Consider the following 143,254-nt stretch of genomic DNA (forward strand, 5'->3'; position numbering starts at 1 on the left):
TAAGTTAATAATAAATTTATTAAAATTATGATTATATATTATCATCGGTTAAGCTGTATCAACTTGGTGGATTCTATCCAATTAGGTAAAAAAGTGAACCCGATCAAACTCAAATAGTTTTCAATCCATATGTTGATGGGATTTTTTGGTTTTTTTAAACACCCATATCGTCTAATAGGTCATTGAAGTTTTAAAAGTTATATATTAGATTCAACTTTCAATGTTGTGTCTAATAAGTCTCTGAACGTTTTAGGTATTTTTAATGTTTAAAAATCTATTATTAGATACAATTATGAAAGTTCAAGGATTCATTAGACTTGTAATTTAACCAAAAATAAATAGGAATATGGTAGGGTGAGACTCAAAATCAACACAATAATATAGTGGGATGAGTAGTAAAAACTAGGGTTATTGTCCACATTAAAGTTATTATTCAGAAATGATCTATGATTTTAAGACCATACTAGAAGATGAGGAAGAATAAGAAAAAAGCAAAAAAATAAAAAAATAAAAAAAAATAAAGAAGCTATTATAAATGGTTTATCTATCCTTCATTTTGTGTAAGTTTATGAAAATTCTAACATTTACCATAGGTTATAATTAATTTTAAAATCTACCAGTAAATACATATAATATTTTGTTTCAAAAAAATAAAAATATATATAATATTTTTTTTAGGTCGAAAGTCCAATTCTCTATGTCGGGATGCTAAAAAAAATATTGTTAAAATACTATTTTTTATTCATGTCAAACTATCCGTCCTTAAAATTTATCAAGTAGGAGCTTATTCTCAACTCATAGACTAAAAATATATTTTACACAAAATAAAATTTAAAAACATAAATAGTCACTTCTTAAAAAATCAACAAAGCTGAGACTAAAATGACATTAGAAATATTAATAATAATAATAATAATTTTGGAGGTGTAAAATAAAATCCATACTCTCTATGAACAATATATTTAATATATATATATATATGTGGACCTGGACGAAGCACTTTCACTCTCTATAAGCAGAGCTTCGAGAGAACTGCAAGTCCTCCATTAATATCCCAAGATTTTGCAGAAGAGAGATCACTCATTTATTTAACGCAGGTTATTTTTTATTTTCATTTATATTTTGAAGGATGAACATTTTTCTTAGCATCATCGGCATTCATAATTCTTTTTTTCCTCATTTTCAGTTCAGAAAAACGTTACTTAAATTATTTCTTGCTCTAGATTAATAAAAGTAGAAATTTTATATAAATGCTCAATTTTTAATGTTAAATTTATCTTTTTTTTTTTATATATTTATTATGCATTTTAGAGAGAGAACTAATGAAGAGTATATATATGTTTTTTTTATCTATGTTGCCAACAATTAATTTAATTTGGTTGTTTCCAAAATTTATACATAATTTTAGAAACATTTTAAAAGCGGAGAAACAATAACAATTATCCAAGTACTTATTTTATTGTCCCGAATGATTGTAGAGAGAGAGGATTATGTTGGGTCTGTAAGCTGATTGCAAACAAAATCTCAGATTAATTAGGGAAATGAACGATAGATAGGACAATCATCTCCCTTGGTTTAAGATTTTTGGATGGAACCAAAAACAAAATCGCGAGAACTATGTCCTACCATTATCTTTAACAAGTTGTATCAAAGCCATAATCTAAACCTAGCTGTGTCGGTGAATCATGTCGAAAGAAGAAGTGATGAGTCTCAGAAAGTGTAGTTATGGTGTAATTCGTGGGATCTCCCTTGGTTCGAGGTCTTTTGAATGGAACAAAAATCAACTGTAGGTTGAAGCAGACAATATGATGCCATACCATGCCAAAATATGTCACGTACTATCCTTCAATGCTAAATATTTTAGCAAGAAAGGAATCTGGAAGAGCAGAGAATTGGGGGGCAGATGCAGAGTATGGAAAAGAAGGGGAAAAAAAACCGTATACAACAGAACAATGTTGGGGAAATGAAGAAAAAACTCATGAATCTTTACCAATCAGGGCAATGCCGGAAGCACGAATAGGAGACTCAGGCGACGGCAGAATGAAGAAATTTCTTCTTCTGATTCTCAATCTCCTTTTAACAACGATCCCAACTATGTTTCTCACACAAACCCATTTGTCGAAATCTTCTAGCCTTTTTCTTCCCAATCTTGTTTCCTGTTGGGCATTGTGTGTACTGTGTAGAACAAGGAAATGGGTCTTCGATAGCGAATTTGGTTGTGAGTTTTCTTTCTCCGTCTTGATTTCTTGCGGATCATTAGAACTAAGCAAACCTGGCGAAACAGACATTGGCATTTTACTGGAAGTATGAACGTTTACATTTAATACTTTCCGAAAAGTGAAGAGGGTATTTTCATGTTTCTTTTTGTCAATGTTTAATGGCGAGTTTATTTTTGCTGTCTGAAGGATGGTCGCATTTGGCAAGAAGTTGAGAGAATCGCAGATTCCAGAATGGCGAGAGTATGTCTATGCTCAACTAATATATTCATTACTTGTTTGTTAATAACACACATTTATCGTTTTTCCAGTGTATGATTTTATATTTATAGTGAGTTTGAGATGTTTTTAAGTGAAGCGTTTTTTTTGTAAGTACTTTTTGGGAGAAATGCTTATCAAGTGTCCTTCTAGAATTTTGAACTTAAGCAATATATAGGCTGCCCGTTTTGAGGGAAAAGCTTTAATTGCATTTGATTGAGCCAAATTGAGAATATTAATATTTCATTAACTTGGTCTAGCTTTTCCATTTGATACTCGCGTATTCTTGTCTTGCTTGTGTTGTGTATTACTACTTTTTATCAATATTACTTTAGATAGTTGTTAACTTCTAGATTTGGTAGCCAACCTGAGCCCAACTCAACTGGTAAAAACATGTATCTCCGATCAAAAGATCGTACGTTCGAATCCCATCCCCACATGTTGTACTAAAAAAGAAAAAAAAGAACTACTAGATTGGGTATTTAATCATCCTGTGCCTGGACATTTGTTCGTATGAAATATACTGATCATATTACATATTACTAGAGGTGCAAGTACCATCAAGATTTGTTGACATGTTTATTTTTCTTATTGCAGGTTCTATATCAATTATAAATTAATGAAGAAGAAAGTTAATAGATACACACTACAAATAGAGATTGGAGCAGAAAATCACCACTATGTGCTTGGGGACTTCTCAAGATTATTAGATATTCAGGTAAGTGCGTACATACATTAAGGATCACACTGACATTGTTTCTACCTTAAGCACCATGGCTGTATCGAGAAATACACGAAGGCTGTGCCATAGTAACATGTTGACATATATCTTCACATTTAATCATAATTGGTTTAGCCCGGTTATCATTTCCTAAGTGACCACAATATATGCTGCAATTTGATCTTATATGCTGCACAAGTAATAAGTTTCTGCTGTTGCAATTGGATTATCTACAAATTACTTTTCCAAGTTTTTGGAAGAAAAATAAAGGCACATCTGATGCTAAGTCAATTCCATTAGGCACAATTTTATGTTACAAAATTACACTTGATAAGGGGTGGAAATTAGCTAGAGCACAGTGCTATTGCAAAACTGGCACAGAAGAGGTATGCCAGCGCGCGAGGATCCGTTGAGACTTTCTCTTGTCTCGTAGGAAAATAGAAAAAAATCAGCCATATTAAATTTACCTTTATAAGTATCCTATATTGAGAAAAGTGGTTATGAACCTTGTAGCCCCAAGGTGTTCTGAAAGAAAGACCCCTGATATTAGAGGAAGACTTGCAGCCCCTTAACACAAATGTTTATGGCAACTTTTTTTAAAGTAACTTATTTTGAATCCTTTCAGATGGAGGCCAATGGCTAATTCTTTGACCTTAAAATTATACTAGATTTTAAATCGTCTCAGGCTTTTTTCATTTTAATAATGGCATACTAATTGCTTTACAGATTGAAAAGATCGTTTTATTTTTGTTGGAGCAACAAGGACTACTTGCAAGGAGGTTATCTAGTCTTGGTGAAGAGCAAGGTGTCCTCTCCCAACAGCTGGGAGAAACAAGAGTTGATGAACTACAAGAAAAATATAGAGCAGCTGGCCAAGATCTTTTGAGGCTTCTTGCTTTTGTGGAGATGAATGCAATTGGTCTACGCAAGATATTAAAAAAGTTCGATAAACGATTTGGCTACAAGTTTACAGATTATTATGTCAAAACTCGTGCTAACCATCCTCATTCCCTACTGAAACAAGTTTTTAAGCAAGTGGTAACATGCCCAAATTAACTTTTTTCCCCTTTTCCTTCTGTAACATTTGATTTGGTAGTTCCTTGAAATTATGGGTCTCTTCTATGTCCTTATTAGTTGCAGCTTGAGCTTTTTGATAGTAATTATATGGTGCATACAAGCATTAATAGCTAGAAGCTAATTGCTCAGGGTATAGGTGCTGTTGCTGGTGCCATATCTCGTAATCTTGCAGAGCTTCACGATCATAAGGGGAGTTACATCTCGATATATGATCAACTTAGCCTTCCACATCAGGTTTTTTCTTGCAGACCGTTAGAATGTATATGCATTGTGATAATTATCATTATCATTTTGGTTCACTTTCAAATTGTATTTCTGTAATCATATTTCAGTTGGAAGATTATTATGAAAAATTCAAGAACTTAATTATTTTAGGGAAATAGAATATTTACTTCTATTATATGCATCTTTCAATTGATGATGTTAAATGCATCTTTATTTGAAGGGGAGAGAGAGTATGTTATGAATATCAGCTTCTTTTTTGTTTGGGATTAACCAAAAGTAGTTTATTAATCACTTAATCTTTAGAGAAAAGAAGATCAAATTTGGGATAAGAATTTTGAAGCATGTTATGTTTGATGTAAATAATTCTTAAGACTTACTGGTGACATGTCCTGGAATCACGATTTATTTTATATATGAAATATGTTGTCTTAAAGAAGGTAAGAAAGGGATCTATAATTTGAGCATTTACGATTTTCACTTTATTATCAATCTAATGATAAATTATCAATCTTTATGAGATTTCATACTTATTTATTCACTTCATAGTAGTTTACTTTTTTTATTATTTATAAGTGGAATTTTCCTCAATAAAGATTTTTTTTTTGCAGGACCCTGTAATTGATTCCATAAAAGCAGCTCTAAACAGATTATCAAGCTCAACAAACTTTCTTCAATTTTTGGGAAAGCATGCCATGCTTTTGGAAGATGAATTATCAGATTCCGCTGGGAATGAAATTGATCAAAGATATCATTTTATGTCACTTCTTTTGAACTTAGCAAGCACATTTTTGTATATGGTAAATACATATATCATTGTACCAACGGCAGACAACTACTCCATGAGCCTGGGAGCTGCAGCAACTGTCTGTGGCATTGTAATTGGAGCTATGGCTGTGGCACAAGTGTTTTCTTCAGTTTATTTCAGTTCTTGGTCAAACAGATCATACATTCAGCCACTGGTGTTTAGTAGCTTTATTCTTGTGGTGGGTAACACATTGTATGCCCTGGCATATGATCTCAAGTCAATCGCTATTCTTCTCATTGGCCGTCTTCTTTGTGGGTATGTTACTCCGAAATTGAGCATTTAAATTTAGTCTCTTTAACTTTGATAATTGCGTCTTTTTAATCTGCACTCGAAAACATTTAGTTATGTCCCACATTTTTTTATTTTGATTCTAGCTAATTTATGTCACTAGCTAAATGATGATGATGCATGCCTATGGAACAAAATAGGTTAATTTGGCACAAAATGGCAAAAAAATGACTGAAGAAAGTGGACAATGGAACAAAATTGAATGGCATGATCTATAAAAGTTAATTGATATTATTGCTTTAAGAAAGGTAATTGCAGGTGTTGTACTCTCTCTGAAATGTTAAATCAACAAACACTTATCCAATAGGCATACCACGTCATTTAGTCAACAGTGGATGACTACATAGTACAATTTCAAAATTTTGGGGATGGAATTGAAACTTTTTAAAGTTAAAGGACTAGGTAGACAATCTGTCAAAATTCTAGCATTAAATTTGTATTCTAACCTGTATATGTGAGCTGTCTGTTATTTAATTCTTCTGAACTTGGAATCCAGTTATTTTTGACCATTTTAGGTTGGGTTCTGCAAGAGCAGTCAACCGGCGTTATATTACAGACTGTGTGCCATTAAAATTACGAATGCAAGCTTCTGCTGGATTTGTTAGTGCAAGTGCACTGGGAATGGCATGTGGCCCAGCTCTTGCTTGGTTCTTTCGAAGAAATTTCAAGATTTTAACCATTACATTTAATGAGGACACTTTGCCTGGTTGGGCCATGGCTCTTGCATGGCTCATTTATCTCGTATGGTTGTGCATTTGTTTCAAAGAGCCTCTATCACTCATGCCATCAGAAGCCAATGTTGGTTTGTCAAACTATAAACTTCCTGTTTGGTTTTTCGTCTATTTTTCATGATTGGTGCTTTTTCTTATGTTGCATTGCTTTTCATTCCAATTTGATAATCTCTCAACTCTAGCAGTAATTGCTATGACATTCGATCCTTTAAAGCCTTAGTTCTTAAACATTTATCAACTTCTATAAAGCTAGTTTTTAGATAGAATCATAGAATTTGATAATGGATTATTAATCTGATGTAGGGCAAACGGTAAATCTTATTGTGGAGAATGGTTGTATACAACCACTATTAGACAAAGATGGTAAACAAGAATGTGCAGACCAAGAATGTGATGATGATGATGATGAATCTCATAAGGGAAATCGCAAACCAGTCAATTCAATTATGTCAGCTTATAAGTTACTTACACCATCTGTCAAGGTCGAGTACATTATTACTTCTCTTACTTCGATGCAATTTTCATATATTTCGTTCCTTGGGGTTTTAATCCCTTGATAAAGGGCTCTTGTGTCAAGGGGTGGGCTCTGGTCATAGTAGTAGCAATTATCATTGTGTTTTATTTATGTATTGGGAGGTGGGAAAAGGAGAGAATACATGCTTTGCTTTACTAGAGGATAATTAGTTTGGGTACTTTGCCTAATTTAAATCATAATTTTTCTCGAAAAGACAGTAATTGACAACTCTTAGTTGATGACTTATCAATTTAGGCAAGGAAAGATGACACTAGAGCGGATTTGGGATGGCTTTTGAAAGTAGCACCTTCAGTCAAATGTCTTTTCTAGAAGCACTTTTGGGTAAAAAAAAATTTTTTATTTTCTTTTGAAAGTAGTTTTTAATACAATAAATGTTTCTCGTTATTTCAAAGTCATATAAAAGATATCCTAATTGTTGGAAAATCAAGATGGATTGAGATTGAGATCGCTTTCTAATCATTTGATCTGTTGTATCAACTGATAAGAGATCTAGATATTTGTTTTTCTAGGATTATGAACATCATGAAACGACTATATCGTATTTAACCTTTTCCATGGTCAATTTTATTTCATATGGATGTTCATTATCTTTTTGGTTTCTTTCATTTCCTGTGTTGAAGTCAATTCAAATGTTCTGATCCGAAATAATTATGATGCTAAAACTTCCATCTACACAATGTTATATACTTTCAGGTTCAACTATTTGTATATTTTATGCTAAAATATGCGATGGAGATTGTACTTGCTGAATCAACTGTAATCACTGGCTACTACTTCGTTTGGTCAACTTCCAATGTCGCAATCTTTCTCGCATGCCTTGGCTTGACAGTGCTCCCTGTAAACATCATCGTTGGCAACTACCTTAGTAACTTATTTGAAGAAAGGTACACAAAAACTTGATATAATCTATCTTCACTTGAACTTACTTTATTTCACCTTTAAATTATAATTTCGTCCATGAACTTGATTCTGTCTGAGCTTTAAGAAGTTTTAATAACATAAACTTTGAATTTATGGTTATTTTTAGATCGTTTGAGCACAGTCAACAGAATGTTGATGTGATATGCTTATTAGATAAATATTGAGCGATTTGGTATCACGTGACAAGACATAATAACAGCACAAGTGGATAGCTAAAGAGACTAAAGTGGCTCATAAACCTTGATTCTTGTGCGAGAAACTTAAGTCTATTTAACTACTTACTTGATCCTACTATTTGTATACCACATTATGTCAAATCGACCAACATTTATTTAACAAGTATGTTGCATCAACGTTCTAAATTTAATTATAATTCAAAGTACAAGAGCATAATTAAAATTAGTAAAGTTAGAGACTAAATTGATTAAATCATCAAAGTCCATGGACTAAATTATTTATTTGGTTGCAGAGGTTTTCTCATCTTTTCAATTACACTCAGAAAGTTTCAGAGTAACATATACAAGTTTGTGTGATTTGCATCACTTTTTTCGTTTCGCAAAGTATGTATAACTTATTGATTTTCTTGTAGGCAACTTCTTCTTGCATCTGAAATTTTGGTTTGCATAGGCATAATATTGAGCTTCCATACTTTGATTCCTTACTCAGTACCTCAATATGTCTGCTCAGCACTAATCACGTTTGTTGCTGCTGAAGTTCTTGAAGGTATTGTGGTCATCTTAAATCATCAACTAGAAAACACTCATTCTAAATGTTAAACCAATACTTAAACTGATGCAGGTGTAAATCTATCACTTCTCTCTCGAGTTATGTCGTCGAGGCTTTCCAGTGGCACTTTTAATGGGGGCCTACTTTCCACAGAAGCTGGAACTCTGGCTCGAGTGATCGCCGATGGCACGATAACGTTGTCGGGGTATTTCAGCGACAGCAAACTCTTGAATGCTACATTACTTCCTTCACTTTTTATTTGTATAAATGCCATTATAGCGACATGTTTTACCTACAACTCTCTTTACTGAATTTTCCTTTTTTCTTTTCCCACTTGTTATTATTCATATGTCTAATGGATTATCTTGGATTGGGAAGAAAGCTCCCCAAAGTATCTTGGTAAAATGAAACTTTTTTTCAAACATTTATATGGGTTGATATGAATTTCTATGTTATTAGAAGTTTGACTTGGTTATTTGACTTTTTAAGCTAGATTTTAGGATTTGTATAATAATTAGTGTATTTATTTTATTGTTAGTAAAAATGAGGAAAAATTGTACTTCAATTTTCAATTTGATCAAGGACACCATAAACTTTTTGAGAGTTATTTCCTACCATTTAAAATAATTACTCCCAAGTGAAATTACTTTTTCGAAAAAGTCAATTGCAGTTGCCCAAACATTGCTAGTATGCAAACATTCACCAATACCATGAGTTATTCAAATTAAATAGACACAAAAGTGAGAATATCCAGATTCTTGAAAGCAAATCTGTCCTCAAAGATTCCATTTTTTACTCTTTTCAGAACATGGAGTGTGAATCAAACTCATATTTGAATTGAAATTGAGATACCAATAGATTCATATCTGAGAGAGGTTAGACAATAAGTTCTTTCAAAATTGACTATTTGCCCCTCTGTTAGAGTGCTCTAGAAATGTCTGTGATCGAGTAAATAACTCGACGAATGAATGGATCGGATCGAATTGGAAAAGGGTGGTAATCATGAAATTAAAACTCAAAATGTTGTATTTTCGCCAAATAAAAATGAAAATTCTCACCCACGTGGGGAATAATAATAGGCCATAACGTGAGCATGCTGTCCAATAAAGCGAATCACTACAGTTTTCCAATCAGCTGACCCAAAGAACCACACAAATTTGGTCAAATGTGATGCACCCACGAAAAAACTCACAGGATTCATAGTGATTGAGAATTGGACCACGCCATTCAAACCTCCTGTCGAGCACTCTCGGTCCTGCGAGTTTCATCTCAAAATCAATTGACAATAAAAAAAGTAACTCATGTCTAATTCTTAATACAATCTACCTTTATGAAAAACCTTTTAGTTTCAAATGGATATTTAGGGATAGTTGAATCTCAATTTTTAACTGAATGTTCGTTTGGACCTTTTGGACAAAAGTAGCTCATGTTGATTAGAAGACGAGATTTGTCTTGGCTAGAAAAGAGAAGGGATATTAAGTTATATAATTACCTTTGCAGTAAGAAGGATGGGACTATTGTGGCATGTTGTTGTTGTAACAGCAAACTGCACTTGTGAGGATTATGCAGTAACAGTGACTGTGTAAATTAAGGTTTCATAAATTTAAACACAACTATATACATGTTTGTATTAAATTGTAATGCAGAAATTGAGTAATTACTTGGAAGCTCGTAGACAGACAATGTTTTGCAATATCTCTGAATCTTTCAGCATCAATTGCCACAAACCCTCCTTTGTACCCAAATTTGCCCACTTCTTCGATATCGGGAGGACTCAATTTCGACGAAAAGAAACATCGCTCCTCGCCACGTAATCCTGAAGTGAAACAAATCGATAATTAATTAGGACTCGTTTGGTAACGTTATTGTGTTTTTTTTATTGTTTCTTTTTTTTAAACGTTCTTGTCATTGTTTATTATTTTTGTTAATGAATTGCATGAGTCCTATTTATTTATGTTTTGAATCAAATGGTAAATGGGAACAAGAAAAAAGAAATTGTTTCCAAAATTTATATATAATTATTAGAATGTTTTTAAAAAAATAAGAAACAATAAGCATAGTTAATTGTAAAATGCTTAAATTTCTTAAGAAAATTGAGGGAAAAAAAAAAGAAACGGGAAGACCTTAAAGACCCTAAAGTTCTTAAGGTCCGGAACCACCCGATCTTTTTTCATATTAAACTTTTAACTTAAATGTCTGAGGCAGTATGACCGAGTAGAAATAAGAAATATGTTTGAATTGTGTATCCAATTTAGGCAAAAAAACATAGCAAATTAATGCGAAAATTGAGCCCTAAAGAAATAAAATAAAAATTTTCCCAGCAAAGCAAACTCAATTTGTTCATATATAATAAACAAGATAAAATTTTACTCGGAAAAAACAACGAATATACATACTACTGCAAAATAGGAAGTTGGCCTTCCCAGCGGATTCCGGAATGATGGCGGTCAAGCAAAAATCATCTTTCGTGCAATTCAGTGCATGAAAGAATTCTTCGAGGTGAAACTGGTAACGGTAATCGCCGTCGTCGGTGGCGGAGACGACGCTGAATAATGGCTCCAACAATTGCACCGCCGCCACGAAGCGGTGGCCTTTGTTCGACGGCCCACAGACTGTTAGCGTGAGCGACGGTGGCGATGAACGCGAGAATTTGAGATCGCCGTAGTAATTGGCGGCGGCCTCCCGGAGAAGGGCAACGTATTTCTTCAGTGCCGCCAATCCAACCACCTGAAACGTGAACATGACTGTACTAGACGATCATACGAGAGGCAAAATTTTGATAGGGAAGAGTATAGATCTATGTTTGATTATATAGTGTTTTTCTCATATTCGAAAGATCAAACCTAAAAAAGTTTCTAGTTTGCTCAATTGACCTCAATTATAGAAGTTGACTAAACTGGCCAAATTTTAACTTTTCTGACATTTTTCAGATAGTATGTAATTATGAATATACCTCTAAATTAATTAAACTAGGCACGTAAGTTGGTGTAATTAAAACTATGGCGAGTTCCACTTGATTCATGATCATGAATTTATTAAAGTACCACCAACTTATTAATTTCCCACCAAATTTTTTTACTATCATTACCCACACATTCGCACAGATTGCAGAGAATAAAAGTATGTTTCAGTCTTTATCGTCCTCATGCACATCTTTCACATTTTTTTTGGAGAACTTCCCTACATTTTCCAACATTTTTCACATCTTGAATACCTTAAAGGAAGTCAATTTTTCATCGAGGTTAGTTTTTTATTGGTTCATAATATTGTTTTCGATTCATCCAGAACATGATGTATGTAGTTGGAGTGAATGAAATTTATGAACTTTTATGAGTATTTTTGTGGGTCAAAAGTTACGTAAGTCAATGCCCGTGGTATGACCGTGAATTTGATTCTGTTGAATTTCAATCCCCGTGCAAATTGAACGATGATATTGATTCTGTCGAATTTCAAGACCACGACCATGGCCGTGGTACGACCATGAACTTGGACAGAACGTAAAGTACATCTAATTCACGGCCGTGGTCTTAACTTTCAAGGCCATGGTAAAGCAAACAATTTAACCACGGTCAAACCTTGTCCATTAGTTGTCTTTCATGAACACCACGGCCGTGGTGTTATTTTCATGGTCATGGTCAAGCTAACAATGGACTAGGTTATTTTCTGTAGCTGGGAACGTGTTATGTCGGTACCATAGGCACATTCCACAGCCACAGGCGACGTGCCCAGAGACGCGGGTGGCAGTGCCGCTCCACGACTGTCGAAAACACGTTACCTTCTAACTGAACTACAGCGCGCGACGTCTCTGCCACCTCTAACCGTCGTCTTTCCTGGTCGGCCCCCGAGGCTATAAAAGGAGAGACCTTCATCTTTACCAAGTAAGTGAAAAACCTGTCACTAATACCTTTGGTGTCTTATTCCTATTTCTATTTCGATTACTAACTTGATCGTCGGAGTATTTAAGGCGGGACATCGCACCGGCGTCCAGTTCTTTGGTTTCAGGTCACTTGGGTCTCAAGCAGGACTGATCGTCCGTGTACCACATGGCCTTCTACCAAAATTCACCGTCAACAGTTGGCGTCATCTGCGGGGAGCGACGTTTTAAAGCCAAAAAATAAAAATTAGTTCTTCGCACTAAGACATCGTCGGGATGATCTCCGACAAGGAGTTGTCCTACGAAAACACCTTCGACGAGGAGCGTCCGTGTGACAAGACCATTGACAAGCCTGCTTCGACTCCCCCTGCACCGCAAAAGGCAAAGGGGACCCGAGACATTGTCAACGTGCTCCGCCCAGTAGGACATCTCAGCAAAAGGAAGGTGGGACATCCCCACCAAGAGAGTTTTGGATTTCGTAGCGAGATGAGGGCGACCCACGCCCAGTGACTTTCCAGGTGGGAAGGCTGATTGAGATCTTGGATGACTGAACCCGTGAAACATTCCCTCTTCCAAATGAAGCGCGGTCGAATGAAGAATTACTGAGGGGGAACCTCGGGCCCCAACGCATGAAAGACTTGGAAACGAGGACCCCCAGGCGTCTTTAGGACTTCCCGAAGGCTCGAGAGACCTCAAGGATAAGCTCAACAGAAACCGCACCAGACACGGTCCGACTGTCTCTAGCCTGGATTCAGAAACCAGCACCGAGACGTCGAGCAGGCTGAGTAATTACCAAACTGGGATCACCCGGGAAGATCTAGATCGAGTCAAGGAGGAGACCCATAAAGCGCTGTTGCACGGGGCGGGCACGTTTGTTGGCCACCACATGCACGCGTTCGGAGTCTGGGAACTTACGATCGCGAAAACGAGACCAAATCAGGAGGGGGCGGCAGACACACTCCTAAAGGTCACGATGGCTTGGGAAAATCGCCATCAAGAACGGGAGAAACTGGGGGATGCAAGGAATAATGTAAAAAGGGTAGAAGCCTTCTCTTCCCTCTCCTCCTTTTTATAGCCAGAGGGGGAGGTCCCTCTTCTGGGCAAAACTGTCACTTCACACCAATACAGTCTTGAAGCGTGAGTAAAGTAAAGAAGACAAAATTGAAAAAGGAAAATTTCATTAATCTCAAGTGGGGATTGTGGGGCCCCCAAGACCCATTACAAAATATGAAGGAAAAGCGGCGCCTCCGCTACAAAATATGCAGGGATACTAAAAAAAAAGGAGAAAATACCAAAATGGAGCAGCATCCACGGGATCAGTGCGCAGGGGCGTTTCGCAACATCCTCTGCTCTAGGCCCCTCACCCTACAAAAAAGAGACTGGCAGGCCTGCTCCGTTTCCTCCATCCCTCAGAAGACCTCCCAGACCATTTCAACAGCAAAGTTACGACCATTCTTAGCATCGCACAATTCCTCCTACACCTGGTGAAGTTCCTTTTCCAGTCCAAAGATGCGTGAGATGAGTTCATCCCTGCTCAGACCTTCGAGTTCAGGAGGATCCCACGAAGGAACGATCCGGGGGTCTAGAAAGGTCGCCCGTGCATTAGAGGGCTCTCTCTCCTTTCTTCCTTCGAAACCTCCCTCGGCCTCTTCCCCGGCATCATCTTCCTTGTTCGAATGGTATCCACCATTGGAAACTTGGTAGTCTTCCTCCTCCTCTCCAGCGTCATTCTCCTCTTTCTCCTCATCCGACAGAAAGGAATCCTCATTCCCATCGAGGGGATCCCCTTAGGAAAGATGTGGCCATTTTCCGAGGGAGTGTCCACTCGAATGAGATTACTGTTGGAGGAGCCAGACATTTCCTTCTTAGTTAATGGATGAACCAGAGGGGAGCAAAAGAGAATAACGATGACGACTGAAGAAGGGACCAACTCTCAATTTAAAGGAAGAAGGGAGTAACCCCCAGCTATTAGATCAAACGACCACGTGTTGCTTTTTCAAGGGCGCATCGCTCCGTATTCGGAGATGAGTGAAATGACGTGTCAGATGGCCTATAAGGGACGCCTTGAAACGCACGCGACATGATGACAAAAAAGAGCCAATGGTTGGGGGAACACGGTCCAAGGACGATCCCGCGCGCCTCCAAATATGGTAATAAGTATGCTGACATGTACGAAATCAAAGTGAAGAATCCTGCCACCGCCAGCCTTGGGGAGCCTCTCAGCGAGGACTTTGGCAATAATCTTGTAGAGGGAGGTGACCAAGCTAATGGGGCAGAAGTCACTGACTTAGCTAGCTTTATTCTTTTTCGGTATAAGGAAAATGTAGGTCTCATTTGTCCTTCGGTTGATTATTCTTTTTTAAAAAAATCATGGAACACGCTGATGAGATCTAGCTTCAAGGTGTTCCAGGACTTTTTCTAAAAACTCGTTTGTCATACCGTTGGGTCCCGAAGACTTGAGAGTGTCAAGTTGCCTAATTGCATTATGAACTTCCTCATCAGTAAACGAGGCTTCCAAACCAAAACTATCCTGCTAATTCAAAGGGTGCCACTCAACTCTATCCCACCAAAGCAGTACCGAATGCCCTGTTTGGCCTTATACTGTGATTTGAAAAAGCTTATGATCTCTAGTTCTATCTCTGCTTCAGTAGTCAGAGGGTTTCCAAGTCTGTCTTCTAGAACTGAAATAACGTCTTCTGCACTTTCTTTGAGAGGCCCATTTGTGGAAAAAAAAATGGTGTTCTCATCCCCCTCCTTCAGCCACTATAACTTGCATTTTTGCGCCAATTTTCTTTGTTCGTTAATTGTTGCTTCTAGCAAAGATGCTTTGAGGCCTAATCTTTCTGTGAACAAGTCAGGGGACAGACACCCCTCTCCTCTTCTACGTCCATATAGCTAATTCTAGACTGGAGGTCCACTTTCTCCTGTTCAATGGAACCATAGATGTCCCTATTCCAAACCTTCAACTTCTGTTCACGGAGCTTCTCCATAAAGACATAGCCCGGCCAGCCCGAAATATTCATGTCTTTCCACCAATCCTCAACAATTTCGGATAACTAGGGGTGTGAGAGCCACAGAAGGGTGGGGAGCCCCATTTTTGGAAACCCGAACAGAGAAGAAAAGGGAAGTGATCAGAGGTAGTTCTAGTCAATCTTTGAAGGACAACTTCCTTAAACGCTTGAATCCAGCCCTGAGTGAACAGTAATCTATCAATACAGGAGAAGAAAGGTTGTTCTCTGAAATCAGACCAAGTATAGGTGGCATTATTCATCTAGATGTCTTCCAGCCTCATCTCTGCAAGAACAGAATTAAAATCTCGCATACTTTTAGTCACTCTATTCCCTCTGTTTTTTTCCGTCAGGGATCTCACCACGTTGAAATCCACCCCCACCCCACCCCAAGGCTATCATCACCCATTAGACATCTACCGATTTGTATAAAATCTAGATCTAGCTGCAACCGTACCCGGATGGCAATGAGGTTCCAATCTTTATTTTCCACAAGTCCATTTTCGGAGAATACATTATCATAGTCATGAATAACTGCATAAGAGACATGGATTATTATATTACAGTACTACAATCATAACATTCTCTATTTAATGCCCTGTACAAGCTTAATATAAAAAGGGATCATGACGAAAGAAAACTTAGACAAAAATAAGGTAGAAGATTACCGATTATCTAGATTATTTTAGATGAAGGAAAGATTATCATATATGGCACATAATAATCAAGGAACATGAGGGAAATTGATACTGATGCATATAAAAAATTACGATCTGTTTGAAAGTCAGCCACAGTTACATCTTGTTCGTGAAATTAAAGAATCAAGATTTACCTGGGTTGCCAAGCTGTTATGAAATCTTTGAAAGGTCAGATCCTCCCACAGCACCAACTGTAACAACCTGTAGAATTTAAAAAGAAGGAAAATGTTCTACATAGATATTTGCTTTTCAATCAAGTGATTTAGGTACCCTTCGGAGATTCCCCATAAATTACAAAATCCCTGAAATTGTACCGAACTTTTTCCTTTAAAACGATGCTCCATAGAACAGTACATACACCTACACAATGTATTACGAAGGGTGTACTGAATACTGATACGATAACATTGATAATTCAATGGATCAACTAGCATCAGGGAACGTCTTTTGTTTACATTTGTAGGAGCTGTTAGAGTCCCATCGACATCAAATAAAGCAATGACTCCAGGTCTCCTCACAGCTATTAGACTCGATATACTTTCTTCTGCCAACAGAAACATCATTCCCGATTACAATTTGATTGAGTAGCCATTTTTAAAACAGATCGTTAAACTGGAAGAGTTCCTAAAACTTCAACGGCTAAAACTTATTTGTTTACACAATATCAGCATTACGATTCTCTAGTAATCCAAGACAGGGGGAATCATAATTTCCAGCGAAAATGTGGGTACGTTGCAGACTACTGTATAACAAAAGGTACAGTAGATATTGGGAAATGGAGTTGAATTAGTTAATCAATACAACGTGATAGAGAAAAGCAACGAGAGAGATACTTCAAAGTTCAACTTAAAGATTCTGCCACTGAAGTCGAAGCAGATCTCAAATGGCGGAACCTGATGCTTGCCGTGGGAGAATATGCGGAGAAATCTTGTAAAGAGATGATTGAAAATTCAATGGCGTGCGCTTCAGATCTGCTATTTAATTTGCCCCAACGAGATTAGAGTACAGCGGACAGTGATTCTGGGACAGGACTGGCTTGGAACTTTTCTTCCCCTTACAGTTGACGACTTTTCGATTCAGGGGATGAAGATGAAGATCGAACTATTTTTATTGAATTGATGGTCTCGGTTCGTGAAAATGGACAAGCGAAGCGAACAAATATTCATGGTCGGACAAACCGATTTTCAATCGAACCGGTCTGTTCGGTTTTGTTTCACTTTTTCTTTTTCTTTTTTCTTTTTGTTTCTTTTGTTAAAAAAAAAAAACACAAATTGTCTTCTTTTCTTAATTTAAATTTTTGTTATTATTTTTATTAACATTTGTGAAGAAAAAAATTATATCTGGACTAAAATACATAGTCTACAGCAACAAATTTTTTGTATTTCTATGAGTTCCAAATCTCTTGTAGCACTCGATTGTCTTATTCGATGGAATTCTACATACTTCATCTTAGCTACAACTTTGGATTATAAGTTTGTTTTTCCTCGATTGAAACAATGGGAGTCGAAATACAAATGTTTGACTTTAGAGCAAGATTGGATATTGGCAAAAGAGGTATATATGCTGCAAATATATTTTTCCCAAAAATTTGTCAAATCAAGTTATCTATTTCTGAGCCAACTAAATTTTATTTGAAGAGATTAGGAGCATAACTTAAAAAACTGATGACAAATTTTGACAAGTATTGGACGATAATTCATGGAGTAATGGCAGTAGCATCAGTCTTAGATCCACATTTAAAGATGAAATCGATTGAGTTTTACTTTCCTCGGTTTTATGGAGATGGTTCTTTTCTTGAGGTCGAGAAAGTTAAAATTCTTTGTTCAAATTTGGTGAAGGAATATTAAATGAAACATAATCTTAGAGTCAATGCTTATTCTTAGAGTCATGATTCTTCCACAAATTTTAATTAGGTAAAATATAAGGAAGAGTTGGGAGATGATTGTGAAGAGTATATTCAGTTTGTTTCAAGTTCGGATAGAATTGGTAGAAAGACTGAATTGGATCTATATTTAGAGGAATCTGTTTTACCCCGATCATCTAATTTTGAGATTTTGGGTTGGTGGAAATTGAATGGAGTAAAATATCCAATTTTACAACAAATTGCTAGAGATATATAGGTTATTCCATTGTCCATTGTTGCATTAGAGTCTGCATTCGGTACAAGCGGTCGACTTGGAGCACACATCGTAATAGACTCCATCCAAAAACATTAGAAGCTTTGATGTATGCCAAAAATTAGATAATCAATCAAATTATGGTAGGTATGTTTCGTATTTAACATATATTTTTTGTGTATATTAATTCATAATTTCTTTTATGTCATACGGTACCACTAATGGAAAAGAAATGATTAAACATCTAAGTACTATTTTGGAAGATTACGATAACGAGGTATGCATCATTTTAATAGTGAAAAAATCATGTTTATTTTTCATAATATCATTCACTAATTATTTTTTACTTTAGGATATGTAACCATGCTTACAAAAAGATATCTTTTTCTTTGACATTCAATCATGCTAAGAAAAATGAGGTATGAAATTCTTCTCCAATAATAAGATTTCAGTTTATTATTGAACTTTTATATTGTATTATACTTAATCAATAATCTTTATTATTACAGAAAATGTTGTTACAAAGATTTTAGTGTCATTTCGAGGGATACCTATGGTCGTGCCAAGATAATTGTCATTGTTTTATTTTTATTCTAGACTTTTATAATGTATTTTTATCATGACTTTGATAATGAAACTATTATAATATTATGTTAGGTTAATTTTATGTTCATAATATTATGTTAATTTTCTTTATTTTTCTTTGGTTTAGATGGATTTTTCTTTTAAATAATTATTTTTTAAAAACAAATAACACAATTAGGGTATGTTTCAAAGTAATTACAAAAATAGGGTAGATAAATTGTAAGGATAGGCTGCGATTTTACCAAAGTCACGGACATGGGCTGCGATTTCATCATAAATCGCAACCATTGTCCGCGACTAATGTCGAAATCTCAGTCAATGACCGTGTGGCTGCGACTTATCCTTGACGTGGCTCCAATCGAACCACGTCTCTACTGACGGTTGTGTGTTCTTTTTCTTTTCTTTTATTTTTATTTTGAATTTGGAAGTTGCTTTGTTTTTTTTTCGCCCTCCACTTACTTTGTTTTTTCTTTTTTCTTTTTTATATTTTTGAATTTAGGAGTTGCATGGGACTTCCCACCAATATCCCTTTGTTCTTTTTTTTTTTAATTTTATTTTAAAAAATTAGGATTAAAAAAAAGAATAAATTGTATAATATTAATTTTCCGTATATTTGAAAAATAGATGACGAATTACCTATGGACATCTTCCTATAATGCAATAATTTAAAACACAAAAATTATAAAAAAAATCCTAATTATCCATACCCAAGATTTAGAAGCGACCTCTAAATCCCAAACCAAAATTTGGATTTTGTTTCAAAGTCATGTATTTGGCGACGGAAATGACAAAATGGCAAAATAAATGACAAAACTTGTGAATTTCATGTAATTTATACCTTGACTTTATGTTTTTATTAATTTAATAATTTTTTATCGATTTAGTTTATATTAAATTTAAATGTTATTTTATAGAACATATGATGATGAAGCACAATGAGTTAAATGACATTTTAATCATCGAATTGGTTTTAATCTAATTTCAAACTTTCATGCTTTAAATGACATTTTAATCAAAATTTAAAATATAATAACAAAAAAATAAAAAAAATAATCACATCTTAATTAAATTTCGTAATATTAATAAAATAACAATATATAAATTAAAAGATGACGCGACTTCCGCCTAGTCACCTGCCACGTCAAATATACACGTTTGCACAGAAATCGCAGACATTGTACGCGAGTTTTGACTTAGTTAAAATAAAATAAAATAAAATCCTATCGGCAGAAATCCAAAAGTGTAAAATTAAGAAAATTTAGACATTTATATAAATAAGTTTCTAAAAGAACCCTCCAAAGATATTATCTCTAAATTTTGTGATACGTGTTCACGTCCAAAGTGTAACTTGATAAAATAAAGTTTGGATAAAAATTAATATACCTGATAAACAATTAAATATTAGGGGAAAATTTAATTTCTTTTCCCATTCAAAAATAAATGACCAAATGAAGGAGGCTAGTTTATACATTTATGGTAAAACAAAAAATCACGATATAGTGTTTTATGACTCCATGGCCCAGTGGATAAGGTGTTGGTCTACGAACCAGGTTCGCTCCCCAGTGGAGTTGATTTATTTTTTCAATTCTTTTTATTATTTTTTTAAGGTTAAATTAAAAAAATCCTTAACCTTTACCATTTATTTAAAAAATTAAAAATTAAAAAATAACACTTAAACCATTTCACAAGTTTATTCATTAGTGTTTTGTATTCCTTTTATTATTTTTTTAAGGTTAAATTATAAAAATCCTTAACCTTTACCATTTATTTAAAAAATTTAAAATTAAAAAATAACACTTAAATCATTTCACAAGTTTATTCATTAATGTTTTGAACATAAATTAACATTTCGCCTAAATTTCTCCATTATCGAGATAGTTTATTAATTTTTAGGTTAAAAATTAAATAATGGTTAAATAGATAACAAATTCATGACCTGGCATTTTTTTCATAGATTTTTCTTTTTTAAAAACACATTATTTCTTGGGAAAATAGACAAAATAAGCGGCTCTTTTAAATTTTTTAATCATCCTTTTCAAAACACAAATTTTATAGACATTTGCTGATATCACATTCACACCAAATGATCTCACTACCCCTCTACTAATATTTTAGACTTCCCTCCTGATTTCCTCTCTCTACCTCCATCTCCCTCTGAGTTTTAAATTGCAAAGTTTGTCATTCATTTGAAAATAATTTCTATCTTTTCAAAAGTTTATTTGTTAATATTTTGAACAGAAAATTAACACTTCAAGATTGTTTTTAAAGTCTTCTTCCTTCGTTATCAAAAGAATTTGCTTCTTCAATTTTGTTTTAATATCCCTTAAAAAAAATAGCTTATTCCACATTTTCACATTTCTCCTTTTCCCTAAATTAGAAAAGGTTTCAACGTCTGATTGTCAGGTTATTTTAAATTTTACCACATTAACTTTTGGTTTAAAATATTAACATAAATTTATTCGTATTTTTTAAACTTTTACGAAAGGTTTAAGAATAGGATCGAAAACTTTTGAAAAGATTAGAAAAGTTAAAGATTTTATATATATATATAATATATAATTTTGCCTTTTTTAAATGGCAGAAAAAGAAAACGACGTCGTTCATATCGCTACATAGTACAGTCCGTTAACGTGGCCATGGCCACCCATTAGCAGGGGACCTTGCTCTATACTTCCGAAAGAAGCCGCGAATTCCATTACCAGGGGATTCAGATATGCCAATTTCATTGTCTCGACTGGGAAATTCCATCCCCTTCTCCGGCCTTTTCAGGTAATACCTCAAATCTAGTTTCTGCAGATCCTATTGGCGTCGTTATTTGCTGAAAACTTTCTGTAAATTCAACATTTTAGGATCGATAAATGATTAGTTCAACTTTCGTCATGATTTCACTGTATTGTTACATCAACCTTTACTGGTTCCAGTGGATATTTCAGAAGCTTTGGTTTGTTTAATCTATACAAAATGGTGAGGAATGCAGGAATTGCTGCATTTTCGACATTTTTTGTGTACATGTCTTTGTAATTTTTTTTATGCTAGTAGCTTTTGAGAGTATTGGTGGCTCTGCTCTTCCTTTGAACCGAGAGGTTCTGTAATTCTTGATTGGAAAATTGTTGATGTTTCGCTTATGCTGCCTAAGTAAGATTTTTATATTTAAGGGTTTGGGAAAGTAAAACTCTGATTTAGTGTGTATTTAGTTTTTATGACGTATCGGATGTGGTGAGTTTCTTCTCTCAAGTGAGCTGAGGGATTTGAATTCCCAACACTTCCTAGCTTCATGCTCTAATTACAGTTCCCATCCAGTGTTTAGTGGATCTATTTTTGGTTATCCTAAAAAAACAATCTTTAAGAAGATGTGATGGGGTGTCTATATTTTGTGAGAATGGTGTGAAGTGAGAGAAAATAGTGGAGCAAGAGATGCGCCAGGCACCTAAAATTTATTTCTAAAAGCAGTTTGAAAAACAAAAGCATAAAGTTGTTTTTTCAGGGCAACTCCTAATGTTTTTCCTTTCCCATACAGGCAACTGGAGCAAGAGATGGAAACTGTCATAAGGGTTTTGCAGCCTGGACCTTTGGGAATTATTGAACACAAGTTTTCTGCTGAGGAGATGCGCCAGGCACAATCCACTGTTCGTGAAGCAGTAAATAATTGGCAAAGGAATACAAGTATTGAAAAACAAAGTAGCATTTCAAGTAATCATATCTAGGGAATAAGACTGTTTTCATAACGATTTTGAAAGATATGTTGTGTAATTTCTTTGTGAGATTCTCAATAAAGATTAGATTAAATGATGATATTCGCTAAACTTAAATTAAAAGTTGAACTCAAAGGTATGAAATTGATAAAAATAGTAAGTCTCCAGGGCGTTTTTCTTGAACTTGAAGAAATTTGTGTCGGTCCAGACAATGTGGGAATGGAGTATAGTAGCAGCTAAGAACGGCATGTGGATCTTTTCCTTTGTATTATTATTATTATTATTTATTTTTAGATCAGTAACTTAAAAGTATATTTATAAGTGAAACAAGGAAAGTAAGAAGAACAACCTGGGGCGAGGGTAGTTAGTAGGGACTTCAAGCTTCATTATGAAAAGCACCAGACCTCTTGAATGTATGGTAGTTTTGTAGCTCTTCCTTGTAAATTCAATACTATTATCAAATTCACTTCCCTAGCTCTATTAGAAATCTATTTTGGGTTAGCATGAAGAACATCGTGAGGGCTCTCCTCTCTCCCGCCCCACTGTTCATCCATAGCTCCTTTTTATCTGTGGCTTTTCTTTTTTTTTTTTTTATAGCTTTTATGTCTTATGAAAATACCTCCCACGAGTTGTTTCACATGGAATTCAGTGTTATCCAAAGCAATCTTGAGTGGTTGAAAAGAAAAACGTTCTTGTTAGAGTTTGGTAGTGCTTTTAGGGTAAATAGACAATTTCTTACTGAAGTTGGAAAATCATACTTCTTTTCCTTCTCTATTCAGTTTGTTCCCCTTTAGTGGTTGCGTGAAAATTTTAAAAACCTCGTACGAGCTCCTTGTTGTAATAATTTCTTTAGAGAATTTAGATGTAATGCATTGGACAAGAGGATTTGTGTAGCTGAAGCTTTTAAGTTGGATAAAAATGGTTGAAGAGTTCTTTTATAATGCTTGAAGGATAGGAGATGGAAGTCTAGAATTAAATTTTAGAGATTATAGACTATCAAGGGAAGAAATTTGTTAGTGTCTCTCCCCTCGACAGCTTCTACTATCTCCTTTGACGTTTGCAGATGTTTTTCTTTATATACCCTTTGTTGCTAAAATCCCTTTAGTCTTCTAAGGAGACACCTTCTACGAAGGAGGTTGGGAGGATTCATATAGGGAGTTAATGGTAGATATAAGGATTTTCCACCTTGACTAGTATGTGTATGGAAAATTTTGTGAGAGAATTAATTTGGGAAAAACCAACTGATCTCTACCAACTAACATCTTTCATCCCTCACCAACTAACCGATAGTTGGTTTTGGATCATTAAAAACCAACCACCAGCTGCTGGTGAATGGGTACCAATCGTAACATCCATTTTTCTGTTTCTCCCCTACCATTGTTCATGAGATAACCCCAAGTTGGGCCCTTCGCTATTTTGTTTAGAAAATTTGTTAATCCAACATTCTTCTTTCTTTACTTCGGTGGGATAATGGTGGAACTCATTTATGTTGAAGGATGGCCTGGCCATTCGTTAATGTTGAAGCTGAAAGTGAAAAGGGTGGAACAAAGAGGTCTGTCTTTAGCAATATTATCACCATTAAAGCCCATCTTCGACAAAGAGTTTATGATCTAATCTGCCTTGATAAGTGGCTTGGATGTTGAACACGTGCAAACCAAGATTTCTATGAAATTCAAGATCTTAATGTCACGTCAAAGGAGGGATCCTTTGGGAGACAAAGATGTAAATGGGGATGACTATTCTGGGCTCTTAAAATTCTTAAATGGGAGAAGGAAGGGTGTTTTAGTTTAATTTATGACTTGGAGATTGAAGCTGGTTTCTCAATTTCTTTATTAAGAGCTTTATACCAAATATAAATTTAACCAAATTATTTTGAAGACTTGAACTTTCCCATATTTCAACCATAGGAAGTCAAGTTCTAGAGCATAATTTCAATAAACAAGAGATTTTCTGGTTGTTTCTTTTTTAGAGTGGTACAGCTTCTAGCCTGAATGACTTGATGTTTGTTTTATTTAAACTGGATCATCAAATTCTATAAATTGGCAATATTCTGGGACTTTTTTCCTTCTTATTTTGGAAGTGTACTGTGGATGCTAGCATCAGCGAAAAGTTTAGAGCTCTAATTCCAAAGAAAGTAGCTATGTGAAAGACGTAGAGCTATTAGAGCCAAGGTGCTTTCATATGTTCTGCAGAAAGTATAATGGAATCAAATCTCATTATCTTCCAGCAATTCCTTAATATGTTGATTCCATTTTGAAGGGATAGGTAAGGTGCTTTGGTTCAATGCTATTAGAGCCATCATTTTGAACGTTTTTCCTCAAAAAAATAAGATAAATTTTCAAGAAAAGTTGTACATGTGAGAAAGATGTTTATACGGAGAATTATGAAAAAGGGATTATAGAACAAAAATGGGGTAGGCTGTAGAGTTTTAGTTTTGAACTTATCAAACAATATCAGTGAAAATATTTTTCTAATTGTCATTCTCATCGAGTAAATGGATCTAGAGAGAATCCAAAAGGGAGAGAGAAGAAGGTAATCAAGAGGATATGGTGGGACATCATTTTCTTAAAATGACTTCTGTTGGAGTAGAAGATGGGAAATGAATGCAATAGTTAAGATGGAGCAAAGAATTGTCCTATTTCTTACGAATGGAGGTAAATCAGAACTAAATTCTTATTTATCGACATTGGGACCCAAAGTCACTAGTGTCAAAAATGTGAAACTGAGCTTATTTCCATCATCATTTTTCTTTCACTTCCTATCATATGTTTGTTACATGTTATGTCTCAAGTGCAGAAGTTCACATATTGAAGAAAGAAAATATGAGCCATTTTGATTCATTATGTGCCCTTGTAAATGCTATAGGGAAACCCCTCTTTATTTAACATGATCATTACGTGTTACATGAAGAACAAGAGGGTAAAAAGTGCTCTCAATTCTTAACTTTGCAAGTCAAAATAGAGTCAAGAGTCCCCCACACCAACCAAAAAAGAAAGTAGAACAGAGAAGAGGATATGTAGTAATGAGCAAATTTCTCTGGGTGTTTTGTAGTAATGAGCAAATTTCTCAGGGTGTTTTGTGTTGAAATTTTGCAGCTTTTGTTTCAAACCCATATAGCTCTGGCACTCATGAGCAATGGCATGAGCTCATTCCTGACCTGAAGGCTCATCACCTCTCTGGCTCCACCAATTAACTTCTGCCCTATGAACACTGCAGGCACACATGGCTGGCATCCTAGTTGAAGCAGCAGTGACTCAATATGGTTCCCATTGGGTATCTCATCAAGTTCATACACAGTAGGGTTAGCCCCAAAGCTTGATATGAGTGACTTTATTGTGTAGCTCATTGAGCATTGGCTTCTGCTGAAGATCACTACTGGCCTCTCAGCTACCATTCCTTGCACCGCATTCATGTCCATGGCTCTTGGAAATGTAGTCTCTCTGTTAAGAAGGAAGTTTTTGTTTTTGGTTGTTAATGAGTTTGAAGCTCCCATTGTGCTCTATTTATACTGAGGTGAGATTTCATGTCATGGGGTTGTCTGTTCATTTTTCTGCAAGTTGGAATATCAGAATCTTTCCCTGGTTTCTCTTTTGGTATTGAGATTGAATACCACAGCAGAGAGGAATATAACTTTCAGGAAGCTGTGTAAGCAGATTTCCAAAATACCCTTCCTGATACTTGATATTTGATAATGACAAGGTGGAGTCTCATGGACAATGTAGAGACAGTTTAATGCACAAACCCAAGTTACAAGTAAATCTTTGAAAGTATGTATGAGAAGAGATAGGTAGGTGAACTTTTGGAGTCATTTCTTCTGCTTTTATCCATTCAGAATATTGGAATTAGCATTTGTCAAAGGCTCAGGCTTCTTATTTGGCATTTATGGTTCATTTTCATGATATTTGAACCACAACAGTGGTACCAGCCATGCCATCTTTGTACTTTTATTCTGTTTCTCTCTCCCTTTCCTTGAACTTGTCTTGGCATAACTCATTTTGGAGCATCTGCTTAGTTGGAGATAGAGAACTTGGGCTTATCCAATTTTAAAGAAGTTATGGATTTTCCTTTTTACTGATCAAGATTTGGTAGCCATTTATGAACAAAATAATGCAGGGTAAAGGCTAAAAAAGCCAGATCTTGGAAAGTAAAGATTCTTTGTTAAAGGTAATCTTCCAGCAACTGCACGAAGATCTTCCCAGCAGCCGTACATGAAGGAGATGACAAATTTGAGGTCGCGCCAAATGATCTTCTTCTTACCTATTGTTGTACCTGTAGAGAAATGATTCTAAATTTTGTTCCCAAGCAGATAAAAACACATGCTGGAATATTGTTAAGTGTAGTGATGATTTACCATGGTAAAGATGAGTTTAAAGCATGCCATTTATTGATTTGTAATATCACTGTCACCATTTCATTGATTCTTGTGGATAAAAAAAAAATGTATTAGAAGCTAGCCCAATGGTTGAGGCTACTGAAATAGTACTACAAAATGTTGCTCGATTTTTAGAAGGTTAAAAACCACTTTTGGTTCTTGTACATTGAAGTAGCAATTTATTTTTTGAACTTTTAGTTAGTAATGATTTAGTCCCTGTTCAAATTGGTAACAATTTAGTCCCTCAACTTTAGTATGTGATAAGTTAGTCTTTGTATTTTAAAAATTGTAACAACTAGTCTCGTATCAATTTTTATTACACAATGATTTAGTTGTAATTTATAAATACATTGGTTTCATCAATTGATTGATATGTACATGTAAGAGATCTTATTGAATCTTAACAATATTTTTTTAGATTAAATCGTTACAAACTTTAAACAAGGACTGGAGTATTACATATTAAAATTTTGGAACTAATTGTTATTAATTCGAAAGGATAAGGATTAAATCATCACTTCAATAAAAGTAGAACTAAAAGTATTTTTTAACCACTTAAAACTTAGAATTGAGAAGTTGAAAAGAGTTCTTCGATTTGTTGTATAGTTTGGATGAACTTCGAAAGCAAAACTAACATGAAATTTAAAGGTTAAAACGCTATTTTGATTTGTGTACTTTCAACTTTGGTTCATTTTGAGTTTTTATATTTTTAAAATATTTATTTTGGTCCCTACATTTTCATTTTTTGTTCATTTTAATCTTTGCACTTTCAAAATGCTCATTTTAGTCCTTATATGTTTAAAAGTGATCATTTTGGTCAATTAATTTATTTTTAATTTTATTTTTTTCTATCACAATTTTAACATGACATTACATTCAATAGATTTCTTGAAATGTAACAATGATTTATATTGAAAAGTCTTCATTATGTGTAGGGTTTGTGTTACCATTTTGCAAATGGGAACTAAATGATCCATTTTTAAGAGTACAGAGACCAAAATGATTGAAAGTACAGAAAATAAAAAATGACTAAAATAAACCAAAATTGAAATTACTTGTACCAAAATAGTATCTTAACCAAATTTAAATAACCATTCAGCCCAAGGGAGAAACATAATATTGGCTTATAACATATTATAACATGACTTCATCTTTTAATTGTCTCTTGTTTCATTGAAAGGGCAAATGAAACTGATCTGCAAATCTTGTAGCCAAGTTTATCAAGATCAATTATGAGATGAGGAATAACAAAAATTCCCAATTTATGAAGACATGGAATCTTCTCTCTATCTTGGCCAAGTGGTACTCTACTTGTTGTTTCCTTATCCCAACAGCTTGATGTGAACAGTTGAACATATCTTCTTGCCCACAGTTTTCAGATGACAAAATTATAACAAGATATCAAAAATGTTCTACACTGGATTTCAATTACTTTTATTGATGCTTTAAATATCCAAACAAAAAGTGAAAGTTCGAGGACTAACTTGTAATTTAAAAAAAATTGACTTTAATCAACAATCTTGAGACAATAAGAGGGTGAGGAGATCATAATTCAATCCCGTAGAACCTTGTGTGGCACAGGATAAAAACAACAAATAACACCAAATGAAAGTTAGAAGTTGTTATAACTAGAAGAACTCGATTCGGATAATCGTCGGATAAATTCGAGGAAGGCTAAACAAAATATCATCTATGGAAGGAAACAAAAAGAACAATCTATATGTTAGCACAAGTCTTGTCCTTTAGGTACAAACTCAAGGCTCAAAAGATATTGCAGAATAGATGCCAAAGCAAAGTAGCCCAATTGGGTCTCATACAGGAACCACAGAATTGTAGTGCTCCCCAAGTCCAAAGGCATGCTTATGGTACGACAGCCTAATACTTGAGTTCACTAAGCCCTCTGATTTGTATTCCTTCCCCATTTCCACATCAGGGAAGGATCCTGAAAATATCATGATATGTTTTTGAAGGCAATGGGTCAAAGCGCCGAGCTCCAGCTGCCCTCCCCACGCTGCTGTTGACTCGACTTCCTTGCAGTAATTTTCGAATCTTTCAGCCAGCGAATCATCGGTGTTGTCTGAGAGGAAAAATGGCATGTAATCAGGTGAATGGTCTCTCATATAAGTTGCTACCATCTTGCGAAGTTCTTGGAATGTGTATGGAGGCGAACCACCTGAAAGGAAGGCGAGCTGGTTTTCGACTGCTCGGTAGAGGCAATGCCCATCTGGCTTGATTTCGTGAACAGTCAAACCAAGAGGTCCAAGCTTCTTTTCCAACTGCTCATTCTCAACCATTCTATCACTCACAATGTTGCTCTGCTCCTCTTCAATTCTTCTGTCTCTTTCCGCCTCTTGTTGAGCCCTCTTCTCCCTCCGCTTCGTGCTTTTGCTGGGCTTTGAATGGTCAGATTGAGCTGTCATCGACACTCCAGCTATGGCCTTCACTAGATTGTCGAGGTTGTTTTTTTCATTTCCATTACTGTTGCTGTTCTTGTTACTATAGCCTAATGACGCAAGTTCTTCAGTGTGTTTCTTTTTTAGCTTAGCAGAAAGTTGAGATATCTCTTCCTCCACCTGTTTCTTCTTCACTTTTTGTTCAGCTTTGCTACCTCTAGCAGCGGCCTTTTTAAGTTCAATTTCTTTGTTCTGCAACTGTGATATCTCTTTCCTGCATGCAGATAATGTCATTGCAAAATAATAAGAATAACAACAAACGTAAACAAATAAAAATTCTGAGGACTACAGAAATGCAAAATGCAAAGGTTAACAATACCCTCCATGCAGTTGAAGTCGAAGCGGGAAAAATGGAACGATATGCAGAAGTAAACAACATCACCAACTGGAAAAAAGGCCTCAATGATGATAGAGCCCTTTGTATCACATCAATAATTCCTTTGAACACATGCTCATATTAAAGTACTTATAATCATGGAACATACTATAAGCTCTGTTTCTATGGATTGAGCATGGTTGAGCAACCATAGTGAAATGTTTTGAGTCTATCTATTGCCCCTGATAACTTAAAGATAGTAAAGATCTCGTGAACATTTTAAGACTATAAAAATCGAGCTGGACCTTTATATCAAATAACCAACTGTTTCAAGTGGTGAGAGCAAGTTAAAAGATTTACTCAATTACTACATCAGCGGCACCAGATATTTAGTAGACAACAAGCAATACTCAAAACTTATATTATCATAAAAGAGAAGCCAAATATGCAAGAAGTGTCATATTTCCATTTACCTATGCCTAGAAAGCATTTCATCACGAGTTTCATGATTCTCTTCCGATGCTTTATCTGGGACGGTTTCAGATGATGCATCCTCTATTTGCTGAGTTTCCTCCATATTCCTGGTATATAGGCAAGAAACAGAGCATGTAAGACCCATCAAAAGCTTCGATTCAACTTCTCAATGTATTAAATAGCTTATTAGCCTAAGTGTGGTTGCAAAAATACTCCAATGAATGAATTCTCACCACAATTAATCAGTAGGAATTTCACGTCTTAAGCTAATCGTAAATGTGGAAATTGAGGCCTTATAAAAAGGGGAAAAAAATATTTTTTATTTGTTAATGGTTTCTTTTCCATGCAACATAAATTAAAGATTGATGAACAGCTCCTTCAATGGCATGAATATTTCCCTTAACAGCTCCAATCAAGCAAATTGGAGAAATACCAATGAGGAACTGTTTGAATTTAAAATTATTGTACAACTCTTAAGTCCACTGTTAGGTTAGAACCTAACAAGATAACTATATTGCAATTCAAAAGATAAACTACAACATCGATAACCTTTCGAGAGGGCTATCTCTCCCAAGTCCCTTACAAAAAAACTATTCTTCACTACTCTTATTTATAGCAAACTCATCCCTAACTAATTACTAATACTAACCCTAAAAGGATCCTTCACATACCCCGCCCTTCCAAGACACCTCGTCCTCAAGGTGTGCATACACAAGAAGACTTTTAACACCAACAAAACTAGAAACTTAGCTAAATAGAGACTAATAAAACCTTAGCTGGATCGGTGGCCGTGAGGGAATATGCAATAGGCTGGCAGACGGTGTCGACGGCGGTGCCTGACAAACGGTGGCTGACGGATGTTGGAGGCGGCATACGAAAGATGGGGATGAAAGTCGAAGGTGGTCGGCAACGGTAGGACGATGGAGAAGCGTGTTTGCGGTGGCACCGACGGTTGAGTGGAGACGCCGGTGGTGATAGCAGTGGAGAAGATGAAGATGAAGGTAGTGGCGGCTAGGTTGGACAACGCTTCACATGGGTGGGTAAGATGGTGTCAATCCAATTTGATTTTTAGGTTTAAAACCTAAAGCAACGAGGCCCAAAACTCCTTCCCTCATGCTCTCTGTCTTAAAGAGAAAATGGGTTTCAACAATTGCATTAACAATCAGCCCACAGAGTCCAAGGCCCCACATGCTTCTAGAGTCTTCCCTCTCGGTCACGTGATTAGGGTTTTCTTTTTCTTTCTTTCTCACATGATCTGCTATCTCTGTCACGAAATTTACAACGACACCCCATCCCTTCTTCCTCTCCGACCATAGCAGCACCTGCCGGCGATGATGGCCGTCATCGATTTCTTGTCTCTCCCTTTGTCTATTTTCGACATGGACATCGACCATTTCCCCATTTTTCGATTACTCGAACGCCTTCCCTTCTGTCTCACCGACAGTGGCCAGGCCTCTCTTCTGACATCCAACCTTCGTCGCAAGTTCTATCTTCCCTGATCCCTCGCGCCCAGTCTCCGCATTTCGTTGCCGATTTTCCGATATACGTTCTCTCTTCCTTCTCCGCCGTTTCTTCTTCGGTAAACCACCGTGCAGAACCGGTCCAGCGATTCCTTATTGGATATTCAATTTCTTCTTCATTCTTCCCTTTGGAGTTCCGCTGTGATTGATGCCTTCTTCCTCTCCTCCTTAACTTCTTCATACTCGATTTATGATAATTTTTCTTCTCTGCTCTCGATGAATCCCTGCACGATGAAATTTCTTCATTTTGGTTGATTTTCCATAGAACTCTAATCCACATTCTTGGGTACGATCGTCGCCTTCCAGCCACTCTTCATCCCTGCTTTCAATATCCCAGTCTTCGTATACTTCACACTTCTTCTTCTATTCTTCATAGCCTGACTTCTATTTTCTGAAGCATTGGTTTCATAAGATCACTTTCTTCGACCAGACATCTCTGAACATTCAGCAAGACCTCTAACACAATTCATTCTTGCTCTGATACCAATTTGTTAGGTACCGAATACAAGAACAGATAACCATATTGTAATTAAAAAGATAAACAACAATATGGATAGCCGGACTATCAAACCAAAACACAGAATAAGCAAAAAGACACCCTCCCTAACGACATTCCCTACCTTTTACCCTACCCCTACCTCCTACCTCCAGCTAAGTACTTCCTCTCTCATGGTCGTTATGGCCTACATTCCTAGTATCTCCGTTTTGCCCCTCCTACTATACTTCTTCCTGATAGGAGGTCCAACATAAAATCCTCCGAGTCAGCTAGTTGTCTCCAGATATGCATGTGAAAATATTTACTCATTCAAATGCATAAGAACTCTACAATATACCCTTAAATTAACAATTCATAGATTAAACCAACAACCAATTTAATGTCTCATACCAGTAGCACCATGATCTAAATAATGACTTCTCATACCTTTCTTTCCAGGCTGTAAAACTACAATTACAACCACAATCACAACTGACTTCAAATACTAGAGGCGAAACTGAGTCCGGAACAAAAGAAATGCAATTATCACCACAAAAACAAATTTCATTACGTTTTGAGATAGAGACGTCGGAGATGAACACAACTAAAATTTTGGGTTTAGAAGCCAAACTTTACCTCAGCAACTACCTTCTGCAAGATTAACTTATCAAACGACCCACACGAAGCTTCCTTCTTTCTATACCGACAATCTTCCGTCGAAATCGAATACGAAGAGCAATGCATCAACAGCTAGGGCTAGCAAGAACAGCAGCCGGCGAACCGATCAGAAAAATGAAGGAAATCGAAGAGGAAGCGGAACTGATAGAGCTAGGGCATGGCGGGGAGACGCACCAGGATTGTCTAAGTGGAACTGGACGAAATTGTTGAACAGAGGGGCCTACAATTCCAGGATATTACGAAAATGTCACTGATTGCTGATGGTTCGGTTCGGTTTGTTTTGGGTTCGGCCGGACGACTAGTTTATCGATTCTGTTTGGTCCGACCAGGTTATTCATTAATATCCATACCCGACCTGTTTCGATCGGGTCGGTACAGAGTTTCTCAGGATTTTTGTTCTAGAAATTCGCAAAATTTTATATTAAAGAGGAAGATTAGTTCTGACTTTGGTTTATTTGGATGCTTTTAAAATGTTTTATACAATTTCTACCCTTTTAATTTTTATTTATTTTAGTCCATATATTTTTAAGTAATTAGTTTAAGTTTATCATTGGTATGAGAAAAAAAAATACAGAACGGATGAAGCGACAGAAATCGACCTGTGTCTGGCGCCGAGCAGTGCTTGGCGCCAAGGCCTCCTCTACGCGTGTTCTCGGCCAAAAGGCTGAGGACCCTAATTCGACTCCCTTCGATTCTTGTGCCCAATTGTTCTCGACCTTTGATCCGATATTAGATCCACGATGAAACACATGGGTCCAGAAGTCCAGATCTCCTAGAGATACTAGGGTTCAACTTTTGTAAAAGAAGATTAGGATTCAACTTCTATAAATAGGGAAGTAAGTCAAATCCTAGAGGTATGCTCATAACACCCTACACTTTATACTAAATTACTCTAATTCTTTTGCAGGTCTCGTCATCCCTTTATTTCTAGAAGATTTGTGTGGATTTGGCGGAATAAGAGGCCAAATTTCTGCATCAACAATCATTTTTTGTCTTTTCATTTTTATTTTTATCTCATTTTTTACTAAAATTTTAACATGACGATTTGCTCAATAAATTTCGTAAATTTATAGTAAAGGACTCCCCTGGCATATAAATTTACAATTATATACTAAAATAGTCACTTTCAAGAAATACAAAAACCAACATAAATATTTTAAAATACTGAATGACAAAAAATAAAAAAAAATACTAAAATTCACATTTTTAAACTACAAAACTAAAATCAATAAAAACTGCCATTCCAATAAACATATAATACTTAAACAAAGAGACCATTTAGACGGAAATCTTATTCATACCATTTTTCAACACGAGCATATTTATATGAATAAATATCTAAACTCTTCGAGTTGAATGTTCGTTCCCACTTAAAGTTGGCACATTTTTTTAAATTTTAATTTTAATTCTCAAACCATATTATTTTCCTCGTGCGAATGTTATAAGTTTATCCTTAAAATTTTAAAACATGAAACTTTAACTTCTTTCTCACGAGCTTTTTCACTTTTAAGTCTCAAGCTCTCTTAAAAATTAAAGTTATAATATTTATGTTAATACATAATTTAGAGAGGCCAATCGATTTGGATGGTCCGGATCCAATGGGTTGTGAATAGGAGAAATACGAAATCTTGACTCGTACGACTAGACCAAAGATGACCTGCACAAAGAAAAGGTGAGCTAATGCCGATCAATTGTTGGTATACACTCCGAAATTTAAGTCAGTATATAAAAATATAGTGGATTGTGTTGTTGTCATCGTACCTCAATTAGATTGGGGCCTTATGTTTGTAGGCTCACGGGGAAGAGGATTTCTTTCCCTCCAAGTAATCAGAGTGGTGGATGTCTTGGGCATAAGAGGTCGGGGCACATGGGCCATGCTCACTTGGTGTGGGGAAGGGTTGCACGACCACGAAAGCTTAGCTCCATTGCGTTCAGAAGGGATAGTTTGGTTGCATGGGTCGCGCTCCTTTTACACGAAGAAGGGTTGTGCAATTGTGGAGGGTGCGCTTCCTTGAAGTGAAGAAGAGATGTTCAGCCATGATGGTGACGTGTGTGTCACGCTCAGCGCGTGAGTGGTGGGCCAATGGGCCAGGATGGTGGTGTGTCTGCCACAATGGGTGCACAAGTGGTGGGCCGATGGGACACGGTGATAGCATCGGTACCATGTTTGGTGCGAAATGGTTGGACTAATGGGCTGCAATGGTAGCGCACGTGCCATGTTGGGCGCACATCGAGCGCATCACATGCGCTGGTGATTGTGTGACCCTCCAATTGGGAGTGTAGCCATTATGGCTGCGCTTGTAGTATGAGCTGCACAAGGGGTGTGGTCCTTTAGGGAGGGTGCGACCGACATGGTCGTGCTTCATGTATGGGTCGTACAATGAGGGATGGCCTTTCCGGTCACCCAATAATTTATTTTTATCAAATTTTTATAATTTATACTATAAAGGTAAAAGAAAATGTATATTACTTTTGTTTTTCACAAAATAAATAAGTATTTTTTTAAGGTTCAAAGTCATTGTTCCATTAAAATTTAATCATCGAGACTTTCTTGAAGAACAGAATAAAAAGGTATTGAGGCGACACATTGCTATTACTAGTTCGATACCACGTTCAAATGCACGAATATTTTCGTTTAACTTAATTTTATAACAACATAAATAAATGAGAAAAAATAATACCAGTAGTAAAATAATAACAATAATAATAAATAAATAAAAAAGAAAATTAAGATGTATATATGCATACTTCATTAAAATATATGTACTTTACTAATTTAATCATTTAATCTATGAGCGTATTTAAATTGCATTATTTCATACGACTTTTTTTTTTTTGTGAATTTTAGATTACATTTCATATTTTTAATATATTGATTAAAAAATGTATAAGTACTTTAATTTTTTATTTTAAAAATGTTATTTTATCTAATTTTGCCCCATTATTTTTTTTAATATTTTTTTGTTTATTAAAAATCCTAAAAAAAATTTAAGCTAACATTTTAGTTTATACTAATTTAACTTCATATTATAATTAAAATTATTTAAAAAATCTTTAAATTATATTATTAGAAAAGGAAGGGAAAAAGTTATATATTCCTAACTTTTTAGAACATTTTTATGTCCTTACACAATTTTTTTTCAACAAAATCAACATGAGAGCTTGTAATAGATCAATACATTTTATTATTTTCTTAAAAAAATATTCTAAATACATGTGACACTAAATATAAAAGAACAATACAAAACAATAGTAACAAAAAAAAAATCAAACTTTAGCTATACACTAATCTAAAATATGTTGATGCTTAACGATCACTATTATTTTACCTCATAAATTATGGAATAGTAATCTCGCAAGCATTGGATTCAAGATATAGATTCGACACAGGTATTCTCTACAACTTGATGAATATGTCACCAATATGATTTTGAGATGTTTTTTAGATTGAATAATATTTGAGAGCAATCTTTGGAGAGAATTAAGTGTTGTGAAAATAAATAGTGAAAGAAAGTATGTTTTTATAGTAGTAGGAGATAAAACGTTACAAAACTTTTGAAATTCTATTATGAATTGTAATTAAAGAAAATAATTTAATTTTATGGTGTAGAAAACCTTTTGTTATTATTATTTTTTTTTATCACACAAATGTAGAAACACTTTTGTGTTCTAACCTTGTTTAGATCATGTACATTTATTACTATTGATAATTAGTAATCAATAATTAATTTAATATTTATAATAAATTATTAATGGCATAATTTTTAAATTAATAAATTAAGGAAGGGACAAAAACGTCAAAAACTATTTTTCCGAGATCCTCCCATTTTAATATAGTATATGCTATTATAGCATATGAAATTAGGATAAGTTTACATCTAATTGTCACATATATTATATAGACTAAAAAGTCGGAAGTTCAAATTCCACAATCTAGTTTAAAAAAAAAAAGTAAATTTGCATATAGTTAGATTTTAACCTTTTGAAATTGAGTCTTGGTTACTTTTTTACACGCTATAAAATTGGTACATGTATGATGTATTTTAATAGATGTGACTCCTTACAAAATGATATGTTTTTTTCACAATTAGGATAAGTAAAGATATATATCAATTACCGTTGAACTTTGGCAAAAAATGCTCTCATGTTTAGTTTTAAATAAAATAAAATAAAAAATCGTTAAACAATTTTACAAACAAATGATATGTTTTTTAAAATTAATTGAGATTTTAAGAATACTTTTAAATTTAACTTAATTCTTCTTGATAAAAGACAATGAATATTATTTTAATTAAAATACAGTTAATGAGGTAGATTGAAAATTTAAAATCATACAAATGATAAATATGTCTAAAACAATTCTAAATTACCCTACTACTTTTTTTTTAGAATATTACCTCACAAAATATGAGTATCTTTTACTATGCTAAATATAAATATGTCTCCCTAACTATAGTTTAATTAATTTATTATTATTTTTTAAGTTGGTTATTATGTTTGTATGTCTATGTTTTTATTAGTTGAATTTTGTATGATGTATTTCTCAGTTAATATAAAATACTTTTAATTTTAATTTTTCAAATATATCAACTCTAAGTATGATTTAATTTATTAGGATGTAAATTTCAAACAAGTAAAAATAAAAATTTATTAGGATGTAACCAGATCCATTTAAACATATATTTTTAACAAAATTCAAACTGAATAAATCGACTCGAGTCAATATAAAATAAATCTAAATCGAATTCAACAAACGAACTATTTTAAATATCATACCAATTAATAAAGAAATATATACCTGCAATCTAGTCTCAAGTATACATTAATAGTATGATTAATGGTTAAAAGAGTTATACTTAGTATATTGTCATAGAATATTTATCCCATATTCATAAATTTAGAAATAATAAGTTGATCTTTTTATGGACAAGGTATGTCAACTTTTATCAAAAATTTTCAATTTTGGTAAATTGCACCAAACTTTTATATATATTACAATATTTACTTTAAAATTGAACCAACATTGCAAGTTTTACGTTATGATTTATTAAAAAAAAAGTTGTATGTTACGATAGATTTTGTTTGAAAAAAATTGTGAGTTTATTCTAACACGTGCTTTACACGTTGTATCTCAATTTTATTTTATCATATATTGATGTTAATTTTACTTTAGAAAGGGAACATCTATCAAATATTACATAATATAAACAAAATACTATAATATTTTATAGATATTTTAAAATATAAGTATAATTTAAAATTCAATAATGTAATTCATGTTAAACGTTTCCATGACTAAATAACAATGACAAAATACTTAAAAGTTGAGATCATAGGTCTATAATTTTATATAAAAAAAAAGCTGTTCAATTATTATATAAAAAATGAGTACTAAAAAATTATCCAATATCCAACTGGCATGTATTTCTCTCATTTATAAATATTAAAATAAGATTACTAAAATATTATTTTAAAAAATATATATAAATGGTTGCAAACTTGAGATTTCAAGGACGATTCTTTTTCTCTTCCTGTGAAGAGTTCTCTCCGTCGTCGACAACTTCTCTCAGGAGTCCTTGCTAATTCCTGCTCTCTATGGCAGCCTCAGAATTACTAGAAGAATGGAAGAACTTCAAGCTGACTTCCGAAGAGGAAGAAATAACGGTTGACATAGACTCTACGGCCATTGAAGATACTGGGAAGAGGTTGGATCTAAGCCTGGTGGGCAAATTGTTCTTTAAGAGATCCATCTTTTGTTATGTTCTGAAGAACACGTTGCGGATCGCTTGGAGACTAGACTTGAATGCTTTTATTGTGGAGAATGCAGGATGAAATCTCTTTCTGTTCTATTTCAAAAGAGGAAAGGACAGAAATAGAATCTTGAATTCTGGACCTTGGACTTTCGAAAAGGCAATACTTGTGTTAACTCTGCCTATTCCAATGATGTATCCATTTGGGTTCATTTTTTTGATCTACCTTTGGAATGTATGAACAGGTTAATGGCTAGCGAATTGGGGAATGCCCTTGGATTTTTTGAAGATGTTGAACATGATGAAGAACGCTATTGCTGGGGCTCAAGCTTGGGAGTTCGAGTTAATTTAGACATCTCCAAGCCTTTAAGGAGAGGTCTAAAACTGAACATAGCAGGTCCAATGGGAGGAAATTGGATCCCAATCCAATACGAACGACTACCCGACTTTTGCTTCTGTTGTGGTAAGTTGGATCATGTGCTTAAGGACTGTGACGATTGTGGAGATGACCCTTCTATCACAAAGAGACATCAATATGGGTAGTGGCTGCATTACCAAGGCACCTCCAAGCCTTTTGGCAACCATTCTCATGGTCAAGGAGCTTGCTCCCTGAACAATAGCACCAGTAGAGACTCAGATCAGGCTGCAGTTGTTACCCACATCTCAGCCATCTCAGCCGGATTCAAGACTAACCAACCGGAAAATCCCCATATGCAAGAAGGCTCACCGGAAGCTCATTTCACGGTAACTTAGGAGCCGTTTCCAGCTTCCAACTCAATGACCGCAAATCTCGCACATTCTGCTGCTGTTACAAAATTTCCAAAATCATCTCCTTCGATTTTGGAAGTTTCAAAGAGCATTAATTGTGAATCCAACCATTCTGCAGACTTTCCTTCTCCAGAAATAGCCTTATCAGAAACAGCAAATAAATGCTCTCTAACTAAAATGGACTTGAGTCCATCTTTCCAAGGAAACCTCCGAACATGGAAAAGGAAGGCACGTGTCAGCCATACAACAGATCCTTTGCCACCACAGAATATTCTCACTAAGAGGAAGACTTCGAGGAGTAATGGCCCAAGCCCTCTTGGCAAAAAACTAAAGCAGAAGCAATCTGATGATCAATCATCACCATGTCCTATTTCTCTTGAAGCGGCGAAGGTTGCCGAGCAACCTCGCCGATCGCCATGAAAATCATCTGTTGGAACGTTTATGGGTTGGGGGATCCCCGGGCTTTCCGTGTGCTTTGTGATTTTTTGAATCACGAAAACCCTCAGGTCCTATTTATCATGGAAACAAAGTGTAATGATTCTCTGACGAATCAATTGAAGCATGCTCTGAATTTTTGTGGTTGTTTCTCTGTTTGTAGCTTTGGTCTGAGTGGAGGCTTGTGCCTTTTATGGAAAGATTCAGTGGAGGTTTCTATTCGCTCTTTTTCTCACCATCATATTGATTGCAGCCTTAACTGGGATGGCTTTTTATGGAGATTCACTGGTTTTTATGGCCAACCCACAGCTCACAAACGCCATTTTACTTGGGATCTTTTCTGCCGAATTCATAATCTAGATGACTCTCCTTGGTTAGTTGGAGGAGATTTTAATGCTCTCCTTTGGAGTAATGAAGCGTCTCGCCCAAGCTCTTATGATACAGCTCACATTTCTGATTTCCGTGGTGTTTTAGACCGCTGCTCTTTAAGGGACATGGGTTTCTCAGGTTCTCCTTTTACTTGGTGCAATACCAGACTTCAGTCCAATCAATTATAGAAGCGTCTTGACAGATTCTTATGTAACGATTCTTTCAAAACTATGTTTTCCAAGGCTGCAGTTACTCATTTACCATGGTCCAAATCAGACCATCGAGTTATAGCTCTTAATCTTCTCCCGCCACATAAAAGAAGTGGCCGTCACTCTCCGAAACCTTTCCGGTTTGAAGAAATTTGGACCTGAAATCCGGATTGTGAACAGATTATTAGCCAAGCTGGGCATTGGTCCTCTAGTCCTCCATCCTATTCTTTTATAGAAAGCATCACAGCATTTGCGCTATCGCTGAAACAGTGGGACTCCTCTAATGTAAAGAGCCTTTTCACTCAAATTAAAACTCAAAAGGATGCTCTCTCAGATGCTTATAACCAGCCCCTTCCTCTGGATTTCAATCTCATTCACTTACTGGAGAACGATCTGGCCGGCCTCTTTGAACTTGCGGAAATATATTGGAACCAACACTCTCGTGAAGATTGGCTAAAATGGGGTGACAAAAACACTAAGTGGTTTCACAATAAGGCCACTATGAGGAAGGAAAGAAACTATATCAAAGGAATTATGAACTTCATTGGCCATTGGACAGAGAATGAGTCAGAAATAAAACAAACGTTTTTGGACTACTTCAAAACAATATTCTCTTCTTCACGGCCATCACCGCTTGATATTAATGAGGTAACTAATCTAATTCCCAATAGAGTTTCGGCAGAGGCAAATAGCTACCTCACCTCCATCTATACCGAACAGGAGATTGTGACTGCTGTTAACCAGATGTTTCCGACAAAATCTCCTGGTCCAGATGGTTTTCCGACACTCTTTTATCAGCGATATTGGGGTACCGTTGGTCCTAAGACAGTGGCAGCTTGTCTCAGTATACTAAACCACCAAACTTCCATTCAACAATGGAATGATACATACATTGCCCTCATTCCAAAAGTCAAGCATCCAAAGACTGTTTCAGATTACCGTGCTATAAGTCTTTGTAATGTTTCTTACAAGATAATTACGAAGGACATTGCCAACAGGCTCAAACGGGTAATTGATGCGGTCATTTCTGTCTCTCAGTCGGCTTTCATTCCCAATCGCTCCATTTCAGATAATATTATCATTGGGAATGAATGCCTTCACTCTATCAAAAATAAGAAGACTGGCAATTGTGGTTTGGCAGCTCTGAATCTTGATCTGAGCAAGGCATTTGATAGGGTTGAGTGGACCTACATTGAAAGTATCATGCTTATCGGGATTTGCCCCACATTTGGGTTACCCAAATCATGAACTGTCTTTCAATGGTCCGCTTTTCTATTATTCTGAATGGCCATCCTAGAGGACTCTTTTCTCCATCTCGTGGCATTCGTCAGGGTGACCCCTTATCTCCCTATCTTTTTCTTCTCTGCGCGGAAGGTCTCTCCATATTGCTCCAGAACGCAACCAACATGGGACATATTGCAGGTATCTCTTTTGGGAACAATTGTCCCCATATCTCTCATCTTCTTTTTGCAGATGACAGTCTCATATTTCTTAGATCACTTGAATCTGAATGCTTGGTCCTCAAAGATATTTTGATGAGATATGGGAAGGCTTCTGGTCAATGCATAAATCTCTCCAATTCTGCATTGCTTTTCTCTCCTAATGTGCATCCTGAACGTCAACAATATCTCCAAACTATTCTTAATGTCCGACTGGTAACTAATCTTGGCTCCTACCTCGGCCTTCCATCTTGTTTCTCTAGAAGGAAAGGCTTGGATTAGCAGTTCTTAAAGGACAAAATTTGGAAGTCAATGCAAGGATAGAAACAGACTTTCTTCTCAGTTGGGGGTAAAGAAGTGTTAATAAAAAAGCATTGGCCAAGCAATCTCATCCTATGCCATCGGCATTTTCCGGCTTCCGAAACGGTTTTGCAATGAAGTTTCACAAATCTTCGATGGCTTCTGGTGGGGCTCTTCAAATGACAAAAGGAAGATGCATTGGATGAATTGGGATACTATGTGCCTCCCTAAAGAACTTCGAGGCCTAAATTTTCATGATCTCGAGGGGTTTAACCAAGCTTTACTGGCGAAGCAACTTTGGAGAGTTTTGCGGCATTCGAATCTTTTGGTCTCTCAGGTCCTTAAAGCTTGTTACTTCCAGGAAAGTGGTGTTCTTCAAGCCACAGGCAAAGTCGAAATCCTCCTACTTTTGGAAGAGTTTTCTTTGGGGAAAGGATTTATTAGTTAAAAACCTTCGTATGAGGATTGGTAATGGCTTAACTATTGATGCCTTTATAGATCCATGGATTCCCATGCCTTTAAATTTCCAACCGCTCCCTATTAATCCTTCTTCCTTGGTAGCAAAGTGGCAGATTACATTCTCCCTAATGGAGAATGGGATTCTCGGAAGGTATATACTTCCTTTAGTCCAAAAGATTGTGATTAATGGTGGAAGATCAACTCTAGGAGATGCACTAAATTGGTTGCTGGAAATTGAAACTCTTTCTCTTTCCTTCTCTTCAATTTGTTTTTCTCACATCTCTCGTGGTTGGAATCAATCTGCGCACACACTTGCCAGACATGGCTTTTTGTCTGCTGCCACGTGCTTTTGGCAACGTTCTTTTCCTTTATGGTTATTAAACCTAACTAAGGGTGACTACCCTTCATCTGTAGCTCAAGAGGCATTTATCTCTTAATCAATTACTTTTTGTTCAAGAAAAAAAAAGGACGATTCATTTTGAGAAGATGTTGTAGAGGTATGCGACAGGTCAAGAAATCTCTCATCTAATTAATAGCTAACTTTGGCTTTCTATGAGATTGATTGTCGTTCTTCTCTCTTGAATTAAACCTAAAACTTAACCAAAAAAAGTAAAATATTTCCAATAACTTAGCCATACCCAAATATACTTAGCCCCAATTTCATATCCAAATGCTTCATTTTTCCACAAACAAGACAACTCTGCATTATCTTTATTGTATTTTTCTCTGCAAAACGAAAGAAAAAACTTGGTCATAAACCAATTTCTTACTAAATAAAGATACTTAAAGATGAACTCTGTACATTTACTTCATGTAATATTCAAAACATATAAGGATATAACAATTGACAACGTAGAAGAAGTTCAATATACAGAATAGAAAAAAAATGAAGAATGAAAAAATGAAGAATGTTATTTGGCTCTAAAGCATTACTTTAGAACTATGTCTATAGTAATAATTATAGTTGAAAATGAGAAAATGAAAAAGTCATGTATTTATCTGAGTTTCATTTATATTCTCCTACCCCTCCAAATTCTATTTTTTTCTTTCTCACATGAACTTTCTGTCTCCCTCAAAACTCTCTTCCCCACCTCGTCAAAATTTTATCTCTCATTAATTTTTTTCTCATTGTCTCCACCTCTCTTCCCTCTCTACCATATAAATTCCTCCAAGTCTCTCCCCTCAGACCACCTACCATATTCTCCTTAATTAGGTTCAAACCCTTCCAATTATCTCTCTTATTTATATTTCTTTTATGTGATATGTCTGAATCAGTTACTCAATTAAATTATATTTTTAATAAATATATAATAAATTGAAAAATAGGATAAGATAGTTTTATACTTAATTTTAAAATAGGATAAGTTAATTTTCTTTTTACCCCTATTTAAATGGTTAGAATATGTATTACCATTATTCTTACCTTAGAAGGGTGTGAGAATTTTTAAAATCAATTATATTTATGACCAAATTAATTAAGAGAGATAGTTGGAAGTAGTTTTGTAGCATTAATATTTTTAATATTAATGTATGGAGTAATTTTTTTATTTTATTATATTATTAACTATTTGTCACATGGAGGTTAAGAATAAGAATTTTTAAAGCCTAGCTTTTTATTAATCCAATTAATCGAAAGAGATAATTAGGAGAGTTTTTAGTAATTTGAAGGACTTTATAACATTAGGAATTTCTAGTGTTAATATTAATAAAATAATTAATTAAGAGAACAACGTAACAATAAATAAGAGAGATATTTGGAAAAGTTTGAACCAAAATGGAATATCGAAAGGTTAGCCTTCAAGAGACAACATTGGGAGAGACTGAAAAAGGAAGGAAGAATTTAGACGGGTAGAGAGAGGTGAGAGATAGAGTTAATGAAAAATAATATTAATGAGGAGAGATCAAATTTTCCTGAGATGAGGATAGAAGGGAGAGAGAAAACTTGAAACTGAGAACATAAATGAAACTAAAGATAAATCGGGTATTATATAAATAATCCAGGTTAAAATCGTCCAATAAATGTTTCTACTACATCCGGTCGTTCGTTTCGTGGGAATCCAAGATTCCCATGAGACGGACAATGTAAGATATCCGGATATCTCGAGATGCCCGGATATCCTAGAATGCCCATACTAAGGCATCTTACGAGTTTTCATCTACTTCTTACATTTTTGTCCTTCATTTTTTTCTCCATTTTTTTTTCTTTCATCAATTTTTTAAATTTTTCCTAAAAAATTTCTTTATTTTTATTTTTAAATTTATAATTAAAATAAATTAATATACTAATCGTTTAATAAATAACTTTATGCTATTAAGTATATTTATTTACATGTAAAATAAACTACCATTAAATTATATAATATATCCATTTATTTTTAATATTGTGAAGGAATTATATTATTAATAATATTTATAATCATAAATATATAATTGTGAAGCAACATTTTTTCCCGCCAACAGAACCGTGATATTTTTCCTTTTAGAAAAAATATAATGTGATGATATGATAAATAAATTTTATCCAAGATAACAAAAATTATATAATTGTCCTTTCGAAAGACTATTAAAATTGAAAATGAAACTTATATTAAATTAATAATGAATTAATTTGTTCTACAAAATAACATATAAAAAATAAAAATATATTAAATTAATTCGAATAAATCTATTATATTAGATGAATTTTTTATATAAATATTTATGAGGGTATGTTTAGAAATAAATCAGCCAAATATTTCTGAATATCTTTAAAAATATTCCTACGAAACAAACGTGGTTATCTGGAGATGACAGACATCTAATATTCCGGACATCTGAAATTTTAGGCATCTCTAGATGTCGGCCATCTACATTCCCGAAAAACAAACAGCACCTTGAAGAAACTTAAATGGTTAAAAAAAAATCTTTTCATTTCTCATTTTTAAGAAATTAAATGTTTTTTTTTTAACAGGTAGATTTGGGAACTATCCTCCATTTCCTGCTTTTCATTTTTAAGAAGTCTCACAAAATTTAACAAAGGTCAAACATACCTTCTTCCCTTTTCCTTCTTAAACAAAAACGAGGAAGAGCATTAAAGAAACAAAACAAAACCAAAAGGGTAATCAGTTAAAAATGGGGACATTACATTTTTGGCTTGATATCTCAAAAACACATTTTATTAGTCAATCTGAATTTAGCTCAATTGATTAAGATATATATATTTTGATTAAGATATATATATTTGACTAAAAAGTCATGCATTTGAACCCCTACTAAAAAAAACTTTTTATTCCTTACCTACCCCACAATTTGATCTCAAGCCAATTATTCCCTAAGCACTTTATTTCTTATGCACAAGGAAAAATCTATTCATATTCACAAACATGAAAGAAAGAATAACTTTTTTTGCTAAAAGAAACCAACCATAGGCATAATCCAATGCAAGAAGTGGAGGTTCCATTATTTTGAATATCAAAAAGAAGAATAGAAGAAACATATCATCCATAAAACATACCAAAACAAGAATAACTCCTAAACATAATAATCCAAATATGTTTTTACTAAATTTAAAAATAAATTCCAAACATGTCATGTATTTCCTATTTCCTTTCGATTTATTTTAATCTTCAAACAACAGCTTACTCTATAAATTCGAAAGTTCAAACTATAACTGAGATGACAGGTTTTTTCCCGTAGTTATAAATTTCATTCTTACTTGATTGTCTTAAACTCCACTACTTGTATGCTGGTACAAGTATAACTCAATTGGTCAAGACTATATTTTCTTCCCTATGGGTTGAAGGTCCGAATCTACTCATACCCTATTGAACCAAAAAAACAAAATGCATGTTCTCTGTTAGGATTTTGTCCAAAATGCTTTTCATGCTATCAAATATTTTTGGTTTCTTTCTATCTACAAAATCAGCCAAATTTTTACTATATCAACTAGAAAAATTGATTTCTACCATCCACTTCTATTCTCAGAAAAGCTTATGCAAAACATCAAAAAGTTTTTCAATAAACTTATGATTTACTGCAAGAAAAAACTTCCAAGAACCGAGTTGAGCAATATTCTTTCAAAAAAGTAAAGTACCTGTATACGGAGAAGTAAAGTACTTGTATACGGGTATCGCAGAGATGCTCGATCGATCATCACGAACTATATATGGCATTAGCATCAAAAGTATGAAGCTTGGATTTAGCTGAGCCTGCATAAAATCTATACTAATGATACCGACCGCTGAAGGGAGGATTATCACAGACATAAGCAGAAGGGAAATCAAAAGGGAATAAATATGAAAAGGAATGGAATGTGATGCCTATCTTCATATGAGAAAAAGTTTGAAGAATCCCAGCCCCACATGCAGGAAAAGTTGAGCATTCTTCTCTCTTCAACTTTTCCAATAGAATGTGGAGGACTGCTATGGAAAATTCAAAAGCAGATGATTTCAGAATAACATTTCTTTTATGTGAAATTATATTTAACATTAATTTGCATTTGCTCCTAATCAATATTCTTGAAAAATACCAAGTCTCAGCAAGTAGTCCAACTGATTCTTTGACCAGAGAATATAGTATCTGATTAATGGAGCGTTCTAATTTTTATGAATACGATCATAATTAGAATTTTCGGGCACTCGGATACTCATACCAAGTCAAAATCTCTAAAGTATTGAAAGTATAATCACGAGTCTGTTGTACCTGGGGTCGACTATGCTTCAATACTTGCAGACAGAATTTCCAGCTACTTTAGTTCTCAAAGAGTCTGATAAGGAAGGATTAGTCAGAAAATCAAGGCTGCTACTCCGGTTTCGGTTTCAGTCTTAAGATTTAAGAATGGTGGGGAAGGGGAGAGATTAAATGCAACTTCGTAGCATGTTCAGAGTCCTAGGCACCAACTGGCAAAATATAAACACAATAAAATAGGAGCCAACTTTATTAACAATGAAAAACGCATTACAAATACTACACAGCTAAACAATTGCTACATAATTCTCGACACATACGACATGACATAAATTATTGCATTAATAAGCTTCGGCCAACTTATTATTGTTTTTTTCTTCTCCAACAGAATAGTGAATGGATTTAGTATTTAATCAAGGCATGACTTTGCACCAGCATTTTGGTCAGATCACCACTAAGGTGGTGCGACATGATCTCATTCGTGGATCCGACCAGCTTTCCACCGATGAAGACAGCTGGTACTGGTGCATTGCATCCCAACTTTACGAGCGCTTTCTCTATTTCCCTGCAGTCAGGGTCTTGGTCAATCTCATAAACAAAAGGATTGACTCCAAGTTCCCCAAATAGAATGTTAACTGCATATGATAGGCAGCACGAGCTTTTGCTGAGTATGACCACACTCCTCTCTGCAGCCAACCCTTTAACCTTATCCATACCTTCTTAATATGATAGAGTTTTCCTTGCAGATGATATGAAGCAAAGAAACAAAAGTACACTTGATATATCTAAGGTTTTTTTTCAAGTTTTTTTAAAACCTTATAACCTTTTTGGACCAAATTTATTCAAATTTTCCAAATGGTTATATAGGCTTTAAATATTAAGAAGGAAAAGTGTACAAGAGAAAACAAATATCGAAGCTTCTTGTTATATGAGTTTGAGCTCTCATGCAAGACTATTTATAGAGACAACATAAGGAAGATTGCCTTCTTTATAGAAAAAAGAACGTTCAAAAGAGCTTGTGCTTTAGTTAGATGCTCAAATTAATAAAAGTTTAACTTTTTAAAATGAGGACTACTGTTTCCAACAGGCTGGACAAGTTGAGAGGTTTTCTAATTTAGAGGATACGACTATTATATTATGCTGCTATATGAATCATTAACCATTTGATTTGTAGATTATGAGTTAATCATACTTGTATTAGTAACACAATCAAGTGGTGATATTGATCCTATTAATCTTTTTCTGACGTGTAAAAACAATAACCGTGTCTTCTACTTTGCAGAGTTTGTGGAAATGAGAATATAACTATTAAGAGACAATAAAACAAAAGCAAAAAATTCTGTAATGACAGTCAATATATACCAGATTCTTGCAATCGCCATCTTTGAATCCTTACCCAGAAAGACTTCAGTGGCTGCAATTCTTTGTATTCTGTCCACCAACTTGTATGATTCCTTGTATGTGGAGCTTGCTTAGCTTCATTAATCTAACAGAGTGATGTTCCACAGCCTGGTGAGCACACAGATATACAAAATTGAATAAGGTTAAACTTTCCCCCTTTATTCAATTGACAGAGTCCCCCTCTTCAAAATGTTAGCTTCATAAAAGACCTTGTCACCGTAATTTCTAGGATATAACTAAGCCCATGATGACTGTTAACACAACAGAGTATATCCTGTTCTTTGATGCAATACACACACTGTTTATACTTTAGATTAAGCTCACATGCTCGCCACTTAACCTATATGCTAAGGGATGTATGTATATAAAATAAAGCATAATCCAATTCAGTTATTGAATTTGCATCTCCAGAGTTGGTCTTGACTCAAAATGTACGAAAAAGTTCATGGCAAGCATAAAAGTTATAGTTTCACCTAGTTGTCCCTGCACTAGTGAAGGATCTAACTAACTAGATCTGAAATGTTACAAGTTGATTGATCAAATTAATCCCAGAAATAGTTTAACCAGCAAAATTAATGCTCAAAACTAGAGGATAAGGGCTCTGATGCTCAATTTGGAAATCCAGAAACAATTCGGGCATGTATTTCATAGACATAAGATCTATTTTTTTTATATGAAATTTATAACAAATGCATTCCAAAAACAGGACAACAAACAGCCTAAGAGCCGAGGTGGAGGTAACCCCAAAAAGGAACTAAAGCAAAGCCTTCCAAACATACAAAATCATGAAGAGATTATAATTTAAAAAAAAAAATATATATATATATATCTTATAGTTCAAACACCACCAAAAAGATGTGTTGTACATTGTTCCACAAAAAATCTTCCGTAGACAAAGAATCTTGAAAACCTCCGTCGTTTCTTTCTTTCCCTAACTGCCACGAGATAGCTCTAAAAATGCAATTCCATGGCACATTCGCTTTTCACCTGGTGATTACATATGTGCATGTCTTTATCAAAAGGCCTTGCCTAATAATTAAACAATGATGTGCACAAGCAGCTTCAGTCTGGCAGCAGTATGAAGATCATGAAATGCACAACAATCAACAAGTACATATTATTGCCCATGATAGCTCCAAACAGAAGAAAATTCAATTTGCAAAAAGAGATTTTCATTTAAAGTGCATAATTCCTCGTTGATGCACCTTCATATTTTAAATCAATGGTAGACTTGAAACCAAAAACTACCAGTTTTATACACAGAAACCTCTCATGTGATGATGTCATATCTTATTACTCACTTTTTAGGACAAAACTAATAAATAATTTATTCTACTTCGGTAGATAAAAGCAAATCTTACATATCAGACAGTGTGGTAGGTTCTAATGTCTAATTGTTATTTCTATTTTCTTCGTAATGCACAAAACTGGAAGCAATACTGAATTCTAGGAAAACTTATCCTAGCATTTAGATGTCTCAGGTAAGCATGGCTTCATATTATACAGTTCAGTAAGTAAACTCCATAACTATTAGAGTCTTCTTACAACATTTTGTACGAGCCTTTTCAACATAGTAAAAGCGGAAAAAAAACAAAAAGAAACAAAGAAAGAGCCATCAGGTTTTGCTTTTTGTAGCATTACAACCAGATGGCCTTCGCATCTATCAACATTTGTTTCAGGTCCCCATTAACATGGAGAGAAATAACATCTTTTGATGTACCTATAAACTTTCCTCCTATGAACACAGCTGGAACAGAAGGGTTGCACCCTAGACCTCTAAGAGCCCAATCAATTTCTCGCCCATTTGCTTCATGGTCAAGCTCATGAATAGCAGGGCTCACACCAAGCTCATAAAAAAGTGTCTGGACGCTATGACATATGTAGCATGAGCTCTTGGAAAAAATCACTACTGCTTTCTGTGATGCCAAGTTTCTCAATCTATCCATTAAATTCAATCACTCTTCTACCTTCCAAAAGATTTTATAACCAAATATTCAAAGATAAATGAAATGGCTATAGTAATACGAACAAAATATGGAACGGGAAAAGGCCAAAGGTTTTAGAGGATCGGAAAACAAGAAGCTGAAAGAACGAGGTAAGCTTGTATGTTTGCTTAAGCTTGGCTATGGTGACTTTGCATAAATGAATGTATTTATAAAGGCTGGTGAAGGGGTGGTGGATTGAATTGTTTAATCGAAACAATTTGGAAGACATAAGTAAATGGATAGAAAAGTGCAAGTTCCTTCAGATAGTTGTTTGGATAATGAAAACAGCCCTTACCGATGATTTGCTTGATAGTGACCCTCCTTTTCACAACAAAGTTGCATATGGCATCACTTAAGGTGGAATGGTAATGGTAAATCTAAAGACACGTCCTTCAATCTATGTAAAACCATATTATGGTTGGAATGAGATCCATCACACAAAAATATTACCAGAAAGCACTTTTATTTGGCCAATCGGGGCGATAGCATCAGCCATTAAGAATATCAATAATATCATAGCTAGCAGTAATGAAATCTTGAGCATAAGGCATGGAAATATAACTCCATTTATTATAAGGTGCGTGAAAGTATCAAATAAAAATTTTATACAATCATCATAGATCGAGAAGGTCTCGAGCCTTTGAAATAAGAGAGTTTTGTCATCCTAATTTAAAAACAATGTCAACCCTGATTCGTCATACTCGAAAGAAGTAGGAAAATAAGAAATCATAGAGGAGGTGCATTAATTCGTATTGGACATGGCAGCAACTTGCATAAGACAGTGAAATATAAGTCTGCAGCTTATGTGGAGATTGATTAGAGTTCATCCTATTCATTTCCACCTTTGTATTCATTGGTCCCAATTAAACATATGGATCAGAACAACTTAGTAGGACATCAACAATCTCCGCCCCTTCCAGGAGGGAAAGGAAAATGTGAAAACAAAAACTAAAATGAAGAAACTCGGACAGATTCTTACATATCCCTATCAAACTAACTTTATAGACATTAAGAATGTTTATTTCGAGTAAAATATGAAAGATAAAATGCATGATGCTCATTTCGAGTAAAATATGAAAGATAAAATGCATGATGCTCACTGGTATATTAAAAGCAAGGGTCACCATTTCCATTGATTCTTCCTCATTAAGATTCTGCTGCAACCTTTTCTTGTCATGAATTGAGGATAAGGCCAGCATTTCAACTAACCCCTACACCCACCTCTCATGCCCTCTTGATTTCACCTATGGAATCTTAGATATTAATGCATCTTCATCTTTGTTCTACATGATCTTAAATGCATGAACATTCCAAGTTGAGAATATTCTACTTGTTTGCTGTGATCATTTAAAATATGGCATTCATAAATGCCACTGGACACAAAGTAACCATTAGTCAAGTAATAAATAACATTAACTTTTCTCTCTTAATGGACTAAATTTTTACACTTAGCATTCGAACAAATCTCCGACATATATCTTATGTAAGGGTAACATATATATATATATATTTTTAAAAAAAGGTATATTAAGTATCTCTACATAAAGGATGGACTTTCAGTTTTGCAACCACCAGCTACAGAGAGAGACCGGCGGCATAAGAATAGAATAGTTTTTTTTAGTAACAAAATGTCCAAATTATAGAGTGTGACCTGAAAAGCAAATTCTAATAATTAATCATTCTGGTCTATCATTATCAAACCATCGTCACACCTAAAAGCTTACAAATTAAGCCAAGGCAAAATTTAATCATTTAATATATTCTCAAACACAGAAGGAAAATCTAATTATTTAATCATTCTCAACCCTACTCAAATATGAGACTGACATTAGCTCATTGGTTCATGAGACACTCAATTAACAATATGAAATCGGGAGTAAATAACATCCCAGAAATTCAATTTAAAGCTAAATTATCAACACCGAAACCTAAATTTCGAACCCACCGTATATTTTATCATTTAATATATTTCTCAAAATTAATCTTCGAAGTCAGTGAACAACATACATTTCTGGCAGTTAATTGCGTTGAAGCCATTGATGATGTGATAAAACCCCCGCAAAACCTATCTCGCATCATAATCTGGATGCGTCACGCACAGACTGCGCATATCCTCATCCTGATACAAGGAATAATGTAAAGCTAGATAAGTCGGCTTCAAACTGTTACGTTAATGTGGACGAGGGAATGTCAACGAGTGAAGGAGACGGATTGAGATGCAAAACGTGAAACTCAAGATTAAAGAACCGTGTCTGAGAAGTCGCCGTCAAATTCAGCAAATACGCCATCGACACAATTGAAAATTTGAGGTTCTAAGTTTTGAGCTACGTCAAATAACTAAGAAAATTCATAGAAACTGAGCAGAGATTTCAACTTACGGATTGATATGACGCGGAACCTTCTTCGTGCTTGATCATGATATCATTCGTTGTGGAGAGAGATTCCATTTGAATTATATGTGAAATTGAGTGATCGAGAGGGCGAAATAATCGAATAGCTTCCATTAACAAGATGCTGCGGCGTTGTCTTTCATGCCCCAATTTTATCAATCTCTTTCACCGCCTTGTTCTCTCTGTTCATCAGAATTTTAGAGTCTGATCATACAGGAAGAAAAAAAAAATGATTTATGATTATGCAAGCCGTTTTCTTTTCTTTTCCTTTTCTTGTTTCCCTTTCTGGAAGAAACAGGTGAAACTGATTCGATTGATTTGAATATATTTGTCGGTATCAATTCTGTTTCCATATTATTGTTTTTATTAATACACGTAGCTATCCAAATTCATAACCTTTCGATCAAGCTGATATTCTTTATCGTTGTGTTAAACCCACCTTGGCTTTTTCATATTATTGTAATTACATTGTACTAAAAAGAAAAAAATAATTTGATGTTAAAGTCATAACTCAATAATTAGATGTCTATTAATTCTTCCCGTTCATTTGATGTTAAAGTCTGAAGGTTTAAATCTCTATCTCATATTTGTTATACTAAAAAATCTATTAGAATTCACTCATTTTAGTAAAGATCAAGCTTTAGATAAAATTAAATTTGAATGATACGAAGAACGACGATCTATTTTTTTTAGTACAACTTGTGGAGGTAAGATTCGAACTCATAACCTTTTGGTCAGAGACATGTATCTTAACCGACGATCTAATTATCTATATCTATAATATCAAGGTGTCATTTGTTTTTCGGAAATGTAGATGACTGACATCTAGAGATACCTTAAATTTCATATGTCTAGGATATTAGATGTCTAAGATGACTACGTTTATTTCTTAGGAATATTTTTAAAGATATTCGGGAATATTTGGCTGATTTATTCTTAGAAATGTGTTAAATTTATAGAATGTTCCAAAAATGCCCTCTTAAATATTTATATAATTTATAAATTCATCCAATATAATAGTTTTATACGAATTAATTTAAAATTTTTATTTTTTATATGCTATTTTGTAGAACAAATTAATTCATTATTAATTTAATATAAGTTTTATTTTCAACTTTAATAGTTTTCCAAAAATACAATTATATAATTTATGTTATCTTGGGTAAAATTTATTTATCATATCATCATATTATATCTTTTAAAAAAGGAAAAATATCACGGGTATATTGGCGGGAAAAAAATGTTGCTTTACAATTATATATTTATGATTATAAATATTATTAATAATGTAATTCCTTCCCAATATTAAAAATAAATTGATATATTATATAATTTAATGGTAGTTTATTTTACATGTAAATCTAATGTACAAATATACTTAATAGGATAAAGTTATTTATTAAACAATGAGTATAATAATTTATTTTAATTATAAATTTAAAAATAAAAATAAAGAAATTTTTTAGGAAAAATTTAAAAAAATTGATTATGGAGAAAAAAATGGAGGACAAAAATGTAAAAGTAGATGCCTCAACACGGGAATCTTAGAAACTCGTGTTTCAAAAGGGCATCCAAAACTCGTAAGATGCCTCTCGTATGAGCATTTCTATGATACCCAGGCATCTCGAGATTCTTGGATATCTTACATTACTACAAAACAAACATGAAAATCCAAATGTTCGTCTCATGGAAATCTTGGATTTCCACGAAACAAACAGCCCTGATTGGTAATATTTTAGTTTTTTTTTTGTTTGTCATTTTTAATTTCGAGAAACATAAGCGCCGGGTAAATGTTTATGTTTTTCATTTCTCATTTTAAAGAAACATTTTAAAATTACGCATAAATAAATAAAATATAACACATTTTGAATATTTAATTTTAAAAAAATAATTTTTTTATATAAATTTGTTACTTTTTAAAAAAAATTAAGATTGTAATAACGAAAAATAAGAAACGACTTTTAAACATGTTTCTGTTTCTTTTTAAAAATAACAGAAACTATTATCAATGTTATGTTTTTCTTTGTATTTCTTTATAGGAAGAAATGAAAAACGATAAACAGACAATAAGAAATAATAAACAAAAACGTTATCATCCTATTGACTAGAAATAAGATGTATGGACATAATAAAACGTTTTCTAAATATCTGAAAACTTGCTTCTTCTACCTAAAGTGATATTTAGTGGTGAAGCAAAAATTTCTGATGGGGGAGAAAAATTTTACATTATACATTTCTAACGTATAATCTTTTTGTTTGGAAAATTTAGAGGGAGGAGTATTTTATGTTATTTTTGAAATTCAAGTATTTTTTTTCTCTAAAAAATGTAGATTAAATACATTTTAGATTTGCAAATATAACAAAAAAAAAAAACGGAGGTCCAATCATAAAATGTCAAATTTATCCTTGTAGCATTGATATACCATTGATATAGCACAATATATATATATATATACACCCACACACTTTATATACATATGATTTATTATTGATATACAATTGATATATTATTGATATAACTATGATATCTACTGATATAACTTTTTATATGATTATATTATTTACGATTTATTAATTTACCACTAACATATGTTCAATATATTATTGATATGTCTTTGATATACCACTGATATAATACTAATATACAATTGATTTACTTTTGATATATTTTTGATATCTACCAATATAACTTCTAATATGGTTTACCACTGATATACGTATGATATAACTATGATTTCTACTGATATAAGTTCTTATATGATTATATAATTTATCATCGATTTACCATGCTGATATAACACTTATATATCTGTGATGTATACTTGATATGTCTTTAAGTTACCACTTATATAAGTATGATATCTATTAATATAACTTCTCATATGATTATATGATTTACCACTAATATAACTTTGATGCATCTATGATATATACTTAATATGTTTCTAATTTATCATTGATATAATCACGATATCCGTTGATATCTACTAATATCTAACATTGATGCATCTGTGATTTACATTTGATGTATATCAACGACATACTATGCATCTCTAATATATTATTAATATTACAAATATATTTAGTATGACACCGATATACATCAGATGTACATCAAATGTACATCATAAATACATCAGATATATATAAGATAGGATATACATTGGTATATCATTACAAATATATTTAGTATATCACAAATTAGAGGTACATCAGATGTACGTATAATACGTACATCTGATGTATATCAGTGATAGATCATATGTATATCAGATGTAGATCGGACGTATATCAGATATACATTAATCGGACGTATATCATATATACATCGAGTGTATATCATATATCATAAGTAAAACTGTAATAATAAAAATTCAAATATTTTGTCATATTTACAAAATACAGTGATATATTTGTAAATATATATAAAAGTTTAGATACTCGATACAATTTCTCAAAAATTTATAATATAAGAACTATATAAACATAAACCCAAATTTATAACTAAGATATACAATATATATGTTGTGAGACAAAATCTATTTTTTATTTTCTATTTTTCAATATACTCGGCTTTTATTTAGGATTTGCACTCTATAACAAAAGGAGAAGTTAAAAGCAATTTTTTTTTTTTTTTTTTTTTGATAAACTGCAGATAGATAATCGCCTTCTTCTTCCCGAGTCCGAATCCGAACTTCTCCGTTTTGTGTAAAAATTCAATTCTTGATAAACCTAGAAGATCACCCAGTAGATTCCTCCGCTTCCAATTCCCCAATTCGTGATTATATCCAAAGCCCACTACAGTCTCTCTTCTAGAGAGAGAGAAGAGAGATAATTTGGGAGAAGCAGCAAAAATGGCAGAAGAATTACCTGAAGGTACGGTTCAGAATCTACTGGATCAAGAGACTCTTAAATGGGTTTTTGTTGGAGGTAAAGGCGGTGTCGGCAAGACCACCTGCAGCTCCATCCTCTCGATTCTTCTTTCCCAGGTCAGATCCTCTGTTTTGATTATCTCCACCGACCCGGCTCACAATCTCAGCGATGCATTTCAGCAGAGATTCACCAAGGCGCCCACCTTGGTCAATGGCTTCTCCAATCTCTATGCGATGGTGCGTTCTTTTTTTTCCCCTTATTTTAATTCTCAATTCTGAAGCGTGTTGCGTGATGTATTCCGGTCTCTCACGCATGTGGTTTTCATGTTAGTTTGGTTTGAATCTTTATGTTGTAACGAATTTGATTTGATATTGAGTTCTTACACGGGGTTTCTGGAGAATTTGGGGGGCGGGCAAACTTGAAATTGTATCTGGATTATTGTTGATAAGTTCATGCGCTTCAAAATGTGGGCAATGTTGGTTTGTAGGAGGTGGATCCGACTGTGGAAAATGAAGAAGTCGGCCCTGAGGGGATGGATGGTTTGTTTTCCGAGCTAGCTAATGCCATTCCTGGAATTGATGAGGCGATGAGCTTTGCAGAGATGCTGAAGTAAGAAACATCTTTCTTGATCTTTCAAAGGCATCAATCTCCATTATCTGACTTTTTATCAAGTTTTCTAGTGAGGATAGTTCTTTCGATTGGTACTGCATAGTGATTGCTGGCTATACTTATTTTCTGACCAGTATAATCTTGACATATAATGTACGATTTCCAAATGAAGTTTAAATTATAGTTCCAGGACTACTAGTTTGATTACTATTCATGATTTAAGTTATGTTGCTCTCTGTTTTGATAATTACCACTCTGTTAGGACTTGGGAATTGTCAAAATTAGTCCTTAGTCATCAATCACCATGCATTAGACTTCCAGGGGAAGATAACATTTCTGGAGGGTTGGGTGGCACTGGGGGCTCTTTATATGTATGTTTATGTTAGAATTTTTTAACGATTTAACCAAGTATTACAATGTCATGCCATCCAATCGATATCCACTCCAGGGAAAAAAACATTTATATTTATTAACATGGCTACATTAAATGAATTGTTTGTCTCCAGATTAGTACAAACAATGGATTATTCTGTTATAGTATTTGACACTGCTCCAACTGGCCACACGCTTCGGCTGTTGCAATTTCCATCAACCTTGGAGAAGGGTCTTGCTAAGATAATGTCTTTGAAAAGTAGATTTGGAGGCTTACTGAATCAGGTACCATTTCTAATTTGATAACAATGATGCTACTATTGTGCATCGTTTGAGACTAGCGTTTGATTTCTCATAACTTCAGAATAAGTTTAGATTGTGCTGTATGAGTTTCATTCTTCAACTTATTCAACCATGTGCAATTTCAGTTTTCTTGTTAACATTTCTATTTTTGTTTATATTTAGACTGGTAACTTCCTTAAAAAACACTGAGAAATTCTTTTTTCTTGGCATCTTTAGGCTTCTGGAATCATGTACGTCTTGGTACAATATACATGGTAATTAGCTCTCTGAAACTTTCTGCAACAGGTGTCCCGGATGTTTGGTGTCGATGATGAGTTTGGTGAGGATGCAATTCTGGGAAGACTGGAAGGCATGAGAGATGTGATTGAACAAGTTAATAGGCAATTCAAAGATCCTGTAAGGGCACCCATCTCATACCTTTTTCTTTCTCTTAATTGTTCCTGCCCTTTTCTGTATTATTGCCTCGTAGCACATGTCTAACCAAGATCAAGTACTATAGGAAAGTGACAAAACTCGTATTAGAAGCCCAAATAGAAACATGCAAACACACTTCATAATCTCTCCTCAATTTTCCAAAAATGTTCTAAAAAACTATTGTAGAGTAGGTTTGAGGTGATGGAAAACACATTGGGAAAAGATAATAGATATTGGTAATGATTTTTAATGTTTTACAAAATCCTATGCATGACTTGTGAAGATAAAACATTGATATACATGTAGTTGCTAGATGGAATCATCATCCCTTAAAAAGGATTGGATATTTTTATTATTTCTTCTTATTATTATTTTTTGTTGTTGTTGAGTAGAAACCCAGTGACCACCTACCTAGGATTTAATATCTTACGAGTTTGCTTGGCAACCAAATATAGTGGAGTCGGGCGGTTATCCCGTGAGATTAGTTGTCGCGCAAGCTGGTCCAGAGACTCACGGACAAAAAAAAAAAAAGATTAGAAACAATTTCATTGATGATATGAAATTACAAAAGGGGAAAAATCTCATCCAAAGGAGTTACAAAAAACTTCTTCAATTGGATAATAGAGAGGAAAAACTATAGTGATGAAACATATGAGAGCATTTACACCAAGAAATGACCAATAATACTGTAGCATCATAAATCGATCAAAACTACATACCTTGTCTATGAAGATTTTGTTGTGACCCAAAGGAAAGAATAAAATTCTTCCGAAGGAGCTTCTTTTCTTCGTGAATGGATGACCTGCCAATACTATTTTGAGGGGACTCTCGGGGTGTCGAACTCCGTTAGAATGAATCTCCAAAAAACAGCAGCAAGATCACAACTTAGACCGGCTGAATGGATTTGGAACTATTCTTATAAGAATGAGAGAATGAAAGAATGAAACAACCGTTCCTATTAATTTAACAACTCATCCACATCTTTTGATAGATAGATTCTATTCTAATGTTGGCTTTTTTTTTGGTGAAAATGTTATCCCGTTACACAAACTATAGTATCAATGATTTAAAGTTCAATTGGAGAGCTCTTTTTTGAACTATTTGATGTGGTATCTTGTATAGGACTCCCCCCTTTTGTAAGATTTCATCCTATCCATGAAATATATGTTTCCTAATAATTGAAAAAATTAAAGGAAAAAACCACTCTTATTTTTTACTGCCTTGGTTGTCGCAAGGGTATAAAACCAACCACCCATCTCTACATCACAGTATATATCGATGGTTCTTTAGTATATAATTAAAATTTCATGGATTTTGGAAGAAGGGTTCCACATATTTTGGTCTAAATGTGGTTTTCATTTTGCTTACCTATGTTTTGAAAGTTCCATTTTCGTCATTGAATTTTTATCAACTTTTTATTTTATTTATTTACTTTTTAGGGGCCCATAAGGTACCGTTCCCATTTTCTGTTTCTATTTCCTTATTTTTAATAAAGAAAAATAGAATTATAGAATTGCATGTCTCGAACATTCATGAATTCAATAATGATAAAACAAGATTTTTATTTATGTTGGAACGGAACAAATTGGAAATAACAAGAAACTTAGGGCCCGTTTGGTAACGTTCTCGTTTCTTGTTTCACGTTTCAAATTTTCTTCAGAAATATAAGCATTTTGCAATTAATTATGTTTTTTTTTCTCCTTTATTTTGGAAACAACCAAAACAAATTTCTTCTTTCTTGTTCCATTTCTAATTTATTTTAAAACACAAATAGAAACATTGTTTTATCATACTTGAATTTATGGATGTTGGGTCGATGCAATTCATTTTTATTTATTAAAAATGAAGAAACAGAAACAACCAACAGGAACGTTACTCGACGACCCCTTAGTTTTGTTGTTTCCAAAATTTCTATACAATTGTGAGAATGTTTCTAGAAAATGAGAAAGGAATATGGATAGATGTGAAATGCTTAGGTTTTTTAATAGAATTGAAAACAAGAAACGAGATCGTTACGGATTCTTAAAGTTTCAATTTTATTTCTCAAATTTTTTAGTGAATATTGTGATGTGACATGTAAATGATAGAGACTCCCCATGGAATTGGATGAAAGTTAGAGGATCAAAATTGAGGTTTTATAAAATTTAAAAGGATCATAATGGAAAATAGGTAAAATAGGTAAAAATTTAAGGATTAAAATCAAACTTTTGAAAGTTTAGTCACGACCAAAATTTTATTTACCTGTAGAATTTCCTCTTTACCTCGGTGCCAAAAGTTATCCTTGATTTCTGGTAAACTCTTTCAAATTGAACTTCTTAAGTTTCTTAGTATCTAACTATGTGTTTTTTGTGTCTTTTTTAAAATTTTAAACAATAGCAATGATTTCATCTGACATTGGATAATCTATGAGGTGTACTGACATATCTCTGTTTGCAGGACTTGACTACATTCGTTTGTGTCTGCATTCCTGAGTTTCTCTCTCTTTACGAAACGGAGAGACTAGTTCAAGAACTCACCAAGTTTGAGATTGATACTCACAATATTATCATTAACCAAGTAATTTATGACGACGAAGGTTCGACAGTTATCCTAATCGATATATATTTATGTTCTAGAGTAATTTGGTACTTCCCTGTTACTTAACCGTATTGTGCTGCCATTTTAGATGTCGAATCCAAGTTACTGAAAGCAAGAATGAGGATGCAACAGAAATACCTCGACCAATTTTACATGTTGTACGACGACTTCCACATCACCAAGTTGCCATTGCTGCCTCAAGAGGTACGATTTAAGTTGTACTTTTTTTCTGTAGGTATTTGTCTTAATATGTGGAGATTCAGTCTGTTTTCTTTAAGCAAGTAGTTCATATTTCCTATTGTGATGTTTGATCGATGGTTCTCAAATTAAAACTTAACAATTAATATCGTTTATCATGTATGGCATTGCCATATGAGCAAATTAGAAGTTAATATCGTCTATCATGTCTGGCATCACCGCATCGCGTTTGGTTCTAAGTTCTAATTTCTAAATGAAGAAGGCGCTAGGAGCTGTTCAATAATGGTCTTGAAAAATAGCTTAACTATTTTTTTTGAAGTTGTTCTCCGGTCCACAATAACTGAAGTTTCCATGGATTGACCTAAAAGCCCCATGAAAAAATGTTGAACCACTGAAAGTTCCTTGGATTGACCTAGTGGTTAATAAAGGCCAATGAAAAAGGTAAAGGGCTCAAAGGGAATAAGTTTAAACCACAGTGGCTTCTTAGGATTTAATATCTTACAAGTTTTCTTGCAAATGTAGTAGAGTTAGACAGTTGTCCTATGAGATTAGTCGAGTTGGCTTGAACACTCACGAATATTTATTAAGAAAAGAAAAAGAAAAAACTGAAGTTTTGGTAGAGGAGAAGGAAGGCATAAATACCAACTGGTGCCTATTTATTCGTAGTACCTATATTTTCAACATTTGGTGATGCTTGTTAAATGGGCAAGTCGAACTACCATGTCATTGTACTTTATCTACTGGCTACAGGTGGGAATTTTACGCGATATTTCTGTTGTATCAATCTCACTCCCGAGTTTTACAATCACTGTAATTAAAAACTGTTTTGAAAACAAAAGCAGGAAAAAGAAAATTTTACCTGCAATTTCATGTCTAAAGTTTGTTATGGATTGTAGGTGACTGGGGTTGAAGCTCTGAAGGATTTTTCTGGTAATTTTTGTACCCCATATCAACCCTCAACCAGTAGAGATTCAGTGGAAGAATTGGAGAGGAAGGTATCAACATTAAAGCAGCAGTTGGACGATGCTGAAGCTGATCTTGACAGAATTAGAAAAGGGAAGCAAAAGGCTTAAGAGCAACAGCCTTTCATTTTTCCAAGTTCCTGTTTTCTTTGCTTTTGTTTTTTATTTATATTTTTTTTTGAGAGGACAAATGCTGCTGCTTAAGATTTTCTATTAGCTTTAACTTACTATTTGAGTATTTTTGTTGTATCAATTTTCTGATTAATATAGTTGTTCATTTATTATTTCATTTTTCTTATTTTCTTATTGAACTCGGTTTGATAATCTTCTGGTTTCTTGTTTTAGTTTTTAAGAGTATAAATGTTTGAGAACTAATTTTGCTTCTCGTTTCTCATTTTTATTAATCGATAGAAACTTTGAAAGCACCAAAACTAAGATTTTTGTTTTTTTGTTTTTCTTGAAATATGAATATATATATTTTTTCATTATTGTTGATTCTAATTATCGTTTTTTAAACATATTATGTACTTTGATGTATGAAATTTCATCAAGTCATTCTGATACTCTTTTCTCATAAAATCAACCTATTGGGTTGAGGTATGCTCTACCATGAATGTGTTTAGGAGTGATTTTGACATACTATTTTCTCATAAAGTCAACTATGTTCTACCAAGGATGTGTTTGGGGTGATTTTGGTATTTTTGTCATTGTAAAAAATTACTCCTCTTTTCATCGATCATGTTTGGAAAATTAGAAAATTGATTTTAGGTAAGTTTAAAATCATTTTAATTGATTTTAAGGTATTTATGTGATTTTGGATATATTACTTGAATCTCTTTTTTCAAAATCACTAATTCTAGTATCACTCCCAAATACATCATAAATTATTTAGCTTGAATAGCCAATTCGACATCTAAACTCACTATTCACTTTATATGATATGTGCTAGAGGCAGTACTTGCCACTTGCTTGGAGATGAACTCAGGATTGTTATTCTCTAAGCTAGGAGTCGAGTGGCAAAGGGAATCACATACTCGTGGATTCGTGGTATATGACTAAGTAACTTGAAAAACCATTAGATACTATGTTGTAAAAGAATAAAATGCATAATAAATATTAGGGTAAAATACACTTTTAATATATGAAGTTTGACGTGGGTGTCTATTTGGGTCACTATAGTCCCAGAAAGTTGATGTGGAAGTATTTTACTGAAGCTGGGAGGCACAACCAGTAACTGGCAAACGAAGGTGCAACCAATAACTAGCGAGAAGAGAGATTAATAACGTCACCTCAAAATTCCAATCACCAAAACATATATATATTAAAATAATATATTTTGGAGCACAATTAACAACTGAAGCTGGGAGGCACAACCAGTAACTGGCAAACGAAGGTGCAACCAATAACTAGCGAGAAGAGAGATTAATAACGTCACCTCAAAATTCCAATCACCAAAACATATATATATTAAAATAATATATTTTGGAGCACAATTAACAACTTATTTTCCGTGTCAATTTCCCAGGTCAAATGGATCGAGGGACCCTTTAGAATACCTTTTCAAACTTCGTGAACTAAAAATGTTCATTTTAAAACTTAAAGATCAAATAAGACATCTAGACCAAAAGTATATTTTGTCCTAAATATTAAAAGGATATTGAATATTTAATTAAAAAGTAATTTTTATATAAAATTTTATTAAAAAATAAAAAATAAGAAATAGAAATGCTTTGATGCTAATATTATTGTGTTATTTTTTAGTTCAATAATTATCTTAGTGGCAAATTGAATGATTGACTTTTCAAATAATAATAAGTACTCGGATTATTGGAGGTATATAATTTAAAAAGAAATGAAAAAAAAAGGAAATTTACACTCCATAAGGTATATTTTGGAACTAAAAAAGCATAGATATTTGCACCAGAAAAGTTAAAATTAAGATAAAGATATTTTTTTTCCTCAAAGATAATAGATAAACCGATACAGATATTGACATAAATCATCTTCTTCAGAAAAAAAGATATTGAAATAAATCATAATACTCCCAAAAAAAGAAAAAAGAAAAAAGAAAAAGAATGATATTGACAATTGACGTATGTGTGTCTCTCTCGATCTCCTATGTGTAACCAAATTTCTAGAGAGATGTGAAGGATTTTTCAGATTGGCAGCGGTAAATTGGGTGGTGGGGCTGATGAAATTTACAGTTTTAATTTTTATAAAATCCCAATTCGGTTGCTTGTTGTCTCCTCCGTCCTTCCCCTGGAATTTCTCCATCGTCAGCAGCAAGCTCTTCGTTAGAAGTTTCCTGAAAAGTTCGCGAAAGAGATTCATCGTTTTGAATGACCTTACAGTTCTGTTGAAGATTTACTTTCGGCCATGAGGGAATTTTTCGTTGTTCCGTCACTAGGGTTTTAGTTTGCACCGGGTGCTTGGACGATTGTTTTTTTTCTTCTCTCTTTTGTTGCTGGTGCTGTTTTGGGAATTATTTTTTTGAGTTCATGGAAGCTTATAAGAAGTGGGTTAGGGATAACAGACACTATCTGCACTCTTTGGAGTCTCTTGCAAATGTGAGTACTCTTGATTTCTCTTCATTACGTTCTGTTTTTTCTGTTCAGTTTCATCTGTGAATAGATTTGGTTGACTTGTTAGTTATCTAATTTGTTATTAAACGGCGTTTCTATCGAATTTTATGACACTATCTGTTAAGATATGTAGGAAGTATGTATTAGTCTAATAATAGTTTGTTCAAATAATGGTTTTATGTTTCCACTGTTCATTTTCCTCCCTTGGTCCAGTAAGCACTGGCTACTTCATTTTCTGGAAATCTAAGGTGGTATATATGTCATGATGTGGATTAGATTTCTTATCTTTGAAAACAAGAGATATAACCAATAGATGGTATCCATATATCTGATAGTAATGGACATGAGGAGCATTAAACTTTTAGTCTTTGATTATTTGAAAATGAATAAGATGGTTGAACAATGGTCAATTTTATGAGTTTTGGTTGGACGTTTGATACCAGGCAACCACTGTCATTTTTTAGTTTTGAATTGAAAACAGTTCGGGGAAACTGCACCAAGTGCCTTTATGGTTATTAACATGTATTCTTTCTATATAATTTATTTTTCCCGGATGGGAGTGTCCATGAAACTTTCTTGTTAAAAGCTGAACCTAATGGCCATCGAGTAAATATGGATCTTAGTTATACTTTGGATATTTTTGACGGCATACAAATTATTTAGGTGGATCTATAATTAAGAAAATACCGCCTCTATAGGGCAGCCCAATTGGCAATGGCTTGGGGTTTCTGGCTTAGAAATTATTTAGGTGGATCTATAATTAAGAAAATACCGCCTCTATAGGGCAGCCCAATTGGCAATGGCTTGGGGTTTCTGGCTTAGAGGTTTAAGATTCGAACCTTCTAGTCAACTTAATACCAAAAAACCTTGATGTCTCCCGAGTTTGAGCCTTGGGGTGGGCGCGGGTGCCCCTGGGTATAGGGGAGCAAAGCTCTGACTCTCCGTTATCAAAAAAAAAAAAAAAAGAGAACGAAAATACAAAATTATTTGCATGTTGGTGAATGAGCCATTTTTTATGTCTGATCACAAGAAGTTGTAGCTCCTTGTATTTATCATTAGGTGGCTAGTTTGCTTGGTTTTGGCCTATGTTTTGTCTGGCCTCGTTATAATTTGTATGTTATTGTATAGCTGAATTTTAGGAGTTTTGGGACCCAACTGATTTTCCTTTATTGTATGAAATTCATCTCTTTCAATAGGATCCATATATATAGTGAATGAAAAAGGACACGACTATATATATATATATAGAGATTATCTACGAAGTATTGGTATGGACCATCATATGATTGATGATCCACCTGAAGATGAGGCCAGTCAAGCTTGGTCAAGGGATGATGCTCGACTATTATTGTAGATAATGAATTTCTATTGAGAATGAATTAGTTGGTCTAGTTAATCATTGTGAACTTGTGAAAGAATTGGTAGAACTTTTGAGGTCAGTGTACTCCAAGGAAGGCGAAGTACATTTCAAGATGATGTATGATATTTGCAAGGCTTTCTTTCTTGCAGAGATGGGTGAAAAGTCTCTTACAAGATACTATATGGAATTAAGAAAATCTTATGCAGAGCTTAATTTTTTTTCACCATTTAGCACAGATGTGAAAATCCAAAAAGCTCAACGAGAAAACATAGCTGTCATGAATATTTTGGCTGGGCTTCTGCCAAAATTTGAGACCCCTAAAACTGATATTCTTTGTAGTTCTGAGATTTCCTTGGAAGAAGCATTCAATAAGTTACTTCAAATAGAGAAGGCACAATCAATTGCTCCACTTCAGTCCAATAATGCGCTTGGTGGTCAAAGTAGTGAGATTGAGCATAACAAATTACCGTATAAGAGTAGTAGAGGAATAAGATTAAACACCTATGATGGTAACTCTTATACTCAGAGACAAGATTCAAGCGGGATTATGTGTTACTATTGTCATCAGGTGGGTCATGTGAAACGTGATTGTAGGAAATTGCTGAATAAGAGGCAGAAAACTCGGTATCCCCATGTTGCATCTTCTGATGGTGCATCTGATAACTTATCAAAAAATGATACATCTGTGATGTTCATTCTAACCTCTGTAGATGAATTAGCCAAATTTCAACTGTATCAAGGACCACTAAAATCTTCATCTACTTGTGTCACTGCTATTACCAGGTCAGATAAATGTCTTGTTTGGTTATTTTCCAAATGAGGTCATGGATTCTAATGTAACCTAACGTTTTCGATAATTATAGTCTGTTTTCAATCTTTTAGACATCTAAATCTTGAACTATTGTCACTAGATGGATCTACCTCGTCTGTTCTTGAGTCTAGTATAACTAACACCCCTTTACTTTTCATTTGTCCCAATTTTGGAAACTCGCCCATGGTCTTAATTTTCGTATCTCATTCTTTTTCGGTCATTGCTTGTTTCAGGATCTTATGATGAAGAAGATTATTGGTAGAGGATGTGAATTTGGAGGTTTCTACATCCTTGATAGAGATATACCAAAAAATTCATAGCACGTTTTGGAGTATTAACCCAATTTCAAGTGCAATAGTATTGTTTTTGGTCATCCTTTTTCTTCTATAGTTTATCTTCTTTAGGCTGTCACTCTTTTTAGCTTCCCAAACACCATCATTTCAGTTTGAGTCCTAGAATCAAGAAATGTACCGGCGCTCCTTTTAGCTGGTTCATTTTATTGTTTGGGGTTATTTTTTAGTTACATTCAAAATTGGATTTAAATATTTTGTTATTTTTGTTAATGATTGTTTGTATGTGACTACAGGTTATATTTAATGGATAGTTTTTTCTCACTTATGTATCTTTTATTTTAAAGTTAAGATTGAATCTTTCCTTTAAAATACCAAGTTCAATCTTAGATGAGTAAACAGTTAATTTTTCATCAAACCCTCTGTTTTTATACTCCATCTTGGAATAGAGTGGTAGAAAGAGAAAAGCAAAACATACTCCACAGTCCACACTGCGAGTACATTGTTTCAAATGCACGTCCCAATGAATGTACTTCGGGTAGAGGGTTTGTTTTATGATTGATTGCATGCTTTTATTCATCCTTAATGGTGAGCCCATGCACGTGTTGTTAGCTTACTAAGTCATTATATTCTAATGAACATAGGATATTTGGTTAAGTTGTTTGTTTGAGATATTCATCCTCACTTCATGAAATTGGATCTAAGATCTTTGAAGTGTATTTTTTTTGGCTCTCATTTGAAAGGGTATATGTTATTGTTCCGGTCTTAATAAGTACCTTGTGTCAGATGAAATTATTATTATTATTGATTTTAAAACAAGTTGCTTTAGCTCTGTTGTACTTACAAGTCAAGAGATATTGATGACATACTAGTCTAAATAATTGTTGTTTTTTCGGGAGAGGAAACAGAATTTCATTTCATTAATGTTATGTAATTAAGATTTACAAGAGAAAGCCAACTGGGGTTAAAAAAATCCTATCCAATTTTTATTTTTTTTCTAACAAGAAACAACTTTTCATTGATGTATGAAAAAGGAAAAATGTTCAAGATACAAAACCCCCAATGGGTGAAAAAAGAAAAGAAGAGAGAGAAGAATAGAAAAATAACGAATAAATATAGCAACAAGAGCAATACAAGCTCAAAAGTGATAAAAGCATTCTAAAACAGAACTCAGAAAAACTGCTTGCTGCCGAGCTTGGGAAATCAAACTAATTCTAGGGTCAACAACCGCATGAGGGAGAAACCTTCCTTAGCATCAAGAGCGAAGACCAAACTCCAAAAAGAACCAAGTAGAAGTTAGGGCATAAGAACAGACTGCAGTCGAAATGCTAATAAGGACAAAACACCAAAATAATCCTTTCCAATTAAAATCGATAGAACCAATTGTAGCATAAAAACTGAACCAAACTAGTCAGTTCGGTTTGATTTGGTTTAATTTCGACTTTTTTGGTATTATGTACATCTCTAAAAACAACATTGATTGATTTCACTCCCTAGATTATTCGCTATAAGACCGGGATGATATATTGATATTTTCGTTGCTTTCCCCAAAACAAAAGATTATTGTACTGGTGTGTTTCCTTTTAGGTATTCCGTAACCATCCATCATCCTTTGTTTATTCCTTATTTGCTTCTTTTGATTAACTTTCTGTTCTTGAGATTTTTCCAGAAGCTCATCCAATCTTGGATGGCATAAATGTGATAGAATGGACAAACGCCTTAGATAATATTCTTATTTAGGACTTTATACATTAACCTGCAAGGAAGAAATCTATTGGATTGGGATGCAAACAAGTTTTTGGATCAATTACTTGATTTGAAGTTGCATTGTCAAAAGATATGGTGAGACTTAAAATGGGTTAATCCAATGCTTCTCTAGTTGCTAAATCAAAATTTGGCAGGTTATTCATTTTCATGGTAGCTGCTCACATTGGCCTGCATGTGAGTTAGACATTGTCGTTAAGAATTCATTTCTTCACGGTGGTCTTCAAGGAGTCCTTATGGAAGAACCTATTGAAATTACCTTTCTATGAGAGAAATATAATAGACTGGTTGAGAAGTCAAATCACCTTACTTGATCAGACTTGACATATTCAATCAATTTTTTGACATTTGAAAGTAGAACTTTGTTGGTGGAATTTTGTATAAAGATCATGGACATATCAAGGTTGGATGCTTTCCATTTGCTTAAATGGGCAGGGCAAGGAACAAAGGAAGATCAAAGTTCAACTGGTGGGAGGCAATTAAGTCCCTTGGAGAGCAAGGAGAGTGTAGTCTTACAGTGAGTATTATTACAAAATGTAGATCAATGGCAACAGTTGTGTGGGGAAGTACATGAATAAATAATCATCCTATGATTAAGTTAGGGTTCCGTATCTCGATTCTAGCCAAATTATGCTAGCTAATCAAGCTGCCCTTCATATTACTTCCATATAGTGTTATTGAGGCGCACCTGGGTGCTCGCCCAAGGCGAGAGGCGAGGTGATTTCGCCCAAGTGCGCCTCGCAAGGTGCTCAGGCGAGTGCCTCCAATCTCGCCTGAGGCCAGGCGATCGCCTCGTTGAAGCGAGGCGATCTGCCTTATTTGATTTATTTTTAAAAAATTTTAATGTGTTTTTCTAAAAGAACCTTTCTCCCTTGCGAAATACCTCAATGCACAAACCCTAACCATTCTCTCTGCCTCTCGACATTCACCTTCACCACCCTCAATCTTCGGCCATCGCCTGCTCCCGTCTCCGACCACCACCTTCGCCGCTTCCGTCTCCGACTAAACTTATTGAATTTGGTTGTTTTATGTATCTTGTTGATATTAGTATGACACTATTTTGGTATTGATTTTTTAAACTATGTTTACTATATAAATTTATGCACTATATATATAATTTTTATTTATTTATTAAGGTGCACCTCGCTTCACTCGGGTGTCGCCTTTGTATCACCTCTTACCTCAAGTCGATCAAAGGGCTTGTCGCCTTGAGGTGTGCCTTGCGCCTCGAAAACATTGCAGTTCCTTTATTATTTTTTATTATTACTATTGTTATTATTTTGAAAGGGAAACAAATAATAGTTGATAAGTCCCAATCTAGTATTATATAAATGAAACTAAACATGTAAAAGTTGATTACCATTTGTTTGTGGGAAAATACAAGACTTGGTTTCTATTATTAAGATTGGAGAATAATTGGGTGATATTTTCATGAAGGCTCTAAGTGCAGCTCAAATTATCTATTTTCGTAAGAGTGTGTGTGCGATTAACTCATATGCGCTAACTTGAGGGAAAAATTCTAACTTATTACTGGAACTTTAGTATAATTAATTATTCTTTATTGTATAGATTTCCTTTCCTAGAATGGACTCATATGTTTGTATTGTATAGATATGGAAATGATACTTTGGTGCATGATTAAAAAATAAGAGAATTTTTTCTTATGCAGTCTGATTACTAATTATAGGCCTCATTTTGTATTTCTGTTCTTCTAAATGAAAGGTGTTCTCTCAGAAAAGAAATAGTGCCATTATACAATGATGCACTAGTGTTTTGTGATTACATGTTGGTTTGACGTTTAACAGTTTAATTTCTTGATAGTTTCTGAAACTGTTGTTATATCACTGTGATGCAAGTCAAACTGTTTGTAGATCTGAGAGTATTAATAACAGGTATAAGTTTGTGGATTATTACTTATTATAGGGTTCTTAATATCGTACAGGGCTTGACGTGGCTTCTTCCTGAACGATTTTCTGATTCAGAAATTGGACCAGAAGCAGGTTTTGTGAAACTTTGGTAACATTTGACTGCTTCTTCTTAGCTTGGATTTTGTGGTGCCCTTTGGTTCTCTTTGATGAAAAATGCATGGCATTCTTACTTGTCTCACTTTCAAAAGCTACAAATTTACATTAGCCCATGTCAAAATTTATTTTTTCCCTAAAAAACAGAGGAAAGTTAAGAAGACTCTAAATCCTTTTTGAATTGAACAATGTTATAATGGCCTATCTCCCTGATCTTTCACTTCGAGGAGGTTATGATCTCCCTAGTCTTGAGAGACGACATGAGTTTTTAAGTTTTTAAGCTATTAAGTTCTTGACGTGGAGGCTTGAACCTAGAATATTGGGAGGTATCTCCATAAATTCGAAGTGTGTACCAAATGTAAAATTTAACTAGTATATTTGTTTCCTATTAAAAAGAAAAAGAACCAGTATATTTGTTGTTTTCTGACAGCGTCTTGTGAAATGAACACTGGTTACTGGCTTCTTTTCTCTTAAGTTCTTGCCATGCTTCATGTGGTTCTTTTTTGCAAAGTTCATGCTATTATTCATTAATTTAGGGATTTCTGCAGTTTCTGCCGCTGTCGGCATTATCACCGCAGTCAACGAACACATAATCGAAACAACTCCAACCCAAATGCATGTGAACTCAGCCGGGCCATCCTCTTTTCCTTATTCATTGTGCATATCTGCTCTGAAAAACTTGGAAACATTGATTGAAGTTGCTGCACAACAATATTATGGCGATGATAAGCGATGGAACTTCATTGCTGCTACAGAGGCTATGAAGTAAGACACATTTTAATCTTCTGTGACTTCTTTATTGTGCATTTTTTTCCCTTTTCATTGGTAGCCGTTTGATTTCAGGGTGTTATTTAGATTAGCTTTGTTCAAGAATAGGGGGTACAAGATGCTTCTCGAAGGAGGCGAAACGCCAAATAACGAGAAGCATCTGGCAACCTCAACTTCTCAGCACAAAGCTAATGCTTTTACGAACCATGGTGGGGGTCATGCATCTGGATACTCTAGATATCTTAATGGACACAACCAGTGGAATCTAGAAGGGAGGGCATTGTCAGCGTTAAGCAGGTTTGGTGAAAACGCTCCGTTGATTTCGTCTCCAACCTGGTCATACCAGGTTCAACACCAGAATGCAATGTTGAAGCCTCCAGGTGCATAGTAATTGTATCAACTGGTGATTTGTTATGATCCCAATGTGCTAGAATGTTGTTGTTTATGTCTACTGACTCTTAGTTATGCCTCTACAGCTACAATACCTGAGAAGAGGTCAACTCTTTCGACCATTTTGTCTGAACAGGGTCATCGCGGGGCTCTTTTCGTAACTGGAGAAGTTCTTTTTATCACAAGACCGCTTATTTATGTTCTACTGATCCGAAAATATGGGAGTCGGTCATGGACTCCTTGGTTTCTTTCTCTAGCTGTTGACCTCATCGGGATGAGCTTTTTATCATATGCTTCTTCAGCTTCAGCAAGTATAAAAGGTCGACAATCGCACCTTTCCGACTCCGAGAAGGATGAGGTCAGGGGTTCTCTCATTTATCCTCATGAATTTGATGTCATATAAAGTATTTGCTCGCAAAAAGACGGGTCCATGCTTTGTAAACTATCATTCTCTTAATAACTCCAACATATTTGATTTTTTGGTTCAGCTGAGAAGACGCAAGATGCTTTGGGCATTTTACCTGATGAGAGACCCATTTTTTGACAGATACACAAGGTGAACACATGGTTTAAGATTTGAAATTTTAGTTAAATTACAAGTTTGGTTCGGAATTTTTGGAGTTTATATCTAGTTAGTCCCTGAACTTTAAAAAGTTTCTAATAGATTCTTAAATTTTCACTGTTATATCTATTTGGTCCATATACTTTAAAAGGTTTGGTCCCCAAACACTCCTAAATATGCTCAAATTTACTCGCTATATAATCTTTAAATAATTTAGTCACTATACTGCATAATGGCTAAACTAATTAAATCAATGATAGAGACTTGAAAGTTAAAAGGGATCTATTAGAGGTTTTTTAAAGTACAAGAGCCATGTAGAATTTTTGAAAGTTCAGAGACCAAACTTGTAACTTAACTTACACTTTTTAGTCCCCAACTCCGAACTTGGAATCTCGAAGTGAAGATAACTTCCATTGATTGTTTTTTCAGGCGAAAACTCGAAAGAACCGAACAAGTTCTGGAACCTGTACCTTTTGTTGGATTTCTCACAGGTTCTTCTGCAGTACATCTGAGATAGTTTTCTTTGCAGCTGTTTCCAAATTTCTTCCTTCCAATCAATTATGACTGATTTTTACTCTCTTGATTTGCAGCTAAAATTGTGGAGCTCATTGTTGGAGCTCAGACAAGATATACTTACATGTCAGCTTCATGAGATGGGAGGAAAACTGGAGTTTTTACTTAACATTGCTTCCCTGAAGCTTCAAAGTCTTCCCCTTCTGGTTTCTTCTTCTACACTTCCTTTGTAGAATTATTTAGTGATGTTTCTTTTGCCGTTAAACTGTTTTTGAAATAATAATTTAGCACTGTATATTGGTATTTTGCTGGCAAAATAAAATGTCTTTTTGAGTTGGGAAAACTTGTCAAGGGTTGCCTTTTTTTTAAATATGGGTTTTCAATAATAATTTTGAATTATCATTCACATATTCAATATAAATCACTTGTTTTTTGGTGTTGATCAAAGATTTTTTTTTTGGGTAATTTTGTAGTGGGGTGTGTTAATTTTTATAATTTAGTTTGGTTAAAATGTATTAAATGGTTCCTAATAGGCAGTTTTTCATTTGCCCTTGACTTTTTATAATTTCCAATTAAGTCCTCCCATAAAAAAAAGAATTATTAAAACGTGTTAAAAAGGGAGTTGATCTATTATTAAATAATTTTAATACATTAATAATAAACTTGAGAATTTTAAAAAATTAAAGATCAAATTAAATATTACTTAAAAAGTTAGGGACCAGTCGATATATTTTACCTTTTTACGTTTTAATGACCTCATTTATGAGGTTAGTTGGACATGAATGATTTCGATTGAGCCATTGTACAATTGACAAGTGTCCATTATGACGTCATCCTCATTTTTTTTAACCACTAGAAGAGTTGATTGACAATGAAATTGAAGGAAGGCCCACTAGACTCGGTGAGGGTTGCAACTTGCTTTTCTCCTTCAATGGTTCATAATTACATTTTCCTTCCTACATTTATAATATTTATGTTGATTTATAAGAATAATTCGATTTTTTTTGTAAAGTATCTACATCGGAATGTTCCTCAAGCCATTGTAGAAACATATAAGAGTTGACAATGGAATGACCAATGAAAGTCGTAGAAGTGGAGCCTATCACCACAATGACCATCAAATACAACATTATCAAAGATCTGATGTAATGGTCCCAAAGGCACTTACGTCATGTGGAAACTTATGGAAAGTCTATTTCTTAAAAAAGAACTTATCAACAAATGGAATATATCCTAACAACATTATAATCTCCACTCATTCTTTGCTCTACAACCCTGCTGATGTCATCGAACAAACAAGTAATTGATTGGTCTACTCCTTCATACAACATTATGCGAATTCACCATTTAAAAAGTCTTGGTGTTCTTCTCATCCAATTTCTTGTATCCTTCGTTCAAATGAGATTGAGACTCGAAACCACCACTTCTTTGATTGTATGTTTAGCAAATTTGTTTGGAGTGGTATAATTTCGTCTATAGGTTTTCGTATAATATTTGTCTATGAGATACATAGCTAGCATAAATCTGTTGTATTAGTAGTAGAGGTCGTTCACCTAGATATAGAGTGTGAAAAATTGCTTGGACGACCTCTATATCTCATATTTGGAAAGAATATAATTCCAAGATGCATAGGTATGATACCCTACTTGACTCGGGTTATTTTACACCTTCTTCGAAGAGAAGTGTATGCTCGTGCTACTACAAGGTAGCTTTCGTTTTAGATTCTAACTAGAGATAAAGTCTGCTTGAGATTTATTTTCATAATGGTCTGGCCTTTTTTCCGATTATGATGTATGATACGTTTAGAATTAATTAGAGAGAGAGAGAGAGAGAGAGAGAGAGAGAGAGAGAGAGAGAGAGAGAGAGAGAGAGAGAAAGAAGGCAAATCGAATCAAAATTCTCATACATAATCTTGAGTTGGAAGTCGACCAAGTAAAAAAGGTCCACGAATTCATTTATTTAAATAAAATAAAATTAAAATAAAAAGTAGGGCCCACCCATCGGGTATGGGTCCCTTTCTAGAAAAAACCGACGTGGACCACAGTGGAAGCAGAGAAGCAGGTGGACCCCGGGGGGGCATGCCCATTGGTGGGGCCCTCCCTTTTCACCACTCTCATTAGTGGGTGGGACCCACCACCCGTGAATCCCCCCTCCTTTTCCCCACCAATCCTTTCTTTTACCAATTAATTTAATTAGCTCCCACTTTTTTTTAGTTACAAATTTAGTTTTTAAATTAAATTTTATGTTCATTAAATCTTTAAATGCCTAACAAAAAAGAGGTAACCGGTAAAGTGAGCACAGCAGTAATTGACATCTCAAACATCCTGGAGTTTCAATTCTTTATCTGACCTTTTATTCAAAAATAGATGCCTAAATCAGTTGGGTTATAGACACAAAACTGAAAATTAAACAACAAAAACAACAAATTTCTTGTGTATTATTCCCATATTCAATTTATTTCAACATAAATAAAAATCTTATTTTATTATTATTACATTTATGTACTAATAATAAAATCCCATTTTTTATTAAAAAAAAAGAAACAGAAATAAAAAATTAGAAGGTTACCCAACAAATCATCAAATACTGATTAGATAATTTGAAGTAAACTTGTAATTTTTTATTTAGTTTTTAGTTGGGTGAGGTCCAGTTGGGAAAAAGAATCTAAAACTAAAACAAGAGATGAGATGATGCCCTTATCTAGAGGGTCCCACAGGATATGGTTGAACGGTCAGATCCAGCAATTGGGGTGGGGCCCACATTTTGGTTCTAAGTGACGTACACAGGAAGGTTTCGTAGGGTGCGTCACACGAGAGTCAGCCCCAGAAAACGAGATTCTTAGTGGGCTAACGTAAAAAAAAAGCCCATCCACGTTTGACGCCACTCGCCCCCCACGTTCCCTTCCTATCTATCTATCTATAAATATATTCATTTTCAATTTTAATTGCTTTATTTGCAATTATTTTTATTCCAATACTAAGGGTATGTGTGTAAATTTCGAATTTGTCATCTACTTATCTAAGTTTTTTTTGTAGAGGTGAAATCAATGCTAGTCAGGTTGAAGAAGCAATGTGGCCACTGGAGTAGAGATGACTTCATCGAGCTGGATCACTTGAGCCAACTCGAGAGCCTCCGTCTAGAAATAAGAGAAGAGGTTTGGGGTGTGAGGTACGTTTTCACAACCTTACTCTTTGATATTTTCAATTGAATTCTTTGTATGACTTAGACATTGAAGTGTGTTGGGTATAATAGCACCTTATTGGTGTGTGGATCTCGTGTGTGCATGTGTTTATTAATAGTTTGGCTAACTATATTAGAGTAGTTGCTTACAAGTGAAACATAGCGTTAGAGGTCCCTCCGAGTATATCTCAAAGGAACGGGGCGGAAGAGAGGCTGGAAAGAGCATAAAAAAATATAAATATTGTCAAACAAACCTTGACTAGTTAACGTACCTTCCACCTCATTAACTCAATTATTTAAGCTTTCTTAATAGATACTATATATAAGTACGAGTTGGTCAATGTTCTATAAATTCAATAAATATATGTAAGAGTGGAAATTCTAAGAACGACATTTTTTAAGTTTCAGTATTTTAAAGTTTTGAATTTAAAACTTTAAAATACAAAACTACATTAACAAAGATAAAAGTTTTATATATACTATTTCATATTATAAATCCATTTTATTTTTGTTAAAATTAGAATATGTAAAATATACTATAGATTATATAACATCATAAAATATTATACAAAATTTATGATATATATGTTAATAAATTAATTAATAATATTTTAGATTCAACTCGATATCTAATTAGTATCTACTTTATAATTATATTACTAAACACACCTTTAACCATTTGTTTAAGTTGATATTCAATTTAGAAATTTGTTATTAAATATATATTCGAAAACACTAAATGGAACACAACTCTATTTTTTATTGAATTTGGTTTCTGCTTTTCGATCACCAACAAAACGCACCCTTATATTTTCGATAATTTTTAAAAATAAAAATAAAAATATAATTAAAAGGGCATGTATACTTATGGAAAGAATGGACTTTATATTATATTTGATTACTATTATACTTTTTCTTAGAGTTTATATTACTACCTCTATTTTTAATTCTTAACTTTTCTTTAAAGAAATAATCAAATCAACCATATCATAAAATACTTCTAAATTATAGAAACAGTAATATTATTGTCAAATACTTCAAATTTTAAATAATAAGATGAATATGATATATGTCCAAATAAATATATAAATACACATTTTAAAATATTGAATTATTCATGTAATCTAAAAAATAAAAGAGCAAAATTTTAGAGCATATCCGAAAATATATTTGTATCTTTTAAAAAATAATCATGTGGGAAAGACATGAGAAAATAAATTCAAATACAACCTTAATAACCACTAAAATATTTTTGGAAAATGAAAAGGAAAAAAAAAGGTTTATTTGGACTTTTTCTAAGAAGTTAGTTCAATCATTTTCTTTGAAATTTCATATTACATTTTCATAAATCTTTATACAGTATCAAAACTAAATACCAATCCAATATATCTGGCTTAAACCACAAATTATTATGATGCCATTGCCATATGAATATTTTGTTAAATGTGACATGAAATACATTTTAACCACGATGTGTAAAACATCAAATATCCTTTCGTCACATGGAGGACGGGGATTCGCTGCTGATAGAAGAATCGAAGAAACAAACTCATGGAGCTACAGAGGAAGACAAAGCAAATTAGAAACCAGGACAATAATATTAAATTAATATATTTTTACCAAATCATCTATTTAACCGTCACATCATCTCAATGTTACTCAACTAACAATCAAAGTAAGTTTAAGGACTATTTGGAACCATTTCTTAAACTTTAGGGATCAAAGATGTCAATTTTATAATTTCAAGAACTAAATAGACACATATTTCAAACTTCAGTGATTAAAAGTGTTCATTTTGAAACTTCAGAGACTAAATAGACACCTCTTCCAAACCTCAGGGATCAAAATGTATTTTTTCCTATATTTTAACATCTTTTAAATATAAATTTTTTTCTTTTTGTTAATGAACATTGAAATTGACTGATGATAAATTTGCATACATGATTATTGAGTTGGTAAAAATTTAGAGGAAAAAAAAAGGTTAAAAGCATCTCTATTTTCTCCTAAGTGAGTAGAAATTTCAATTTATCCATGTGGCTTAATTCTTCCGCTACATTTTCCTACCCAAAAAATTAAACAAATATTTAGCTAAAAACTTATATTAAAAATTAAGATTTTAAAGTTTTATTTCTAACTTTTATCCTCTTAAATTTCTCAAAGTGGAAAGATTTTGTACATATAATGTATGAAACTAAAACTTTTCCCCTTATGAAAAGCTAATTTTTATGTGAAATATTATTTTTAAATTTAAAAAATCTTAAAGAACAAAAAACAAGAAATAGACCGTGAGAAACAAGTAAGAAACTTGAAGAGTTAGATAACGTGTCATTCACCTCACAATAATTAATTTGAATGACATCTCCAAATCAGATGGAAACTGTGATAGCAAAAAAAATTTAAGTTGCGTATACGAATTTTAAGAAATTCTAACTTTTGATCCACATGGAGAACTAGATATTACGGGTCCACACTTATTAATATGAATAATTAGTTAATGATTACTTCTTTTATAGAAGATAATCAATAGTTATTCATATTCATATATCGGTAAAATTTTAGTGGTTTGTTTGAATAAGATTCTAAAGTAATTTATATAATAGGTATTTATGATGGTTTAATGGTGTTGAATTGTGGCTATATTGGGCAATATCAAGTTGCAAAAAACTCTAGCTAAGTTTATGTAAAGCTTTCAAGTTGCATTTTACAAATAAGTCCAAAATTAAAGTGGTTGAATAAAAAATCTCCCATTTGGTGCTTTTGATTCAATTGGCTACAAAATTTCTACAAGTGGGGTGATTAAATCCTATCTCTATAATGTCCAACATGCCCACAATCCCATACAAAATTCTCATGTCTTATTTGTGACATTACACAATTTTATATAAAATTAAATATAAACATATGTTAAAAAAAAAAAGCTTGAACACAATTTTAATCTAAAAATATCTATTTTAGTCTAGAAAGTTTATAAAACAATAATCACTTTTATCCCTATCCCTATCGTTATTTTGTCGTCAATTTCTATCCACATAATATCCACCTCAATAAACTATGTGACTTGAAGATATGTTCGTATTAGCATATTAATTCACATTCATAGTCAGGTCAAATCATTCATTTTAGTTAAACAATGGAAATAACCAACACAAACACACTCATTACTAGCTTTTTGATTTTCTATTTTTATAAATCATACTTATTTTGGACCAACGAACTTTAAAGAAACACGTCCTCACACTTTGACTCTAGTAATATTTTACTATATACATATATATGATACAGTTGATCTTATACTCCAGAAAACACATAATGATCGTCGGGTCTCTTAAGTTGAAGACCTTGCTATAGTTGAATCACACTCATACGAACGAGCAGATAATTGAACCACGTTACTCCCGATCGTAAAAGCATCGAGAATATAAACATAAAAGTGGAAAAAAGGAAAATGGAAAAAGGTGAAGGGAGGGGGGGAAGGGTTAAATGCAATGTAAAAGTGGACAAAATGGAGTGGGCCATTAATGTGATGCTCCACAACAAATAGGCATAGGGCATGGCCCCCTTTTCCCTTCCCTTCAATTCCCTTCTCCCCACAATACACAATCACCTTTTTGCCATTGTCCCTCTCCCTTTTACTACCCTTTTGGCCCCTCCCCCTCCCCTCTCCTTTGCATTACAAAAATGCCCTTAAAATTAGTTGGATATTCATTTAAGATTTTATTAATATTGACTTCTATCTCATGGTGGCTTTGGGCCCTCACCCTCCCCTCCTACCCTATCACTTTCCCTATCTTTATAGTAAGTTCGAGAGTATCATCGTTGTTTTCATTTGGTTCTCTGAATTTCGGAAAATCTCAAATACGTCTCTAAATCTATTGTTAGTGTTAATATTGTAAAATATTGATGCGATGTGTTGAGGGAACTAATGAGTGATGGTTTGGTATGATGTGACATGGATAAAATAAGGATGGACAATTCAAAAATTTTATGGAGTAAGTGTTATCAATTGTCATGTAAAGTCAAATCATCACTCGTTAATTTAATAGTGACATGTAAACTTAAGTGACGTTGTTGATATTTGAGGCTAGAATCGAAATTTAGCCCAAGAATGTGATTAGAAAATTTTTAAAGTAAAATGCATGGAGGAGCGACCAGTGAAATAAAGCTAAGTTAACATCAATTCAATGTTAAATATCTATTACATCTTATTCCAAAGGAAAAAAAAATCAAACTTGCTTTACTTAGATTTTTTTTATTAAATAAAATATGTTTATTGAATCAACAAAATTCACAAGAATATCAACTCATACTTAAAATAATAATAATAATAATAATAAACAACTTTTTTGAATCCTACGGCACCATCTTTTTTCCTTTATTGATGTAGGATTTGGATTCAGGCTCCATATCGAAGGCTAATCAGCACTGAAAACCGTCTTTATATTGGATGGTGTGGTGTTTTGATGACCCCTACCTTATTGACCGCAACATCTATATTTTTATTACCTTTTTTGCTGCTATTCTAGTAGATATTAATAGTATTCACGACTCTGATTTTGGATTTCTACTTTACGAAAGCATCCTATTTTCGTCCTTGGAGCTTGCCATATCAGGTTTTAAAAACAACCTAATCAAATTTCTTATTTCTTATTTCTATTTCCAGTTTCTAAAACTTGGACAAAAGTATTATGCTATAATTTTTTATTTTTAAAATGCACAAATATAAAAAAAATATAAATATAACATAAAAATTTGAATATTTAATTTGAAAAATTATATCTAATTTAAAATTTTTACTTTTTTTTAATCCAAAATTTTAGAGAACAAAAAAAATGATTGTAAAATTTATTTTTCAATAAAAAAGAAACCAAAAGCAATTATCAACCATAGTACTAATTTTAATTTTTTTTATTGAAAAAGAGGAAACCAAAAACCAAAAACCAAAAACAATAAATGAGAAATAAGAACGTCATCAAAAGAATCCTTAAAGAGGGTGTTTGGTTCGCATGCTTGAACAAGTTTTTTAAAATTGAGTCTATTAAATATGAGCCGATAAGTCTGGATTTGTTGAATTGTGATTTACTAAACCTGCCTTGGTTGGACAAAGATTTGTTCGATCTAAGTCGTTTGTTAAACATATGTTTGGATGTTACTTTGTTAAACTCGAGTTTATTAAAATTGTGCTTACGGTAGATTTTGAATTTAGTAGGAACTTCAAAAGAAGTTTTGGACAATCAACCTATTTTCAATGCTTCTCTAGTTGTAAAAATAATTACCTCTCTCTTCCAAAATTCAGGTACACAGTGCACACAGTTTTACCCATAGAGAATATGTTGATGGAAATTTACCATTGAAAAGTCAGTGGTAAAATGGTAATTTTCTGTCACATGGTCAGTATCTATATGTCCACATTAATATTATTTCATCTGCATATTATTTATTAACATTGAAAAGTCAATTCCATTATATTTTTATATTAAAAGTATTTTTTTCTTTTTAATATTTCAGATTTATGTCATCTTGTTATGGAAATTCAGCTTGCATCTTCCTCCAAAAGACCCTGCAGTTTAATTTCTCTCATATTTATTGTAAAAGTACGTTTAAATATTATTTTGATTTCGATATTCTGACTTTTGTTGATTTTAGTATTTTTACTCTCAAAAGGTCTATTTTAGTATTTTAGTATTTTAGTATTTTTATTTATTCTAGTATTTATGTACTTTTGAAGCGTTTGTTTGGTCTATGCACTTTAAAAATGATCATTTTAGTCGATCTATTTTTATTTTTATCTCAATTGTTTTGATTAAATTTTTGTATGACATTTTATTTACAAAATTTCTTAAAATGTATCAACGCATTTGTATTAAAGAGTTTCTATTGTACATAAAATTTGTGTTATAATTTTATAATAAAGAAAATAGTAACTTTGTAAAAGTTCATGAAGCAAAATGTACGTTTTAAAAATACATGTACTAAAATAAACAAAAGTTGAAATTACAAAGATTAAAATCGACATTTTAAAAGTACAAAAACTAAAATAAACCGAAAGAAAAAATAGATTGAACAAAGAATATTTAAACCAAAAAAGAAGTATGATATTATTTATGAAAAAGAAATAAGAAAAAAGGATATTACATTATAAATAAGAGAAAATTTACTTATACAGAAATAGAGAGGTTTGACTACTTTAAGTTCATGTCAACTTAAATTATTTATAATAACAAATCTTACTTTTCTAACTTTCACATTATCTTATTTTACTTTTTATACTTTAAAATATTTTATTTTAAATTCTTAAATTATATTTTAAAGTTAAAGTCATTTTGGTCCAAACTATTAAAATTTCATATTATAACTCATTTTCAAACTTAAAATTGAACTCAAAATACAAGTTTATCTAGTGCCATGAGTATTTTACACTTAATAATTACTTTATAACTCAACTAAAAATGTTCCATATGAAAAAGAAAACTTCCCATTCTAATTCTAATGAGTTTGTGTCATTAACTAATTAGCATTGTTAGTTAAATGTTTGATTCAATAAATTAATTCAATGGCATGACATAACAACATATAACATAAAAATTTGGTCAAGAGAAAGCAAAAAAGATAAGATAAGATGTATTCTGTTCTGATTGCCTACTTGTCGAATCATATCGTCGCTTATCTCAGTTTTATTTAACTAATCTCATTCTCATATGTTACCCTTGTTGCTAGGTGATATTATATCTATCACCCACCATTGATCTAGAGCTTAAGAACTAATCTTATAATTGAAAAAATGATTTTTTTTTTTTTAGTTCGGGGAGATCTAACTTTCCACCTCAGAGAAAGTAATAAATATATTATCTACTCAACTAAGCTCAAAAAGGAAAAACTAACTCATGTTCTTATCCAATTGTATGCTTAAATACTATTTAGTCTCTATACTTTGATTTGGTTAACTTTAGTTCATGTATTTTCAAAAAAGCCAACATTTTAGTCTATATTTGCAAAACTATAATACTAATTTTATACACAGCAAAAAAAATCATTTAATACAAATTTTAGTGAGTGGAGTGTCGTGCTAAAATTATGATAGAAAGAAATGAGATGAAAATGAAAATGAAAGAACCAAAATGGTAACTTTTTAAAAGTATAATGATCAAGATAGACGTTTCGAAAATACATAGATTAAAATAAACAAAATTCGAAAGTACACGACCAAAGATAGGTGATTTGAAAGTACATGAACCAAAATAACAAAAATACACGAACAAAAATTATATTTTTAAAAAGAGGAGAATATTAGTAATTAATAGAAAGTAAAGTAGCCTAAAAATTTTAAATTTCGAAGAAAATGTCGAGGTTTGACTTTCATAGAAATATTGATGTCAATTAATATTTCTCTCAAGTAAGAGAGGTTAGAAAATGGTAAAAACTATTTAAATTAATAAATATACATTTTTTTATTTCTAAATAAGTTAAAATAATTAATACTAATATTCATATTAGGTATATATTAACGATATTTTGTTGATATTTATCATATTTTGTTGTTTTTTTAATATAATGAAAATGTTAATTTATCTATCATATCGATGATGAATTCATAGATAAATGAAAGTGTCGATGGACATATTGACGTGCCCACAGATAGTCGATGTTTAATTGGATGAGTAGCGTTAGTTGTTTTTGCGAAAAAAAAAGGAGAAAAAAAGTTGGAGTTATTGGAAGAAAGAGAGTAGTAGGTCCATCATCCCCACCTTTGACCCAACCCAACGGATAATCTCCCTCCACTCCTGGGCCCCACCATGTCCCCATTTTCCATTTTCCATTTCTTTTTTATTTATTAATTAAACCAATTTTCCATTTTCCCTCTCTCTATAAATTCTGCTCCCTTTCTTGCCCTAACCTCCTGTTCCTCTGTTTCTTCTTCTTCCTCTTCCCATGGCTGATTTCCAAAAGCAGGAACTCCACGAACACCACGATTCGCCGCCGCCGCCGCCGCCGCCGCCGGCCGATTCCTCCCCAATGGACCTTCTTGCCCTCGCTCCCAAGCAGGAGCTCCCGGACTCGTCTGGAATTCAGCTCGTCAATTTCACCGCGGAGATCGCTAAAACGGTGTCGTCTCTCCCCCCGAAGCGGGCCTCCACCAAGGATCGCCACACCAAGGTCGAGGGCCGCGGCCGGAGGATCCGAATTCCGGCCACCTGCGCCGCCCGTATCTTCCAGCTCACTCGAGAGCTCGGCCACAAGTCCGACGGCGAAACCATCCGCTGGCTTCTCGAGCGGGCCGAACCGGCGATTATCGCCGCCACGGGCACCGGTACCATTCCCGCCATCGCCATGTCCGTTAATGGCACCCTCAAAATCCCCACCACTACTTCTTCTTCCTCCAACCAAGAACAACCCGCCGCAGCCGCCGACCAATCCTCCGCTAAGAAGCGCCGTAAACGCCCCGCTAACAGCGACTACGTTGACGTAAACGACGCCGTCGCCGTCGCCGTCTCCAACGGCGTCGTTCAGGCCGCCGCTCAACAGCCGGCTTTTCCTCCTGGTTTGGTTCCAGTGTGGGCCATCCCATCCAACGCCATAATCCCCGGCGCGGTTTTCATGGTTCCATCCGTCGCCTGCTCCTCCTCCCGCCCGCAGTTATTCTCATTCCCGACTCCAACGCCGCCGCCGCCGCCGCCGCTCGTCAACACCGCGGCGAGGCCCATTTCTTCCGTTCCGTCGAGCAAGCCCGAGCCGTCTCACATTCACTCCAGCCCCACCAATCAAAGCTCCACCACTTCAAGCTCTTCCGTCTCGAAGTCTCAATCCGTCATGGCGCCGATCTCGACCTCCACCGTCCCGACGAGCAGCAGTTCCACAAAAACGACGACGCAGATGCTGAGAGACTTCTCGTTAGAGATTTACGATAAAGAAGAGCTTCAATTCATGTCTCGCTCATCCTCGAAACATTGACGATAAAGGAACAAAAAACGGAAACAGAATCGGTCTCTCTCTCTCTCTCTCTGTGTGGAATCCATCCGCCATTGACGAACCAGGAATCAAAGCTTGAGGGAAAGGGGAAAGGGGGAAGAAGGGAAAAGTATCTTTTTCATTTTCACTTTTTTTTTTTTAACTTTTTGTTTTTATATTTTTTTAATTTTGGGTTTGGAGGTGCAGCGGAAGGAAGGGGAAGCACGAGGGGGTCACGTGACGGCCGTGAGCATCGAAAAGTTAATGCACGTGTAAGGTGGGGTGGTTTTTTAGGCAAACCCGTGGGGACCACATTCAAGCGGGTGGGTCAACACTACGGAAAGAAAAAAAAAGAAAAAAAAATTATAAAGAAAAAAGGAGTGGGGCCCGCTCAGTGGTGGAAACGAGTTGTGCCGCTCCGTGGACCGTGCAGCCGGGGGGCGGGGCCCACTAATTTTTAATTTTTTTACCTCTTGTGTCATGTGATGGTGTGGTGGGAGGGGCCCGGGTGCACTTGGGTTTTTGATGGGCCCAATGGCGGTCCTGGGCCTGGCGCATGTGGTGGGCCCCACCTCCCCCGACCTACAGCCGTTTTGTTGGTTCGGTGGTCCGAGCCAGATGGGCGGTGGGTGAATGGACACGTGTCGGTTTGTGAGCTGGTGGGGTCGGCGGGCCTAATCGTTGACACGTGGAGCCATCAGATTCGTTTGGCATCAATGCTTCTCTGGAAAGCTTAGCTGGTTATTTTGGTCAGACAGAGAAAGAGGGGGAGAGATTTGTAAATTCATTCTTTAGCTGAATTCTTGATAATCATTAATCATTAGTTACGGCGTCGTTTTAGGATATATATATATATATAAATATGTATATATTTTATTTTCTGCATGGTTCCTAGTTTCTATATTTTAGTCCCAACAATGAAAATACGCATAAAATTTTGATTCATTGTCGTAGAACCTAACCTGGTTGATGGGACTAATAAATGATGGTTTAATGTATCGTGATATGAAGAAATTGGCCACGTGGATAATAGAACGATGAGCGAACAAAAATGATCCATATATGTTCTAATGAACAATAGTACATTTACTTTTATTTTAGTGTAGGCTACATTTTAAGTCACTTATTAACCTCACAAATGTGCCGCATCAATATTTAATTAACAATTTTCATGATTAGAATTATCATAATCAAAATAGAGTTCATTGACGTAATTCAATTTGTCTCTTTTGTATTATTTCCATTCTAAACTTGACAAGATTATTATGTCCATTTTTTTTTTACGTCACCTTAATTATTTGAAAGGATGTTTCTATCCCAATATGTTGATGTCCATATACTTGGGGTAATCTACTTCGAAATACGTTATTTGAGCTATATATGTCCTATTTTATAACCTTCAACTCGTGGGAGGAGCACAATTTTGATATCCTCGTGAGTCGTGCCATCCAACATTGTCATTATATTGAAATTTTCATTTTCACTAGAAGCTACTTGAGACTCGTTCATTCTTCGATGCTCGCTTATATATAACATATAACACATGTGTTCTAAGGTAGCTCATTTAAGGCCAAATAGCTTAAGAAAAGTTCAAAGTAAATACTGTGCCCCTCTCATATAGTACATTTTAAGGCAAATGATTGTAGAATATATAGACGTGCAAAGTGATATCAGGAGTCACTTCCCTTTAAAATACTCGTGGAGGTAGTCACATGAACTTAGATTCTCAACGTATCCACAACTCCTTTACGAGCTCCGTAGCAAGAAATGATATATTCCGTTAAGGACAGCCCCTCACGTAAATTGCTTTGAATGGGTAAATCAATCATTTGTCCTTGTGGATCTGACATTAATCCTCTCATACCTACTAATTGGTGTACTTGAGATGCATTTCCTCGAGCTCCCGAAAAAGACATTATATGGACTGGATTAAAAGGGTCAGTCATCCTAAAATTAGGATTCATTTCTTGTCGCAAATATTCACTTGTAGCATACCATATCTCAATGGACTGGCGTAATTTTTCTACTGCGTATACGTTTCCATAATGATGGTGTGTGCACTAATTAATAATAACATAATATTATATATCTCATGCTCACATTCACTTATTTTAACACTATTCCACCTGTTAACCTCATCATTGACCTTAATATTCCTTAATGATATCTTATTTGACCCAATATTATCTTTGTTGCAAATTGAGCTTAAAACTTTCACCATGACTTGAAGCTATGCATCTCACTCTTGAACTTGGCTTGAGGATCTACTTTTCATAGAATATGACACATGATTTGATTTATTTTGGGTGTAATCTTGATTCTAAGAAACATTTAACATATTGTTTGAGCCACTTTAATGCAGTGAATCCTAGGCTTAAACCTCATTACTAACTCTTTACTAAACTCTCTTCTAATGGTATCATTCTCATAGTCAATCATGCTAATTTAAAAAGCATATTTTCCTTGGCTCTTTCCTTCTAAGAACATTTCTTAACCCACCTGATGCGAGAAATAGAATGTTACTTCAAAATGAAGGCACTAACTATTTTTCATCTTATCTTTCTTGCTTTCTTTGCGAGATTGTGATGCCTTTTCACTTGAGCAAATTCTTATATACTATTGTAAGTTTTCTTCTTCAGAAGTTATCTTGTGATGCCCGAGTAGGAAGAAAAGATATATGGATGAATCGGTACCACATCTGAATGAGAGAGATCCTAAGATCCTGAAAGCATGGCTAAGAAAGGTTTAAAAGAATTGATAGTTACTATCTATACTAACAATGTGTATCTTCCTTTTCGTGGCTCAATCATAAGAACTACAAAGATAAGCATGTTTGGCTTAAAGCAATCTTCGGTCATGCTAAAAAGACTTGTGTTGGTCTATATGGATGGTCTTCACTCTTATAAGTAGCTTAGATAAAAGACGGTGGCGCAACCAAATCGCAGGGAATGATGGGACAATTAGGAACGAATCAAGTAGAAGCGGGTGGTCATGTGTCTAATAACCTATAAATATTCCTATATAGAACGAGTAACTCATTCTCTTAGGTTATTTCTAAATTAAAAATTGGCTCTTGATAGACCACTAAGTTGACTTATCATATCATTTTTCTTCGTCTGTTGGTTCAAAAATTGCATTTGAAATTTAACCTAATAAAACCTACGTCTATATATGGATCACAATAATTAACTTCGATTTATTTAAATTCTTTTAGATCTTGTTACTTCACAAGAAGAACAAATAAATGAGAATTATTCATAAAAAAATTGTTTTTATTCATCTAAAAGAGAATCAAGAATCATCGGTGTTACACAGAATTGAGAATCATTCTTATTGATTAGTTCATTTTAGGGTATAAAGTATTATTCTCATTCTCTTGTCTCAATGATTCTCAACCCACCAACTTTGTTGATTACTCTTTTTTCAGTCTAATAAAAATTTAAATTTTTTCCTGCCAAGTCTTAAAAGAAAAGCTCTTCTAACCTGGAGAACCCCTTCACATCGTCTCTAATAACATGATTCAATCTTTACAATGATGTAAGTTTGAGAGTTCGATTTTTGCAATTAAAAGTTCGTGAATGCAAATGTAGCCTCGGCTCGTAATAAACACGAGAAAGCAAGAGAGGAAACCGACTTCCAAATACATAGATATTATTAACATTAAACAGAAAAGAAAAGAAACCTCATGTATTGGCATTTACAAACGCCATTCCCAGGAAAGGGAGGAAATGATGGCCATTCTGTTTTTAAATTCTTCTTTCTTTTTTCCTTTTAGTAGCTAACAAAAATTTCCACAACTGTACAGACAGCTTTATCCCTACCAAGCAACTTCATTTGATCAAATTACTGTAGGATCCCTCCTTGTATACAATCAGTGAGCTTGTTTTTAGATGGTGAGGTTCTCTTGAATACCAAGAAATGACCCAACTATTTTTCCACCTACATCTGGGAAATTTTCATGTCCAGGAAGAGACCTAACCCTCCCTCTTCTATCAACTTCAACAGGGTACTTCAGAAGGTGTCCCCTCATCTCTGTTACCTCGTCGGCGGCAAACTGTTTCCAGTTTAATTCTCCCATTGTTCTAACTCTTTTGACACATTCGAGGCTCTCGGGTTGGTTGAAACAGTCTTCGACGGTTCCTGTATGCTCCGCCCACAACGACATCCTATATCCATAGATCTACAGGACAGGACATTCAGTTCTCAGAAGAATTCAGAAATGCATTTCTATATATTGAGTTGGTGCTCTTAGAAAATGAATAGCACAAAATGAGCTGCAGATTTTCCAACTTATTTAGTTTATTGAGTATCCATACAGATAATAGGGGGAAGGAAAAGAAAACGGAAAAAGAGATCATTTTTTTTATAAACGAGAGTCGGAGCTTTGCTCCCCATAATCTAGGGGCACTCACACCCACTCCAAGGCCCGGACCTAGAAGTCATCAATGGTTTTTTGGTATTAAGCTCACCCAAAGTTTCAAACTTGAGACTTCTAAACCAGCATGACCAAGAGACCCTAATCCCTTACCAAGAAAAAAAGTTTAAATTATAAGTTCAACATTTGAACGTTCAAGATTGTATCTATCAATTCTTGTACTTTGAAAAGGTGCTAATAGGTTTTTAAATTTTAAGGGTTAATATCTCTTTAATTCTTATACTTTAAAGGGATTCTAATAGCCCAGTGAACTTTCAATTCTATGTCTAATAGATTTCGTCTCGGAAATCAACCACCACCTAAACTGTAAATAATACAATCAATGTGGTCAACGTAAGCATTAAACTGACACACTTAAAAATAAATAAATATTAGAGACAAAATTGAAAGTTCATTGGCCGATTAGAAAATTTTTAAGTTTCGCAGACTAAATATACACTACTTTGTGAGTTCAAAGATCAATTAGAACTTTTTATAGTAAATTGATTAAATTAACATAACTTTAAAAATTCAAAGACCAAACTTATAATTTAACATCACAGAACAAACAAAACGGGAAGAGGTTGGCAACATATCAGTTTGAAGTAATTATGTAATATTTTGGGAATTCAATCATTTCTGGTTGAAATCTTATTTATGGTCCATTTCTTTTGACGATTCAAAGTGTTCGTAGCATCCTCCTGCCAGTGGCCCAACTTATTAGCAAGTTCCCAAGTGCAAGATTCAAGATCTATTCATCACCCTTACAACAAGACCACATAGCAACTGACCCCTTTAGCTACCCGATAAGCTTATTCGAAATAGCAATTACAATGGTAAAAATAGATGAAGAGCTCTAAACCACACCATAAAACAAAGATTTCACTTCAGCTGATATATCTGAACATGATAGCAAACCAAGATGTGGGTCTCTCCTCTTTCTAGCACATGTTTTGTGAATTCATGAAAAGTTTGTTTTCCTCGGGCTATTTGATAACTTTTTATGGAATCTTATGAACAGACTTGATAGGAATGCCAGTATAAGTAACTTTTAGGAAATTAGGATAGTAAGGGCGTATGAGTAATTAACCAATGAGTTGGTTACAAATAGGAGTCGTATGAGATGAAATGGTTTAGTGGGTTTAGGCTTGAGTGAGAATACTTAATAGTTTAGTGGGATTTGCTCGGCTATCTTTTAATATCATTTAAACTTTTTGGGTTCTATCATGATTCTATTCTTTTAGTCCAAAAGCTTACAATTACTAGCATCGATTTAAGAAATTCCACATTAGGAAATTTTCTAGTTAAAACTCACCTGTCCACGAGGATGCGAAAATTTCCTTGCCCACGTATAATGAGGCTGATAGGCTCCCATAGCAATCTCAGTGTCTCTAGTTCCTTCCATGGATCTCTGGTTGATGTTAGCAGAACCCACAATCACATATTCGTCATCAACTATCATGCCTTTAGAGTGAACATATATCATAAACCTTCTGCCTTTCCGACTAAGTGCCTGCAGTCAGTTCATTCAATCATTTGTGAGCAAGAAAACCAGGGACTAGCAATAACTAAGAACATATTGTGAACATCTTTAAACGTGTAGGAAGTTACTTCTACTTTTTCTTTTATTACTTGTTCTTCTTATGGAAACTCTTAAAATATCTTCCTTTCCTTTGATATAAAATTTATGACAGGTATGCAAGGTTGTTTCCACCATATCTCTCCTTCGTTTGTTATTACTATTGTTTGTGAAAGAACCTTCATTAATGCACATCAATATACAGCTATTGATCAGGAACTTAACATAAGACGATTCTTCTGCAGTGCTGTAAAATACATATAATTTTTTTACAAAGGAAACATAAAATTTTCATTCATAAATGAAAAATGACAGCAAAAGTTACATTCCTTTAGCAGAGCAGAAAAGCCTAACAAAAACCAAAGAGTAAAACAACTCAAAACCCAAACCAAAGTAAAAATATAATAACTGAAATCAATAATTGATTTAAGTTTGCAGGGTACCTGAGGGGTGTTTTCTGCATGAGGACTTCCAGCACATGAGGGATCATTTCCATCGATAGCCTCACGATTTCCAAGACAGTAGAAGTTTAAATAGTCTTGAGGAGAGAATGCTTCCTCAAGACCAACCTCCATCAAAGCCTTGTAAATTACCTCATACATCATTTGCATGGTTTTTTGCTGAGCAATGCACGAAAAGATCAAATAAATCATAAGTAAACTTGTCATTGATCAGAATATCTGTTGGTATTTCAATGTGCATCTTAGTATTTTCCCCTACGTTCGCGCTTTCCTTTATCATTTGTTTAACACAATAATTTCTCCAATTCCCACCACCAAAGAAGTTAAGAACTGCAAAGTTCTAAATCATAGATTATCATATGGGACAATTCTAATTTTTAATTACCATGAATGATTATGGGCTAAACGGAAAGAATAACTACAAAGTTGCATCTTCAGCTTGTAGAAAATCTCATTAAAGCATGAATCCTTAAAATGCTATGAAAATCAAATGGTTAGTTATGTTTAACATGAAATTTAAAGAAGTAGGGATTTTAGGTGAATTAAGTGGGTTGATTTGAGCAACATTCTAATTCAGAACTTTTGGCATATTCTGCAACTACAACCACTTTAGAAATGCAGTTCCTTTTTTGTTGAAGGAAGGAAACTGTACTTCCTATTATGAGTTTTCCAATAAATCACCAATTTTACAATGACAAGATTTACAAGATGACTCAAGTTCAGAAGCCTCTTGAGATCATCATGGCATACAAGATTTACTGAGAGCCAATATATGCAAACACAATAATTTATATAGCATCATACAATTAAATTTAGTTAAATATATGATGGAATGAAACCTAAGATACTAGTGAGTCTACCTGCCAAAATAGTATCCTCTGAGTAGCAGCAGCAGTTGGAACGCCCTCAGGCCACATGGGGATGACAATATATGCAGCAAACCTCTCATTTGCTCTAATTTTATCAGCAATCTTCAGTGCAATTTCCATCGGAATCAAATTGTTGGCACCTATAAAAATCAGAAATATGCAAAATTAGCAGACTGCAATGTTGTAATGTCTGTCGTACTGCATGACAGTTCATTCTTTTAGGCAAAGCAAAAAGGATAGGACTTAGTCTTATCATTCCTTTCTAAATGACGTTATTCTCATATATTATTGGATGCGACTTAATTTGTCATGCTGGAACCGCATTGGTTTTCCTTTTATTTTCCTTTTTAGGCACAAAAATTGATCCCTTAATCAACTTTAAAAAGAAAATATTAGATTATAGGTGGTGATGTTTCAGAGTACTTTTTTAAAAGGTGTATAATCGCGTATACCCGACTTTTTCAGCAAGGAAATTATCCAATGTACCCGCCACATTGTGGTTGCCCCTCTAAACCCTTGGATGGATGGTAAGACCATAATTTTAGTTTCTCTCTCCTACATCCAACGGTATTAAACCGTCCACCAGATTGTACGGGCCTCCTTAAATAATTTCTCATTCAGCAATCCATGTACAGAAAGAGGCTAAATGTTATTAACTCACAGAACAGTACTGTGACTATTACATTGTGTTTCATGTGAGATTTTCTTTTGATGTCCTTTACCTATATCTTTGTTTGAATTCCAATTGAAGGATGATCCAATGAAATATTGGTTCTCTATATAAATGTAATGTTGGGCAGCTCGAATGGCTTTCACATATGCTGTGTGTATACTCATGTCAATCAGCACATTCTTTCCACATACAAGATTCTGCAAGGTAGAATATTTGGGAATAAGCATGTTATACAGACACAAATACATAATAAATACATGCATATATGATAAAAGTATCATAAGATTTTACTGAACTATAGCAATCATAAATGTCCTTCACCTTGCTTGGTGCATCTTTCGGATCCTTTGGGAAATCTTTAACAGAACTTGAATCAATTGAGCGGAAAATCTGCAGTATTAGAGAATTAATCAAGAAAAGCCACCATAAGGAACGTAGAATTCATGAAAGAGTTCCATACTCCATCACATGATTAAACAAAACTGAACCTCAACCAGTTTCAATTGCCGAACCTCTTACCACATATGTATTAAGAATGGGAATAAAACCTTACCTGCACATGCCATGATTCAGGGTCATTTTCATTAGTGCAGTGAGCTTCAGAAATTCCAACTATGTCGTGAATTCTTTGAATGCTCAGCAAAGCATCATCATATGATTTCAGCTTCTTTATCCCGTGAGGTTTCGCAGCCCTCCTCCACCGCTCCTCGAAGTTAGTCAAAACATCATATGCTGCTGGACCATCAATTTTGCTGTGCAGATCATGCCATGGTTCTCTTGGACAACCAACAACACTACCCTGTTCGACAGAAAGATTTGGTACTTCATAAAATCAATTCCAATTGTGATAACTCTAGATTCTATAACATAGTGAATTGTTTGCTCCTCAAATTCTATTTAAAAAGATCATACAGCTTCCAGTCTGCTATTTTGTCTAACTGATTATCGATTCCATATGTTCAATCTCTAGTTATGGACAGCACATCATATCATCTGCATATCATTTATCAATAGACTTGTTTGTCTTTTAACTCATAACATGATGGACAGATTTTATAGTTCTAGATGAACAATTTAACTTAATTAACTTTTTTGGTTGGCTGCCCTTTTTATTAATCTACAAGCTTTATTTATATTTTTATCTTCTCAATGCTTCTATTTCATGACTAATTTTTCAGCTGATTGTTATTTATAATTTGATACGTAGAAGAGGGAATTAAAGATCAGTTATTTTATTTAAATGAGAAACAAAGTAGTATTAAGTAAAGGATAAGGTCCAAAGAACCTTATATCAAAACTTACAGAAACCCTATCCAATTTTTGATGATGACAAACGGAATATAATTACAAAGTTCTCTAGGACCATCACTTAAAGGCATCTCAAATAAGAAATCAAAGGTTGGCAATTTACAAGCTTTCATCTCAATCTATCAGCCGCAGTCTTAACTTCACTAAGAGGAATATTCACACTACAATTTAGCTTTAGGCCCGAAGATATTTCAAATATCTTGAGAGCCCTGAAATAATTCTCTGACATTACCACATCATCTTTACACAAGCAAGTTATCATCTGCAGATTGAATGTATGTAATATTTACCTAGTTCTTTCCAAAATAAAAGGCTTCAAGGAGACCTCCATGAATTCCATTCTAGATCAACCTACTCAACACATCACCAACCAAGATAAACAGAGAGAAAGTGGATGTCCCTCCTTGATCGTCTAATAGCTTTGGTTCTTTTGCCCTTGGCATTCTATTGGAAAGAAAAAGGAAAGAAACAGAAAACTTTGTTCTGTACATCCTTTATCTACAGTATCCATCTTCTCCCAAAGTGCCTTTCTTTTCCAAAATTGTAAGCAAGAATTAACCCCAATTAACCATGTTGTAAGCTTTTTCAAGACAAAATTTCAACAGTCATCCACATTTTACCCTTTTCTATAGTCCACCACTTAATTTGCAACTTGATTAGGATCCATGACTTGTTTCTCCTCATAAAAGCATTTTGAGTTGTTGAAATTTAACACTCCCTTCAATCACTAAGCCAAGACTTTAACAATGATTTTATAGATGAGCGTAACCCAGCTAATAGGTCTAAATTATATCTCCTTCTCCACATTTTCTTTCTTCCAAATAGGAAAAATAACGTTTCTGCAAGAGTTTAGGCGACCTTCCCCATAAAAGTCCTGGAACACTTCCGAAAGATAATTTTTAAAAATGCTCCAAAATTTGTTAAGGAATTCTGTAGTAAAACCCTCCAGCCTTGGAGCCTGAACATCCCTGAAGAGTTCAGGACTAACAAAGTTTCTCTCTTCCAAAAGTCTCTCAAGCCATCTACTTCTTCACATGAAATAAGTTTCCAACTTAAACCCCCAGAATGAATCTTACCTCATTGATTTCAGAATTAGCTTGTCGAAAAATTCAAAATTTTCCCTTCAATGCTTTTGCCTTCCACAATATTCTTCCCCTAATCCGATACCAGCTCTCAATTTTCATCAGAATACTCCAAGTTTCCTGGCTGCAAGAAACCTGTAAAAAGAAGGCTAAATTTCGTCCTGATCTCTTAACCAAACTAGTTTGCCTTTTTTTCTATTTCAAGGAAGATATTTTTCTCATCCTTATACTATTGAAAATCAATTCCATATAGTTATAGTAGTTTCAACACGAATAGTACAACAAAATTTTCCCAAGGAGAGCCATGACTATTGGTTGAACCATTTTTGCATGTGTAAACCAAAATGGTACATACTCTTATACCATACAGTCAAAATTCTTACGATTATCTCTGCCAATTTCATTTTGTGCCCATTTGAACGGGGCCTCTTTTACCAAAAGAAATGATAAATTTCTGTCTTTCGTCATCAAAAGAATTATAGATAAAATTGAGGCCTTGCCCATGGATTTATGACTATAATACAACAGAATTACATTTTATGATAGGTTTTATTTGTTTGGGAACTGTAAGGTTAGCTCAGTCTAATGCTTCTCTTTATTTTGAGAGACATTCTTTTATTTTTGATTGTAGGGTTTTCATGAAAGTTTATAGACGGAGTTAGCCATTTGTCTAACATATCCAAATCAATTGCTTCTTGATTGAATTGAGTGAACGGAATTCCTATAACTCCAACAAGTAAATAGGGATAACACAAACATAGGAAATAGCATAGTATTATCTGATTCATAGGGATACAAAAAAAACTATTCTTAGTACCAAAATGGGGAATAGTAACAAAATTATTCATTGTTAATAATGATAAAAAACGAAAGCTTTTTTTAATGATTTTTTGTCGTTCTTTACTCCACAATGAGATTGAATAGAGGGAGTTATTTGTTTTTGTAATTTAGTTTGTTAAGGCAGGTCACTTTCAGTTTGTATGGTCACCTTTTGATTTTTTAAAGGTCTTCTCCATTCCCTTCTGGTGCTTTCAATAGTTTCTTGTACGTCAATCTCTTCTAATGAAAGTCTTGTTTCTCCTAATGAAAGCCTTGTTTCAATAGTCTGAATTGGGTTGGTCTTTGGGTATTATGCTGAATGGTTGTCTTAGAAGACCTTGGATTAATATATCTCGTCAATGGCTGCTATAGAACCAATTTTCGAATTTTAAACTTGGCTCTGGTGTGTCTATTCTGTTTTGGATACACAAATGGGCTGGGGATCAGCCCGGATAAATTCCCAAAGATCTTCAGGCTTTCACTCCTTCCTTCAGGGTCAGTGGCAGATTTCTGGGATTCTTACACCTTGTCATGGAAAATTCTCACAAGAAGGCTACTAAAAGATGATGGGGTGGAGGAATTTTCTTCATTACTGTCATTGTTGCACCATTATTCTCCTAACAGTGCTTCTGATAGCAGGAACTGGTCTTTGGACAGCTCCGGTCTTTTCACAGTTGAATCAGTCTGCAAAAAATCCTGTGGTAACTCTATGCCAAAAGTCTTATTTAAGGCTCTTTGGAAAACTAAATGTCCAAAGAAAGCATGTTTCTTTTCTTGGATTCTTATTTATGGGAAGATCAACACATCTGATGTTCTACAAAAGAAGCTTCCAAACTTCAGTCTTTCCCCCTTGATTTGTGTATTTTGTATGTCCAATGAAGAAAGTATGGTACATCTGCTTTACTTTTGCCCTTATGCAAGACAGTGCTGGAGTTTTTTGCTAGAAGAATTCAATCTGGCTTGGGTTTTTGACAAGCAAACGACAGATAATTTGATTCAGCTTCCAAAAAACTTCTCTCCTTTGGCTGAATGGTGTTAAGGCATTGGTGTATGAGTTGTGGTACGAAAGAAACTTGAGGATTTTTTATGAAAAGAAGCAGCCTCCTTCAGCACGCTTCGATCTCGTTAAATTCAAGGCCTCTCTTTGGAGTTCTTTATCTTCTCTATTTAAACCTTACTCCCCAGTTTGATAAATTTAAATTGGGGTGTTTTTATTACATCTTCCTGAATCTTTAGCTTTATTTGCAATTTTATTTTTACGTTCACTCTTTCAAGAGTCTGTATCTATGAACAATTTTGTTCCTTTTCACTGATTCAATGAAAAGTTAGTATCTTGTTAAAAAAAAAACAAAAATGAAAAACAAGCTAGAAGAAGAAGAATCTGGACTATACATGGGTTAGTTCAGATATTTGACATAGATCAACATTTTCTCCTGCATCATATTAACATAGAACAGAACTATATTGACTATTAATAGACAAGTAGAGCTCTTCTGTAGAATCTTTGGTTGGAAAGGAACGCTAGATTCTTTGAAGATAAGATTTCTTCTTTAGAAAATTTTTGTAATACAGTTCATTTACACACTTCATGGTGGTGTCATAGGCATAGAAAATTCTTTTGTAATTATAGCCTCTCTTCGATTATGCAAGATTGGAGAGCTCTTCTTTTTTAGTTCCTAGGAGGGGGATCCCTCTAACCCTGCCCTTAGGCTGTTTTTTATGTTTCTATGCTTTTGTTAATTCAAAGTTTCTTATGGAAAAAAAAAAAAAAAAAAAACTATTAATAGACAAGTGGGGCACAGTTAACAGATTACCGTGTATGTAGGATTGTGGTAATCATCCTTGTGTACTGTTTGAAGTGTCCTAAATATAGGATGTGATGGAGTATCATACCGCCCGTCACATAAATCAAGCCCTCCAACAAAAGCTATGATTTTTCTTCTATTATTTCCAGCATCAGCATCCACGATAACTGTTTTCTGATGGTGTGTATAAATAGTTCCAACTTCCTGATTATTCAGAAAGAAGAGCAAGAATTATTAAAGGCAATATTTCCACTCCAAAAAAAAAATAGAAAAGATATAATTAAACAATTATAAAAAATTCCAAATATGATAATAAGTTGAGGAATTTTGTAATTGACCCCAAGAATGGCATTCTTTTATCCCCCAGACATTAATGTTCTCAATTAAAAATAAAGAAGACATAAATTAACCTAGATGCTCCTTTTCTAAGGAATGAAGGTTAATGATTGTAAGGATAAATTCTAGCTTTTCATTTTTTTTTCCTTTTAAATTAAATAGGTTTACGAGCTATTAAAAAAGAAAGAGCTTAATTTTCAAGCTTAACAAATGGGAGATTAAAAAACACGTGCAGTCTAATAGTTGAAGAATTAGTTTGATATCAAGTATGAGTACAAGTACAACAATGGTCAAAAGATAGTTTAAACCAGAGTTCTCAAAGGTCAACTGAAAGTCTGAAACGCTTGAAAATGCTCAAACAAACCTATTCCAGTAAGGGAGTACAAGAGTACAATGATGTGAAGATTCTAATGCCCAACTTTGAAGAAAAAAAAACTCCAAACGTTCAAGTGTAGAAATAATTTTAGAAGTAGAAAATTATCAACAATTCATTGGACAAGACAAATTTCATTGCTTTTAGCATTTTTTTATCTATTTTGGTCATCAAAGGAAAAGATGGATTTGAAAAGGAATTAACCTTAAATCAAGGAAATTTTACAGATGGCATTCATTGTCTTGAAAAAAAACTTATCATTTGACCGCTTCAACTATCTAGGCATGATCTTGGTCAAACTTCTTCACTTTGTAGTAGAGGTTATTGACATTACTGCCATCAAGATGGCATGGTTTAGTATCACATTCAGATTTCTACACCAAATACTAAAAATACTACACCTATCTATATCATAAACACTTATTTGTACATACCATATTTAATCAAAATAGAAACAACCGAGAACTGAGGATGTACAGGTTCAAATTGCCAATTTTCTTAATTCATGTTTAAGAACGACAGAAGTCTCAAAGCATAAAAAAGTGATTATTAACGACTGAACTTTTAGCCATCTATTGTTCATTGAAGTATCCCCCTTTTTTTACCCAAAAAATAACCCAAAAATAAATAAAAAGGAAGGAAAAATGAAAAACGAAAAAAAGTAGAAAGAAAAAAAGACTAACCTTTTGCTTAACCCAGCTATGTCGTTTTCCTGCAATGCGGGGACAAAGTATCACCTGTACAGAGGAGTGTTTGAAGAAACGGCGAGTTTCCTCATCATGGGTTTGCATGAAACCATCCTGCAAGAATTAACATCCGTAAGCCTCAGTAGAGTATGATAATAGATCCTTCAAAACCAATATAAAGTTAACTGGAAGACCGTGATTACAAATTGCAAACTTTCCCATACTTATGCTATCCAACAAAGATAGTTTGTAATTACATGCATAATCTAACAATTGAGATGAAACGATAGTGGAATATGTCCAGCTGGTAAATGAGAATTTGAGGCAAATGCTGCAAATCTATCTTAATTGTTATCAAAGATCTGCAGCGCATCCAACTCTTTAATATTGAAGCCCATAAACTCATGAATTGGTGCACAAAACAATTAACAATATTTTCTTTGGAAGATAGGCTTCTAGATACAAGGTATTTTGGCAGGAAAAATTTATAGTTTAAAATGAAAAATTTTCAAAGGCATCCTTCTAACCACAAGAGGACAGTTTTTACTATGAGGGATAAGTCAGTTGACCTTTTCTTTCCTCTATATCTTCCCAATCTCTTTGATATTCTCAGTTATTTAATTATTTTACCACAAAAAGAAGTTTAATCTCCAAAGAGGTGAAAAAGAACAAGGATAAAGATTCCCACATTTCAAGAACAAAGTAAGAAAGTTTTTTTTTTCATTCAATTACGTAAAGTATTCTCACCCTCATGTCATATATTTAATTTAAAGGATTTTTGGAAAAGGCAGGAAACATGAAAGGAATATAGAACAGGGAAATAGACTTACAGTTTTATAACCCAAAATGCTCCTAGACGTGGGATCGTCCCAAACAAGAAGCAAAACTCTCACTCCCTCCTGGGACTTGGATCTCAGAAGATCTCCAAGGGTACAATCTGTCCCATAGCCAGTATCACGGACTAGTTTCACTTTGTGCCACACTGACCACCCAGTTATGTAAATTAACCTGCGAGCCTGACGTATGGCATCAAAGATGTCGTGCCAACACTGTCCATGTACATAGTACATACCATTATCAAGCATCAAATGTGGAAGGTGTCCATCTGGAACATGGGCATCTTGATAAAGAGTGACAGATCCGCCCTTTCTGAGGGGGAAATATGTGTCAGGAACCCCACGATAATCAGGACCAGCGCCCACTCCATGATGATAAGTACTAAGCCTCTCCATTGGGGTATATTGAATAGAAATATTCAGAACAGCTCCAGGCTTACATGGCTTCCCACCAAGCAGGATTGGGAAGGATCCCTCAACTAAAGACCCTGAATATAATTGTTCTGCAGAAATTGCTACAGTTCCTATTAGTTGTGAACCAACAACATCACTGTCCTTAACGACAAAAACAACTTCGGCAGCAGAATGTGCCACGGGAACATAGAAATGTTGCTTCCAAACAGGATTTTCATTATTGCTTATTACAAAAGTCCTCCCAATTACTGCATTCGCTACAGAGATTGACACGTACGGATCACTAGTGATCTTATGACTCACGCGTCCTTCAATTTTGTTGCTCATGTTCCCAGGTAACTTTAAGAACATATCCCCCAAGGTTTTGTGAAACATGTCCATATTTGGAAGACATTTTGCCTCATTAACCCATATTTCTAAGTTTCCATGTAAAAGCAAAACTCTCAATGATGCTTTAGTATTCAATGGAACAATCTGCAAGGCCTTACCTATTTCAGACACACTGAATGAGCTTGAATGGGAAAATGAAGGTTGCTTTGATGAAGTCATTTGATCTGAGTGCCCCGTCTCAAAATTCGAAAAAGATGAATTTGGAAAGCCATAGAATCGATCACGCCGATCATATCTAGCACTTTGAGGTGCATTCGCCAATAATGAAACTGAAGATGGTACAGGTGCAGCAGGTGCAGGAGGTGATGCAGGAGCAGTTGTTTGATGATCAGACAAATGTACACTGCTCAAAAGGTCATCCAGAGGCGGGTATGGAGAAGAGACGGAAGAGACAGAAGAGGCAGAATCAGTGCTATCATTCTGGCAGTGGCTGGAGAAGCTACTTACTCGCAAAGGGGGCGGTGGGTATTGACTTTCGGGTGGAGGGTATATATTAGGTTCTTGATACCGATAGGGGGATGTACCAGATTGGAAATTGTTATGATATTGAATAGATGGCCGAGGAGCAGCGTTCGTAGTTGAGGGATCAGGGTATGGATACGGGTAAGGTACAGGGCCAGAATGTGGAGATGGGTGTTGATGATACTCTAATGGGGCAGAATGAGATGGTGGCGGGGGGTATGCAAATGGCGAGGAGTGTGAAGGATTATACGGGTAAGGGTAAGGAGGACGAGCATATGAATCTGAATTTGGATGTGAATATTGATGAGGAGGTGGATATTGAGAAGGAGGATATTGAGAAGGTGGGTATTGAGGAGGAGGAGCTGGATGACGATATCCATATGGCATATGGTACGGGTATGAAGGCGAAGAACCATAGTTATCCATCACGGAATGTTAAAATTCGAGAACAATACAGCGAAGCTCAATCTAAATTAACAAGATCAGACGGTATCTATCCAAATCAAACAACAAAATTTGCTTCCAGTTGAATTGAACCCAGTAGAAGAAATCAAAAGAAAATGAATTAATGAATGATACAATTAGAGAATTGGGGTATGATCTCAGCCGCGGAATAAAAACGGGCAAAAGGGCAGGTAGAAAATCACGTTCACGACAAACTGAATCCTGAAAAAACAATGAAATTACCCAAAAGGGAAAACAAAAACAATCTGAAAAGAGAATGTTCGTCAAAGAAAAACGCGTAGAAGTGAGAAAAATACCTGATTAAGAGATTTATTACGCAAGAGGCGATGGAGTGAATGTTGGTTGAAAGAAACTGCGAAACAGGGGGAAGAAATGGGGAAGAAATGTTGAAGAAGAATTATTGGGAATTGGGAGAGGGAAAATTGGTGAACGTCTCGTCCAGCCAAATTTCGTGTCGTCGTTTGACGATTTTTACCATAGATTTTGGTTCGAGTTTGAGTTTCATTTTCTGAAGCGCGCGAGAGAGAAAGAATTACCCGTTAATCCAAGTGGAAGAATTTTATTGGTTCAGATTATCAAAAGCGTTTCTTTTTTTATATAAATTATACTTTGACCCCTAACATTTTTAAAGTTTCAATTTTAACCTAATCTTTTTAATTTGTTGCTTAAAACCACAATTTCAATTCAAAAAGGAAGAAAAAAAAAACATACATAACTAGCCTTTTTGTTAGTACTAGTTTGTTACCTTGCCATGCACATTTATATATCTAATATGATACCATTTATAATTTTATAAATAATTAAAGTTAATTCATCTTGTTTTCATTCATTAAATTGTTAATCTTTTTTATTAGCATACATCTTATTTTATTATTAAAAAATCATAGTTATATTTTATGGTTCAAAATATATATTTTTCTTAATTTTTTAGGAAAAGGAAAATTATTATATTGGAAATAACTCATTTTTTGAATATTTCATTTTGAGATAAATATTTTTATCTAATACTTACCTCGAATATTATATAATTTTGTTAAAAAAACTAATTAAGTTAATATATTTGAATTATTGTTATTAAAAAATATATGAGAAAATATTTTAACAAAGATACTAAATTTCTTATGAAATTTCAACCTATATGATTTGAGTTGTCAAATTATAATTAATACATGCACAAACATTTTAAATAAAAAACTTAATAATACAAATTATAAAAAAAGAATATTAACAAATAAAAAACACAACAATATAGCAATTACATAATAATAAATAAAAACAATAGCTACGAAAATAAAAAATAGTAAATAATATAGCTTTTAATATATAAGTTTTGTGCCGACTTGAATTTAGTATGTATGTCTTGACTCTTGAGTTGCTTTAAAAAAAATCTCAAAATAAATAGAAAAGTGTAGCTTAAAGTGTCAGTGAAAAATGATGGAAGAAAATATCTATTCATATTAGTAAATGATGAAAAGCTACGAATCTTTTAAAATTCTAAAACTTTTGAAATTATATCATCAGTTGTTATTAGGAAAAATAATTAAGCTCTGGATAAATTAAATATGACAACCTTTTATCTATTCTAAGTTTTTATATTCCATGTTGTCCTAAAAAAATAAATTTTATAAATTTCATACTATTGTTAGGGCTGATATTTATTATTTATAATGTATTAATTAATTTATTATTTATCATTAATTTAGAAGAAAATACCTATTTTGTGGTAGATGATAAAAATTTACAAAACTTTTAAAATTCTATTATTAGTTATTATTATTGAAAATAATTAAGCCATTCATTAATAAAAAAACAAACTCTTGACACAACTTCGATATATAAATATATCGAAATCTTGTTCCGACTCGAAATGAGTTGCTTTTAAGATTAGAGAGATTTTTAAAGCAAGAAAATAAGGGAGAAACAAAAATAATGAGAAAATGTAGCTTGAGTATTGGTAGAATAAAATGCCTATTTATATAGGTATAAGATGAAAAAGTTACAAATCTTTCGTAATTCTACCACTTTTGAAATTCTATTATTTATTATTATTAGTGAAAATAATTAAACTTTCACAAATTAATTAACAACCTTTTCACTCTTCCAACTTGTTGGATTCCATTTAATTGTTATGGTTGATAATTAAGTAAATATTTATTATTGATAATTAATTAATTAATTAATTTACAATTAATTTTGTATGACATCTAAATTTATAAATTAAAAAAAGGGTATAATAGTCTATAAATATTTTTTCAAGATTCTCCATTTTTATATAGTATAGATACAGATATCCATAATAAAATCATAAAAAATTATATGCATAACTAGTCTTAGGAATATAATGCAATCTTAAAAATAATATTTAGCCTCAGTATTAATACGAGAAATTGGGTTCTATAGACTGTTTTGAAAACTATTTTTTACAAACATACTGTGTTGAGATTTAAATTCTTTATTAATAGCAAGATTGTACTCGTTTATTGCTTTTATTTTTATAAGATTTGAATTTTATATAAATGTTTAGATTGTAGTTTTTAATGAGATGTTTTCAAATTTGAATTTCTTATATTAAATATAATATATTTAAAGTCTATTTATTTCCATAATTTCTCTCTCCAATCATATATCCTAATTAAATATGATATATTCAAATATTAAAAAATATAATTCAGCTTTTTTTTTCAGAGTCATTTTTTAATAGTATGCTAAACATATACTCTCATAATGTATATATATTTTTTATTGGTAATAGGTTATATAATATAATTCAGCTTCTTCCAAAAATTACATAATGTATATTTTTTTATTATTATATACTAAATTAGAAATTTTTTCATTTTCAACTGTAAGTTTTTTTTCCTCGTTATTCTTTCTATTACTTCAGTGGCTATTATTTATAAATTACTAAGTTATATAATATATTCCGACGACCATTATATGATAGGATAAACATATATTGCTCTCTAAAAGGTTATATAATATGTAACTTTTAGTGATATATCCCAAATTTACTCTATATTAACTTCATATCTTAAGCAAAAGCGAGCATAGCTCAACGGTAATTGACATATATCTCCAACCAAGAGGTTTTTACACAAAATGTAGAGGTTTCAAATTAAAATTAATTTGAATGATATTTTTAATATTATTTTATTTTTCATTTTTGTATTTCTTTTTTATTTCAAATCGAAGGAGGCAAAAAAACCTAAGAAACTAAAAGAGGAACAAAGCGGGACATGGAGACCCCATAGCATCAACAATCAACAAGGGAGAGAGACCCGACGGCAGTAGTTGAAGAAGCCCGACGGACAAGCCAGTCTGCGAAGAATTGACTTCATGATAGATGTGCGAAAAGTCGACAAACTAATCCCTCGACAAAAGATTGTTAATTAATCACATATTATAACGGGAAAGTTGGTAAATTTTACATAACTACCCTTCTAAATTCGCTTCTATTTTAACAAAATTTTAAATTATAAAGATTTAACCCATTTATGTAATTAGCTTCTTAAAATGGTCTATATATACACGTACTTATCCCTATTAGTATACCCTTTTTCGGGCCATTTTATTTTCTTTTACTCTACTGGTTTGGGCTCCTGGGCCAGTGGCAATTAAAGCCTGTTTAATAGTGGGCTAACTACATAAAGCCCATTTCAGTTGAATATTAACACTAAGTATACTCTTTAAAGGAAAGAAAAAAGAAAAAGAAGTTGCACAAAATTAGTAAAGGAACTATAGTTCGAAATTCAAATATTTGATTTTACCATAAGTTATTACAGTCTTAAACAGTTGAATTATATATATGTTTTGTCTTCTACCAAGTATAGATTAGCGGTAATTGATATATACTCTTTCATTTGAAGTTGGAGATTCAAACTTTCATACCCCCAATTTGTTTTCTTTTTTTAGTACAATATGTAAGGGTGGGAGATCAAACTCACAACTTTTTGGTTAGAGATATATGTCAATTACCGCTTGTTATGCTCGCTTTGGCCCATACCGCCAATTTTTTGTACTCAAAAAAGAAAAAAAAAACATTTTTCTACAATGCCTAAGATGTGCTCCATTGTTGAAGGGAGTCTAAATAGCGGTTTATAGATTAGCTTTTTTTCACACAACATTACTATGGGTTTGTGAATCAACATTTCTATAATATCACAAGAAAAATCGATACAATATATAAATATCAACGAAATATCACTAGTGTGAACATAATATTAATAAGAAAGAATTTTAACTTATTTAAAAAGGATTAAATTCATATTTATTCATTTAAATATTTTTTGAGGATTTTTTTAGAAATATATATCCATCGACATCGATATTATCGATACTTTCATCAACATTTCTGTAAAATTGAGACATCAAAATTTAAAACATGTTACGAACTATTCATATAAATTTAAATGAAAATATAAAATAAAAAAAGGGACATTGTAGAGGCCGTTGGGTGATTGAGGCTTTTGTTGTTTATTTTGTTTTTAATTGCAAACTTATCCTTTTTGACACATAAAATAAAAATACATTCAAATGTTTTAAAAATATTTTAATTTAGAATCAACCAAAAAGCTCAAGCTTGTAGCTCCCAAAATATAATAAATTAAACCTTATGGCATGGGAGCGTAATGAAAGTCATTGTCATGCATGAAAAAGATGGGTTTATTTAAAATTAATATTATATAGTTTAATAATATTTATAAACATATTGTATTTTTTAAAAGTAATTACAAAAATGGTATTTTTAAAAATATTTAGGAGATAATATGGTAGTTTTAGTGACATAACATTCAACCCGGTGAAATTGTATTTTGAAGACACAATTTTTGTGACTTAAGGCATAATTTTATCCTTTACAAAATAGTCTAGTAATTAGTATTTTTCAATCAATTTCTCACTAGCTATATGTGTTTAAAAAAAACTATTATTCAAATATATGGTTTTAAACTATATAGTTTTATAAATATTTTCTAAAGTAATTTTCATTTTCATTACAAATAGTTTAAAAATTTGTAGTAAAAAAAAAGTTTCAAAACTATCCCATTCGAAGCATAATATTCAAAAATTAAAAATTAAAAAATGAAATTGTAATCAATAAGATGTCTCAATAATTAATTTAATTATTATGGTGAAGGACTCGAGAAATAAAGATTCTAGTAGAGAGTTGTTATTGTTATTCTTTATTTAATTTAAACTGTGTTCTTACAAATGATTTTTTTAAAATATAAATTTTTTTAGTACGTAAATGTTAACTTTTAAATTTTACCTATCAATCACTCCCAATTTTAAAAACATTTTTTCATAAAGGAGTTCTAAAATATAAAAAACTGCCCAAAACATTTTAATAATTTATAGATTTCTTTTTGTAGGCAGTATTTGAACACCAATGTGATGATAAGTTCAACACATTCCTATGTCAATTGAACGTAGTAAAGAATATGACGGTGAAAATGTATCTTTGGGTGGGATCGGGTGGACCGGTTGGATCTGGTATGGCTACCTTGACGTAAATAATTTGGCTCGCATCATTTATTTGACCTTACTTCAAGTGAATTTAGCATACGGTAAATGTGTACTAAAAAAACGTTAATTCATGGGATCAAATTAATTACCCATAGCATATCCTTGGGAGAATCTTTAGTGGAGAAATATTATAAGATGAATATTAGATAGGGCAACCAGAAAATCAAGAAGAATTAGAATGAAAACAATGTTAAGAGTATTTTTTTAGGGAGAAAAAAAACAAATGAGTAGAAAAGATCTTATTATTGAAATTACCAAGGCCACATAGGTAGATATTTTTATAAATAAAGAAAGTTGGATATTAATAATAGGTGTCGATCCATATCATAAATATAAATATTAATAGAATATAAAAGAATGTCAACAAAAATATGACAAACACAGGTATAAATACTAATGATAAAATCAATTTGAACATAACTCAATTAGTTAAAATATATATTATTGACTAAAAGATCGTGAGTTTGAATCCTAACTCACATATATTTGTTGTACCAAAAAATGATAAAATATATTTAGTTAAAATGAATTTAAATGGCCAAAAAAGAAAAATGATATTTGATTTTCTATCTTTATCTCTCCACTCAATTATAGGATAAAGATTATGATGTTACCAAATTAACATATGATTGTTAAGTTGAGTGCAAGTCAAGATAAAAGAGATATTTATATACCTTATTTGAAAATTTCATTTCCAACTTATATTTGTTAAACTCAAAAATTAAAAAAAATAAAAATATATTTGTAATTTTCCAATGTGTAAATTACAATGTGTCAGAGCTTTTGAATCTCCCTTTCTCACATGAATTGTAATATTGGTTAAAGAAAACAGACATATTGGTCAGAGGAGATACCAAAAATATATACATAACAGGTGAAAATAGAAAAATATTTAGGAATTGATCCGTTAGCACTATCTTTCTACTAATCACTAATAAAAAAAATTTGATAGTTCTTTAATTTTTTGAAAAACAGAATACATATATATATATATACATCTATGTTTATCTTTTTATATATTTCTCTCGTACTTGTCAAAAATTTAATAGTAGTCAGCTAAATAAGAATGTTGATTGGTTGTTAAAAAAATATTCGAATTATGAAAAGAAGTTGATAGGATAAAACTTATAGACTTATAGGCGCTATTATATGTCCACAAAAACTATATATTATAGAGTAGAGTAGCTTGTTAATTTGTTGACAAACAAGACCATCTTAACTCTCAAGGAACTCACACTAAGTTAGGCTTTCCTTTTCATGAGAAATTTGTAACATTAATCACAACCTTGGGATATAATATCTTATCACATAGTTTAATGATATATTAATTAATTTTTATGATGCTAATTGCTTCTACGTACATAAAATTTCCATCTCAAATTTTGTTTGTTTGTTTTTTTTTTTAGAATCTGAGAGGATATATCTATTGACGTTATTATTATTATTATTAATATTTTAGAATGTAACGAGAAAATATTTATTAAAGACTGAAATTTGTTGTCAGATACCAAAAATCCAATCATTATATAACTTGAGTTTATCTATTAGATCTAAGATCACATTATCTTGACCTTATCAATTTGTTAAAGTCATTGTAAATGTAGCAAAAAAAAAAATTAATAGTTAATTATAAACATAAAATCTACTTTTCTAAAGCGAGACGGTAATTGACATATATTTAAATTGAGAGGTTTTTAAATTTTCAAATAAAAAACTATTTTATTCATAGACATAATTTACAAACCACAACTTCTCATACTTCACTTATTTTACAAACCATGAATCCTTGTACTCCTTCACAAAACAATGTCAATGCTTTATAATTTGTGAGATTTAAGAAATCATACTCCTCTACTAAAAATTCCATTATTTAACTTCGACGAAAATCAATACCCGTTCGTACGTGTATCAATCCCGTTAAAATCAACTAATAGAACATTAAGATCATATAATAACCTGATCTCACAAACTAGTAAAACATTCGAAATCATTTTCCAAAACGACGCGTGGAAAATACGAGATAGGGATGTAATTTGTTATAGGTTGATTAAAATTTACATAAAAGAAGAAGGAAGAAGAAGGGTTGATATTATTGTGGAATAATATGTGATGTCAATTGGTGGAAAGTGTTGTTTGGAAGAGCCAGTTGGAGAAGGCATTTAGGGTTCTATCATCAGCTCTGTAATGTTTCTGAGAAAATTCCAGCAAAGTTGGCCATCTGAAATCCGGGAAAATTCTTGGATTTTTCTCGTCAACCAAACAGCTTGGTGGACTCACCACTTTCTCTTCATTTGGACACAGAAAGAAAGCCAAAGATTTCCTCACAGCTCCCTCGTTCACCACTGCTCTGTGCAAGCAACTCTTGTACAGTCCATTCGTCAACGCCTGAAACACAAAAATCGAGTCGTCGATCGGTCAATTACCACTAAATTTAAAAGCTTAAATCGATAAGTTATAGCGATCGGATGAAACTATGATCATGTTAAGGATATTCGAACATATGACATGTTCTGATATCATGTTTAAAGGTTCCATTACAAAGTTTGATTCTTTATTCTATAACGATTTGTCTATATTTAGTTCTCATTAACTTTTAAAAATATCTAATAAATCTTTGACTCCAGAGGACACCGAACTCAGAGTCGTTTCAAGTTAAGCATGCTTAATTTTGGAGTTTTTATGATTACTCAACAATCGAAAAAGAATGTACACCTTGTTAGTATAGATAGTAACTATCAATTCTTAACCATGCTTCCATGATTTGAGAATCCATCAACACTCGGATATGGTATTGGTACTTTTCAATATTTAATATGGAAAAATAATGAAAAATGAAAAGGCCGTCTTATTCAAACTCCAACTATGAAACCCCTCCTCTCCAACTTTCCTTTCTCACTCCACACCTTGGAACGCATCATTCTTATAGAGAGATGCTTTCACATCGTCTTAACCCAAAATGGTAAATGGTTGGTGAGAGGAAAGGTTATTTTTTTAGGCTACTGTAGGAATAGATCCAATGGAGACGAGGTGGGACATGTAGCTCAGAGGATTAAAGCACGTGGCTACAAACCACGGTGTCGGGGTTCGAATTCATTCTTGTATCCCTCATCTCTAGTCACAATAACATTTTCCCTGATAGTTACTATTTATATTGTTATTTAAAAAAGTGTCCATAGAGTTAACTCCATTAGTTTTAACACCCATAAATAAAATTATCTTAGTTTAAGAATTGTCCAACAAATTGATTTCAAAAACCGTATTAAAAAACCTAATCTAAAATTTTCAAAGACGATATTAAAAGACTTTTTAAAGTATAAGAACTAAATAAATCCAGGTTAAAAAATTCAGTATGAAACTAAAAACTTAAGTTGGCAGGTCGGCATATATTTAAATTTTATCACATTTTCTATTCATATTCACGATTTCATCTCAAACCCAACCGACAATGAGGACAGTAGTACAAATATATTATAGTCACTTATATTGTACTAATCAGAGAGGTGAGTGAGTTACCGTGAAAGTGTCACCGATGTTGATGACGAAAGCATCAGGGTTGGGGGCGATGGAGCGCCACTCGCGGTCCACGAAAACTTGGAGGCCATGGACATGGTCTTGGTGAAGGATGGTCAAGGAAGTAGGGTCGCAGTGAGGGCCAGTTCCAAGAGTTTGGTCTGGTTTTTGGCAAGGTGGGTAGTAATTTAGTCTCATAACTGAATCATTTTGTTCAAAGAAATCTCTGAAATATTGTCTTCCAACTCCTAAACTCATCCCCAGAAGCTCCATTATTCTCAGCGACAGCTTGCTCATTGCCTCGCAGTATTCTTGGTACAGCTTCCTGAATAACAGAACAAAATTAATTGTACTAAACTATGTTACATTACAACATATATGTCTTTTTTTGTTGTTTTAGTTTTAATGTTGGAGTGTTTCTTCTTTTTTTTCTTTTTTTTTCTTTTTCTAATTTAGCTTCTATTGTTTAAATGACAGAACTTTCTTACCGACTAGGCAGCGAGAAATTCCTGCTACCCGACCAGCGAGATTTTGATAGGGAAAAATACTTAGGTGCAATTCGCATCTATCTTATCGTCGACCACTCTTTTTAGTTATTTGAAAAAAAAATTCGCATTTGTCTCTCTTCCTTGTAAAAAGTTTTAAAATAAGGCATTGAGTATGGATACTTTGGAGGGGAGAGAGAAAAGCAACTTTTGATTTTAGTTATGTCAGGGTTATGTCAGGGTACGTTCAAAAAGTTTCAATGTAATCCTTAATTTTAACATGGAAAATACTTGTCTCTCCAACAATATGGAGGGACCTTGCATTAAATATTTAATAACTAATAGAGAGAGAATACAAAAACATAAATTTTTTTTTTAAATAATAATGAGTTGTCCAACATTTAGTAGTAAAATGAGTCTAAGTATTTTCCTTTTAACATTATTTTTTAATTATACCTTTTACGTCGGTAGTTTTTTAGTAAATCGTTGATGGTAAGCTTCCTGGTGAGTTGATGGAAATTTGAAAGAAGAAAACTTTATAATTCTTTCAAATCTCTAAAATGTTATGAAACATAAGGAAAATATTTGGCTTTTTAAACAGTCACTGTCATTAAAAGACAACGGAAAGAGAGAAATGAAAAAACAAATATTTTTTAAAATAGAATGAGTTGTTAATTTTTCAATGATGGTGAAGATGATAAGAAGCCAAATATTCCTTTGTAATTGGTTGGTCGGTCCAGTTTATTACTTGTCCTCTAAATTTTCCCATGTAAATTTATCATAAATTATATTTAATATCTACGGATGAAATCAATATAATTGAAAAATGTTAAAACGTAAAGAATTAAATTGAATTTTTTTTAATAATAGGGACTAAATCATGGCACATATACTCAAACAAATAACAAAATCAAAACATGAAGATTAAACTCCCTTTTGATGTTTTGGATTATATAGAGATTTTTCTTACCCAGCATTTCTAAAATCTTCTCCCAAAGCTTCAACAAAGTAATCTTCAACAAGAGTAGAGGAAGCAGCATCAGCACAATATCTGAAAGAGAGAGTTTCCTTCCATGGAAGCTTGGACGAGAATCTCCCAACGAAGCTGTTGGCATAGCCGCAGTGCTCGTCCGCCTTCCGCCGAGCCCGCTGCTTCTCCTCGAGCTTCATGCCGAAGAACGACTCCATGAACTTATGCGCCTTCGCTATTAGCTCCGCATCGACGCCATGGTTAACCACGAGAAAGAAACCGTGCTTCTGGCATACCTGTTAAGAATATAAATAAAAGATTAAATATATACGCCGTTAATTTTAGTTTAATGATAGTTTAACATGGTATTTTAAAGCAAGACTTTCTACATAATGTTATTGATAGTTACCTTTTGGGTCTTGTGTTAATTTTAAAACCCACGAGTACGATGGGAAGTGCTAAAAGTACGAATGAAATAATTAAAGACATGTTTGATAGTCATTTCATTTTTTGTTTCCTATTCTTAAAAAGTAAGCTACACTACTTCTATTCATCTATTTCTTTAGTTTGTTATTTTCTTTTTTTTTTTTTAATATTTTCACAATATAAGTCAAGTTTTGAAAACTAAAGAAAATATAGATTTTTAAAAGCTTATTTTTATATTTTTAAAATAGACCAAGAAGTCAAACCAAATTTTAAGAAAGGTGAAAAACATGCCAAAGAATGTGCTAAAGCAAGCATAATTTTAAAAAACGGAGAGCTAAAACCAAAACAGTTATCAAACTCGACCTAAATATATCGTAAACTACGAATTCAAGCCTTTTGGTTTAAATGATAAACCGAGAGTTTAACATGATATCAAAGTATGAAAAAAAAAATCATGTGAGTTAATATTCAAATTAAACCCAACCAAACAATGAGTAATAGTGTTATATACAAACTCTCACAAAAGAACTTAAACTTTCGAGCTCAATGGTACGTAGTAGTTCAACAAACCTGGTTGAGAAGGCGACACGTCTCGGAGAGAGCAGTTGGGTCATCGGAGACGAAGGCGGCGTTCAAGTCAATAGGAGGGACATGAAACTCAGGCAAGTCATGGCACGGCTTCTCAGCCTCGGGCCAGACGAACTGAGACGGGATTTGGGAAACAGAAGAGTCCAAAACAAGAGGATTATCAGAAGAAGCAGAGAGAGTTGGCATGGCTTAATTAAGGCTTAAAGCTTGGTTTGAGAGAGGGGGAGAGAGAGAGAGAGAGGGAGATGATTAGAAGATGAAGAAGAGAGAAGAGGGAGAGAGGGAATTTAAAAGAGGGAGAGAGAGAGGTGAAAAGGCAAAGCAAAGACAAGAGGGATTTTGGCATTGGAGAAGTCGAGAAGTGGGAAGGAATCTGATGGGTTAAGGAAATTTGAACTGTTGCGTCATTCCTATCAATTAGATTGTGTCGTGTGTGTTGGTTTGGTTGCATGCAACTGTACGAGCTAGTCTTATAGTTTGTCGCCTATTTCTCATTATTACTTAATCTCTACTTTATTCAACTAATTAATCAGCACATACAATAATATTATTCTTTGTTTGTTTTCTCAATTCTGATATATACATTTATTTTCATTACAGGCTGTTTCATGCCCATCTATAGGTAGCTAGGATTAAGCCTTTTTGGGTTCAACTTTATATATACAAATTATATTGATTGACCTTCTTATAAGTGTTATTATTTATTTTAATCAAATAAATATTCAGCCAACCGTTCTCAAGAGTATACGTGTGAGGAAATAAAAGAAAGCTAATTAGGGTATGTTTGGGAGTGATGTTAGAATTAGTGATTTTGAAAAAATAGATTTAAGTATAATTGATTTTTCAAAATCACTATCTAAGTGATACTTTAAAAATAAATTTAATAAAATCAATTTTTAATTTGCCAAACACGATCAATGACAAGAGAAGTGATTTTGACAATGATAAAAGTAATTTTGATCATGTCAAAATCACTCCCAAATACACTCTTCGTCTTGTTTAAGGGCGGGCAGTGAGGTAGGTGGAACTTATCCAATGACTCCATTTACTTTAGATGCATCTAAAGTAAGAGGCTTTCCCTTACTATATGCAGATTCAGTTTGGCCAAGGTAAGCATCACTTCACCTTTACTGTAATTACAATTACATTTTAAGATACATGTTAGGGTCGTTTATCTATTGGATATGTATATGTTTGAAAAGGTAAGGAATTTTGGTCGATAGGGACATAGCTCAATGGTTAAGGTATTTTTACTTCTTGTTCTAAGAGGTCTGAGTTTGAATCATCGCATTTGTATTTTGGGAGGTGATATTTTTATTAAAAAAAAGGGAATTTTGACATCGGTATATAAGCGGCCATTTTAAGAGTCAGTGTAGTTCAATATATCTTTTGAGCGTGTTATATGAGTTGAATAAAACCTTATTTTTATTGAATGAACGGAAATAATCAATAAGTTTGCTCAAGACAAAAAGAGGCCACGAGCCTTAACAATTGTTTAAAGAGTTTGGTCAAAAACAACGACAACCAAAACAGTGAGGCATTGACCACGAGTGGACACCGGCACTATGATGCCAATACCCAATGCCTCGGTGCTTGGCCGACCAATTGAGGCCAACCAGCCAAGGTCTCGACCTTGGCACCTAGTCTCGACGCTATGCCAAGGCCAACCAGCCCAGTAGTTGGTTGGTCGGCCTAGGTTGTTTTTGAATCCCATTGGCAATCCAAAGAATGCTTGACAATTTCGGAATTATATCTATGGCTCAACTATTCAAAAATAAGAAGATATCTTAAGAAGAAACGATTTCCTTTCTATAAATAGAAGAAATGACTTATATTGAAGGTTCACTACAAAACTCTACTTCTTGCTATTCTTTATAAGAAGTCTCGATTCTTACCTAAAGCATCAAAGTGTGTGTGACTCGCATCACACCCGTATGTAATTTTATATTTCAAGATATTGGTGCAAATTTGATAATTCTACTGGGCCAAATTTAGTAATCGATAATTCTTCAAATTTTAGCTCACAGTTAATTCTTGAAGAGTTGGAAAACAAAGGAAAATTGGAGTAAACACTGAAATATCATTCTTGCAACTGAACATTTGACTTCTTTTTTGTTTGTATGAAATAAAGTTGGAGTAAACACTATTGACCCAAACAAAATGAACAGCTCGAGTATCCTCATTATTTTATCGATGTCAAAATGTTATTACTAAAAGCTCATCTCCAAAAAAGAAATAAGGGAACTTAAAAATGGCCATGCTACAAATTAGTAAACAAATTTATAAACCAACGAAGAAAAAAACTTGAAACCTTTCAACAAAAATAAAGAAAATAATATACAAAAGAAAAAACTTGAAAACGATCGTTATAAATTAGAGATAAAATAACCCTTTAAACTTGATGTGTTAAATAAAAAGAAGAAACAGACCTTTTTTTTTTTTTTGTTGGTGTGGATGCCAATGCCCCACCCAATCAGCTAATATTCTAATTAGAGATTTAGAGATAGGGTTTTAAATGTTATTAAATTCCCAATTAGTGTATGCTTTCATATCTCTTCTTTTAAGACAAAAGTTAGTAGAATTAAAGATTGTTTTAGTATGGTTTTTAAAATAGCAATAAGTGGTTTTCAAAATTTTCACGAATTTGGTATGACTTTTATTTTTTTGCAAAAGTGAAAGAAAAAATATGAATCTCACAACCAATCCAGACGCAACATGATTAAAAGACCCGACAAGAACACAAATAAAAAAGACTAGTCAAAATGATTTTGAAAGTCAGGAAAACAATACAAATCACTTTAAAAAAACTAATTAGTGCTCACTGAATTTTGGAACCAGCCGAATATTTTTAATTCGCTAAAAATACTTTTGCAAAAAATTCACATCCAATCACACAATCGAATTAGTCTAAAGTCTAAAACTTTATTTTTCTTTTGTGGAGACAACCTTATGAAGTAGAACTATCACTAATGCACTAGTTGTAAAAGAAAGAATGACAACATAAGACCAGAGTCCCACATGCAATGGTGGAGAATTTTGGATTCCAAATTTAGGCCATCCCCCCATGAAAAGCCAACTTCTAATAACTTGGCTTATTTTGAGACACCCATCACATCTTGTATGAGGTTCAACTTAGGGCAAAAAAGAGAGAGAGAGAGAGAGAGAGAGAGAGAGAGAGAGAGAAAGAAAAGACGCCTTTTTCACTTTCCATTTCTTAGACTCTGTTTGGGCACCACTACTTGAATCCAACTTGTTCAAAACTAATTGGTTCAGTATGCACAAACCAATGTGCCAAAACCACACTTTTTGGATTTCAATATCATGCAAAATTCCTTGACTACTTATGGAATTCTCAACATATTCTAAAACTAACCTTTTTCCATATAAAGAAGGAAGGCAGAGGAGACCACAAATTCTCATAAGAGCATAGAACTTGTACCACATCACACCTGGTCGTGTAAATTTTCCTCAGCAGACCTCAAATCAGTTTTCGCATCTTGTAAAATCTGATAGATCAATCAAATGGGAATCAATTCACAAGAATATATCTCTGCTTAAAAAGGCAGTGCTTGAGAAGATGGACTAAGAGTCAAGATTTTGTCGATCGATTAATTGCATATAAACAAAACAAGCAATATCACACAAAAAGGGGGTTCTTGGCTGAATGATACTTTGGGAAATTAATTATGGAAAAGAAAGAGCAACTATGAAGAAAGTAGCTACCAAAGTCGAGGCTTTAAGAATCCATTAATAAGTGGATTCTGGCACCTGCAAACAATAACAAAATTAAATGGAGTTGATTAGTCATATCATTAATATATGATAATGAAGGGCTAATCTCCGGATAAGTGGCAATGAAGAGGTCAACTCAGAGTATCTTTCACAACAAATCTATAACTTCCATTGCATTTTGCTCCAAACAAGGCTTGACTAATACCCTTTTCATGAAAATCAAATCAACATAAAAGCAGAAGTAAATCTGTCATTCAAGGAAAGGAGGAAAGGTAAAGACAAGCACATTCCAAGATCGACGACCAATCCACCTGTTCAGCCAATAGGATCTCAACAAATTTAAAGTTAATCATAAGAAACTCTTCCAGATGGACCAGAAGATAATGAACCTTTACCATAAAATATAGGCAAAGAACATTATACTACTGAAGGAACTATTGAAACATCAAGCTAACCATTCATGAATCTAGAAGAAATTTTAGTATTTGGCTGCTAGTTGGAACAAGAATTGGAAAACAGAACATGGGGAGAGCAAATTGTTTTAAGAAAATTGATGTAAGCTTGTAGTTGCGGTACCAATATTTGAGTAATATCAGAATCCAGTCCTCCAATTAACAAAAAAAAAAATCATGGTGCATCAACTTCTGAATCTATAATTTATACTATGGATAATGGATTTAAAGAAGCAGATTGTCGGTTGTTCAAAAATTACAGCCAATTGGCATGGACTTCCTAATCCAATTCAAGTTTGGCTAACAGCAAAATACAATTAATGGATTTACATGTTAACAAGGGAATGAATATCATATCTTGTACCAGAGGGTACGAGAATGGGAATGAATGGAATGAATTATAAAGAGAGAAATAGGGAAGAGGGGCATATTAAAACATGTTATGAGTATACCCCAGCCCCCCCAATCTAATGTGGGAACCAACCAATGTTTTTGTGCGAGAGATATAGCAGCACAACTCTCATTACGGGATAGATCGAGAATTCTCGTTCATTATCTAAGACCTTTAAAATCAGCCTTATTCATTTAACTTGCATTGGCGAAGGTAAGGATGATTGTACTTGATATACTTGGTCCAATAGCCACGATATTTTGTCATAGCCAATTCAAGCCAAGGTTTCATGTTTCCATTGTAATGTATGACTGCTGCATTCTCAATCTCTGACCGGTCAATGCTTGGATTGTAACCCAAACCAAGCACATGCCACGACTTGTCAAGTGGATGTGTTAGTCCATAAAATGTAATCAATCCTGGAGGTAATGTTCCTAGCTTCCAGAGTAACCTTTCTTCATTCTGACAACAAAAAAGGGGGAAAATGAACATCTAAGTCAATTTGATGAGGAAATATATGTAGCTGAATATTTGGTTAAATATCAATATAAAAAAACTCAGTAGACAGATTTGAAAACTGACCAAGTTCTGCCATTTATGATATATGCCGGTAATGTCTTTCTTTTTCCACTCCTTCAAGTCGAACATATTCATCCCATAGGCCCATCCACATGCATTAGGATCAAATTTTCTTGCAATATGAGGATTGGAGAAGTTTAGATACTTATCAAAACGGTGGAAGCTCTCGCCACAGGTTTCAACTGCACCATTAACTTTACCATGAAGATCCACATCCCATAATCCTGTCATGTCTTTCTGGACAACAATGTCATCATCCAAAAACAGAATCTTTTCCAACTTGGGATATACCTGAGGGAGATAGAACCTCAGGTGATTAAGCATAGAAAGATACTTTGGGTTCCTGTACTTCAGATTTGACGAACCAGATGAAAGAGTGGTTGGATGTCCAGCCTTGAAATAGTATTCTTTCATTGCAGCAGATTCAAGTTGACGTAATACTGGACAGTAAGATGAATTTAGCCACTTGAATTCATCAACATTTTCAACATGGATTGTGGCTTTTCCAGGAGGATTTGACAGGAACCACATGTTCATGGCACCAAAATTAAGCTTATCTGTAACAAGATGGAATACATGTTTTGAAGGATCCTGCAATATATCCAACAATACATTATCTAGTTAGGAACAACATATAGGTGAAGGACTAGCAAATATGTGACCTGATAGTATAACTTCACTCTTTGCATCCAACAAATGTAGAAAGGTAATCATCATATGGGTTGCAGTAACAAAAACTTCAGAAGGAATGAAATAGAATTTTTGTTTAAATCCTATTTTAGTTCTTTTAACTTTCATACTGGTTCTTAAAATTTAAAATGTTATTTTCTCCTTTAACCATCAAATAAAATAGCTTCATAAAAACCTCAACACATAAATTCATTTCAAAATATATTGTTCCATTTGCTACATGCGACTTCGGACACTTGTCTAATCAAGTAAATGAAAGAAAAACAAAAAGCATCTTTCTATGAAAAATTAAAGACAAAAACAACATGATGGAAGGTTTATGAACCAAAATGGAATAAGTCATCCAATCAAAGAACAAAATAGGATTTTCTATAAAAATAATAATAATAATAAATAAAAAAAGAAAGAAATTACCACAAGGATTTGTCTGCAGTCCTTAATCTCTCAAAAAAATTGAAGCCACAGTACCATAAAAATGCCTTATGAGCTAGAAAAAAATATTCTGAATCTGTCGCAATTATCACCAATGGGACTAGTAATTCTCTTAACAATAAAAATTTGTGCTTGTATTGAATTTGGAACGTAATGCAAAAAATATGTTTATGAACACCCAAGCTTTTCTCAGAAAAAAAATAAAAATAAAAATAAAACACACACACACACACACACACACACAAAGCTTCAGGTGCTAGAGGCAGGTCAGATACCTTAGCATTCACAATAGTTGAGTTGACAACGACTGATGCCGCCAAGACATTGTCTGAAAAGAGAGCATAATGATAAAGATTTGGGTTTTCTAAATTCTCACTTCTAGGAAATTTTCTTTTCTCTAGGGGAAGAAGGTGATAGTCTATAGTTAGACGCAAGGATAAGCAGTGAATTCCATTAGGTATGGTCTTGGCAGCCAACTGACTGAGAAAAGTGCTTTGCTTTTTGAATCCTCTGACTTCTTCATCAGCCGATTGGAGCATTGCTCTTAGCTTTCCTGTAACCAACTTGCAGTCGTATAATTGCTCTTTTGCCTTTGACAAAATTTGGCCCATGGACTTTATTTTATCAGGAGCACTGCAAACAAAATAAACGAACAACAGATGATACTTTGAGTTACAATATAGAAAATATACAAAACAGCAAAAGATCAGGTAACTGTGACGAAATTTCTTCGAGTTACAATTCTCCCAAAAAAAAAGTGGGAAGATGTAGAAACGATGATGCTACCTTCGGTTCAGATCAGCGTCAGTACTTGCCTCTCCTAAGGCACGTTGGCTCTCTTTCAAATGAGTCTGGAGTTCATGATACAGGTCAAGCTTGTTTTTCATCTTTGCTATACCCAAGTATGCCCTTGCCATAATCATTTGGTCCCGCATCAAGCGTACAGTTGAATCAGAGTTCTCATTCTCATTTTCTTTCCTCCATATACTGTATTTACCCAGAACGGAGGTATCAACTGATTTTGAGCGCTCAATAGCAGCATTTTCAAGTTTTATAAGAATATCGTCATCCTGTTGAAGCAACTGAGTAGCACGCTTTTCACGTTTTTTTTCTCGTAGTTGCTGCACAAGTAGCTAAACTTAAGTATAAAACCCATGGTAAATGCAAATGCAGCATACATAATTTAGAAATACAATAAAATAAGATGACACGACAAATCTAACCAAAACAGGTTAAGATAACAGAGTATCACCCCTTAATATATGAATGATGTAAACCTAACACTAGTTTTCAAAGTGAAAAATCACAGAAAATAAGAAATGCAGATCATTTAAGATTGATAATTACCCTTCTAGCCCGTTTTACAGGACTATCCATAGACTGGGAACCAGCATCTGCACAAGATAACTAAATCAATCAAAGAAAAGAACATCAAGGTATAAATTATTACACGACATGAAAGATTTCAAACACCCACCTGTATGTTTGATCTCTTTGCTGTTGGGTATTTCTTTCCCAATATCAACAAAAATTTGGTTTTTCTACAAACAGAGACATATGAGAATGATCAGGACAAGAAGGAAAAATGTAAAACAAGAAGAATCCACCACGTCATAGATATAAAGGATGAGGCCAAACCAACCTCAGAAATGCCATCAAGCGTAGCCTCTTGACCATTTACTTTCCACGAGGCTGACAAATTATTTTTTCGAAAATGGTCAAGACTATAGGGACCCATATCATTTGTGCTAGCAGCAATCACATCAATTACCTGAAATATAATTGATAATCTTTTCCTGTGAGAGAGTAGGCCAAACAAATAGTGAAACTACATCGTTTGTTGCATAGCAACCAAAGCATAAAACTGTGATACCACAGAAATAACTAGATGCATTCTATCTAAATCAACAAGCACTTGCCTCTTTAGTGAAAAGAGACTTGATCTGTTGCAATGCTATCCTTTCTCTCCATCCAACATCCTGCGTTCTCAAGTCGTATGTCTTAGAATAACTAGAAAAGCATCCTGAACCACAAGGTCCTAAACCCTCTGTGAATGGTAAGAAAAATCAACCACATTGATACTTACCCGCTGCAGAGAGCCATTCGAAACAATTTCAAGATCTGCAAAACAAAAAAACAAAATCAAGCATGACATCAACTCAAAGACCAACTTCCGCAAGGTGTTCTAAGATTAACTAAGACCGAGTGACCGACAACCTCTAACGTCCACATCTGTATTCTCCGAACTATTCTAAAATTTCCCCGGTACAATTGAAAACATCCAAGGCACCGACACAAATTTATCGTGACCAGTCGGGTTTTTTCCACTCCACTAATCAGCAATTGAATTTCGTAAGACGAAAACAGAATAAAACATCCATGAAGTTGACAAATCGATACATCCTTAGGAAGAAGAAAAGTGTCGGCAGCATCAATCTTCATAGGAGAACTAGCCTTTCGATTAAATAAAATCTCTAAATCACCTACATTGCAAGAACGAGAAACAAATCTAGAGACAACAAACAAACCTGCAGAACGGAAACCTCGGCTGAAGAAGAAAATCACGGGGGAGAGAAACAAGAATAAAATGACAAGTAGAACAGGAAATCGAGATCCACCACCAGCTCTACCCCTCTGCGCAGCTGTAGCGGACAACAAACCCCTCTTCGATGCCATAGGCAATCGGGAAGCCTCCAAATCCCCGTCCGGTCCGATCCAGTCGGAATTACAAAGAGATCTCGGCAAATTACACACAAATCACAACCCGCCAAAGATGCTAGTCGAAACGAAGCTCGTCAGATTCAGAACACGGCAGTGAGAGAGATGGAGGTGAGATTTGAGAAAACTAGAAAATCTCAGAACAAATGCAAGAGGAAATCAACAGAGCCGTGAGTGATTCGGCGATCGGAAGACGTGAAATTGCAGAACCCTAAAAAAAGGGAGAAGAAGAAGAAGAAGAAATGCAGAGTGATCTGAATGAATTCCAATTTAGCTAAGCTTCAGCTCGTCGCTTCTCTTTTTTTTTTTTTCCCTTTTCTCTCTCTTTCGTTATTATTAATTTTACAATTAATTTTTTGTTTCTTTTTTCCGGAAAGATTGTTTGTCAGTGAGGGGATCAACCGACGTCGTTTTCCCTTCCCAGATGGAGTCCAACTGGCTATTGCTCATATTCAGCCGCGTTTTCTCTTTGCCATTTTTTGAAAATTTAAAACCTTCGTTTTTCCTATTTATTTGGTTTAAATATAATTTTTGTCCAATTATTTTCAATTTTGGTACATTTTAGCCTTTCTATTTTTTAAAATGGTCATTTTCCTTCTTTCTTACAAAATGTTAACACAAACTTTAAATATAAAAAAAATTCTTTAATATAAATTTATTGTTACATCTCAAAAAAAAAAATTAACAGTGTATCATAGTGTTATATTTTTAATTTAAATAAATTAGACAAAAATATAAATGAAGGGACCAAAATAATAATTTTTTAAAAGTAAAAAGATTGGAATGAATATTTTGAAATTACAAATTCTAAAGTAAACCAATGTCGAAAGAATTGGGACAAAATAGTAATTAATTATTCTTTTTTCTAGAAATCGTAAAAATAAAACAAATTTGAAACTATTTTCTATTTTTATTATCAATATCTATAATATATATAAACGTATGTACCTTGAAGAAATATTTCGGACAATATTATACTTTTCTTAAATAATACCTAAGGATTTGTTTGGGGGCATGCAGACTTTGTTTTTTTTTTCATATTTACTTAATCAAATTGATTTAATGAATATGCATTTGGTAGCATTTAATAATTTTTTCTTTTTAAGATTTTGAATTTAAAACTTTAAAATTTTTAATTATATTTAAAAGTAAAAAAAATAAAAACTTTAATAAATATTATTTCATATAAACTCATTTTATTTGTATTAAAATTAATACATTTAAAATATAATATATTATAAATTATATAACCTTGTAAAATAATAATTATTCAAAATTTATTACAAAAATTAATTGATATTATTTTACATTAAACTAAACATAAATATTTAGTTGGTAATTATTATTAGTTTAAGAATATATTCCTTAAGTAGAACAATTTTGTAGTTTGAAATTCAATTTTCAAATATGTTACCCAACACTACCTAAATAAACTGCAAACAAATAATATCCCGCCATGAGAGAGACGCATAGAAGAGGTATGCTCAGTGTCATGGTCATGCTCGTCCAGGGCCTGTTGTCTGTGGCTGTATGCCCATAACAACCTCTTTCCACATACTTTTATGTCATTTATTTAGTTTTGCTTGTTATTTTATTTTCCTTGTACTTTTGGTGGCGAGTGACTCCTCGCCACTTTGCATGTTCACGCCTGCCATAGCAAATATGCCTTAGAATGTACTATAGGGGGTATACTTAGTCATTCTCCCTACATTGCGTTGTATTCTTGTCTTGCCGTTAATCTATTCTCTTGCATTCAAGCTTACAACAACTTCCAAAATGCTTTTAAACGTTTTCCAAAACCTTTTTCTCTAACCCATTTTCCAAAAGCCGTTTTCTCGAGAACGGGGGTGGAGGTTGCGACATATTGCCTTTGTGCCACCGGCTATTCGATTTCGTATTGGCTGACTTGCTAGAGGATGAAAGCAAGTGTCACACAATCGCTTTCTGAGTTCCGTTAAAGTGCGATTGTGACACTCAGCGTGCGGATGATCGTTGTGACTTTCTCTTGTCGCAGTAGGGAATTGACGATCTTTTCCCCTAATTGTATTGAATCAAAAAAAAAATGTCAATGCTACGACCCCCTATTATTTGATCCAATACTAAATGGGGATGAGCCCCGACTTGCATAGGTCCTTGGTTTGACCTCCCGTAGTGGTCATTGCTTTTAATAAAGTAGAGCGGGACTAATTTCTCGTACTTGCTCAGTGTACCCCCCTTCGTCGAGTGTCCCGCTCGGTTCACTGGGCTGTTAGCCTACCAAGCACTTGTCTGCCGTTCCTACCGCTCGCTTGACGGACTCCGTGCTCATTATTCTTGCTGTTCTCTCTATTAGATCCTCATGACTCTAGCCATAAGCTATGACAGCTCCAACTCGCAACTACAAGATTTAGCGATCAGGTCTACCCTCATTAAACTTTATTTTTCATCCAATACCTTATTTTCGTATTTCTTTTTAAGTTATCATTGTTTAAGTTTCTCCCACTTCTACCCATATCTCCTTTCATATTGATTGGTTGTCTTAAATTCTAAGTTTCTCTAATACTCATCTCTCCTCCATTTAACTTTCATTTTCTCTCTCTCCCACCCATCGAAATCCTCCTTTCACTCTCATACCCATCTAAATTATTCTCTCACTTTTGATAAAATACTCGAGACCAAATTTTATAATACACATATATAAACTACACAAATTATACATATATAAAAGAAATTTTCTACTTTCTTCCATAACACACCCCACCTAAAATATTAATGACCCATCAAAATTTAAAAAACAAAAAAATTATTTTTACATTCATTTTAAAATTTCATGACTTTTCATTTGCTATGTTAATGTTTTATTTTTTATTTTTTATTTTTTTGACTTTTTATGATGGTTGGAAAATTAAATTGGTAAAGGAAGATTAATTGCTCCCATAATTATAAAAAACTAGAACGAGGTAGTTTTACCACCTACAATATTAATGACCAGTCAAAATTAGAAAAAAAAAATGTATTTTTATATTCATCATGAAACCTTTCATTTTAAAATTCACGACTTTTCATTTTCTAATTTAATCTTTTATTTTTAGTTTTTGACTTTTTATAATGATTAATAATTATGAAAAGGTAGAATAGGGATAGTTTTACCTTCCTTTATATAAAAAAATAATAATAAAATAAATTAAAGATATATATTCTATGGAATTTGAAAAGGGTTGAGAATATCAAAAGTTATAAGTCCATTTTACAACTATAAAAATATTTATTTTCCATCAATTTTGTAAAATATCCTTGATGATTTGTTCAATTTCAAGTTTTTAGATTTTACATGATACTTTTGATTTGACAATATAGCTCAATGCCACCGGAGGAATTCTTCTTTAGAAAATTGTGATGCAAAAGTTTGATCTTCCTCACTTACTCTAGAAATTATTGCTTTTAGTTGTTTTATAATTAATATTAATATTTTTTCGTTGTACTTCAAATATATGTTTATTCATACTTAAATTTGTTGATTTTATCTTTACTATGTTCATTTTACTCAAATCCTAACATAATTTTTATGTACCACCGTTTTATTGTTTTACGAGAGTAGTAATAATAATAATAATAATAAAACAACGAACTAAATAGATTAGCGTGAATTACTCTACAGACATACATTTAAATTTAATGACTTTTCATTTTCTAAGTTAATTTATTATTATTATTATTATTATTATTATTATTATTTTGATTTTTTATGATGATTAGAAAATTAAATTAGTAAATGAAAATTAATTGCCTCTCATAATTATAAAAATGTAAAATAGAGATAGTTTTACCGCCTAAAATATTAACGACCAATTAAAACTAAAAATAAAAACATTTTTATATTCACCATAAACACTTCATTTTAAAATTCATACACTTTTTACTTTCTATGTTATCTTTTATTTTTTACTTTTCATAATCTTTCTAAGTTATCTTTTATTTTTTATTTTTCATAATAGTTGAAAATTTAAATTGATAAATAAAAATTAATTGCTCCCATAATTATAAAAAGTTACCATAGTGATAGTTTTACCTTCTCTTATAAAAATATTAAGGAAATAAAAATATAAAAATATATTTAAGTAATAATTAGTTGCATTTATACGATTGTTGTTACCCAATGAACATCATAGCTTGTTTATTCAAAACATTAACTTTTAAATTTTATGTTTTCATTTTTTTTTCACTTTTAATATTTAAATAAATTTTAAAATAAAAATTCAAATACACCTTGAAACTAATAATTTAAATACATTAATGAAATTAACAATAAAGCACGTGAAAATATTTAATTATTTTTTTTCCAATTTATCCATAAAATGAATGGTAAGATTTACGACGTTACGTTTCATTATAAAAGTCTAATCAAATCTTTTTTTTTACTATATTAACCTTGGACTTTAGTAATACTTAAATTATCTCAATTTTTATTTTTAATTAAAAAATACATATTAAATTCATTACTTTTTTACTACGATCAAAATTATTAATTTTTCTTTTTATATTTCTTAATCATTAGAAAATTGAATTAGTAAATGAATTCTCATCTCATTATTTTTTTAACTCATAGAATAATTATTTTGCCATTTATAAAATTTTCTTATTATAAAATTCAGTATAAGTATTTAATAATTTTAAATGAATAGAAAATAAATCAGAAAATTTACGGTAGACAAATATATAAAGTAATTGATTCAACCAACCTATGAGCTATTTATCTTAACTAATGAGCAACACGTGCCGTGGAATTTCTCATTTTTATTGCTATTACTCTAAGAACAATTTTGTCATCTAAATACAAGTTTATCTTTCTCAATTCCTCTAATTTTATATCTTTTTCTAAATACTATCTCTCAATTATCTTTACAATTCTCTCCCTCCCTCGATTCCCTACCCCTCTAATTTTTTTCTAATTTATTTTCTCTCTTCCCAAATACTCTCTCTATCTTTACCATTTCCAAACAAATTTAAATAAAATGATAATTTCAATAAGAAATTTGGATGAGTGGAGAAAAAAATAGTCTAAAAGTGAATGAGAAAGAAGAATATTAGTGAAATGATTAAGAGAGATAAATGAAGTTTTATTGGGAGATAATTATTTTTTAATATATATATTTTTTAGTACAACACGTGGGGTTAAAGGGATTCGAGGTTAGATACGTGTACCTTGACTCGCTAGTGCTCTCTAGCTCTCCGTTGACGATTTGGAGGGGAGAGAGAATTGGTAAAATTTGAGGGAATTTGGAGAGAGAGACTTGAGAGAAGGAGAGAGAGAATTGGGAGAAGGAGAGAGAGAAGTGGTAGAATTTAAAGGATTTCCGGAGAGGGAAGAAGAGAGATGAATGACAAAATTATCTTCCAGTAATACCAAGAATGATTAAAATTAAAGGATAAAGTTTGTCTTTATTGTACATTGTACAGATATAGATAATTATTACTAAACTTTAAAAGTAATTAATAATCATTCAATTATATCGAAAGATAACTTAATATTTTATAAATAATTTATTTTACGGTAAATATAAATCACTATACTTTTTAACCTTTTTAAAAAGTTACCATTAATATATCATAAAATAAAATAGAGAAGCCACATTCGAGGCACGTGTTAAAAAATTAGTTGGATTAAAAAGGTCTTTTCGTTTGGGCTTCACGCCCGGTGTGCTCGATAACTGGGCCGGTGTTTGTCGGCCCACCACAGAATTGGGCTGGAATTTGTGACGCCTACTTCAGGCCCGGTTAGCTCTGGTGGCATAAAGGGCATTTACATATGGAAGCCCAAATTTGGGGAACTAACATCATAGTATAGTTTAAATTTTATGGATAAAATTGAAAACTGTCTTAATAGTTTCTCAAATGTTAAATTGTTAAATTAGGCCTCTGAATCTTATAGGGTTGTATTTATTTTAATTCTTAACTTTAAAGGGTTTTAATCACTGTATCTCAAATTTCAATTTTGTTGTTAATAGATCTCTGTCGTTTACTTCATAAATTTAGTGCTTTCTTGATACCCCAATTGCATTAATTAGAAAATATGTGTCAATCCGAGCATAACTCAATGAATAAGACACCTGTCCTATTACCATTCTAAAAATCAAATGGTTCAATTTCCCACTTCCACAATGTTGTACTTAAGAGAATAGAAGATATGTATTAGATATTATCTAATATAAATGATTCCATCAACTTAAACTTTTGGATTCATTGGTCATTTAATCATGTTTAAGATGGTATCAGAGTAAGAGGTTCAGTGTTCGGATATCTAATATAAATGATTAAATTTACCCTAACCAATCAGCTTAAGCTTTTAGATTCATTGGTTATTTAATCATGTTTAAGAGAATATGTGTCGTATGATACTACAATTGAAGGTGTCATCAAGAGGACTCATGTTGAGCGAGTGAGCCTAATGGGATAGATTTAGGGCTTAGGGAAGTAGAAAACTCTAATGAGAAATAGTAACAAGTAATTAAATATGAATGATAAGGAGCAATATTATTAACATATTTAGATTCATAATGTGACACGAAACAAAAAGGTGGACCTTATTTCATGCTCTTATACCATATCTTATCTTATAAATTAATTTTAGGATATAATTCGATAGCTCTCATCCATGTTATAATATAAGATTTCTCAAATTAATTTCGCAATCTAAAAAGATATACCAAAGTTCCAAATTGATTAGATAAGGAAAAAGATCATGAGTATATAAGTATTGGAAAATAACCTTTCACTTCTACCGCCAGAATAAATACATTACAACTCAAGTCAAAAAAAAAAATTACAACTAAAAAAAACATCAATACAGAAATGCAATAATTTACATGGAAAACTTCATGCTAAAGAAGAAACCACGACCACCAAAAAGAAAATCGAGTAATCTAGTCTTAAAGCGATTCTAATATTTGAATGAATAAAATTCAAATCACGACCCTTTTTACAGTAATTTGGATCTTGTTCTTCTAATATTTTGTCAAAAACTGGATAACAAAGACTTTTAAGTCGTGGACAATATCATACTACTGTGAAAACGTGGAAGACCTCGATTTGTCCCTATCATAAAAAGTACTTTTTTTTTTTCCCTCCCCATTATGTGAAGAAGAAAGCATGGGCAAGAGCTTGAATTAAAGCCCAAAAACAAGGCAACCAACCACACAACTCAAGGGAGAGATAAGATTGAAAGGACAGACAAAGCTTTAAATGAAGTAAGAAAGAAAGCAGAAGAAAAAGGGAAAAAAATTGGGGAATAATTTTTGTAGAAGATATGATTGAATACTATACGTAGAATTAAGAGTTGGTGTCCAAAATTAAAATCCTTCATTCTTCACTTGGAGACAGACAAATTGGTGTGACTTTAAAAACCCTATAATAATACCCAATTCAATGTTATTGTCATCTACAGTAGTCCCTCGTATTGAGAGGCTAAGCAGTCGAGAGGTTGAAAGCAACATTTTTATGTTTTCGATGTTCAAATTCTAAATTCGACTTTTTTTTTCTCAATTTCTCAGAATGGATGTTGTGTTGTTTGCACTAGTATATCTCTATAATCGTAACTCGTTGTCAGCAATATAATGACCAATGCAAAACTCGAGCTTGAGATCTCAAGATAAGTAGTACTTCAAGGCTCCAAGTGCTTCCTACTGCACCATTAAAAGGTAGAATCACATTAAACAAAAATTAAAATAATTTTTTTTATAAATATGTTAATTATACAAAATTTATAACATATATGTTAATTAGTTAATTAATAATATTTTAGATTGAACTAAATATTTAACTAGCCGGCTAGTTTACAAATATAGTATTATATACACTTTAAATAATTTTTTAAATTGAAATTCAATTTCTAAAATATGTTACCATAATACAACAACTTTGTTATTCATAGAAAATTTTAATTGGATTCACCAACCAAATGCAAAAGAAAAAAAATGAAAACTATAATTAAATTAAAAATTCTTCATGACCCTTATCCAAAATTATGAAAAGCCACACTTTTAAAGTGAGAAATCATTACTAAGAAGGAAAGGAAAAAAAAAAAGTGAAAGTGGAGGGCCAGAGGGGTAAAAAAGGCTCCCTTTTCATGGCCATTAAAGCTTTCTGAAAATGGCAAATTGTAACCCACTATTCCTTCTTTCTAGGGTTAGGGTTTAATTTTTCACCAGTGGTTGAAGAAGAAGATGGGCCCCACTACTGAGAACTGAAAACCCTAAATTTTATAATATATATATAGGGAAAATGCCATTTTAAATATTTCATGGTGTTTCCCCATTTTGCCTTTTCAATCTCTTTTCCTATTCCTACACTCTTTGTTGTAAAAATTTTGGCATATTTGGTGTAGAGGACTTTGGTTTTCTGCACATGATTTTGATTATTAGAAAACCATGGTTTAAAATTGTTGTAATTAGTCTCTAATCATGGTCTAGAGTACATACGCGTATATATATACACACACACCATGATATCGTACTTTGAACTATACTTTAAAAATTCAACAATGCCAAAATCCACGATTCAATTTCGACCATGGTCTATATTAAATTTGTGTTCCGTTTAAAAGTACTCGACTTTTGACTTTTGGTTTCTAAGGAGCTCTGTTCGGTAACAATTTATGTTTCTTGTTTTTTCTCTTTAAAAAATACAAACAAAATAGTATTTTGGTAATTCTTTCTGCTTTTATTTAAAAAAGAAACATAAATGGGTAATTACAATTTCTTGTTTCTGTAAATTTTTTATGCCAACTTAATTTTTTAATTAAATATTCAAATATTTTATTTTATATTTATATATTCATATTTATTATACATTTTCTAGCTCAAAAATGATAAAATAATACTTTTATTTATATTTAAAAAAAAGCTGAAAACATGTGCAATAAAAAACAATAAACAAAAGCCAACCAGATTAAGGCACATGTATCAAACTATGAAGTTGAAAGTTCAAATCCCTACCCCTACCTATTATACTAAAAAACAATAAACAAGAAATTTATTTTACTGTTTCCAAAACTTTTGTACAATTTTAAAAACGTTTTTCAAGAAACTAGTATATCAAATGCTCGTGTTTCTCAAAAACTAGAAACAATAAACAATAACGACATCTACCTGATATTACATGATAATAATTTTTCAAATTAATAATTTTGCACTTAATTTGAAAATGGGTCTTGCTCAAAAATTAAACAAGAAAATATCTTTTATAACAAATTATTAAAAGATACATTAAAAAGTTTTTTTTTTAATTTTTTAAGTGAGTCTATATTTTGAATTCCAAAAATGGAAGAAGCTAGGGGAATTGTATGTGTGGACTAGAAGAGAGACTTTTGGTAGAGGGCTACAGTTGTTTGTCTGAATTAAAATAAACTTATCTTTTTGGCACTTAATAAAAAATATGCCACAACAATTCCCATCAATTATACACATTTTTTCTTCTGCAATAGTTTTTCTTGTTTTTTCACTATATATATATATATATATATGCTCCAATTAATTCTTCAAATGGGTCATGTTTTTTATTTTTTGGCATTCCTAATTAAATTAATCTTGTAAAATTTTGGTATCATTTTGATTTCTCAGTCCATGGAAATATATAATTAGATTTAGAACTTTGATTTTCATTGAGTATATTATTAAAAAAGATATGAACACTAAGACTTGTTAGTTTGATTATAATTTTGAGGCAAAAAAAAAAAAAACATGTTTAAATTGTTAGTTTATAAATGTCACAAATAAAAACAAGTTTTTAACTACTCCTTTTTTCTTGTAGTTTCAACATTTGGCTTAAATTTTTGGAAACATTTTAAAAAGTTTGTCTCTATTTATTTTTTTTATTATTGAGTTTAATAACTGTAGGATGGAAAATCAAATCATCGAACTTAGGTATATATATGATAATAAATGTCTCATTCACGAATATGTGCTCAAATTTGAGACAACCCTCCTCATTTGATGGGTATATAAGACTATAAAGTAAATAATATTCTTATAAAACTTCGTAAAATCACTTAGCAAATAACATCTTTTGATTTAATGAAGCTTAAAATTATAAATACACAATTAAACATACACAAATATAATTATCGTTCAAAGGATAGTATATCCCACTCAAAAATTAATTTATCATAAAGTTCAAGAATCAAAAATATATTTTAACTTCTTCGGATAAAATCAATTTACAAATTAATTTGAAGTTAAAAAAAAAAAAAAGAATAATGTAATGTAAAATTTGGGCACGTTAGTTGTGGCAGATGGGAGTCAGAAGAAAAAGTAAGGCCTTGTGGGGCACTACGCCCAGGAGACGGCCCTCACCACTTTTTTCTTTTTCTTTTTTTATCATTTTTTCTTTTTTTTTTTATTTCTTATTCCTTATTTTTTTCCGAAAAAGTAGAAATAATTATTTTATTTCTTGTTCTCTTTATTTTTAAAAAAATAAATAGAATGGTAATCCTTTCTAGCTTATTGTTCTCTAAAATTTTATATTAAAAACATATAAATTTATATATGTGATTTGATTTTTCAAATGAAATATTCAAACCTTTTATACGTTTATATTTATTTTTAATATTTTTAAAATAAAAATAATACTTTTATCTACAAAAATTAGAAATATAAACCATAAACGAGAAACTTGATTTTGTTGTTTCTGAAATTTCTAAACAATTTTAGAAACGTTTTTTTTTTCAATTTTAAAAATATTCTTTGAAAAGATGAAAAAAAAACAGGAATAGTTACGAAACGTTTTAAATTTTTGAAACGAGAAACAATAACTTTCGGTTGGTTTCTTATTGCACTCAGAAAATGGCATTAGTGAATTAGAATAATATGTTAACATATTAATCAAATTCATATTTTCGATTGATATGACTCACTGAATCATCACATTATTAAATAAAATATTGTGTAATTGTTATGGAACTTATAACATCACCTCCAAGAATAACTTGGTCATGACAAGTTAGTAAAATTTATAGGGGAGGGGATGCCCCCTTCCTTTCTATCTATTTAATCTTTTTGATTTGTATTCTTAGGGAAAAAAATATAAATATCATAATTGATCGACTGCCACGTGTCACGTGAGGAGAGTAACTTGATCTAACCGATCTCCGATCCTGAACGAAGAGATCGATGCGTGCAAAGGAAGTATCACTGATCTCCAATTGACCTTCTATGACATCGTGGTTCGGGGAAGGAAATAAATATGGTTAAAAGTCGTTTGTAATCTCCTGACCGTGTCCCTCAATCTGGGAAAGATTTGTGACGACGCTCTCCCGCCTCACCTATATGATGAAACTTGTTATATGGAAATAGAACGGTCCAGATAAGAAGTTGGAAATCGGGTCAAGGAGAAGAGCACAAACCAGTAAGCGCAAGGAGGTCACCAACCGGGGCCGGCAAGTCAACGAGGGCCGGCCCGTTCAAGGTCGACCAGGCCTTGGCACCGAGTCTCGTGACTTCTCTCCCAACCTTCGTGCCGACTGACCTAGATTTGTCTTGTTCCAATCCCAATTCGACCTTTGATCTATGACGAAACACCTTAAGGCCCAACATTAGAGGTATGTTGAATAGACCCTATTCCTGATATTCTTCTACTTCGATATTAACTTAGGCATCAAATCTTGTATGGTAACAACCACAGCGGTTTAGAGCGGTTTGATTTTGCAGATTGTATTGGTCTCTTCCTCTTTAGAAGAATTGGTGCGAGTTTGGGAAAATTCTGTGGAGCCTAATCTCTGCATCAACAAAACTATAAGTACACAGAAGAAAGATAAGTTAATCCTAACACAAAAGAAAAAAAACCTTTGATACGTATTCCGACACTTAAGCATCGAAGTGTTAACCTTTTACTTGTAGATTACTCCACTGATCAAGGGGATTCGTGTGATCATTTGTGGAGAATATTGAGTACACAAATTGTTAATGGTCTTTTTTAATACAACAAATTTGAACCAGTAATAGAGATTTTAACTCATCGTCCCAACAAAATGAATTATATATCTTTACGGCTGAACTATATTAATGTAATTTAACCTTTCTATTACTTTTTTCTTAATATTAATTCAGTTATGTATCTCAACCACCTTTCTCTATCTCTCTCTTTTGTTTTCTAATGATATATTTAACCAAAAAATACAACAACTTCTAATTTATAGAAATCAAGTATTAAATTTGATAATGAGTCATAATTTCTTATGTACACACATGAAAATATGAGTGATGAGTGCATTATTCAATCTTATTCAAAACTTTAACTACATACTTTTTATGGTTAAGATATTTCCTTTATATGTAATACTTTGGTCCCATATACACAAACAAATATATTAATTTCATACCAGACTAATTTCTCCTTTGTTTCCACTTTGGTTTAATTAAGTTTGGGATTTCAAGATTTAGGCAATCTTAATGCATAATTAATTTAGGCACAAAATTCCAATACCTATGAAAATAACACCTAACCAACTAACCACTATCATTAAATTCTATTATGATATGAATATACTTTTAAAAGTCTCAATTTTACGAAAATATTGATAAAATTTCGATGTCGATAGATATTTCTAGAAATGTTATAAAAATAAAAATTCGTAAAAAATATTTAAATTAACAAATAATTATTTTATTATTTCCAAATAAATTAAAAAGGATAAATATTAATATTATGTTTATATTAGTGATATTTTGTTGATATTTTTCATATGTTTAAAATCTTTTTTGCAAACACTATGAAAATGTCGATTTAAGCTTCATGTTTATGCCAAACCTATGATATTTAATACCTTGGATACGAGTATAGCTCAACTATTTATAAGATATATTCGTGTTTTTCTTCGTAGATCGGTTTAAACTCTCTCTTCCATATTTGTAATGTAATACTCTTTTAGTTTTTGTTTAAAAAATTAACTTGATGCTTTTAACTTTCATTTAACATGAATATAACTCAATTTGTTAAGGTATTACTTGACTTTCCTCAAGTTTGAAACCTTGAACTCCTCCGCTTCTTGTTGAATTAGAAAAAATCATCTATTTATTTTAAATACTTTTTTAGTTTGATAATTTTACATAAAAATTTAATTACATCTTACTTTTGTTCTTGAAATTTTATTTTATTTTTCTTACCATCTCCACATTCGTTAAACTAAAAAAAATCTTTAAAATTAATTATTTAGGACCCGTTTGATAACCATTTCATTTTTGGTTTTTGGTTTTTAATTTAAAAAAAAAACTAAAAACCAATTCAATTTTCGTAAAATAACGATTTTGGATTCCCGAACCGAAGAACGAGGTGGAGATGGTGATTAAAAATTTTCACTAACACAAACAAGAATGGAGAACACATCTTCAATTGTTAAATATTTCAAAAGCTAAAATATCTCTTAAACCTATATGTTTTGTTTTTGGATATAAATTTGCCAGTGATATATATATATTTGTTCTTTAAAATATATAATATATATATAGTTGTCTCTCTCTCTCTCTACCTCTTTCTTTTTTTCTTTTTCTTTTTTTTTTCCCATATTTGATTGCCATTTCCAAGAAGGGGTGGTACAGATACTGACAATTCAACAACCAATTGTGTTGAGAGAGTACAATAATAATTACGAAAGGGATTGTGGGGGATGATTATTTATTATTATTATTATTTATCACAAAGAGTCGCCGTAAAAATTTAAACTTAAAAAAAAAAAAATTCTAATTATATAGAGGTTACTAATACTTTAACGGATTGAATCAAGTTTTTATAATTATGTAATATTGGGTATAATAGTAACACCGATCATTATAAGTCGGGTAATTTAGACCCGTCTTTGTTTTCAAAAGAGATATATATGACACTCAAGTAATTACTTCATTCTAAGTCATAGGAAATGTTTTAAGGTTTTAATTTCATGAGTTAGTAGCTATGTTTATTTGTAATGTTCGAATTTTTCGCTTCCACGTTCTTGAACTCGTGAAAAAAATATTCATAATAAAATCCCAATTAATAAAGTGTATTTTGATTTTTATCAACTATCCTTTCGTCCATTAATTTTAACATATTTTTTTAGTAATAAGAAGTTAATTGAAAAATCTTCAATATACAAGAGATTAAAAGATTTGGAGACCAGGCTTCAATTAATAATATTTTTTTGACATGCTTGAATTAAGAATTTTTTTTAGTAGAACACTTGAATTAATAATTAAAAAAACATAATTAATGATATTATATATATATATATATAATATGATAAAAAGTTTAAGGGCATAAAATTACCAAAAATTCCAAGTGGGCCATTCAGTGAAACACCCTTTTCCCATATCTGATGTAACCTTGTTTTATCCGAAAGGACAAAATGATAAGACATTGGAAGATGGTCTGAATGTCCCACATTTTGTACATTCCATAAAATTTAAATTATGTAATTTTTTTTCTTTTTTTTATATGCATAAGAATATCAAATTAATTCTAATATTTTTATTTCCAAAAGTTTAATGGTCTCAAAAATCGTTTAAAAATAATATATTTTTAAGATAATAGATAAATATTTTACGCCTTGTAAATAAGTTAAATTTTATTAATATTAATATTATCTCTTTATTTATATGTATATATATTTTGTCGAATTTTTTGGTAACGTGTGAAAGTATTGATTCACCTCTTATATCAATATTAAACTCATAACATAAAATTATGGCTAAGCTGGAAGGTTCTTTTTGTAGACTATTTTCATGCCTTCTTCCAAAATATCTACAAAATCAATGTTTTTGTTGAAATTGGCATCATTTTTTTCTTCTGCATAGTTATGAAAATGTTGATTCACCTTTTATATCGATATGAAACTCATGAACGTATAGAAATTTATGACTATGCCGAGAGGTGCTTTCCCGAGGACTCTTGTAGGCTATTTTTTTTTTTGTACCTTCTTACAAAATATCTACAAAGTTAATTTTTTTTTTGGTTGAAATTGGGATGAATTTTTTTTTCCTTAAATGAGAAATGTGTGTGTTGGGGGAGAATAATGCTTTTATCTTTTACAATTATAGGTCTCTATTGTTTCATGTGGAAAATTAAAGATAGATCATAGACTGATTTGAAATCACGTGATAAACTTTTTTTCCTTATATTATTTGAATAATGAAGTAAATTCAACAAGAATATATAATATATTTATTTGATTTAAATATTATTTTAATCTATGTATTTTCGACGTTGGTTCATTCTAGTTCTCGTACTTTCAAAACGTTCATTTTGATTCTTTTACTTTAAACTTTTATTCGTTTTAGTTTATGTACTTTTGAAATGTCTATTTTGATTCTCGTATCTTTTAAAAACTTATCATTTTAGTATCTTTATCTTTATTTTTATTTTTTTCTATACTTATTTGGAAATGAGATAAATTAAAAGTATAGAAAAAATGTATACCTCCATCAATGATTAGTGTGATCATAATCAATACTATCTAAATTAATTATTTACTACAATTCAAGCATATCAATATCTAAATCAACTGTCGTCACTCAAAATAATAACAAATATATCAATGTATCAGTTAAAGACATATTTTCGAAAACATATTATCATCTATTAAAACTAATCATCAATGATTTTTCTTATTATTATTATTATTATTATTATTTGAAGAAATCCTATATTTCCAATAAATTCTATAAAAATTACACACAATTATGCAATTTAGAAAATAAAGATACCCTCTCCCCCAAATCTCTCCAAAAAATAATCTTTTTATTCCAAGAGGGGAAATAATAATGTTGTGTGGGCCATTTTTTTTGAAAAGTTAATAATTGTCAGACTGAAATGATTTTCTAGACACTCAAGTAAAAAGTAGGTGACACGTCATATTTCCTAAATTTGAAATATTATTTCATTTCCATACCTCATTTTTTTTTCCTTTCTTTCAATTTTTACATTTTTTTCCCTTAAATTTGTCAATGGGTGGAGGGAAGTTGAAATTAGTTTTCTGTCCTTGTTGCTGTTCCATTGATATATTTATCATTTTAGATAAAATTTTCAAGATTGTGCTGCAATTACTTTTTAATTTTTGTTAATTTTAATCATTGAATTTTTAAAACGTCCCTTTTAATTCTCGTACTTTTAAAAAGTGATCAATTTAGTCATTTTTTTACAAAATTCTAGAACAAATTTTGTACACAGTAGAGATCCTTAAATACAAATGTATGGCTAAATTGCAATAAATTTAGTGGGTGAGCCAACATAAACTTAACTCAACAATAATTAACATCTGTCTCTAATCAAGAGATCATGAGTTCGAATTCACTCGCCCCACTTATTGTACGAAAAAACCTAAAATTGATAATATAAAAACTAAAATTTTAATAATAAATAATTGGGATGGAAACGAGAAAAAAAAACCCTCATTAGAAGAAGCCCATTGAATAATCTCTACCTTTTCCATCTCAAAGAATCAAATTAAAAAAAAAAAAAAAAGACATTTCATCTCTCTCATCTACTTACAATAAAGAATTTTTTTGTCTCATCAGTGATTCAATCAACTTTTTTTTTGAAAATAATTAGTTATCATATTTAACGAGATAAGATTTTAAAGCAAATTTAAATGAGATAAAAAAAGAAGTATAAAGTTGGATATCATACATGAGAAAGGAAAAATACACACCTTTTATATATATATATATATATATATATATATATATATATGTATGTATTTTTGTACCTTAAAATACCAAAAATGTCATAGATAGAAAAAAAATGTTGTCACGCCAATTTTTGCTAGAAAAATGAAGATAGTGTTAGAAATGGTAGTGCCATAATTCATTTATGTACTCAAATATCAACACAAACATATCATTGTGCTTCCCACATCCAACTAATACATTCCTAAAATTTGGTGAACTAGAGAAATAATATATACATTAATGTCAATAAATTAATATTATAGGGTTAGTTCTTTTATAATTATTTTTTTTTCATCTAAATTGAACTAAGTGAATAAGACATCTATTGTCGTCTCACAGATCGATTACTTTATCTCTCCCGACCCTTGTAATTGTAATTGTTAAACTAGTATGTATATATTAAAATTTTATGTGACTATGCTAATATTGAATTATAAAGTATATATTGGAAATGATAATTTAACAAAATAATAAAATAAGGGAGGTTTGATAACTGTTTTATTTTCAATTTTCTATTTTCGAAAATTAAGCTTATAAACACTACTTTCACTTTAATGTAGTTTTTAAAAATATTTTCAAATTTAAGCCAAAATTTATAAAAACAGAACCATTATCCAATAGGATCTAAAGTAATCTACTCCAATACAATTTTTTTTTACCAAGATCACTAACCTTTTATTATTCTCTTAATTTTCTTTTTGTTGAAAGAATAATTAAAGGATAATTATCAATCCAAAGAATATATATATATATATATATATATATATATCATTTTAGTTATCATCCATATATTGAGCACATGGAAAAACAGAGTGTTGTCATTTCATTGACAAAAGCTGTGAATAAGATTGCATTATTTTGATAGATTTTTATAATATACTTTTTTTCCTAAAAGAATATATATATTCCATTTTCTTGAAGAAAAATAACAATATGTGTGTTTAGTTTGTGGGATGCGAAAGAAATTAGGGCCCCTTAAGAACTCATTGTCTTTTTTCTTTTGTGCTGACTTATTGCCTTTTGCACATGAAATTTAATTATAATTAGGAATTTAACTTTAAGAAAACAAGTGCTGCTTTGGGAGATTCCTTTATTGGGAGCGTGCAACGTGGTTCTTTCGATGGTCGATTGTGTTTGCTCTCTTTATGCAAAGAAATGCACAAGGTCAAATCTTAGTCAAGGTCGAACTTGGTCCAAGCTCCGACTTTAAGGACGAAGGAAAGACCTGCACAAGAGAGCAAAATGAAATTCGAGGAGAAATTCGATATATGAGGTTGGAGTGAGGCCCTCTATTTATAGGTGTAGGCTCTGATGGGTCTTGCTACATGGTTACCTTGGTCGGATTTAAGATCGAACCTATCGGGTCTCTCAGGTCGAATCCAGATAGGTTATTCATGATGTTGCTAACTCAATGAAAGAAATAGCGATGGTCTTCCACCTCGATAGGGTCGAGGTGGAGGAGGTGGAGTTGCTTGGAGATCAATATATTATTATATGTTCGGCGAATCACAGTCTTCCACGCGACACTCCAATTTCCTTCCCCAAACATGCTCAATACTTATAACATTGAATTTATATGTTTGGCTTGAAGGTGGTCCTAAGGAAATTTCTAGAATCAATGTTCTTTCCTTACCTTCTCAAAAAAAAAAAAAAAATTTTAATTAAAAGATATAGATTAACTAAAAAATAATAATAATAAAAGATATACATTATAATAGTAATTTTAAAAACGTAGAGATTAAATTGAAATCAAAATTAAAAAAATACACAAACTAAAATTATAATTTAATCTAAATTTAATTGATTAATATCCAATTTTTTGAAACTACATTTTTTAGTTAATTATCAGCTTTTTAAAAAGTTCTAGCTATTCTATATAGTAAAAGCTTCATTAGTAAGTTATTTCACAAAAAAGAAAAAATAAAACGCAGGATTTATTTATGAATAATCTCATTTTTCAAATTTTCATCATTTCATTAATTATTGGGAATAGTTTTTAAAAAGTATTGATCTTTGCAAAAAAAAAAAAAAAACTTTATCTTTCTGGATCATATCTCATTAATTTTTGAGGTCAAAAGGATTGTGAAGAATATATTTAATAACTTTTTTCTTACCCCTTTTCAATAATATTTTCTGAATATAAAGTTTAAAGTAATTCACTAAATAATATTACATTCACTGGATAATTTCTATTATAAACTCACATTTGCAAAATTAGAAGTAATTTTCATCCTTTTTCAAAAAATAATATATCAATATCTATTATTTTGATATTTTGATGCTTCAAATTGTTTTGCCTTTCATATTGAAAAATCACAAACTACCTTATAATCTATGTCAATTTATTATTTTATAAACTATTCTTTTTATTTCTAATTTCTTTATTATTTTCATTCGCTATACCCTTTGACATTTTAACCAAAATTTCAGGAAAAAATAAAAATTTAAAGGTTGATTGTCAATATTGCAAAACAAAAAGACATGGGGAAATAAATAAATGATTTATTAAACGGAGCAAGAGAAAGCTCTAGAAAAAGAAAATTAATTTTTTACTACTCATGATTTCTTACCGCAAGCTAATTAAGGTCATATTGACAAATATTATATTTTTTAAGAACCTACCAAAACAATAAATTTTAACAAATATATTTGAATTCTTTGTCAAATTAAAAAAATTAAAAAACAAATTAAAAATTTTTAATTTTCAAAATTTAACTTATATTTTGAAAACTTATTTAAACCACAAAACAAAGAAATGCCGCCGAAGGAAGTAGTTTTTATTAGTTTACTTAAAAAATTAAAAAAGTAAATAGTTATAAAAAATAGCTTTAATAATCCGTTTCAAATTCTAAAAATATTTTTAATAACAATTTACAATTTTCTATCTGCTTTTTTTTTTCTTTTTTGACTCGTTAAAAGAAAATTTATCTAACATACCTCTTTTTACTTCAATTTATCTGATGTACTTCCACGTATTCAATAGCAATTTAATTTGTAATTTTCTGCTTCTAAAAACTGAATCTTACCTTTTTAAAAATATATTTAAATTCTTAGTCAAATTTTAAAAAAATATTATAACTTATTTTTTCTCTTTAATTTTTCGATCTAAATTTTGAAAACATTTTTAAAAGGTAGATTACACAACAAAGATACACCTAGATATAAGTAGTGTTTATAAATTAATTTTAGAACAAGAAAAAAATGGTTATAAAAAATTGTCCTCCGTTATTGATGTTAAGGATATGGGTCATAAATTAAATTGAAGCATAATCTAAATTTTATAAATATAATCGAAATGTTTTAATATTTAAGTTATAATACATATAATTTAAGTTGATTTATTTAAGATAGGTGTAGAACGAACGTTCAACCACCTAGCGAGTCGTTTTTTTATTAGTTTTTAAGCAGAATGTTCATTATGATGAGTTGTAGTCGATTAGGAGGATGATATGAGGATTTTGTCAATAATGAGGACGACCAACACATGACATCTAAGAGCCACCGAAAGAGCTTACCAGATGCACCATCGACCTCAGACAGCTCGATCGAGTGGGAGAAAAATTAAAAAAGAACGTAGTGGGTGAGCAAAAAACAAATACCAATGAAGACCAGACCTCGAATTTCAAACAAAAAAACGTAGTAGCCTAGTCGGGGAGGGAGATTCTCCATGAAGATTCATAATTCACATTAAT

At 32.8% G+C, this 143,254-nt stretch overlaps 11 protein-coding genes, 2 long non-coding RNA genes and 3 pseudogenes across 30 annotated transcripts; 6 read left to right on the forward strand and 10 right to left on the reverse strand.

Moving 5' to 3' along the window:
* The first annotated feature begins 993 nt into the window (after window positions 1-993).
* On the forward strand, window positions 994-8,927 carry LOC111025688 (SPX domain-containing membrane protein At4g22990). 2 transcript variants are annotated; one of them, XM_022303583.2, is made up of 11 exons: window positions 994-1,097; window positions 2,406-2,459; window positions 3,072-3,192; window positions 3,922-4,233; window positions 4,402-4,506; window positions 5,106-5,557; window positions 6,106-6,392; window positions 6,625-6,803; window positions 7,550-7,740; window positions 8,367-8,500; window positions 8,576-8,927. In XM_022303583.2, exons 2-11 carry the CDS (start codon window positions 2,407-2,409, stop codon window positions 8,812-8,814), a joined length of 2,073 nt encoding a protein of 690 aa, XP_022159275.1. In that variant the 5' UTR covers window positions 994-1,097; window position 2,406; the 3' UTR covers window positions 8,815-8,927. The 2 variants fall into 2 exon arrangements, with proteins under 2 accessions (XP_022159275.1, XP_087982773.1); XM_088126647.1 differs by having other exon boundaries at window positions 8,444-8,500; window positions 8,576-8,715.
* Window positions 8,928-9,486: 559 nt separating this feature from the next.
* Window positions 9,487-17,209, reverse strand: LOC111025689 (uncharacterized). 8 transcript variants are annotated; one of them, XM_088126706.1, is made up of 7 exons: window positions 16,977-17,209; window positions 16,539-16,627; window positions 16,218-16,443; window positions 10,900-15,919; window positions 10,165-10,319; window positions 9,996-10,081; window positions 9,487-9,758 (listed from the first exon to the last, which is right to left on the reverse strand). In XM_088126706.1, the coding sequence occupies exons 4-7, from the start codon at window positions 11,243-11,245 to the stop codon at window positions 9,731-9,733; spliced, it is 615 nt and encodes a 204-aa protein (XP_087982832.1). In that variant the 5' UTR covers window positions 11,246-15,919; window positions 16,218-16,443; window positions 16,539-16,627; window positions 16,977-17,209; the 3' UTR covers window positions 9,487-9,730. The 8 variants fall into 8 exon arrangements, 7 of the variants coding, with proteins under 7 accessions (XP_087982832.1, XP_087982830.1, XP_087982829.1 ...); XM_088126704.1 differs by having other exon boundaries at window positions 16,917-17,209; XM_088126703.1 differs by having other exon boundaries at window positions 16,218-16,627.
* A 580-nt stretch (window positions 17,210-17,789) lies between these two features.
* Window positions 17,790-18,325, forward strand: LOC148210449 (zinc finger BED domain-containing protein DAYSLEEPER-like; annotated as a pseudogene).
* A 3,070-nt stretch (window positions 18,326-21,395) lies between these two features.
* Window positions 21,396-27,055, forward strand: LOC148210450 (uncharacterized). Of its 2 annotated transcripts, none has more exons than XM_088126635.1 (3): window positions 21,396-21,554; window positions 22,303-22,475; window positions 25,694-27,055. In XM_088126635.1, the coding sequence occupies exons 1-3, from the start codon at window positions 21,499-21,501 to the stop codon at window positions 25,717-25,719; spliced, it is 255 nt and encodes an 84-aa protein (XP_087982761.1). In that variant the 5' UTR covers window positions 21,396-21,498; the 3' UTR covers window positions 25,720-27,055. The 2 variants fall into 2 exon arrangements, with proteins under 2 accessions (XP_087982761.1, XP_087982762.1); XM_088126636.1 differs by having other exon boundaries at window positions 22,303-22,448.
* Window positions 25,581-25,970, reverse strand: LOC148210451 (monothiol glutaredoxin-S1 pseudogene; annotated as a pseudogene).
* A 1,390-nt stretch (window positions 27,056-28,445) lies between the features above and the next one.
* LOC111017224 (OVARIAN TUMOR DOMAIN-containing deubiquitinating enzyme 5) lies at window positions 28,446-32,926 on the reverse strand. Of its 2 annotated transcripts, none has more exons than XM_022292925.2 (3): window positions 32,724-32,926; window positions 30,092-30,199; window positions 28,446-29,516 (listed from the first exon to the last, which is right to left on the reverse strand). In XM_022292925.2, the coding sequence occupies exons 2-3, from the start codon at window positions 30,193-30,195 to the stop codon at window positions 28,661-28,663; spliced, it is 960 nt and encodes a 319-aa protein (XP_022148617.1). In that variant the 5' UTR covers window positions 30,196-30,199; window positions 32,724-32,926; the 3' UTR covers window positions 28,446-28,660. The 2 variants fall into 2 exon arrangements, with proteins under 2 accessions (XP_022148617.1, XP_022148608.1); XM_022292916.2 differs by lacking the exon at window positions 32,724-32,926 and adding an exon at window positions 30,864-31,934.
* A 5,238-nt stretch (window positions 32,927-38,164) lies between these two features.
* On the reverse strand, window positions 38,165-47,168 carry LOC111015793 (uncharacterized). Its single transcript, XR_015792204.1, has 2 exons — window positions 46,567-47,168; window positions 38,165-43,220 (listed from the first exon to the last, which is right to left on the reverse strand). It is a non-coding gene; the product is annotated as an uncharacterized LOC111015793 (long non-coding RNA).
* Window positions 47,169-47,382: 214 nt separating this feature from the next.
* Window positions 47,383-53,219, reverse strand: LOC111015787 (monothiol glutaredoxin-S11 pseudogene; annotated as a pseudogene). The gene is made up of 3 exons (XR_002602077.2): window positions 52,924-53,219; window positions 52,553-52,664; window positions 47,383-48,668 (listed from the first exon to the last, which is right to left on the reverse strand). The product of XR_002602077.2 is annotated as a monothiol glutaredoxin-S11 pseudogene (transcript).
* Window positions 50,025-51,638, reverse strand: LOC148210452 (glutaredoxin-C11-like). Its single transcript, XM_088126420.1, has one exon. It carries the CDS (start codon window positions 50,504-50,506, stop codon window positions 50,198-50,200), a length of 309 nt encoding a protein of 102 aa, XP_087982546.1. The 5' UTR covers window positions 50,507-51,638; the 3' UTR covers window positions 50,025-50,197.
* Window positions 53,220-56,557: 3,338 nt separating the features above from the next.
* LOC111019969 (P-loop containing nucleoside triphosphate hydrolases superfamily protein) lies at window positions 56,558-62,532 on the forward strand. The gene is made up of 7 exons (XM_022296501.2): window positions 56,558-57,044; window positions 57,296-57,417; window positions 57,924-58,074; window positions 58,378-58,488; window positions 60,943-61,081; window positions 61,172-61,287; window positions 62,178-62,532. The coding sequence occupies exons 1-7, from the start codon at window positions 56,790-56,792 to the stop codon at window positions 62,352-62,354; spliced, it is 1,071 nt and encodes a 356-aa protein (XP_022152193.1). The 5' UTR covers window positions 56,558-56,789; the 3' UTR covers window positions 62,355-62,532.
* A 1,788-nt stretch (window positions 62,533-64,320) lies between these two features.
* On the forward strand, window positions 64,321-74,562 carry SSE1 (shrunken seed protein (SSE1)). Of its 6 annotated transcripts, none has more exons than XR_015792263.1 (10): window positions 64,321-64,810; window positions 70,993-71,050; window positions 71,620-71,836; window positions 71,915-72,219; window positions 72,316-72,587; window positions 72,718-72,785; window positions 73,221-73,282; window positions 73,382-73,510; window positions 74,161-74,205; window positions 74,317-74,562. XR_015792263.1 is itself a non-coding variant. In XM_022296962.2 (8 exons), the coding sequence occupies exons 1-8, from the start codon at window positions 64,742-64,744 to the stop codon at window positions 73,441-73,443; spliced, it is 1,113 nt and encodes a 370-aa protein (XP_022152654.1). In that variant the 5' UTR covers window positions 64,322-64,741; the 3' UTR covers window positions 73,444-73,647. The 6 variants fall into 6 exon arrangements, 2 of the variants coding, with proteins under 2 accessions (XP_022152654.1, XP_022152661.1); XR_015792264.1 differs by having other exon boundaries at window positions 74,164-74,205; XR_015792261.1 differs by having other exon boundaries at window positions 74,161-74,562.
* A 9,800-nt stretch (window positions 74,563-84,362) lies between these two features.
* Window positions 84,363-86,312, forward strand: TCP9 (TCP family transcription factor). Its single transcript, XM_088126830.1, has one exon. The coding sequence runs from the start codon at window positions 84,411-84,413 to the stop codon at window positions 85,428-85,430; it is 1,020 nt and encodes a 339-aa protein (XP_087982956.1). The 5' UTR covers window positions 84,363-84,410; the 3' UTR covers window positions 85,431-86,312.
* A 2,749-nt stretch (window positions 86,313-89,061) lies between these two features.
* On the reverse strand, window positions 89,062-102,899 carry LOC111015574 (phospholipase D gamma 1). Of its 2 annotated transcripts, none has more exons than XM_022290656.2 (11): window positions 102,696-102,899; window positions 100,663-102,593; window positions 99,830-99,946; window positions 98,447-98,641; window positions 93,977-94,222; window positions 93,745-93,813; window positions 93,473-93,620; window positions 92,742-92,890; window positions 91,864-92,040; window positions 91,157-91,354; window positions 89,062-89,607 (listed from the first exon to the last, which is right to left on the reverse strand). In XM_022290656.2, the coding sequence occupies exons 2-11, from the start codon at window positions 102,358-102,360 to the stop codon at window positions 89,314-89,316; spliced, it is 3,291 nt and encodes a 1,096-aa protein (XP_022146348.1). In that variant the 5' UTR covers window positions 102,361-102,593; window positions 102,696-102,899; the 3' UTR covers window positions 89,062-89,313. The 2 variants fall into 2 exon arrangements, with proteins under 2 accessions (XP_022146348.1, XP_022146340.1); XM_022290648.2 differs by having other exon boundaries at window positions 100,663-102,600.
* Window positions 102,900-109,657: 6,758 nt separating this feature from the next.
* Window positions 109,658-114,574, reverse strand: LOC111018908 (gibberellin 20 oxidase 2). The gene is made up of 4 exons (XM_022295173.2): window positions 113,884-114,574; window positions 112,888-113,183; window positions 111,436-111,757; window positions 109,658-110,307 (listed from the first exon to the last, which is right to left on the reverse strand). Exons 1-4 carry the CDS (start codon window positions 114,085-114,087, stop codon window positions 110,035-110,037), a joined length of 1,095 nt encoding a protein of 364 aa, XP_022150865.1. The 5' UTR covers window positions 114,088-114,574; the 3' UTR covers window positions 109,658-110,034.
* A 3,689-nt stretch (window positions 114,575-118,263) lies between these two features.
* Window positions 118,264-123,223, reverse strand: LOC111017572 (polygalacturonate 4-alpha-galacturonosyltransferase). Its single transcript, XM_022293380.2, has 10 exons — window positions 122,706-123,223; window positions 122,264-122,298; window positions 122,097-122,156; window positions 121,820-121,948; window positions 121,655-121,718; window positions 121,525-121,571; window positions 120,964-121,298; window positions 120,453-120,810; window positions 119,059-119,646; window positions 118,264-118,938 (listed from the first exon to the last, which is right to left on the reverse strand). The coding sequence occupies exons 1-10, from the start codon at window positions 122,851-122,853 to the stop codon at window positions 118,663-118,665; spliced, it is 2,040 nt and encodes a 679-aa protein (XP_022149072.1). The 5' UTR covers window positions 122,854-123,223; the 3' UTR covers window positions 118,264-118,662.
* Window positions 123,224-133,913: 10,690 nt separating this feature from the next.
* LOC148210454 (uncharacterized) lies at window positions 133,914-134,919 on the reverse strand. The gene is made up of 3 exons (XR_015792363.1): window positions 134,750-134,919; window positions 134,270-134,641; window positions 133,914-134,188 (listed from the first exon to the last, which is right to left on the reverse strand). It is a non-coding gene; the product is annotated as an uncharacterized LOC148210454 (long non-coding RNA).
* Between the last annotated feature and the right edge of the window lie 8,335 nt (window positions 134,920-143,254).

This window comes from Momordica charantia (assembly GCF_013281855.1).
Source record: "Momordica charantia cultivar OHB3-1 chromosome 7 unlocalized genomic scaffold, Mcharantia_2.0 BLBB01000007.1, whole genome shotgun sequence".
NCBI classification, from domain to species: Eukaryota; Viridiplantae; Streptophyta; class Magnoliopsida; order Cucurbitales; family Cucurbitaceae; genus Momordica; species Momordica charantia.

Excerpts from the sequence above, each read along its gene's own strand:
- SSE1 (XM_022296962.2), top strand. The coding sequence starts at position 64,742 with ATGGAAGCTTATAAGAAGTGGGTTAGGGATAACAGACACTATCTGCAC. Across the intron at positions 72,786-73,220 it reads TTTTTTGACAGATACACAAG|GCGAAAACTCGAAAGAACCG; the intron begins GTGAACACATGG and ends TTGTTTTTTCAG. Across the intron at positions 73,283-73,381 it reads TTTTGTTGGATTTCTCACAG|CTAAAATTGTGGAGCTCATT; the intron begins GTTCTTCTGCAG and ends CTTGATTTGCAG.
- TCP9 (XM_088126830.1), top strand. The coding sequence starts at position 84,411 with ATGGCTGATTTCCAAAAGCAGGAACTCCACGAACACCACGATTCGCCG.
- LOC111025689 (XM_088126706.1), bottom strand. The coding sequence starts at position 11,245 with ATGTTCACGTTTCAGGTGGTTGGATTGGCGGCACTGAAGAAATACGTT. Across the intron at positions 10,082-10,164 it reads GTCTGTCTACGAGCTTCCAA|TCACTGTTACTGCATAATCC; the intron begins GTAATTACTCAA and ends TAATTTACACAG. Across the intron at positions 9,759-9,995 it reads CCATCCTTCTTACTGCAAAG|GACCGAGAGTGCTCGACAGG; the intron begins GTAATTATATAA and ends TGAAACTCGCAG.
- LOC111017224 (XM_022292925.2), bottom strand. The coding sequence starts at position 30,195 with ATGGAGGAAACTCAGCAAATAGAGGATGCATCATCTGAAACCGTCCCA. Across the intron at positions 29,517-30,091 it reads GAAATGCTTTCTAGGCATAG|GAAAGAGATATCACAGTTGC; the intron begins GTAAATGGAAAT and ends ATCTGCATGCAG.
- LOC148210450 (XM_088126635.1), top strand. The coding sequence starts at position 21,499 with ATGCCAATTTCATTGTCTCGACTGGGAAATTCCATCCCCTTCTCCGGC. Across the intron at positions 21,555-22,302 it reads CCCTTCTCCGGCCTTTTCAG|GCAACTGGAGCAAGAGATGG; the intron begins GTAATACCTCAA and ends TTTCCCATACAG. Across the intron at positions 22,476-25,693 it reads AAAACAAAGTAGCATTTCAA|GCACACATGGCTGGCATCCT; the intron begins GTAATCATATCT and ends TGAACACTGCAG.
- LOC111019969 (XM_022296501.2), top strand. The coding sequence starts at position 56,790 with ATGGCAGAAGAATTACCTGAAGGTACGGTTCAGAATCTACTGGATCAA. Across the intron at positions 58,075-58,377 it reads TTGGAGGCTTACTGAATCAG|GTGTCCCGGATGTTTGGTGT; the intron begins GTACCATTTCTA and ends TTTCTGCAACAG. Across the intron at positions 58,489-60,942 it reads ATAGGCAATTCAAAGATCCT|GACTTGACTACATTCGTTTG; the intron begins GTAAGGGCACCC and ends CTCTGTTTGCAG.
- LOC111018908 (XM_022295173.2), bottom strand. The coding sequence starts at position 114,087 with ATGCCAACTCTCTCTGCTTCTTCTGATAATCCTCTTGTTTTGGACTCT. Across the intron at positions 111,758-112,887 it reads GAAGATTTTAGAAATGCTGG|GAAGCTGTACCAAGAATACT; the intron begins GTAAGAAAAATC and ends TCTGTTATTCAG. Across the intron at positions 110,308-111,435 it reads ACATCGGTGACACTTTCACG|GCGTTGACGAATGGACTGTA; the intron begins GTAACTCACTCA and ends TTTGTGTTTCAG.
- LOC111025688 (XM_022303583.2), top strand. The coding sequence starts at position 2,407 with ATGGTCGCATTTGGCAAGAAGTTGAGAGAATCGCAGATTCCAGAATGG. Across the intron at positions 3,193-3,921 it reads CAAGATTATTAGATATTCAG|ATTGAAAAGATCGTTTTATT; the intron begins GTAAGTGCGTAC and ends ATTGCTTTACAG. Across the intron at positions 6,804-7,549 it reads TACTTACACCATCTGTCAAG|GTTCAACTATTTGTATATTT; the intron begins GTCGAGTACATT and ends ATATACTTTCAG.
- LOC111015574 (XM_022290656.2), bottom strand. The coding sequence starts at position 102,360 with ATGGATAACTATGGTTCTTCGCCTTCATACCCGTACCATATGCCATAT. Across the intron at positions 94,223-98,446 it reads ACCACAATCCTACATACACG|GGTAGTGTTGTTGGTTGTCC; the intron begins GTAATCTGTTAA and ends TCTGTCGAACAG. Across the intron at positions 89,608-91,156 it reads TTTCGCATCCTCGTGGACAG|ATCTATGGATATAGGATGTC; the intron begins GTGAGTTTTAAC and ends CCTGTCCTGTAG.
- LOC111017572 (XM_022293380.2), bottom strand. The coding sequence starts at position 122,853 with ATGGCATCGAAGAGGGGTTTGTTGTCCGCTACAGCTGCGCAGAGGGGT. Across the intron at positions 120,811-120,963 it reads GACGCTGATCTGAACCGAAG|TGCTCCTGATAAAATAAAGT; the intron begins GTAGCATCATCG and ends TTTTGTTTGCAG. Across the intron at positions 118,939-119,058 it reads ATCATAAATGGCAGAACTTG|AATGAAGAAAGGTTACTCTG; the intron begins GTCAGTTTTCAA and ends TTTTGTTGTCAG.
- LOC148210452 (XM_088126420.1), bottom strand. The coding sequence starts at position 50,506 with ATGGATAGATTGAGAAACTTGGCATCACAGAAAGCAGTAGTGATTTTT.